At 46.5% G+C, this 142,359-nt stretch overlaps 4 protein-coding genes, 4 long non-coding RNA genes and 1 other non-coding gene across 14 annotated transcripts; 5 read left to right on the forward strand and 4 right to left on the reverse strand.

Annotated features, from left to right (window-relative positions):
* Window positions 1-205: 205 nt before the first annotated feature.
* Window positions 206-30,202, forward strand: CD84 (CD84 molecule). Of its 3 annotated transcripts, none has more exons than XM_047704982.1 (8): window positions 206-374; window positions 13,958-14,308; window positions 18,286-18,537; window positions 18,883-19,002; window positions 19,656-19,688; window positions 21,712-21,809; window positions 22,847-22,906; window positions 29,758-30,202. In XM_047704982.1, the coding sequence occupies exons 1-8, from the start codon at window positions 329-331 to the stop codon at window positions 29,806-29,808; spliced, it is 1,011 nt and encodes a 336-aa protein (XP_047560938.1). In that variant the 5' UTR covers window positions 206-328; the 3' UTR covers window positions 29,809-30,202. The 3 variants fall into 3 exon arrangements, with proteins under 3 accessions (XP_047560938.1, XP_047560937.1, XP_047560939.1); XM_047704981.1 differs by lacking the exon at window positions 29,758-30,202 and adding an exon at window positions 24,480-27,180; XM_047704983.1 differs by lacking the exons at window positions 19,656-19,688; window positions 29,758-30,202 and adding an exon at window positions 24,480-27,180.
* LOC125085987 (uncharacterized) lies at window positions 4,775-7,288 on the reverse strand. Its single transcript, XR_007123068.1, has 2 exons — window positions 7,183-7,288; window positions 4,775-6,004 (listed from the first exon to the last, which is right to left on the reverse strand). It is a non-coding gene; the product is annotated as an uncharacterized LOC125085987 (long non-coding RNA).
* LOC125085986 (uncharacterized) lies at window positions 8,049-11,558 on the reverse strand. Its single transcript, XR_007123067.1, has 3 exons — window positions 11,426-11,558; window positions 9,048-9,141; window positions 8,049-8,426 (listed from the first exon to the last, which is right to left on the reverse strand). It is a non-coding gene; the product is annotated as an uncharacterized LOC125085986 (long non-coding RNA).
* Window positions 30,203-31,612: 1,410 nt separating the features above from the next.
* On the forward strand, window positions 31,613-33,903 carry LOC125085984 (histone-binding protein RBBP4-like). The gene has a single exon (XM_047704980.1). It carries the CDS (start codon window positions 31,701-31,703, stop codon window positions 32,976-32,978), a length of 1,278 nt encoding a protein of 425 aa, XP_047560936.1. The 5' UTR covers window positions 31,613-31,700; the 3' UTR covers window positions 32,979-33,903.
* Window positions 33,904-42,016: 8,113 nt separating this feature from the next.
* SLAMF6 (SLAM family member 6) lies at window positions 42,017-73,160 on the forward strand. 4 transcript variants are annotated; one of them, XM_047704838.1, is made up of 8 exons: window positions 42,017-42,154; window positions 63,295-63,627; window positions 67,537-67,797; window positions 68,232-68,360; window positions 68,602-68,640; window positions 69,712-69,791; window positions 71,399-71,473; window positions 71,847-73,160. In XM_047704838.1, the coding sequence occupies exons 1-8, from the start codon at window positions 42,109-42,111 to the stop codon at window positions 71,892-71,894; spliced, it is 1,011 nt and encodes a 336-aa protein (XP_047560794.1). In that variant the 5' UTR covers window positions 42,017-42,108; the 3' UTR covers window positions 71,895-73,160. The 4 variants fall into 4 exon arrangements, with proteins under 4 accessions (XP_047560794.1, XP_047560795.1, XP_047560796.1 ...); XM_047704839.1 differs by lacking the exon at window positions 68,602-68,640; XM_047704840.1 differs by lacking the exon at window positions 68,232-68,360.
* Window positions 47,707-47,812, forward strand: LOC125086513 (U6 spliceosomal RNA). Its single transcript, XR_007123237.1, has one exon. It is a non-coding gene; the product is annotated as a U6 spliceosomal RNA (small nuclear RNA).
* A 514-nt stretch (window positions 73,161-73,674) lies between the features above and the next one.
* On the reverse strand, window positions 73,675-91,125 carry LOC125085913 (uncharacterized). Its single transcript, XR_007123038.1, has 2 exons — window positions 90,890-91,125; window positions 73,675-74,805 (listed from the first exon to the last, which is right to left on the reverse strand). It is a non-coding gene; the product is annotated as an uncharacterized LOC125085913 (long non-coding RNA).
* Window positions 91,126-91,307: 182 nt separating this feature from the next.
* Window positions 91,308-92,065, forward strand: LOC125086326 (uncharacterized). Its single transcript, XR_007123157.1, has 2 exons — window positions 91,308-91,555; window positions 91,648-92,065. It is a non-coding gene; the product is annotated as an uncharacterized LOC125086326 (long non-coding RNA).
* Window positions 92,066-120,188: 28,123 nt separating this feature from the next.
* Window positions 120,189-131,054, reverse strand: VANGL2 (VANGL planar cell polarity protein 2). The gene is made up of 7 exons (XM_047704853.1): window positions 130,848-131,054; window positions 130,586-130,707; window positions 127,736-128,350; window positions 126,902-127,039; window positions 126,306-126,508; window positions 124,225-124,456; window positions 120,189-123,536 (listed from the first exon to the last, which is right to left on the reverse strand). The coding sequence occupies exons 3-7, from the start codon at window positions 128,258-128,260 to the stop codon at window positions 123,276-123,278; spliced, it is 1,359 nt and encodes a 452-aa protein (XP_047560809.1). The 5' UTR covers window positions 128,261-128,350; window positions 130,586-130,707; window positions 130,848-131,054; the 3' UTR covers window positions 120,189-123,275.
* Between the last annotated feature and the right edge of the window lie 11,305 nt (window positions 131,055-142,359).

The following is a 142,359-nucleotide window of genomic DNA, read 5'->3' on the forward strand; positions in this document are numbered from 1 at the left end:
ATTAAAAGCAAGAACATGAGCTCCATGAAAGGAGAGGGATGAGTTGTCCTGTTGCTCTGTCTATTGTCCATTTGCAGACGAGTGCTTGGTGTGCAGGATGCATTCAACAAATAGTTCCCGAATAAATAATTAATTAATGCTGACCATTTTGTATTATATAATAGGAAAAAATTATCATCGTAATACATAGACCAATGTTTCTCCAATCGGCTCGCTCACACTTCCTTTCTTAGTGGTTGCTATAAACTGAGCAGGGAAGCTTACTTGCAACGGGCTTTTTGTTGGAGGAACGTCTTCTTGTTCACCCAGGATTACAGTCTAGAAGGACATGGCTCAGCGCTACCTGTGGATCTTGCTCCTTTGCCTGCAAACCTGTGAGTTCTGACCCTTGTCGATGCTCTCCTAGTTTCCTGTTAAGATTTAGAAATTGCCCATAAGGAAGACATTGAAGTGCCCTCTTCATGTACTTTAACCAGTACACCCTAGGTCTCAAAAAGTGTTCAACGGTCTGGGGAGAGACAGGATCCAAACCTAACTGTTTTTCAGCTTTTGAGTTTGTTTCTGAATTTTGTCTGTGCCCAGTCTGCAAACCCTGTCCAGGATAGTCCGCACTTGGGAGGCCCACCCAGAAAGCCCAGCAAAAGAACATATCATCTAAAACTATGAATAACTTAAAATCATTTCTTTTTGGCTTTAGATTTGGGCATATAGTTTTTGACAGGGATACGCCCTTCCAAATTATATTTCATTACTCTATCAGGTTAGAGTAATGCTTACCTATAATTATCATTGTAAGATCTTCATCTCTCTAAGCCCCCTTTATTTTCAAAGCACATTCAGAGTTATTACTCTGCTTCTATTCTTCAGAAACTCTCCAAAGTAAATGAGGAAGAGACTGTTATCTCCATTTTATAAGTAAGTTAGCTCTCAAAAAAGAAATGAACTTGAAATTTTGTTTTTCTTAGAGTTGAACAGTAAACTATAAGGACACATGGATATTGGTTGTTGTTAGTACAAAGAAAACTGTATAACATCAACACAGATCTAGGAGGGGTTTGTCTTTGCAGTTTCTCATTAAATCCAAACAATTATATTCTCTATATAAAAATTGACTATGCTTGACATTTCCTTTTTTTAAAGATTTTATTTATTTATTTATACTTGGGTTTTTTTAAGGTTTTATTTATTCACTTGACAGACACAGAGAGCGCACAAGCAGGGGGAGTAGCAGGCAGAGGGGAAGGGAGAAGCAGTCTCCCCACTGAGCACGGAGCCTGATGTGGGGCTCGATCCCAGAGCCCCAAGATCATGACCAGAGTCAAAAGCAGACACTTAACTGATTGAGCCACCCAGGCACTGCTATGCTTGGCATTTCTAAATCTACTTATAGTCTCTCCTACCCATTCTGAAAAACTCACCAGCAAATTCCCGGAATGTGTTAGAACACAGAGAATCTAGTGGGTTGGGATTTCCTAAAAAGGTAGAATCAATACACCTTTGTCTCTCTGGTTCCCTTGACTATTTAATTAATAGTCACATGTGACTATTTAATTAATTAAATCTCATTAATTCATTAATTGGACTATTTAATTTGACTAATTAATAGTTACTATTTGACTTGACTATTTAATTAATAATCACATGTGACTAATTAAGTCACATGACTGTGACTAATTAAGTCACATGACTGTGACTCCTTTAATTTGAGGTTCATGGAGATTGCACCAACTAGGCATGACAACTTTTTGGATCTTGTGCTAACCACCCTGACATGACAGACGAAAATGCAAATAGACGGGGAAGAGAGTTGGACAGAAGCTAAGTGAAAATCTAAGGCTGTCCTGAGTCGTCCAGAGAAGGGCTGGAGGGTGACACTTGATACCACTTAATTTGCAAAGCGTTCTGCCATTTTTGTGCCTATATTCTCATGTGAGCCACACTAAGGCCACTGAAGTAAGCAAAAATAGATAATATTAATCCTATTATACCCAGAAAAAGTATAAACTAAGACTCAAGTTAAACAATTCACCTGAAGTTTCACAACCTGATATTTGTATGGCTGGAAAGGCATGTGGGTTCCTCTGATCCCAAGGGTAGAGCTCTTTCTGCTCCACCCTTCCTGCCCTCCTCTCATTAGGTTTTCAGTTTCTTGATGCTCTGCAGAGTGCTAGCACATGCAGATCTAACGCGATTCCTATTAAAATACCAACAGCATTTTTTCCACCAAACTAGAACAAATGATCCTAAAATCTGTATGGAACCACAAAAGACCCCAAATAAACAAAGCAGTCTTGAAAAAGAAAAAGAAAACTGGAGACATCCCAATCCCAGACTTCAAGTTATACTACAAAGCTATAGTGATCAAAACAGTATGGCACTGGCACAAAAATAGACACATAGATCAGTGGAACATAATAGAGCACCCAGAAATAAACCCAGGGTTATATGGCCAATTAATCTTCAACAAAAGAGGCAAGAATATGCAATGGGAAAAAGACTGTTTCTTCAACAAATGGTGTTGGGGAAACTGGACAGCTTTGTGCAAAACAATGAAACTGGACCATTTTCTTACACCATACACAAAAATAAACTCAAAATGGGTCAAAGACCTAAAAGCGAGACATGAAACCATAGAAACCCTAGAAGAGAGCAGAGGCAATAATTTGTCTATAACATTGGCCCTACCAACATTTTTTTAGATGTGTCTCCTGAGACATAGGCAACAAAAAACAAAATAAACTATTGGGACTACATCAGAATAAAAGGCTTCTGCACAGTGAAGGAAAGAGTCCATAAAACTAAATGACAACCAACTGAATGCGAGAAGATATTTGCAAGTGACATATCCAATAGAATTCCTCTGAAATCACTGAGATAAGAGAAGTCTGGGTACTCAAACTCATGACTCTTCCACATTGGAAAAGTTTTCTCAAAGAACCAAGACTCACAGTCATACACTCCAAATTCTGCTTTCTTATCCTGACTTGTGATTATGATTCTGACTGCCTCTGCAAGGGCCTAGCCACCCACCCTCTAGGGTGGAAGACGGAAGAATCCACCACTTTTGTTCCATGCCCATTCTATATGTTCTTTATCACACTCTTTTAATTCTTCCTTTTCTCTATGCTTTTCTTGCTTCGGTTTCTTCAACCCTTCACCTGGTTCCTGTTTCCTCTCCCCCAGCAATAATGGTAATAACTAACCATTTATGAAGTGATGATGACATGTTTGGCATTACTCTAAGTAGTCATATTTATTATTTACCTTACTCCTCACAATATCGTATGAGATACTATCAAGACCCCAGTTTAACAGATGAAACACAGAAAACTAGAGGTCGATTAGCCAAAAAGTGGAGGAAATAAGATTTGAATGCCAATGCCTTTAGACTTAACCACTGAACAAAGCTGCCTTTGCCTTTGCTGTCTTTGATGCTGAAATGGAATAAAAATACTGCCCCTGCTATCAATCGTGATCATATTTTGAGATTTGTCACTGGATTTATTATTTATTTATTTATTTATTCCCATAAAGACAGGATTATTCAGATAGAGAATGGGACTCGTGGGCAGGTCTTTGCCAATAATAGAAGTTTAAGTGGCCCCCAAAGCAGAATATCCAAGAAAAGGAGCATATCCAGATATAGTTCAAGTACCCCATCATATCGATATGATGTGGGTTGACTTGAATTAGCTTCTTCAAAATAAGCAAAGGTCCAATATCAACAAGGTCTTGGTGTCCTGTTGAATGTGTAGCGCAGTAGAAGCATTCCGGAAGTTGATAATCAGAAGTCCAAGAGGTGAGTAGGCCCACGTGGATATCTGTCCATGGATAGGTAAGTCCTGACCATCCTCCTGGGCATTAGACACAGGATTTCATGGCTGGAAGGGTCCTGGTGAGATCCAATTTGCCACTAGTCCAAAGTCTTTGTAAAGAGGAGCCTTTGAGATAAAGATAAAGCCTTTGTTCTAGAAAGAGGTTTGAGAAGACTATTACCACAGATATTCAGAAAGATCTCAAAAGCAGAAGCCCAGTTATAGAAATGGAAAAATATATTATGTATGGGGGAAACTGGATATCAAGACATTAGCTCAAAAATCCAGTTTCCAAATAGAGGGTAGGAAGGAGCATCAGTGTGCTAACACAAGACTTGTAGGAGGCAGGAGAGACACACCTTGTCAGCTTGGTGCACTGAAGCTTCTCTGGAGGTCAGCAAGGTGACTGACCAAGTGGACAGCATGCCTTCAAAGGGGCTTCAAGTTTCAGTGGTGAACATAGGCTGTTCAAGTGTTTCCTGTATCAAATCTTTCTTGTCTTGAAACTTGGAGAGGAATGAACCTGCAAGTTTGGGGTTACTAAGCTCACCTGTGTGGAAGCTGGAAAAGAAATAGGTATGAGCAATCGGTTGGGAGACTGATGTTGGTGGTGCTATGTACCCATATTTTCTTTGTTATACTCAATTCTTGATTATACAACAATAAAAGGAAATAGTGATAGAACAGTGGATGGCCAGGATTCCATCTTGGTTTTGAGAAATTGTGTGTTTCTTTTTGTTTTGAAGAAACCAGATTCAAGTCAACTCAGATCTCAAAAACCATGATAAAAGTTGGGGCGCCTTGGTGGCTGAGTCGGTTAAATAGCCAACTGTTGATTTCGGCTCAGGGTCCTGGGATGGAGCCCCACACTGTGCTCTGCACTCAGTGGGGAATCTGCTTCAGGATTGTCTCTCTATCTCTGCCCCTCTCCTCCAAATAAATAAATAAATCTTTAGGGGAAAAAAAAAAGAAGGCAGAAAAATCTAGTAGATAATAGTGTACTGTTGTGTGGGGTGGTAGGTTCCTTTTCTTAAAAACTCATGACAAAGGACTTTCCACCCTCATGGAGAACGACACAAAACTGGCTGCTCAAGTCTTTGCTTCCTCTTTGCTCTTAACTCCCTTTCACTCAGTATAACGTGCCATAACCCATTCTACCCCAAGGAGTGCAGGATGCAATCATCTCCATCCACCCTTCCGTGCCTGCCGTATTTGGGGAGGTTCTCCCCCAACTTACTGATCTAGGAAGCAGTGGGTGGAAGGAGAGGAGGAATGGTTAGCTAGTACAAGCACAAGAAACGCTTACTTGAAGGATCCTAAGGAAGCTGGGGGAGGGGAGTGGTCAGGTGGCTGTAATTAGCAACACATTCTTCCTCATCTCTGCTCTGTTCCAGCTCCCTGCTCTGGACTCCAGTGCTCTGACTCTCCTTTTTTCCCAGAGCTGACTGGGGTATTATTTTCAACTCTCTAACCATGGGTCTTGTTTTATATAGCACACACGTACAAGTGCCTAGTATACGCCAGGCATCGTTCTAAGAAATTTATAAATATTAACGCCTTTAACTCTCATAATACGTCTATGAGGTAAGTGCCACTATTAACTTCATTTTAAAACTGATAAAACTGAGCACAGAGAGGTTGCTAACTTTCCTAAGGTCTCAAGCTCATGCAGTCAGGTTCTTCTTCACTAAGTGAACCCAAACCCACACCCTGGGGTTCCAGCTCTTTCTTGCCTTTACTTCTCCTCTAGTGTTGTCTTTATCACCCCTCCCTTCTCTGGTCCGGTATATGTAGTCGGGAAATCACAGTCACTGGGAGATGTGGTAAAAGTGGGTCACGTCTTCCTCAACCTCTTCTTCCCCTTAGTCAATATCTTGTTGACTCCCTAGGATGTTCCTTACAGTAGCATTTCCTCAAAATTTTTACATGCATCAAAATAATAACAAGGACTACCATGTATATGTGCCAGGTGTTGTGTTAACTACACAGCCTCATAATTAAATTTTAATTATTATCTGCATTTGAGAGGTGAGGAACCTGAGAATCAGAGAATTTCAATAATTTTCTCAAAATAGCACAACTAGATTCAAATATACCTGGGTTCAACACATGTGCTCCTCAACCTTCCGCTTCCTACCTCGTCCCACACTCATCCCTTCACTCTTAGCAGAGCTTCACCTTCTGCATTACTGAGGAGATACAGGTCATCAAGCACGACTGTTTTCTATTTCATCCCCTCTACTCCAAGATGTCCGTTGTGTATTAAGCCCCTTGAGATGCCCTCAAACATTCCTGTGGGGTGGGTATTATTACATCCCATCTTGTAGTAAAGTAAGACAAGGACCTCAGTAAATGTCAGGGGTTGAACTTGAGCCCACCTGGCTCAAACCTGTGTTGCCTCACCTCAGCAAGCAGCCTTTCTTCTATCCCCAGCCCCAACAACACCTAAAAATACTCTGTCCTTTTGCTCATCATCTCATTTTCCCCTTCCACCTCAGACAAGGCATGAACATCTTCTGATTGAAAACCTATGCCTTCCACTGCCTGCCTCCATCTTTTGTTGCATGACAAGCATTAGTGGTCTGTGTTCCTGCACTGTTCTGGGTCTGGGGATTGAAAGGTATAGTCCCTGGACTCAAGTCACTCACAGTGTCTGGAAACAGACACATGGGTTCATGACCACCACATAATTGCAAGTACCATGAAGGAAAAACAGAGTTCCAGAGATCTCATGAGTAAGAGCAACTAACCTAGAGTAGGGCTGATCAGGGAAATTTCTACATGGTCTTCTTCCCTACCACCTACCCCAACTAACCTCTTTCCTCTCTCTCTCAGGTAAAACTGGTATATAACAGTATTTAAGTTGCAGGTGTACAACACTATTATTTGACATCTGTATACCCTACAAAGTGATTGCCAACAAAAGTCTAGTTACTGTATATCACCATATGGTTGACCTTCACCTATTTTGCCCACCCACCCTCTAACCCCTTCTGGTAACCATCAATCTGTTCTCTGTATTTATGAGTTTGTTTTTGTAGTGTTTGTTTGTCTGTTTGTATTCCAGATATGAGTGAAATCATACAGTATTTGTCTTTCTCTGATGTATTTCACTCAGCATAATACCCTCAAGGCCCATCTGCTGCAAATGACAAGATTTCATTCTTCTTTATGGCTGAATAGTATTCCATTATATATACTATATTATAAATACTCCATTATATATATATTCCAGTGTGTGTGTGTGTGTGTGTGTGTGTGTGTGTACAATGTCCACTTATCCATTCATCTATTGATGAACAATTAGATTATTTCCCTATCTTGGCTATTGTAAATAATGTTGCAATGAACATAGGGATATATATACCTTTTTGAACTAGTGTTTTCATATTCTTCAGTTAATTACTCACAATAGCTGGAGCATATGGTAGTTCTAATCTTAATTTTTTGAGGATTCTCCATACTGTTTTCAATAGTGACTGCACCAATTTACATTCCCACCAGCGGTTTAAGAGGGTTCCCTTTTCTTCACTTCTTCTTCAACACTTATGATTGCCTTTTTGATAATAGCTGTTCTAACAGGTATAAAATGATATCTTTTTTTTAAAAGATTTTTATTTATTTATTTGACAGAGAGAAATCACAAGTAGGCAGAGAGGCAGGCAGAGAGAGAGGAGGAAGCAGGCTCCCTGCTGAGCAGAAAGCCCAACGCGGGGCTCGAACCCAAGACCTGGGATCATGACCTGAGCCGAAGGCAGCGGCCTAACCCACTGGGCCACCCAGGTGCCCCAAATGATATCTTTTTTTAAAAAAGATTTTATTTATTTATTTGAGAGAGAGACAGTGAGAGAGAGCATGAGCAAGGAGAAGGTCAGAGGGAGAAGCAGACTCCCAATGGAGCTGGGACCCCAATGCGGGACTCGATCCCGGGACTCTGGGATCATGACCTGAGCCAAAGGCAGTCGTCCAACCAACTGAGCCACCCAGGCATCCATAAAATGATATCTTATTGTGCTTTTGTTTTACTTTTTCCTGCTGATTAGTGATATTGAACATCTTTTCATGTGTTTATGGCCATTTATATGTCTTCTTTGGAAAATAAGATCTTCTGACCATTTTTAGTCAGGTCATCTGTTTTTTCATTGTTGAGTTGTATGAGTTCTTTTGTATATACCAGATACCAACTCCTTATCAGATATATGATTTGTAAATTCTTCTCCCATTCAGTGTGTTCCCTTTTTGTTTTGTGATGGTTTCTTTCACTGTGCAGAAGCTTTTTAATTTGATGTTGTCCCACTTGTTTATTTTTCCTTTTGTTTCCTTTCTCTTTAGTGTTGATCTACAAATACATCACTCAGATTAATGTCATGGAACTTGCCACCTATGTTTTCTTCCATGAGTTTTATGGTTTCAGGTCTTACATTCAAGTCGTCAATCCATTTTGAGTTCATCTTTGTTTACAGTATGAAATAACAGCCTAGTTTCACTCTTTGGCATGTGGCTATCCAGTTTTTCTAGAACTATTTTTTGAAGAGACTGTCCTTTCCCCATTAGATGTCCTTGGTTTCTCTGTCATAAATTAATTGTCCATAGATATGCAGGCAATCTCTTCTGTTTTAAGGCAAAAATCAAATAAATTAGTTTTATCTGCTTCTCTAGCTACCATTCTATTTCATCCCCTTTCTTTCACTGTCAGGAGTTTCCACTTACTTAGCACTTATTCTATTCTCAATCCTCTAGACTCTGGCCTCCACTGAAATCATCTCAATTGCACCATATTCTCATGGGCCATCAATAACCGCCTAATGGACAAACCTAGGGTCCATTTTCAGTCTTTATTCCACTTGAACACTGGGAATCACTAAACATCTTTGACAACCTCCTTCCCGAGACTCTTTCTCATCTTGGGTCCCATGATACTGTCCACGACTGGCGCCTCTCTTGCCACTTGTTCTATTTCGTTTCTTTTAATAACGCCTCCCTGTGACTGTTCACAAAGAAGCCTTGGACTTTAGCCTTAAGCTTCCTGAATAACTCCCCTCTCCCTCCATCACCTCCTCTCTGCTGAGGGAGGATTCATAATCTACTTGGATTTCAGTTCAAAGGCAAGTGACAGTTCTCAAAAATGAGAATAGCCTAAAGAAGAAAAAGAAGAACTCGTCCCGTGTGAAGAAGTCTGGAGTCGGCAGTTCCATTGATTGGATAGTTAACAAGGCAGTGAGGGATACATACTTTTTTCTGTCTTTCGGTTCCACCATTTCAGTATTGGCTTCCTCTTCTTGATCCAAAATGTGTGTCTGAGATCCAGCTGTCGTAGCATTTCAGCCTTCAAGAAGCAAGAAAGAAACGAAGAAAGCAAAGTACCCTCTTCTTAAAGACACAGTAGTCATATGCAACACTTTTGCTTTCATCCCCTTGACCTGAATCTAGTCACATAACCAAAGTTAGCTAGCAAAGAGCTGGACAATGTAGTCTTTATCCTGGGTGACCATATGCCTTGCTAAAAATTAGGCATTCTCTTACCAAGAATAAAGGAGAGAACAAACATTGGAAAATAACCGACAGATTTTGCTGCAACGCCCAAGCAATATTTTCAGACCATTCTCTTTCCTTATCTTCCATCATTCCAACTACTTATCAGGATGGTCCAACATAATCTTAAATTCAGTATTTCTTTTTTTACATTGGAGAGGGAGAGGAGAAAGGAAATCTTAAGCAGGCTCTGTGCCCAGCACAAATCCTGATGTGGGGCTCAATCTTACAACCCTGAAATCACGACCTGAGCCCCAAATCACAAGTTGGACCCCTAACCAGCTGAGCCACCTAGGCACCCCTCAAATTCAATATTTCTAACACTAAACCTATTTTCTCCTTTGGACTTTTTTTTTTCAGCATAATCTTAGCCAGTTTTCCAGTATCTATCAGTTTTCACTGACACAAAGTAGATGCTCAAAATATATTGTTGAACAACTGAATTCTATCAGGTTCCTCCTTACTCCCTCTCTTTCTTTACACTGTGTCTCAAATTCAGCACTTCCATTCCATTCATCTTATCATCCTCTGGTTCATGCCCAGATGCCTACAGAAGCTTCCAAAATGGTCTCTCAAGCCCAGTTTCTTTTTTTATTCTTCCTACACAACATTACTATATTACTATGACTCTAAAATATCATTTTAATCTTCATCCTCAAGAACTTCAATAGCTCCCCTCTGCCTGTAATGTAGATCTAAAACTCAAGGCTGTCTCAGACCTAAACCAGATTTGTATCTCCTCATCTTTTTCTACTCCATTATGCAAATCTATATTTATTCAACCCACATCGCATGTTCTCCTGCTTCTAAATTTTTACTCAGGACCTGAGGACCTGAGACACTCATCCTTTCCATTTCTCTTCAGTAAAATCCTATTCACTTTTTCAAAGTCCTCCTCAAATTCTACTTTCTTTAAGAAGTTTCCCTTAACAACTATAGTTCAAAGTGATCTCTCCTTTCTTCGTATTTGTACTGTAACTACTGTCTCTACCATTACATGAATTTACCATTTACTACCTCATTTTTCAAAGAAGAGTTATGTGTATGTGTGTGTATCTTATTTCCTAAGCAATTATGAAATTCCTAAAAAATGGCAGAGAACTGGTTTGGTCATAGACTTGCCTAGTACATTATGTGTTAAGTCCTTAAGACATTTTTGTGCTACAAGTTCTCTCTGAAGATGGGTTTTCCTTAGGTCTCTTCCAATGTTAATATAATGTTGACATTTATATTATATTACTGGATTTTATGGATTATATTACTCTTGTATTATATGTTATTATATATAATTAACATAATACACAAATATAAAACATATAAACTAATATATAATATATATTATGTCATTAGTATATTATATATACCCTGCACCTACATTTTAATACAGCACTTACATTATATTACAGCACCTAGAAAAATAAATATTGAGGTAGTTTAATATGGAGATTCTCTTTTAAAACCTAAAGTCTTAAGCTTAAAGTCCATAAGTGGAGTGGTACCTAAAACTATCTCTCTGGGCTTTACTTGAATTAGCCCTTAATAATGGCCCTTTATACATTCTTCAGTATGGTCCTGCTACCCCCCACCCCCACCCCGGGCCATCATGGGGGTGGCCTAGGAAGCCTTCAAAGGCATGTACCAGTTATGAGGATGATGATGAAGCAAATGATGAAGATGAGAGTCATTGTCATCATCAACTCCAGAAACAACTGACATGCATGGTGCCTTAATGGCTACAAGACATTCCACTTCTATTGTATGATTTGCTGGTCACTACTTAGGTAGAACAAACTTTATGGTTATTATTTCCATTCTATGGATGGAGCCACTGAGACTCAGAAAGGTTTTGTAGCTTTATGAAGGTAGTCCAGCTTCTAATCAGAAGTGCTATCACCCACACCTCCAGGCTCCTTGTCTTCCCAGCCACCTGCCTCAGACCACAGTCAGAGGGTCTGGAGGTAACCAAAGCTGCATCTCATGCATGGGTGAGCCCTAGGCCTTTCCTCAGCAAGCCCAAGATTCTCACCAACAATGCAAGCAGCAAGAGGGGCAGCAGGACTTTCCCCAGTCCGACCTACCTGCCAGTGCTCCTGTCTCCTCGCCCTTTGATGCACCACATCACTCCCTGAAAGACTTGCTATGGGGGATAAGTCAAAACAACATGACATACACTCTGCCTTGTGGCCACCCAACTGCCATGAACCCTAAGAAGTTCTGTTTTCACAACTCGCCTACACACTTCCTGGGGCTTGAGGAGAGAACCCACATCCTCTTCACACATTTAACTTTTATCTACAGAACAGAATGGCAGTTAGGTGCCAGGGTCTGATTTTAAAAAGTTCCGCAAGACATGGGCTACCGGGCACCAGGATCAGCTGTGTAATTTGCAGAAGCCATTGCAACATGAAAATGGGGGGAGCTGGTCCTTGTCCAAACAATAGTAAGTCTTTCAAGGTGGCACAGCAGCCTTAAAGCAACCTCAGAGTTCTTCTGAGCTCAAGGCTCTGTGCACCTGCCCAGGTGGCATGCCCATGTCTGAGAAGGACTCAGGCTGGCACACACCAAGGACCCCTCTACCACACCCCATAGCCCAATGGAACAGTTTATCTGGAGAGAATTAATGTTCAAGAAGCTGGATTTTTGTAAACTATGACTCTTGCCCTGAAGGCAGCCTTAGTCTCTCCTTTGGTTCCCCAGTGGTTTGTTTCTTTTGCTTTTACCATTTAGCACTCATCAGATTGTGTTATTCTTTACTTGCATACACATTTGTCTTATTCTCCAGGGTGTGATCTCCTCAGCACCGCAGCCACATCCTATTCTTCCCTGAGTCTCTAGCATAGCATATGGCACATAGTTAGCACCTAATAAATGTTTGTAGACACAGGTCCTTAGTCTCTCCCTCCCCCAGGAACCCTGTTACATCTTCTTCTGTACTTAACCCACCCCAACTAAGTCATCATGCATGACCTGGGATGGTCCTCCTAAGGCAAAATCTTGGTTGGTCTGAAAGGAAAGAGATTTTTATTAGCAATCTCTAGTCTCATTCAGGAGCTACTGGGCTGGAGGGCAAGGGCGGCCATTTTATAATTATATTGCCTTTCATTTTACAAACTAGGTATCAAGTCAGTTTATCTTTATAAGGTGAAAGAGGAGAAGAGAGAAAAATAAACTTCTCATTCCCCCCACATTGGATTTTAAAAGCATTCATCCTTCAGCTTTTACTAGAAAGTAACAGGTCAAGTCTCCTTGCTATTGTCTCTCAAAACACCATAATACTTACACATTTGACCTTGAACGATGCAGGGGTTGAGGATACTGACCCCTCATGCACTTGAAAATCTATGTATAACTTCAGGCTCCCCTAAAACTTCACTTACAGCCTACTCTGGACCAGAAGCCTTACTGATAATAGTCAGTTAACACATATTTTGTATGCTTTATTGTGTTACAGATCTTATTCTTACAATAAAGTAAACTAGAGAAAAGAAAATGTTATTAAGAAAATCATAAAGAAGAGAAAACACATTGACAGTATTGCATTGTATTTACAGGAAAATTTCATATATAAGTGGACCCACACAGTTCAAGTCTGTGTTGTTCAAGAGTCAACTATATATATCGTATCTGTACATCTGTGATGATCTGATCACTATTGATTTCTTCCTTTAATTGTGAAGTTCCAAAGAGCAGGAAAGTTGTATCAATTTTCACTCACCTCTGTATCCCACAGCTCCTTGCGTTGCACTTAAAAGAGTAGATGTTCAGTAAACATTTGTATTAGAAATTTGATTAATAATTACCTGCTGTAGTATCTGGGGACAAAGCTGACCTTGAAAAAAATTCATGCATTCATTCATAAATGTACGAATGAATAAATGAATTTTGCTTACATCAGAAGCTGTTCCAAGAGATTCTAGGCAACACGTAAGTGAATTCCATTTATTAATTCATTCCACAAATATTTATTAAACCATCACTACATGTCATGGACTAGTCTAGAGGCTGGAGATAGAGTAGGGAACAAAAAAGACCTCTCCAAATCACCAACTTGGGAAATACTTACTCGAGAACCTCCAAAGCACTATAGGCCTGTATCTTCCGGAAATAAAGGTATAAATGTAGCTTTCTTTTTGCAAAGACCACAGCAGCCAGGCTCTTGTCCCAGCTCTTCCGTCACTTGGCAATATGATCTTGGGAAAGAAAGACACTTAATTCTCAAACCTTCTGGAGGTGTATGGTCTTTGTCCCTCCAATCTCGTAGACCCTTCAGTCTATAAGTCCAGATAAATATTTTTAATGAAATAGACCCCTTGAAATTCACTGGAAATTTCGTGTTTTTTTAATGAGAATCCCTTAGAAAATTTAGCCATCATAACATATTATATGTAGAGTAGAATACCAAAAACAAAAAACGAAACGAAACGAAACAAAACCTAAAAAACAAACAAACAGAAAAACCCCACAAAAATACAAAAGAAAAACAAAAAACCCCTCCAGAGGTTGGATGAGCTGCATCTGGGCAGGTCTTCAGGGAGACTCAAGCCTGGGAGACAGGAGACTCTAAAAAGTGCAACAGGGAAATGGCATTGGTTTTCTATTTATGTCTCCAGGTCTGGAAGCAGACGGAAGTGACACAGATGTCATCACGTTGATTGGGATACTGGGGGAGTTGGTCACTTTCCCCTTAAATATCAAAAAATCACAGCAAGTTGTCAACATCGTTTGGAACTCTGAGACATCTGTTGCTTTCATAACGCCAGGAGATGCAGGAGCAGCACCCAAAGTTACTGTGACCCACCAAAATTATAATGACCGAATAAATGTCTCCTGTCAGAACTACAACCTGGAGATCAGTAATCTGAGGATGGAAGATTCTGGCATCTACAAAGCCGACATAAATACAAAGACCGTTGAAGGGGTGGTCGCCACCACCACCAGGCGCTTCAACCTTCAGGTCTTCCGTAAGTAGCGTGAGGATAAAGGGCTTGCTTTGTTTTGCAACTTCGCTATCTACAGAATGCCTTTATTTCTTTGTTGACGTCCCTAATTCTTTCTGTACCTGTAAATCCATACGTAAACACATCAATACTAACGAAGAGCTTGTGATTTTGCTTGCTTTTAGCCATGTAATCTTCAAGCAGCAGGTTGTTCCATGCGTCTGGTTTTTCTTTTCTATAAAATGTGAATAATCAATCACTTCCCTTGGTCACTGAGAGGATCAAGTAAGATAGTGTATGGAAAGCACTTCTTTAAAAAAAAAACAAAAACTTTTTATTTTAAAATAAGTGTAGATGCATAGAGAGGTGTAAAGAGTCAGGCAGGGAGGGGCGTCTGGGTGGCTCAGTCAGTTAAACGTCTGCCTTGGGCTCAGGTCAGGATCCTGGAGTCCTGGGATAGACCCCCATGTCGAGCTCCTTGCTTAGTGGGGAATCTGCTTCTCCCTCTCTCTCCCCCTCACCCTGCTCATGCTCTCTCTCTGTCTCTCTCTCTCATACATAAATAAGATCTTTAAAAAAAAAAAAAAAGAAGAAAAGGTTCTGTGTGCACATTCTCCAGTCCCCCCAGTGGTGGCATCTCATGTAACTATAGGACAGTATCAACTCCAGGAAGCCGGCACAGGCATCCCTAGGAAGCTGATTCAGACATCAGCAGTTATACGGGCTCTCCTCTATGTGTCAGTGTACGTGTAGCTTGCAGAGTTTACTCACCTGTGGGCCCTCGTGTGTCATGACCACAATCAAGGTCCTGAACCACAACACCACTGCAGCAAGAGTCCCTCAGCCATTCAGAGCCACTTGCTCCCTCCCCAGCTCCTGGAAGACCTTACTCCATTCTTCACACCCATCATTACGTTATTTCACACATGTCACATACATGGACTCATGCAGTACGCATATGCTTTTGAGACTGGCTCTTCTCATGCAGCATAATTTCAGAGTCTTCCTAATCATTGCAAGTATCAGTAGTTTTTATCTTTTTATGTCTGGATAGTATTCCATGGTGTAGACGGACCAGTCTGTTTAACCATTCACCGATGAGGGGATATTTTAGTTAGTTCCAGCTTGGGGGGTATTACAAATAAAGCTGCTGTGCACATTCATGTACAAGTTTCTGCATGAAATGACTTTTTGCTTCTCCAAGATAAATGCCCAAGAAGGAAAACACGTGGCAAATTCATTTTTTCTTTTATTTGTTTAAAAATTTTTATTGTGATAAAAATATATGTAACACAACATTAAACACTTTAACCATTTTTTAAAAGATTTATTTATTTATTTTAGAGAGAGTGCATGTGAGCGGGGGAAGGGGCAGAAAGAGAGGAAGAGAGAGAGAGAGAGAAGCAGACTTCCTGCTGACTTCCTGCTGAGCACAGAGCTCCAACATGGGGCTCAATCCTAGGACTCCAACATCATGACCCAAGCCGGAATCAAGAGTGGGATGCTTCGCCAACCGAGCCACACAGGCGCCCCTGCTTTCATCTCTTGTATGTTCAGATTTACCCACTCAGTCTCTGGGAGGTGTTATACTATTTGCAGGTAGAGCAGACCACCAGAAAGTCTCAGAGAAAGCCAGATTGCCCACCTAACACAATCTGTACCTTTGGGGGAGTTAGTGGAGAAGATAATGAGACAGGAACTGACACTTATTGAACTCTGTGTGTCTGCCATTTTACCACCTAATTTTAAAAAATATGTAGAGATCACATACATTTAGGCAACACATGCACAGAGTCAAAGACAATACACAGTGCATTGCAACTCTCCCTTCTCAGAGGCAGTCCCTATTGCTGGCTTGTTTTGTCTTTCCCATAGATAATTAATATGTCTAGACAGATGATAGGCAGATGGACAGAGACGGGTATTAGGTGCTCTTTAAACACAATAGCTCATTTAGTCCTCACAACAAACAACCCTAGCAGGAGAAAATTCTATCAGTGTTTAAGGGATGGAGCTGAGGCTGCGTGCATCCCCTTTCTGGAGAGCAGCAGAGCCTGGTCGGACCCAGGTCTCCAGTGGCTTCCCCACTCTCAGCCACAGCCCTGACCTTCTCTGTCCAGCAGCCTGATGCAGGTAACATCTCTGTTCCTGCTGAGAAGAATGAGATGGGATCTTATCTTTACCACTATCCCCCACCTCGACACTCAGCAAAAGAGTTTCTCTAAAACTAAGTAAATATCAAGCAGACACTTGAATATTCCTGTAAGTCCAGTTTCTAAAGAAAAGCACGCTGCATGCGCGCACGCACACACACACACTTTGGCTGATTTTTTGCTATAGATGTCTGTATTGATCACCGTCGTAGCACATCAAGGTCACTCCAAACTTCTTTGAGAGTTTTTTCGCAAGTCACCACTAATTCTGGTCTGGAGTAGATCCCTCTAAGAGACTCACAGGACCAGGGTTTCTGGTGCAGTTGGAATGAAAAACATTTATAGATTCTTCCTTACCATATTCTACTTCCTTGCAGGCACAGACAACTTTAAAAATACTACATGAACCAGAAAGCCACATGCCCCCTCCTTCTGAACCCTCCCCACGTGGCTAGGATAGAGGGAACAAAGCCCAGCACAGCAGTCTGGCCAAGAATTATCTAAATTTACCAACTCGGAACGTGGGCACTTTCTTATCTGCCAGTAAAGGGAAGAACTTCCCTTTCCTTCTGCCAGCCCCAGATAGCTCTTACTTCAACCTAAATATAATTGCTCTTCCGTAACCCCTTACCAGCCTACCACTTGGACAGTTAACCTTTTGATTGCTTTTGTAAAAACATCTTTTGAAATGAACTTTTGAAGGGATTTTAACTTTTTACTGTGGCGCTTTAGAACAACACAGAACAACTCCATGAAAACACATCAGAAAACACAGCCAAAACATTTTTTGTAGAGACTTTCATGCAGTGGTACACTGGTTCTTGATGACCTGGGTGACCCAAAGGGCGTGCGGCACATGATTTCATAAATGGTAGTAAATATACACCGGTCTTTATTGTGTATCCCATAGAGCTAGCCATATGCACAGAACGTTTTCATTGAATTTTGCTGAACGTTTATCCTTCTCAGCCTTCAGGTGTCGAAGAAGAAGCCAACGGAGATACTGGCTGATAGTTTTGTGAACTGGGCTAATAAGGAAAAAGTAACCCAACAAACACATACTTCAGACCTGACCTTGCACATCAGTGCAAGAGACTGCTTTGCTGAATCGGATAATGGTTTTCAAACACTGGAAGAATATTTCCTAGATTCTTTGGTGCTGTTCCCAATGTAATGGCTGCAGACAGGAGGCAGACTGAAGTTTAATTGACTTTAACCATCTTTAAGTTCTTAATGTTTCTTCATCTTTAATGTTTCTTCTTGTTTTCTTCAGTCTAGAGTGACAATCTGTAGACCAGTCAACCCAGCCCAAGTCTGAGCATTTGCCAATTTCTTTTATTTGAGGGGAGGGTAAAGGGGGACAGAGGGAGAAGGAGGGAATCCCAAGCGGGCTCCATGCCCAGTGCGGAGCCCCGTGTGAGGCTCAATCTCATGACCCTGAGATCAGGAACTGAGCTGAAATCAAGAGTCGGACGCTTAACTGACAGGACCGCCCAAGCACCCCCTGATTTGTCCATTTCTGTGGTGTAAAGACTCCCAATGTGTTTTAAAGCTTGCAGAACTGGGAAGACTTTGTATATCATTACACAAGACAGATCTGAGAGATGTAAATAACTTTTAGAGCGTAGGTAACAGCAAATCGGCCAAAAAAATAGAAAGCGGTGAATTTTGAGTACATATTAGCTTTTCAAAATGTGATTTATTTTATTGTAAGTTGTTATCATTTCATTTTTCATGATGGTTGCACTTAACAACCCTCTTGAAAGAGTTTCTGAGAACCCAACAGCTGGCTCTCCTGAGAGAGGTTAGCTCCCGCTCAGCCCGGACACCTGTGCCTCTCTGTCCTAGGTCGGCTTGGGAAGCCACAAATCACACAGAGTTTAATGACGTCTATGAACAGCACCTGCTATGTCACCTTGACGTGCTCCGTGGAGAAAGAAGAAGAGAACGTCACATACAGTTGGAGTCCTCTGGGGGAGAAGGGGAATGTAATTCGGATCTCCCGGACCCCCGACAGCCAGGAGCTGACTTACACGTGCACAGCCCAGAACCCCATCAGCAACAGCTCGGACTCCATCTCTGCCCAGCAGCTCTGTGCAGGTGACCGGCGCCGTCCGGCTCCCCTGTAGTCTCCAAGACCCACTCGGAAGAGCGGCCTAAACTGGGCCTTGTTTCCCCGGGGGGTGTCCTTCCCTTAGGCCAGGCTGGTCCCCAGGGGCATCTCCTCCCAGAAGGGCCTGGAAAAGAGGCCAGAGCTGTCTGAGATGGGCCGGGTGTTTGCGGTGTTCTGAAGCAGCCCCTGCTTGGCCCTCTGACTGTTTCTAATGCTGACTTTGAATACCAGAAAGTCCATTTTCCCTTGGAGCTGTGGCACTCCCCCAGCGGGCACCCCTTTTGACAGTGTCCCTGAGTGTGGCCAAGTCTCACTGTCTCTTCTGTTTCCAGACACTGCAACAGGCCTCCGTTCTCGCCACACCAGGCTGCTGAGCGGGCTGGCCGGGCTCTTTCTGTCTATACTCATCGTGACTTTGGTGCTTTTGTTCCTTTTGCGCAAACGAGGAGAAGGTAGGATTTCTCCAGAAGGTAAAATGTGGAAATACACCTTCCTTTTCCCAGGACAGGAGTCATCTATCCAAGGTGGGGTAGAGAGGTGCCTTGTTCCGGGGAATCTGCCTTCCTCCAATCCACACTCCCTCACCCTCTCCGGAGTGCTGACCCCTGGATGCCAGTGCTCTGAGTGGGCTCTGGAATCCGCTCCTGCTGTCATCAGTATCTGGTGGGCCCAGAATCTGGGTGTGAGTTCACTACTGCCACGGAGGAGCTGGGCTTCACTGGACTGTATCTTTCCTTCTCTGGCTCAGTGCTCTCACATGTAGAATGAGATTCGAACTATAGGGTATCCTGAGTCACTTCCAATTCTACCATATTTTGACTTTGGAGAGTCCCTGACAGACATGTACTAACTTTTCATTCCATGAACGTCACTAGATCCCTCTGGATCCCTCTGGATCCTTCTGTAATTGTGCTATTTGCAATGCAGAAAACCTAATCTTGGGCCCTCCCCACCGAGGATCATTATGCCCTTCTATTCCTCCTACCCCCATCATCTCCCCAAATCTTCCCCAAATCCTCCCCCCAATCACAGTAACAAACCTGGGTGTAGAGAGCTCCACCTCTCTTTCCATGTTCCTGACTCTCCTTTGGGTCTGATTCCTCAGGTTCCTTCTTGAAGCCCTTCAGTAAGAACTCTGGTAAGTTCTCAACCATGAGTTTCCACGGATGACAACTGAGAGCGATGAGCTCAGAGCAGATGGGTTAAGACTCAGCTTCTGTTTCGTAGGCGGTCTGGGCCGAAGGTCCCAGCTTGACTGTTTATCAGCTATTAGTGATCTGTCAGCATAAGCCTCAGTTTTCTCGGTGGTAAAACAGACATACATACTTATTAACGGGATTAAATGGAATTACCCACATTACGTACTTGGCCTGGAGCCCGGTGCATAGTAAGAACTCAGTAAATATCGAGCACGATGCGTACAACTGACCATCCAGCCTTGGCACGGAAGGAGGCTTTCCGGGGCAGAGAATTTAACTCAAATGGGAGTGATGGAGAGAAGTCCCGTAACCTGACTCAGGCCATAGGTATCTTCAGGGTTCCTCCAAGAGACATCTGTCTCCAATCCCTCACGGTCTCTTGGTAAGGAAGAAGGGCTACTTTTTTCATCTACCAATGAGATGACAGAGAGTGCCCGGGCTGACTCTCTTGGCGAGTCGGAGGGAGGGTCTGGGACAGGACTTACCTCTGTGTGCCACTCAGCTCGCTGCTATTTGTGGATGTGTTGGTGCCCTGAAACAGCTCTTTTTGACTTTGCCCTAAAATGTTGCATGTTGGGAGCAGAAAGAGGGGCACACTGGGACGGATGCCTTTACCAGCCCAGGAATTCTTTTTTTTTTTTTAAGATTTTATCTATTTATTTGACACACAGAGAGAGATAACAGGGAGGGAATACAAGCAGGGGGAGTGGGAGAGGGAGAAGCAGACTTCCTGCTGAGCAGGGAGCCCGATGCAGGACTTGATCCCGGGACACCTGGGATCATGACCTGAGTCGAAGACAGATGCTTAACCGACTGAGCCACCCAGCTGCCTCAGCCCAGGAATTATTATTTTTTTAACATATAATGTAGTATTTGCCCCAGGGGTACAGGTCTGTGAATCATCAGGCTTACACATTTCACAGCACTCACCATAGCACATACCCTCCCCAATGTCCATCACCCAGCCACCCTATCCCTGCTCCCCCACCCCCAGTGAGCCTCAGTTTGTTTCCTGAGATTAAGAGTCTCTTATGGTTTGTCTCCCTCCCTGGTCCCTTCTTGTTTCATTTTTTCCTTCCCTACCCCCCAAGACCCCCTGCTCTGCTCTCAAATTCCTCATATCAGAGAGATCATATGATAATTGTCTTTCTCTGATTGACTTATTTTGCTTAGCCTAATACCCTCTAGTTCCTTCCACGTTGTTGCAAATGGCAAGATTTCAGGTTTTTTAATGGCTGCATAATATTCCACTGTGTGTGTGTGTGTGTGTGTGTGTGTGTGTGTACCACATCTTCTTTACCATTCATCTGTTGATGGACATCTAGGTTCTTTCCATAGTTTGGCTATTGTCAGCCCAGAAATTCCTAAGAGTAGGGACTTGTCTCTGTGGTCTTTGCCTCCCGTGGAGCCTGGTGCACAGAGGAAGCCTCTCATCAGTGTTTTACCATGTGGCTCAATCGAGCAGACAACGAATGTCTGTAGAGTATCTGCTCTGTTCTTCTCCCTGGAGATAGTCACAGGAAGGTACGGGGCAAAGGAGTCCGACACAATGTGTAACTAGAGTGAATCAACCTCACGGAAAAACCAAGACCCTCACATAAGAAGACAATGAGCCCAGGGGAGGCAGTCAGCACCATGTGCCAGAGATGCCATGCGAGACCCTGCGGGGAGGGGCTGCCTCTGACTGCCCGCCCGGGCTTGGGGAACCTCATCAGCCTCCTGTGGATTCTGGAGTAGAGCCCTGGGTGAGCCAGGCCTGAGCCGGTGCCTCCCACACCTTGCGAAGTCCCGACAAGAGGGAGAGGCCGTCCCAGGACCCGAGCATCCATCTCAAGGCGATGTTAGCCCTCTGACCTTTTAGGGCTTCGTTTCTTTACCTTAAAAAAAGAACCTCAGAAGAAGTCATCTCTAAAACCCATCCGCCTCTCACACGCTGTGTTTCTATGTTTCTTTGGGATGCAGATGCCACCTCGAAGAAAACAATATACACCTACGTCATGGTGACCAGAGCTGCCCCCCCAGCAGAGGGCAGAATCTATGATGAAATCCCCCTGTCTAAGGTGAGCTAATGCCACTCACGGGTCCTCACACCACCCCCAGGGGAAGGGAGTCGGGGGCAGCAGGCCAGGGATCTAGAGGGTCCAACCAAGCATCGTCATGTCAAGGAAATGATGCCGTGAGTCCCCCCGTGGGGACAGGAACATGGCCAGTCGTCACTGCACAGCAACCTTCAGGGGTGGAGGCCGTCAGCTTCCACACGGGGGTCTGGTTCTGGGTGACGTGAGAGGCCTGACTAGGTAGGAGTGGGGTGCCCTCCACAAGGGACAAACAGCAAGGGGGCTGTTTAGGTGTGAGGTGAGGGCTGCTAGGTGGCCACCAACATGGGAATAGGAGGCTAAGGGGCCTTTAAGAGCACAGAACTGAGAGAGATTCCCCTCCTTTTTTAAGATTTAGTTTATTTGAGAGAGAGCACCAACAGAGTGGAGAGGCAGAGGGAGAAGCTCCCCACTGAGGAGGGAGCCCGATGTGGGGCTTGATCCCAGGACCCTGAGATCATAGCCTGAGCCGAAGGTGGACGCTTAATGACTGAGCCACCCAGGAGCCCCAAGAGAGGTTCCCTTGAACTTCCTGGTCTGGCGGCGACACCCCCCTCCTCCCACCTGCCCTTCACCTGCCTGTCCTGCCCTCATCTCCACCCTGAACCACTTTCCTCTGTGCTCCCAGGCCCTGGCCTGCTCCCCCGAAGTCGACAGGAGTGGAAGGGCAACGGACGTCCGCCTGGTCCAGCCAGCACTGAGCTTGTGCTGATGGGCGACTAGGTGTCCAGAGCCAAAATCTTCAGTGGGCAAGACCCAGTGTGAACCACGCAAACCCCTCCTCTTGGCTCCTGAGGGTTTTACCCAACTGCTACCCACTCCTCCCGCCCCACACCCTGCCCTGGCCTTCTTGAGGCTGGATGGAACCAGAGCGGAGGCGGGGAGAGGGGGTGACCTGGTGGGAGTGGGATCAGGGAGCAGCAGGCCAGGCGGAGGCGGGAAGGGGGCCTCACGAGGTTTTGCCTGGGCCCCTCACTGAGGGGAAGATGGGTGTTTTACAGGAGCTCCCTGACAAGGAGGACCCAGCGAACAGGGTTTACGCCACATTGCAGATGGATAAGGTAAATCCTTGTGATTTTTTATCCCAGCCTGTCTGTTCCAGCCATTCTGCTGTGCCCTGTCCGTCCGAGCAGGGGCCAGCTGGTTCGCTTGGTGCTTCCCTCTGTCCCTCTCAGGACTAACTGCTGGGGCCTTGGCCCACAGTGTCCCACCCCGCACAGAACCCAGCTCCAGGTCTGTGGCCATCCAAAAGCTGGCTCACTTGGGGTGTTGAGTCTGCCTCTAAATGCAGGAGCCCCCGGACCTCTGAGCTGCGGGGTTCCAACTCTAGCCTCTCAAGCAGCTGGGGCCATGCGGGCTCACAGAATAAAATTAGACAACCAGGTGCCCCCCTCTGGACAGACACAGGCCCACACCAGGTGCCCAGCCCGGGGAAGTAGAACACAGCTGAATTTCAGTTCCCACTTCCTCCGCCAGCTGACTTGCACAGTGTGCAACCTGCACCACAATTTGAAATGGAGCAGCGACATGCACAGTGCCCTGTGCCTCAATGTCCTGCTCTGGGCTATGCATAGAGGGCAGGTGAGACTTTCCATTTGGGGCATCGCTCACTGTCTGTGAGGATCCTCATTTCTGCTGCAGTCGAAAGGACAGCTTTGGGGTGTCTTGGGGAATCGAATGTTTTGTCAGTGTTCCTGGGTAATAGCTGAGCAAAATCATCATGAAAGATAAACAGGAACCTGGGGGTCGGGGGAAGGGAAAGTCGAGAGAACAGAGGAAGAGTGGGAGGGGACATTAGGAAATGGGCCGCGGATGGGTGGGGAATGAGAATTAAGAGCTGGTTGGGTATAGAGGGCATCTGTGAGCTGCAGAAGCAGGAGGCTTGCAAGAGAACTTGTGCTCGGGTGGTTGGGGTGTGGGGCTAAGCCAATGTCCTGGAGCACAAGACAGAAGGGCCTTCGCTCCCTCAGTGCTCAGGAGAGGGAAGGAGGGAGAAGGAGACAGAGGGACAACGGAGGGACAAAGGACAGGGGAAGGGGAAGGAAGAAGGGAGGGGCAGGGCTGCATGTGTGAGCCGGGATCTGCAGGTCGGGGAAGGACACAGGAGGAGACATTGGCAAGGACTCTACTGGAGGGATTCACCAGGGCGGCTCAGGTTGTGGCATCTCAAAGCACATCCTCTAGACAAGGTGGATAGCAATTATTGATTGCTCATTAGGTGATTTGAGAAGAATTTTTTCCCTGTCCTGTCGGGTCCACTTTACTTGGGAGTGGGGTGTGGGGAGGGCTCTAGGTCTGTCCGCATAACTAGAGCACAGGACACGGGTGGAGGCAGCTCCCTAGTATGTGGGGAGCACTTGTGGGGGTTCAGAAGGAGCTGAGGCTCAGCCAGGAGCAAGGAAGGCGGGTAGATTGAGCCTGGTGTTGCCCAAGCCTGTCATCAAATCAATGCAAATACCCCCATTCCCTCCTGCTGCTTTTCTCCTGGGCTCCACTGCTGATTACCCAAGCGCTTGCAAGTGGGCGACCGGAGCATCTCCCCGGGCCGTCTCTCTGTCCTGGTACCGCCCGGACCGGGCTTCCCATGCAGCGTCTCTCAATTAACCTGCCGCCCCAACTGCCTCTTGTGCACAGATGGGGAAAACCAGCACTCAGGACGGCAAACCTCCTGGGATTTCAGCCTATGACAATGTGGTCTAGGCTCCTGGGCAGCCTTCTCCCTGTGGACAGAGCTTCAGCCACCATTGATAGCCCAGCAGATGCCCCGGACCCAGACTTTTCTCTGCGCATGTCTTACATGGAGACTGAAGCCATCACACCCGATAGGTGACTTTTTGTGATTGGAGGTGATGACCCTTCCCAGCAACCCCCTATGTAAGAAGGATTAATACTTTGCACACCTGTGCTCCATGGTGGCACACCACCTGAGATGCTCTTATCACACTCGGTGTCTGCAAGGAGCCCTGATGCAGACCCTCCAAATTCTACACAGCCCCAGCGACAAATGAGACAAAAGCACCTTTCCCTGAGGCAGAAGCAGCCCCTCCCAAGCACATGGCTCGACAAATAGAGTGTGGGCTGCATTTCAGCCTCTCTGTGCCCCTTTGCCCAGGAACTTTTGTGCAGGGGACAGCTGGCTGGACCGGCCCACCCGTGCATGATAGGGTCACATGGGAAGCCATTGGTGGTGTGGCTCTCAGCTGTGCAGACACACTCTCCAAATGGAGCGTTGGAAAATGCTCTTTCCGTAGGGACTAGACAGCTGGGGCATTTTTCTTCAGGCTCTACTTCAGAGGCCTCATAAGATTCTCATAGAGAATCATGGACTTCACGCTCTGGTTAGATGTCTGTGCCCCTCCTACCAGCGCTGAGGAGGAATCGCCCGCGGCTGAGCAGAACTTTCAAGTGATCATATGAAGAACATTTCCCGTACATGTGAGCACCCACGGCCAGCTAAATCCCAAATCCCCATCAACGATCCCAGGCTGGGCAGCAGAAATGAGCTGCATGTAGGCAGAAGGGAGGTGTTAGTCCCAGTGAATGGGTCCATAGCACCGTCTAGCCCTGAACACCATTAGCCCTATGTTGGGGGCTGCAAGACCCCCCAAAGTATCAGATGAGCAAAATGTCCGCTCTGGTCTAGCTGCTCTGTGCAAGGCAAGCATGGGCACTCGTGTTAAATGCTGAATTACACGTTTCAGGGAGTGGCGGGAGCTAGCAAAATCAGGGAAGGCTTCCCGAAGGAGGTGGGTCTCGGAGGGTTGGAGGCGGGTTGAAACTGGCCTCTGGAGGAAGAGTAGGATTTGGCCAAGAATGAAATCCAGGTGGCATCCCACTGAGGAAAGCCCAAGAAAGAAGCGGAGGCTGGATCTGTGTGATGTGCTCTGGGCACTGCCCAGATGCACGGACCACGCTCACCGTCCCTTGTCTATGACGGCAGAGCGCCTCTGTTTCGGTGTGTGCCCCCAGCCCCAGCCCTTTGCACACACATCAATGCTCAGCTCAAATGTCACCTCCTCTGTGAAGCATCACGGGTCTCATGGGTCAAATTAATTATGGCTTTTTTTGCCCTCCTTTCCCCCCCTTTGTCCTTATATCACTGCAACTCATTTCCCTCTGCCTCACAGTATAGACGCTATTTGCATCCCTCCACACTGTGCATACTGAAGGGCAAGGTCCATGACTTCAAACCCATCGAGACTGACCCTGAATGATGAGAATTTTGTTCCCCTGTGCACCCACCACCAGCCAACGTTGTGCCCTGCACCAGGCTTGTGAGCAATAAATTCTTTGAATAGAATTGAAAATGACCAGCCAGCTCAAACAGAAGGTCTATGTTTCAAGCGCTGATAGACAGAAGCATAGCGGAATCCCGTTACGGCAAGCCTTCAATGTCAGACATCAGCGTAAGGACACTTTGGAGGGAAAAGACTTTCAGAGTTAGACCAGTGGAGACATCGCCGGAAGCAATGAACCAGCTGTGAGTGAAAGGCAGTCACCCAGGAAGGAACATGAGGGAGGAAACAAAGAGACACATCATAAGGATGGAAAAGCTCCAAAGGGACACTGAACAGGCTGGGTTTCCCCTTAAAGGCATGGCTCCTCACCTTTGTGTGAGCTGAGGGACCACTCCTGAACATGGTCCTTCTCTAGCCTGCCACTCCTTCCTGGTGCGCTTACCCAGTCAGATTGCTAGTTCCCTACAGCCCCGATGGCAAATGGGGGAGAAGGAATAGAATCAGAAGCAAGTGTTCCTTGGGTCTTGCAGGAGAACAAACCTGGAAGGGAACCAGTGCCCAGGAATTCTTCATGTGGCCTTTGGGACTTGGGACTACCGAGCTCCCATCTCTCACTTTCTTTCTTCCCTAGTCTTCTGATTTATGAAGATATAAGCTACTCACCCCATCCCCTAAGGGCTTGGTTCTCAGATTCTCCTTCTGCAAAATGGGTGTGATCTTATGGACCACACCAAGATGGGCCAGTTTTTCCGAAGGTTCATTAAAATTGCAATCTCAGGGGCAGGGCCCTCTAGTGGCAAGCGCCGGTAAGGCAGCACAAGCCCGGCACCTGCGGGTGCACATGAGCTTTCCGCAGAGAACAGGGAACAGAGAACGGGAGGATCCGTGCAGCAAATGCCTCTCAGAAAAAGAAAGTGAAGCTGATTTCAAATGTGATGCTTTTTAAAAAGCTATGGAACGCTCTAAACTGCACAGCCCACAAGAGAGGAGCTTGTCTGGGCCACTCTGGAAACCGGGCAAAGGAAGGAAGGAGCCTGATTGTTCTGGTGATTTTTTTCTTTTTTTTAAGATCTTATTATTTGAGAATGAGTGAGAGAAAGAGAGAGAGAGCGCGCAAGGAGGGGGCTGGGGTGGGGGTGTGTGGGAGAAACGGACTCTCCGCTGAGCAGGAAGCCCTACATGGGGCTCCATCCCAGGACCCTTAGATTATGACCTGAGCTGAAGGCAGGCACTTAACCCACTGAGCCACCCAGGCGCCCCTAAGGCATTTCTTAGGTTCCACCTGGAGAAAAGAAATGGCTAGGTCATATTGCCTTCCAGATACATTACTTTTCTTCCACTTGACTTTTCCCTGAATTTTCTGGATTTGAGTAATTTTCTCAAGAACCATTAGCGAGGGGCGCCTGGGTGGTTCAGTGGGTTAAGCCGCTGCCTTCGGCTCAGGTCATGATCTCAGGGTCCTGAGATCGAGTCCCGCATCGGGCTCTCTGCTCAGCAGGGAGCCTGCTTCCCTCTCTCTCTCTCTCTCTCTCTCTCTCTCTCTGCCTGCCTCTCTGTCTACTTGTGATCTCTCTCTGTCAAATAAATAAATTAAAAAAAAATCTTAAAAAAAAAAAAAGAACCATTAGCGATAGTCTCTATTGGCTATAAAATGAAGTCTGGAGGAGGAGACAGAAGGCAGAAGGGTACTGAGTGATCCCAAAGGTAGGCTCTGATGCTGGAGTGCCTGGGTCTGAATCCTGGTTTCTTAGTTCTGTGACCTCGGGCAAGTTAGGCTCTCCTCCTCTGCCTCAGTGTTCCCACCTGTAAAATGGGGACCATAATAGCTCCTACTGTGTGGGGTTGATGTAGGATTAAGTGAGGCAGCGCTATAAGAGTATGCCTGCAAGTTGCTCTTACAGGCTTGACACCTTCATCTAATGCTAAACCTGTACCAGGTTCATGCAGCACAAAGATATCAGATATTGTGCTCAATTAGTGTTGTGTGCCGAACTTTTAACTCTCAGTCCTCCCACGCCAATGCTTGTTCCTCCTGTCATTTCCCTTACCTTCCCACCCTCCCCTGAACCGGCTCCCCAGCCAGACAGAGAGAGGAGGGGCTGGTCTGAATAATAATAATAATGCAAATGGAGAGCTCCAGAGGGCGGTGAGACTGGAAGAGTTAATTAAGGGCTTCCTTTGTGTACCAACTGCTATATTGGAAGCTTTTTACAACTCACAACAACCCTCTCTACTGTAAAGTAGAAATTAATTCTTCCAGCTTATGTTAAGACTGAGGGTAAATACCTTAGCAAACTCAGACAGCTGGGGAAGACAGGACTTGAACTCCAGACCTCTTGTCACCGAGAGCCACACACTTGCACCTGACCATGCACTTGAGCCTTCCTGTATCTGGCTCTGGCCTCCCAACACCTGGCACTTTGCTTGACACTTCACAGGTGGACCACAAGCATTTGCTGAATGACTCTGTACACGTAATAATGCTTTAAAGACACCAAGGGCAGCTCCAAGCAGATGTATTCATATATTAATTCCGTTGTTGTCTGGATAACGACTCGACTCTTCTACTGGAAACACCCATGAAAGAATCTTGAGTAGAGCTCACTGTCTGCATTTTGGGCAGAGCTGGTTTCACAGCAAACAAGGGAGCCAGGTCATCAGTGCTGCTGGTGAATTGTTATAAGATGAGAGAAAAACAGTGCAAATTTCCACTATTAATATCGGAAGAATAACAGAAACAAAAGAAGAGGTAAGAATTTATGAGTTGTGCGACAATATTTAAAAGTTTAGAAACTACTGTGTACCTTTACGTTCTGATGACCCACCACACTCACAATCGCTAACATTAATTAGTGCTTATTATGTGCCATTTCCTACCCAAAGGTTTTATATGTTCTAATTCATTTAAATCCTGCGAGAAACATTAAAATTCACCCACTCCCAAAGTAGATGCAATCCTCCTCCACTTTACAAATGAAGAAACTGAGCCACAGAAAGGCTCAGCAACTAGTCCAAGTTAACATGGAAGCCAGGATTCCACTGCTGGCCCCCCAAGTCGGGGGGCGGGGAGCAGAACCACTGTTTGCACTGCTTCCCCAGCCCACAGCTTCCCAAGGCAGAAAATTTACTCTTGACTCCAGACCCCCCACATCTAAGCAGTCATTGTGTCTTGTCAAGTCCAACTCAACCATGTCCCCTCAATCTTCCCACCCTCCCTTCTGGTGCCCACTCTCCCAGGTCATTTATTTTTCACACGTGACCCAGGCTGTTCTCACATAAAGAGCAATCTTTCCAAAATGTTGACCATATCACTTTATTTTTCTACTGAAAATTTTTTCCGTGGGACCAGGCTCTGAGCCATTTGACCCATCAGACTGTCCAGGCCTTTCTCCTGCTTCCCCCCTCAGCTCCAGTCACACAGAAGTACATGGGATCGAGAACCCACCAAATCCTTTCCCGCTCCATGCCTTTGCCATGCTGTGTTTGCTGCCTGGAAAGCCTTCTCTCCTCTCCATCCCTCGGTATTACACTCATCTGAGCATAAGAATTGAATGCACAAAGTGATGGAAGGGTTTGAGGAGTGAAGCAGGGAGGATGAGTGACTCACCAAGTCTAGGAAGGTGTTAGCACTCTTAGGGGAATTTGCCTTTGGAAACTAGTGCTGCCCCTTGCAGGATGCCGGGAGTCCATATTCCAACCAAAGCCACAAGAATGTGAGAGCCTAAGGTGCCTCACCACTGTGGCTGCCACCATTGGAGCCAGAGCCCACAAATACCACACCGCCAAGACTTCTGGAATGACTGCTGGAACTGCATTGCTAGACCAAGAACCCCGGAGTTACTTTCATTTCTCACCATTGTTGCTACCGCTGGGGACATTAACAGAAGCCAAGATGAAAAGAACATTTCTCCCTTCTTCCCACTTTCCAGTGTTTCACCAGTACCACTCATTGATAAAACTACAGAGTAATATCCCTCATGAATGCTAATGCAAAAATCCTCAACAAAATACCAGCAAACCAAATTCAGCAGTGCATTAAAATGACTATATATCATGACCAGTTTGGATTTACTCCTGGGAGGCAAAGATGGTTCAACATTTAAAAACAAAACAAAACAATGAATGCAATAGAACAGATTAGTAGAATGAAGAGTGAAAAAAAACCATATGATCATCTCAACTGATGCAAAAAAATTTTTTTTTACCAAATTCAGCACCTTTGTCATGATTAAAAACAGTGAACAGAATAGGAATACAAGGAAATTTCTTTCACATAATAAAAGCCATGTATTAGTTTGCCAAAGGCTTCCATAACAATGTACAACAGGCTGGGTGGTTTAAACAAGAAAAATATATTTTCTCACAATCCTGGAGGCTACAAGTCTGCAGTTAAGATGTCAGCAAGGTCAGTTTATTGTGAGGCCTCGCTCTCTGGCTTGTAGGTTGCTTTCTTCTCACTGTGTCGTCACACTGTCTCTCTGGGCATGTCTGTGTTCTAATCTCTTCTTCTTATAAAGACATCAAGCTTATTGAATTAGGGCCAACCCATATGACCTTATTTTAACTTAGTTACCTCTTTAAATACCTTATCTCCAAATATAGTCACATCCTGCTATACTGGGGGTTAGGACTTCAACATATGGATTTTGGAAAGACACATTTCAACCTATAACATTCTGCCTTCTGCATCCCCCAAATCCATGTCCTTTTAACAAGTAAAATGTGTTTACTCTATCCCAATAGCCTCAAAGTCTTAACCCATTCCGATATCAATTCTCAATCCAAAATCTCATTTAAATATCATCTAAATCAGGTATTTGGGAATCTGAAGATATGATTTATCCTGAGGGAAAATTTAACTCCAGCCGTGAATCTGTAAAACTGGACAAGCTATATGCTTCCCCAATATAATGGTGAGACAAGTAAAGGATAGACATGCCCACTCCAAAGGGAGAAAGAGAAAAAAGGAGTCACATTTTTTTGTTTTGTTTTTTTAGGTTCCATACATAAGCGAAATCACATGGAATTTGTCTTTCTCTGTCTAACTTATTTCATTTAGCATAATGCCCTCAAGGACCAACCATGTTGCTATGATTTCCCTTATATGTGGAATCTAAAACACAACAAACAATCAAATTATGACGATAACAAACATTTAAATTATGACAATAACAACCAAAAAACCCCCAAGCTCAAGGATATAGATAACAAATTAGTGGTTGTTGGGGATGGGGTGGGGGCATGAGGAGAGCATGAAGTAGGAGAAGCTCAAAAGATAAAAACTTCCAGTTATAAAATAAAGAAGTCATGGGGATGTACTTATGGAAACTGTAGTTAATAATACTGTATTGCATATTTGAAACTTGCTAAGAATAAATCGTAAAAGTTCTCAACACAAGAAAAAAATTGTAGCTGTGTATGATGACCAATGATAACTAGACTTGTTGTAGCAATTATTTCCCATTATATACAAATACAGAGTCATTATGTTGTATAACTGAAGCTAATATAATTATATGTCAATTACACCTCAATAAAAAAAAGAAAAGGGGCCCGTAGCCTCCCCGCCCCTCCCGCAACGCTCGACCCCGGGATCCCCCCGGCTTGCCTGCCCGCCATGGCCGACAAGGAAGCAGCCTTTGATGACGCAGTAGAAGAACGTGTGATCAACGAAGAGTACAAAATATGGAAGAAGAACACCCCTTTTCTTTATGATTTGGTGATGACCCATGCCCTGGAGTGGCCTAGCCTAACTGCGCAGTGGCTTCCAGATGTAACCAGACCAGAAGGGAAAGACTTCAGCATTCATCGACTTGTTCTGGGAACACACATGTCCGATGAACAGAACCATCTTGTGATAGCCAGTGTGCAGCTCCCTAACGATGATGCTCAGTTTGATGCTTCACACTACGACAGTGAGAAAGGAGAATTTGGAGGTTTTGGCTCAGTTAGTGGAAAAATTGAAATAGAAATCAAGATCAACCATGAAGGAGAAGTAAACCGGGCATGTTATATGCCCCAGAACCCTTGTATCATTGCAACAAAGACTCCATCCAGTGATGTTCTTGTTTTTGACTATACAAAACATCCTTCCAAACCAGACCCTTCTGGAGAGTGCAACCCAGACTTGCGTCTCCGTGGACATCAGAAGGAAGGCTATGGACTTTCTTGGAACCCAAATCTCAGTGGGCACTTACTTAGTGCTTCAGACGACCACACCATCTGCCTCTGGGACATCAGTGCTGTTCCAAAGGAAGGAAAAGTTGGGGATGCGAAGACCATCTTTACAGGGCATACAGCAGTAGTAGAAGATGTTTCCTGGCATCTGCTCCATGAGTCTCTGTTTGGGTCAGTTGCTGATGATCAAAAACTTATGATCTGGGATACTCGTTCAAACAATACTTCCAAACCAAGCCACTCAGTTGATGCTCACACTGCTGAAGTGAACTGCCTATCTTTCAATCCTTACAGTGAGTTCATTCTGGCCACAGGATCAGCCGACAAGACTGTTGCCTTGTGGGATCTGAGAAATCTGAAACTTAAGTTGCATTCCTTTGAATCACACAAGGATGAAATATTCCAGGTTCAGTGGTCGCCTCACAATGAGACCATTTTGGCTTCCAGTGGTACTGATCGCAGACTGAATGTTTGGGATTTAAGTAAAATTGGAGAGGAACAATCCCCGGAAGATGCAGAAGATGGGCCACCAGAATTGTTGTTTATTCATGGTGGTCACACTGCCAAGATATCTGATTTCTCCTGGAATCCCAATGAACCTTGGGTGATTTGTTCTGTATCAGAAGACAATATCATGCAAGTGTGGCAAATGGCAGAGAACATTTACAATGATGAAGATCCTGAAGGAAGCGTGGATCCAGAAGGACAAGGGTCCTAGATATGTCTGCACTTCTTGTGATTTTAGACTCCCCTTTTTTTCCCTCTCAACCCTGAGATTGATTTAACACTGGTTTTGAGACACAGACTTTGTTTGGCTATCCCTCTATGATAGGTACCATCAACGATGTTACTAGCCCAAACAGAGGGTGTTTTCTAAATATTAACTGGGGGACTTGATTCAGTAAAGCCACAGACTTATATTTAAATTTTCTTTAGGAATTTTCTAGTAACAAAGGTCTAAAGTAGCCACAGAAAGGGGAATATTGGGTGTGGTTATTTTTCTTCTTAGGCTATATCCCCAAGTTTTACAGACTCCTTTTAAGTAAAAGCTAAAGTGAGGAAGGATAGAGCCAAGTGAGGTAGGTGTCTGAGCCATGAAGTATAAATACCACAAGATGTCGTTTTTATTCAGGAAATGGGGGAGATTCAAGTCATATAAATTCCTATTCTAAAGTTTTCACACCTGACTTTCCAGGATGCACATTTCCCTATGTAGACCAGTCTCCTCTCAGTTTCTTCAGTTAAGTCAAAACTATGTGTTCCTCTTTCCCCATATATTTTTGCTTGTTAGTGTATTTCTTGAGCTGTTTTCATATTTCTTTCCTTTCTGTGAAATGGTTTTTTTAAAAAACTTGGGACCACCAAGTTGTAAAGATGTATGTTTTTACCTGACAGTCATACCACAGGTAGACTGTCCAGTTGAGTTGAGAAGAGTGCATTGATAGCTTGCATTTGTTTTTAAAATTAAATTAATCCTGGATAAGAGTTGCTTTTTTTTTTTTTTTTTTTTTTTAGGAGTTAGTCCTTGACCACTAGTTTGGTACCATCTCTATTTTGGGTGACCTGTTTCACCAGCAGGCCTGTTACTCTCCATGACTAACTGTGTAAGTGCTTATAATGGAATAAATTGCTTTTCTACGTAACCCCCCCCCCAAAAAAAAAGAAAAAGAAAAGGGGTCACGGGTCCCAAGCAAGTCTAAAACCTAGCAGGGTGGATTTTATTAGATTTTAAGACATGGGAGTAATCTTCTTTGGCTCTATGCTCTGTTCTTTGGTCCCCCTGGGTGGCCCTGCCTTCTGGGACAACCAGGTTCATCCTCTCCCCCTTCACCAACGGTCCCACCACTCTTTAACTGAAAGCAGTCCTGACCCCTGAGCTGTGCCCTAGGTCCCATAGTGGTAGTATCAGCCCTGCCTTTTTTCTCTTTTCTGGAAGGATAACACATGTTTGTCGCTGGGTAACTTCATTGGTCTGTCCTGTAGAATTCCAGAAATCCTGTAGCCATCCTTCATCTAGTCCTGTCTCTGTCTCCTTCATTCTAAGCTGACAGCATTTCTGCTAGTATAAAATCCCCCAAAGCCTTGCCAGTCTCCCATGCAATTCACAGAGGTCTATGCCATTCAGAGAAGAGAGTCCTCCCCAGGTCATTCCTGGATAACTCCATGTCAATTCTTGGCTTCCACTGAAATGACTAATTGTATCCATAAATCACACACCGGTAATTCAGCCCCATAATAGGCCATATATGAAAAAATCACAGCTAATATTATACTCAGAGGTAAAAGACTAAAAGCTTTCCCCCTAAGATAAGGAAGAAGTCAAGGATGTTGGTTTTTACCATTTCTATTCAACATAGTATTTGAAGTTCTAGCCAGAGCAATTAGGCAAGAAAAAGAAATAAAAGGCATCCAAATTGGAAAAGAAGAAGTGAAATGATCTCTGTTAATAGATGACATGATCTTATATATAGAAAATCCTAAAGATCACACACACACACACAACACAGTGTAGCGTGCCTGGGTGGCTCAGTGGGTTAAAGCCTCTGCCTTCAACTCAGGTCATGATCCCAGGGTCCTGGGATCAAGCCCTGCTGAGCAGAAAGCCTTCTTCCTCCCTCCCTGTCTGCCTCTCTGCCTACTTGTGATCTCTGTCTGTCAAATAAATAAATAAAATCTTAATAAAAAACTATTAGGGGTGCCTGGGTGGCTCAGTGGGTTAAGCCTCTGCCTTCAGCTCAGGTCATGGTCTCAGGATCCTGGGATCGAGCCCCGCATCAGGCTCTCTGCTCAGAGGGAGCCTGTTTCCTCCTCTCTCTCTGCCTGCCTCTCTGCCTACTTATGATCTCTCTCTCTGTCAAATAAAAAAATCAAAATCTTTTTTTAAAAAAACTATTAGAGCTAATAAATGAGTTAAGCAAAATAACCATATACAAAATGAACACACAAAACACAGTTGTTTTCATACACTAACAATGAACCATACAAACAGATTTGTGAAAACAATTCCATTTACAATAACATTAAAAAGAATTAAATACTTAGGAATAAAATTAACCAGGAGGCAAAAAACCTTAAACACAGAAAATTATAAAACATTACTGAATGAAATTATAGAGAACTCCTACAACTCAATAACAACCACAATAAAACCCAAACAAATTTTAGAAAGGGCAAAGGACTTGAATAGGTATTTCTCCAAAGAAGAAAATCAAATGACCCATAAGCACATGAAAAGATGCTCAACATCACTAATCATTAAAGAAATGCAAATCAAAACCACCAATGAGATGCTACTTAACATCGATGAGGATGACTATTATCAAAAAAACAAAACGACAAATGTTGTTATCAAATTTTTGTTATCCAAAAAAACCCCCCAAAAATGACAGATGTACAGAAACTGGAATGTTCATGCATTGCTGGTGCAAATGTAAAATGGTGCAGCCACAATGGAGAATGGTTTAGTGGATCCTCCAAAAGCTAACCACAGAATTTCATATGACCCAGCAATTCCAATCCTAGGTATCTATCCAAAGGAATCAAAAGCAGGGCCTCAAACAGATACATGTGCTCCAATGTTCGTTGTAAAATTATTCACAATATGCAAAAGGTGGAAACACTCCAGGGTCCACATATAGATGAATGAATAAAGAAAACGTGTTATATAAAAACAATGGAATATTATTTAGCCATAAAAAACAGAGTGAAATTCTGATACTTCCTATAATACGGATATACCTTGAAAACATTATGCTATTAAAATAAGACAGAAACTAAAGGGCAAATATGGTATAATTCCACTTATATGAGGTATCTAGAATTAGCAAAGTCAGAGAAAGAGAAAGTAGATTAGGTTACTAGGAGCTGAAGGAAAGGAGAAATAGGGATACATTGGTTAACGATTATAGAGAGTCTTTTTGGGATAATAAAAGGTTCTCCACCCAATCCCATTGTGTGCTTTGGTAGGGGGTGGGTGTCCAAACAAAAAAGGAATTTTCCAACGCCAGTTGGGTGTCCTATAATTCAACTCAATTCTGAAACCATCTACCTGGAGATGACATCAAGTTCTACAAGTTAAGTGTTTAGTCCCACAAGTCTGCCCTCCGCCCCCATTCCAGATGCCAGTCACAAATGCAGGTTACCGTCAGGGCTTCTGGCCCATGGGCTATAGACTGAAAGTTCCTACAACACCTCTTTAGGTTCAATTACTTTGCTAGAGCAACCTTCAGAATTCAAGGAAACTCTTCATTTACTAGGTTACCAGTTTATTATTTATTATTATAAAAGGGTGTAACTCAGGAACAGCCAAATGGAAGCGATGCACGGGTCAAGGTATGGGAAAGGGCAAGGAGCTTCCATGTCTTCTCTGAGGTTACCATTCCCCCAAATCTCCACACGGTCACCAACCCAGAAGCTCTCTGAACCCTCTTTTGTGTTTTCATGGAGATTTTGTGATGTAGGCATGACTGAAAAATTCACTGACCATTGCCAACTGATTCAACCTCCAGCCCCCTCCCCTCCCAGAAGGTCAGGAAGTTGGAAAATTTCCAACCCTCTAATCACATGGTTGGTTCCCCTGGCAACCAGCCTTCATCTTTTTCTTTTTTTAAAGATTTTATTTATTTATTTGACAGACAGAGATCACAAGTAGGCAGAGAGGCAGGCAGAGAGAGAAAGGAGGAAATAGGCTCCCTGCTGAGCAGAGAGCCTGATATGGGGCTTGATCCCAGGACCCTGGGACCATGGCCTGAGCCAAAGGCAGAGGCTTTAACCCACTGAGCCACACAGGCGCCCCACCAGCCTTCATCTTAAGGTGAAGTCCAAAAGCCACTCGTTAACATAAATCCAGTTGTGATTGAAAAGGTTTGTTATGAACAAGATACCCATTTCTCTTTTAAGCCTCTGAAGAGATTTTTAGGAACTGAGGACAAGAGACCAAATATTATAACAAAATATATTCCCATGAATATCAAAGCACTGAGGAAATTCCAAGGGTCAGGGAAGCTGTGAGACAGAAACCCTGGACAAAGACCAAATATATATAAGAAATGAGTGACCAAATATATATTTCTCATGAATCACAGTATCACAGGTAATGAAATCATTTTGGAAATAGATACGGGCATATCTCAGAGACATTGTAAATGTACCTCCAGAGCACTGCAATAAAGTAAATATCGCAATAAAGCAGGTCAAGTGAATTTTTTGGTTTCCGAGTGCATATAAACGTTATTTTTATAGTGGGGCACCTAGGTCAGTTAAGCGTCTGACTCTTGATTTCAGCTCAGGTCATGATCTCAGGGTCATGGGATTGAGCCCTGAGTTGGGCTCCCTGTTCAGCGGGGAGCCTGCTGAAGATTCTCTTTGTCCCACTCCCTCAGCCCCTCCCCCCATTTGCACACATGCACCCCCTCTTTCTCTCAAATAAATAAATATATCTTTTTTTGTAAGTTATGTTTATACCAAATTGTAATCTACTAAGTGTGCAGTGGCAATATGTCTCAAAAACATATACCTTCATTTAAAAATACTTTATAACAAAATAAAGAGCTTATACAACTCTATGCCAAAAAAAAAAAAATCAAGTCAATTTAAAAATGAGACGAGAGGGGCACCTGGGTGGCTCAGTGGTTAAAGCCTCTGCCTTTGGCTCAGGTCATGATCCCAGGGTCCTGGGATCGAGCCTCACATCGGGCTCTCTGCTCAGCAGGGAGCCTGCCTCCTCCTCCTCTCTCTCTCTCCCTGCCTCTGTGCCTACTTGTGATCTGTCAAATAAATAAAAATCTTTAAAAAAAAAAATGAGACGAGAACCTGCCTAGGCATTTTTCTGAAGAAGACATACAGATAGCCATTGGACACATGAAGAGATGTTCAACATCACTAATTAGCAGGGAAAAGCAAATCAAAACCACAATAGATGTCGCCTCACACCAGTCAGACTGGCTAGTATCAAAACGACAAGAAATAGCAGGTATTGGTGAGGATGTGGAGAAAAGGGAATCCTCATGACTTGGTGGGAGTGTGGACTGGTACAGCCACCGTGGAAAACAGTATGGAGTTCCTCAAAGAATTGAGAAGAGAACTACTATATGATCTGGATTTTTCACTTCTGGACATTGATCCAAAGGAAATGAAAACACGAATTTAACAAGATATATGCATTTCTACACTTATGGCAGAATTACTTACAATATCCAGGATACAGAAGTGAACATCCACTGAGATGAAAGGATAAAACATATGAGAGATATAACGGACTATGACTCCACCATAAAGACGAAGGAAATCTTGCCATTTGCGAGAACATGGATGACCAAGAGGGTATTAGGCTCAGTGAAATAAGTCAGGCAGGAAGGGATAAATACTGTATGATTTCACTTACACACGGACTCTAAAAAACAAACAAACAAACAGAAACAGGCTGATAAATACAGAGAACAAACTGGTGATTGCCAGAAGGAAGGGGGTAGACGCATGAGTGAAATAGGTGAAGGGACCAAGACATACAAACTTCCAGTTACAAAACAAGTCATGGGGGTGAAAAGTACAGCACAAGAAACATAATCAGTGGGACGTCCGTGTGTGGCTCAACCAGAGGAGCGTCCAACTCTCAATTTTGGCTCAGGTTATGGTCTCAACGTCGTGGGATCAAGCCCTGCCTCCGGCTCTGCACTCAGTGGGAAGTTCGCCTCTCTCCTTCCCTCTCCCTCTGCTCCTTCCCCACCTGTGCTCCCTCTCTCTCTCTCAAATACACTTTAAAAAGAAGAAATATCGTCGATAAGTTGTGGTAACCTTGTACAATGACAGGCAGTAACTATACTTATAGCGGTGAGCATTTCAAAATGCCTATAAATGTTGAATCATTATGTTTTACACGTGAAACTAATAATACTAGTTTTATTTTTTTTAAGATTATTTATTTATTTGAGAGAGACAGAGCGCTCACGGGGAGGGGCAGAGGGCAAGAATGTCAAGCAGGCTCCATGCCAAGCCTGGAGTCAGATGCGGCGTTGATCCTCGCAACCTGAGGTCATGACCTGAGCTGAAATCAAGAGTTGAGTGCTTAACGGACTGAGCCACCCAGGCTCCCCTAATAATCCTAGTTTTATAGTCGACTATAGTCAATATAGTCAACAAAGCTTCCATTTAAGAAAGAAAGAAAAAAGTAGTCCTTGTAGTCCTTACATAGGAATGAATACATTGCATTGCGTTTACTCATTAACTTAATTGCTATTTACTGAGTGTCTGTTATGTTCCTAGGTACTGTGTTAGGCTGTGGGTAAGAATGATAATCATCAACACATTTCATGTCCTCAGTTAAATTAAAAAGAAATAAAGAAGAGAGGCCAAGGAAAAATTCTGAGCCATGTGAGAAATGCTATGGTTTGAATAACAAGAAGAGCAAATCACTTCCCCTGGTTTTCAAGAGGTTCGGGTAAGTTTTGCAAGAAGATGATACCCTGTACTTGAAATTGTGCTATGTACTATGACACACTTGCTGATACAACCAAACAATCCCTAGTTTCAAGGTGAGCATGGTTTTGAACAGAAGATAAAAGGCAGGTAAATAAGATATTGGATATAAAATAGAAATATCAACTGGTATTCAAAGGACAAGGGGAAATATTTCAGAGAGAAGAGATTTTTTTCATTTAAAAATTCCAGGAGCACCTGGGTGGCTCAGTGGGTTAAGGCCTCTGCCTTCGGCTCAGGTCATGATCCCAGGGTCCTGGGATCGAGCTCCGTATCGGGCCCTCTGCTCGGCAGGGAGTCTGCTTCCTCCTCGCTCTGCCTGCCTCTACCTGCTTGTGATCTCTGTCTGTCAAATAAATAAATAAAATCTTTAAAAATTCCAGAGCTGGGGAGTGGCCAACAATGTCACTTACCAAATTCTAGGTAAGTGGGGAACAGGACTGCCATGGCTTACATCTGTAGGGGGTTCATGAGTGTGCCTTTCAAGCAGGGGGACATTTATACCCAGAGACAAATGACATCATTCCAGGTGCTCTCTCTCTCTCTCTCTACTCCTTGACTCTCATTATCTCTGCTCCTCTGTGAGTGGAGACCTAATTCTTTTCTCCTGCAAACACCCTTACGCCAGCATCTTTAAATCTTAGCAATGGAAATACGAAATCATATCTCTTTATCTCTTAACACTCATATATCAGATACAATAAGACTCTTAAGATGTTCTACTGCTGGGGGCACCTGGGTGGCTCAGTGGGTTAGGCCGCTGCCTTCGGCTCAGGTCATGATCTCAGGGTCCTGGGATCGAGTCCCGCGTCGGGCTCTCTGCTCAGCAGGGAGCCTGCTTCCTCCTCTCTCTCTGCCTGCCTCTCTGCCTACTAGTGATCTCTCTCTGTCAAATAAATAAATAAAATCTTAAAAAAAAAGATGTTCTACTGCTACAAAAGGCTGAGTTCTCAGCAAGTAGTAATCTTTTTTGCTGGTGGAGGATCTGGCCTCGATGTTGGGGACTGCTGACTGATCAGGGCAGTGGTGACTGAAGCTTGGGTGTGGTTGTGGGAATTTCTCAAAAGAAGACCATAATAAAGTTTGCCACAGGAATGGTTTCTCTGTATTAGGTGATGCCCTTTGATAACATTTTACCCAACTATGTCTACATCATATTCTAAACCCTTTGTTGCCATTTTGACAATCTTCACAGCACCCTCACCAGGCATAGAATCCATCTCAAAAAAAAAAAAAGGTTTTTTCCTCTACTCATCTGTAAGAAGCAACCCCTCATTCGTTAAAAAGTTTTGCCAAGAGATTACAACCATTCAGTCCCATATTCAGGTCCCACTTCTGATTCTGATCCTTTTAACTGTTTCTACCAAATCTGAAGTTCAAGAAGTAACCTGAACATCCATGAGGGCTCAGTTGGTTGAAGCGTCTGCCTTCAGCTCAGGTCATGATCCCGGGGTCCTGGGATCGAGCCCCCGGGTAGGGGTCCCTGCTCAGCGGGGAGCCTGCTTCTCCCTCTGCCTCTCCCCCCTTTCATGCTCTCTGTCTTTCAAATAAATAAATAAAAATCTTTAAAAAAATAGTAACATCAAAGATCAGTAATCACAGATCTGCATAAAAATATAATAATAAAAAAATTCGAAATATTGCGAGAAGTGCCAAAACGTGGCACAAAGCAAGTAAGTGTTGGGAAAATGGTGCCAGGAGACTTGCTCGACCCATGGTTCCTAAAAACTTCACCTTGTAAAAAGCACCATGTCTGCAGCACTCCGTAAAGTGGAGTGCAATGAAACAAGGTATGATTGTGATGTTGGTGGTTACACAACACTGTGAGTGTAATTAACACCCCTGAATTGAACGGTTAAAACAGTAACTTTTTTTTTTGAGATTTTATTTATTCATTTGAGAGAGAGAGAGAGAGAATGAGCATGGCAGAGGTGGGGGGACTGGCAGACTCCCGATGTGGGGCTCGACCCCAGGACCCGGAGATCGTGACCTGAAAGCCAAAGACAGACACTCAACCACCTGAGCCACCCAGGTGTCCCTCTACAACAGTAACTTTCAGCTTACAACATCACCGCATGTCATTTAGGCCATTTCACCACAATTTAAAAAAAATACCGAAAAACGAAAAAAGGACCTAGATGAAAAATGAAAATGCCAATTTACATTTCATTCTTCAGATCTTTGCCCTTTGCTCAGAAGAAAAAGTGAGTAGAATAGCAATAAAATCGGGAATGCGGTATGCAGGAAGAGGGCTTACCACACCTCTCAGAGGAAGGGGAAGTCTTCGTGAGAACCAATTTCAATCTGTGACAGAGCACTGAAGGGCAGATGCCAGGCATCGGAGGCCACCGGCACCAGCCTCTGCCGCCGACAGCATGTTCTGGCTGCTCCTGCCCCTCGCGCTTGTCTTCTCCAGCCCAGGTAAATGCCGTAGCAGACTGGCGTAGCCACGGACGGACTCCTGGTTTCTGTGCTGCTTGCTCAATCTGAATCACTTGTGCATATTGTGTGTCTGTCTGTCTGTCTGCTGTGGACCGGGGTCGGGGGGGGGTTCTTGCTGGTGCCCAAGAAAGTGCCACGTCCTCTCAACTTGGCACACTAAGTGCCCTATTTCCTTCAGAGTTCACGGCTTCACCTGCATGGGGCTGGGAGGGAGGTCTCTGCGGACCATGGGAGGTGAGCTTCTTCTAAGACCAGACGATGTGGCGTTTACAACCATCATGCTCTGATAGAAAGAGTACTGAGATGAGGATGGTGAGTTCTCCTCCCAAATTAGCTGCTGTCTTGCTCTGGAACCTTAGGTAGGTTACTGAGTGTGCCTGAACTTCACTGTCCTCATCAAAAAGACTGAAAACCTATGGCTCTGTGTAGCCAGAATTTCTGGGCATAATGAAGACACTAGAAATAGCCCTATTCGTTTCTGCTCACTGTAAAAAAAGATATCTCCCTTCCTCTGATGCAAATCAGGGTCTAGGCAGCCCAGCAGGACTGTACGTGCCACAGAGAAAGGAACGGGAGCTGGTCCTGCCTCCTGGTTCCCTACTGTCCGCTACTTGGAAAACATGAAGGGATTCTGTTCCGGGCCCTGGGCTAAGTGCTGCGCACACAATATATGCATAAGCCCCAGGACAGGCCTGTGAGTTTGAACTGTATTAACCCACTTTGAGGAGCCAAGATGATTTAAATAACTTGTCCAAATTTCATTAGCCAGCAGGTGGCAAACTCTTGAAACAGTTGGAAGAGTTCTGAGAAACAGTGACAAACACAATGAAAAGACAGAAGTGAGAGCGTTACCACAGATGTAGAGTGAACTAGAGTGACTGGCAGCAGGAGTGAGGGGAACGCGCTGGTTTTCTACTTTCTGGGACGTATCATGATCAAAGCAGGCAAAACCTCCCCTCCTTGTGGAGTTCACATTTGAGCAGGGGAAACAAATGAATGAGTGAAATGGCATATGGCACAGAGATAAATGACAACTAAGTCGAGCAGAGAAAGAGGGTATGAAGTATCGTGGAAGGGGCAGGGAAATTTCAGACAGAATAACCAACGGTGGCGAAGGTGGGTGACAAAGAGGAGGGGAGGAGGGAGCTGCCATGGAGAAGGGGAGCCTAGTTCACGACCTACTGATTTTAAGACATCAGTGTGATATCCATGAGAAGATTTCCGAAGAGCAGCTGGAAATTGAGGACTAGGGGCTGGAGGCTTGGAAGTCATGGCACAGAACTGATAAACAAAGCTAAGGAGAAAGTACAAGGAGGACAGAACCCTAGGCAGTATGTGTAAGACGAAGAAAGAGGGAGAATTTGTTTTTATAGTCGAGAGCCGCTCCCTGGCCTGAGAGCAAAGCCCCGCATCTTTGCTGCACTTTTCCCTCCTTGCAAAATTGAACCCACCCTAAAATGCAATATGCTGAGTGTCCTCAGGTTAAAATTCCTCTGCTCCTCCCCATTTCCATCAATACCTCTTGTAAAAACCCTGTGAAATAGACTGTCCTTGTTCTCATTCCAGGGAAGAGGAAAGAAAGCACAGGACCCTTCAGTAGCTTACTCTGTGTCACACAGTTATGGGCTGGGGTGGCACCGTGGGCCCTGTAGAAAAAGAAACACCTGGGAATGCACTTGCTGGTGTTCTGGAGCCCAGGAGAGGAGCGAAGGTTGCCAAGGTTGGACATCAGGGAGCCTGGCTCCAGAGTCCGTGCTCAGAATCACCTGGCTGTGCTACTCAGTTTATGCGTAGCTCCACATTCACATCAATGTATATAAAACGTGACACTAGGAAGAAAATCAGCAGGGTACCATGAAACAGAAAAACAGAGGTATCTGCTTTGCGTGGGGCCAGAAGTGTGCAAAAGCCCGCTGCTGGGAAGAGTTTGAGGAAAGGAAAGAAATCTGCTGTGGCAAAGATCTGGCACAAATCAAGTCAATTTTGAAAAGAAGCGTGAAGGAAGATGACTCATGCCATCAACCTACTTTCCAGTTGGTCAGACACTGTGACTTGCTACTTTTTTTTTTAAAGTTCACTGAAAAGAGAAACCATGTTGAGAAATAATCCCAGAAATAAGGCCGATAACTAAAATCGGGCATTTTCATGCCCTCGAGAAAGTGAATTTCACTTGTTTCTCCATTTTGTTCTTTCCAGATGGAACTTATCAAACATCGATAGGCATACAGATTACTAGGGAATCGTATAATACTGATTCTGAATGCAGACAAACACTCTGCGTTTATATGAGGCTCTCTGGTAACCCCGATGTGGCTCCGTGGGCCACACCATGAGTAGCAAGGCTCTAGATTTCATGGGACTTTAGTCATGTTGCGGCTGAAGTGAGGGAGAAATAGGGACTGAGTCTTTGCTTATGTTTGCCAGAAGCAGATACAGGTATGTGGATGTTCAGGAGAGAAGTGGTTGCTAGCGTAGGCAGAGCCAGTACATGGGAGCTGGCCCTGTGATTCTGAGGTCCTGAGTCCAAAACTTGAAGACTTTTCTGCTCAGAGATTACATCCAATGGCTCCCAGCCCTTGAGCAGGACTCGCTCCTTCTCTTACCAACCATGCACAGCTGCTAGGAATTATTATTGCTCGTTGTCATTGCTCACCACGGGCAAGGAGTTGTTTTGCATTTTGACATTATCCTCAAGAACAACTGTGCCTTTCCACCTCTCAGAGTCTGCCACCTGTCCCCATGTGACCTCCAGCCTCCCGTGCCTCTCAGCTTCCAGCCTCCCAGGCTCCATCTAGCCTCAGCGGGGTCTCCATCGGCAGGCAGCTTTTCTTTCTTTCTTCCATGAAGGTAAAATTCACAAAACATAAAATAATTGTAAAGTGTATAATTCAGTAGCATTTGGTACATTCACGGTGGTGTGCAACCTCCTTTATCATCCCCAAACATTGTAACACCTCGAAAGAAGACTGTATGTCCATTAAGCAGTGATTTCCCATTTGCCCCTCCCCCTAAGCCCCATGCCCCCCTGGCAAATACCAACTAGCTTTTTGTCTCTATGGGTTTACCTATACTGGACATTTCATATCAATGAAATAGTAAGATATGTGATCTTTCTGTCTGACTTCTTCCACGTAGTATAATGTTTATAAGGGTCATTCATATTGTACCATGTATCAGCCCTTCATTTCTTACTGTTCAGTAACATTCCATCGTATACATGTAGCACATTTTATTGATCCACGCATCTATATAGATGAGCACTTGGGTGTTTCCACTTTTGGCCCTTGTAAATGAGGATTTTCATGCAGGTATTTGCCTGAGCACCTGTTTTCAATTGTGATCCGATTCTGGATCATACGATAATTCTAGGATTAATCTGAGGAATCACTAAATAATTTTCTACAGTGGCTGGTCCGGTTTGCATCCCGACTAGCAATATATGAGGTTCTTTCTCCAGCCCTTATTTTATTAATAATTATTTATCTTACTAATTCTTTTTTAAAAGATTTTATTTATATATTTGAGAGAGGGAGAGAATGAGAGTGAGAGAGCAAGAGAGGGGGAAGGTCAGAAGGAGAAGCAGACTCCCAGCAGAGCAGGGAGTCCAATGCAGGACTCAATCCCAGACTCCAGGATCATGACCTGAGCTGAAGGCAGTCGCTCAACCAACTGAGCCACCCAGGCACCCTATCTTATGAATTCTTAAGAGCACTTACTTTCTGATGATGATGATGGCGATGGTCACTGTCCTGGAGTTGGTACTCAAAAGGTTTCTTTTCCTGTTCCAGCAACTAATTAATTAGTTTCTAAAAGATAAAATTCACAGTTGGGCAGGAGCTTCTAGAAGTTTCCTGAGTCTAGGAGGTCTCACTGGTGACAAAATCCCTCCTCCAGTTTTATTCTGCTTCTCATTCTTGAGGTGGATGAGACAAGGGATCGTCTTTTGTAGCTACTTCCTGCTGGATGTGAGCATCCTCTGGGGGCTCAGTGGAGGGGCAGAACCTCTTTCCAGCTAGTGTGAGATATGTGGGTCACTGTGCTCAGCTCTGAGCTCTTCATACCCTTGTGTTACCACCATCTGCAACTGTATGGCTTCCACATGCTTGGTCACAAACTGTACCAAACTGGTGGGTATGCAGGTCCAAGAAGTAATGAGTGGCAGGATTATTAGTGGCTGCAGGAAAGAGAGGAAATCTGTGATACTGGGTCATGCCATTTGATAGTTGGTTGGTCTTAACTGGGAGATCTTTCTCTGGTTGAAGGTATGCAGTCAAGACTCCTGATCAGAGTTTTTAAATATTCACTTCTACTTCACCTGTGGCATTATTAATCCAGGTACAACGTGACGGATTAGTTTCTACACAGATGCCCCCTCCTTCTGCTAACAAATAGTCCAGAGAGGGTCTATTATCACACACTACATTAGCTAAGGAGTCAAGGACAATTTTTAAATTCTTGAGGGCACTGCCTGTATTTCTAGCCAATGTTTCTGTTGTGCCAATTCTTTAGGGTGGCTTCATGATATAAAACCTCCCAAGGGGCGGTTAATCTGACGGTCAGTCCAATGCTGCCCAGAATCAGTCCCAGGGCTCTCTTTTCCCAATGAAGGTTGAGTAGGATTATGGAAGGTCATTCACACGGGACTCACGAAGCCTACAGTACATTGCCCAGTGAGCTGGACATCGTCAACAGACATGTGAGCAACAGCAAGAAGTGGGGAGATAAGAATCCCAGCTGGAGATGAGTCCTTGGGAGCCTGTGGTGAGGTGGCCCACAAATAAAAGCAGATCCTGGGTGCGCAGGCTCAGGGAGCTGCACTGATTTAAACCAGTGAAGCAGTTCGGGGCCCCAGCTGGGGAACGCCATTGCGTGCAGGAGACAAGGTCCGCTCCACGAGACTGTAATGGATTGGACCTGAGGCTGCCTTTCCAGGGGCCTGATTACATAAATAGGTACATCTCCAGCACCCCTAGGCTTAGCCAGTCTTGTCCTTGCCTTACATGGACTTTCCCATGTCCTTGTAGTGTTGTCGCATCCCTTCGATGGACACCAATGAGCTTCACTTGGAAAGCAATCCTCAGTGACCTTGACAGTAAGAGGGGCTGTGGCTGTTTCAGGGGTATACCCACAGCAGGGCTCTGGTGCTGAGGTGCGATTTAGGTATCACACCTCTCTCCTCCCAGTATCATTAACAATGAGGGTAAGATTTACACAGAGAATTTCTCTATGGGAATGACTCAGCCGTACAACTAGGGAAGGAAAATTTTTATTTTCCTTTATTTTTTTAAAATGTATGTATTTATTTGAAAGAGTGCAGCCATGAATGGGAGGGGCAGAGGGAGAGGAAGAGAAAATCTCAAGCAGTCTCCCTATTGAGCACAGAGCCTGACTCTGGGCTCAATCCCACAGTCCTGAGATCATAACCTGAGCTGAAACCAAGAGTCAGATGCTTAGCCCACTGAGTCATCCAGGTACCCCTGGAAGGAGAATTTTTAAAGGAATTCAGGAAGCCCATAAAAAAACGTACATTAGTGCTCTCTTCGACAGCACATATACTAAAATTGGAAAGATACAGGGAAGATGAGCATGTCCCTGCTCAAAGATGATGTGCAAATTCCTGAAGCATTCCATATTTTAATGTGTTAATCGAAATCAAATTTTGCCTTGTAATTATGTGTTATTTCCTAAGCCCAAAATGTATGTATTAAGCATAAAACCTGTTATAACTTTTAAAAAAATTTCCCATGGCAGCATTAGGATAGAGTGGACTTTACATCCTTTTTTAAAATTTTAAAATTTTTATTAAAAGATTTTATTTATTTATTTGACACAGAGAGTCACAGTGAGAGAGGGAACACAGCAGGGAGAGTGGGAGAGGGAGAAGCAAGCTTCTCCCTGAGCAGGGAGCCCAATTTGGGGCTCAATCCCAGGACCCTGGGATCATGACCTGAGCTGAAGGCAGATGCTTAATGACTGAGCCACCCAGGCTCACCCACTATATCCTTTTTTTTAGAGTAGATTTTTTTTTTCCTGATTTTTACCCTTCAGAACATACTACTAGCAACAGGACATTTTTTTAAAAATTTTTTATTAATTTTTAAATTTTTTAATAAACATATAATGTATTTTTATCCCCAGGGGTACAGGTCTGTGAATCGCCAGGTTTACACATTTCACAGCACTTACCATAGCACATACCCTCCCCAATGTCCATAACCCAACCACCATCTCCCGACCCCCCTCCCCTCAACAACCCTCAGCCTGTTTTGTGAGATTGAGTCTTTTATGGTTTGTCTCCCTCCCAATCCCATCTTGTTTCATTTATTCTTTTCCGACCCCCCAAGCTCCCACGTTGCATCTCCACTTCCTCATATCAGGGAGATCATATGATAGTTGTCTTTCTCTGATTGACTTATTTAGCTAAGCATGATACCCTCTAGTTCCATCCATGTCATCGCAAATGGCAAGATTTCATTTCTTTTGATGGCTGCGTAGTATTCCAGTGTGTGTGTGTGTGTGTGTGTGTGTGTGTGTGTGTGTATATACCTCATCTTCTTTATCCATTCATCTGTTGATGGACATCTAGGTTCTTTCCATAGTTTGGCTATTGTAGACATTGCTGCTATAAACATTCGGGTGCACGTGCCCCTTTGGAGCACCACGTTTGTATCTTTAGGGTATATACCCAGTAGTGCAATCCCTGGGTCATAAGGTAGCTTTATTTTCAGCTTTTTGAGGAACCTCCATGCTGTTTTCCAGAGTGGTTGCACCAGCTTGCATTCCCACCAACAGTGTAGGAGGGTTCCCCTTTCTCCGCATCCTCGCCAGCATCTGTCATTTCCTGATTTGTTAATTTTAGCCATTCTGACTGGTGTGAGGTGGTATCTCATTGTGGTTTTGATTTGTATTTCCCTGATGCTGAGTGATGTGGAGCATTTTTTCATGTGTCTGCTGGCCATCTGGATGTTTTTCTTTGCAGAAATGCCTGTTCATGTCATTGCCCATTTCTTTTCTTTTTTTTTTTTTAAGATTTTATTTATTTATTTGTCAGAAAGAGAGGAGCGAGAGCAAGCACAGGCAGACAGAGTGGCAAGCAGAGGCAGAGGGAGAAGCAGGCTCCCCGCCAAGCAAGGAGCCCCATGTGGGACTCGATCCCAGGACGCTGGGATCATGACCTGAGCTGAAGGCAGCTGCTTAACCAACTGAGCCACCCAGGCATCCCCACTGCCCATTTCTTGATTGGATTATTTGTTCTTTGGGTTTTGTTGTTGAGTTTACTAAGCTCTTTATAGATTTTGGATACTAGCCCTTTATCTGATATGTCATTTGCAAATAGCTTCTCCCATTCTGTCAGTTGTCTTTTGGTTTTGTTAACTGTTTCCTTTGCTGTACAAAAGCTTTTGATCTTAATGAAATCCCAATAGATCATTTTTGCCCTTGCTTCCCTTGCCTTTGGCAATGTTCCTAGGAAGAAGTTGCTGTGGCTGAGGTCAAAGAGGTTGCTGCCCAAACAGGACATTTTCGGAATAGATTCAGTAACATTTTATTAAAGGACTTGTGTGCTAAGTACTGTGTATATTCCTATGTTAGGTGGTCACCTCTAACAATTTATTTTTTTTAAGATTTTATTTATTTATTTGACAGAGATCACAAATAGGCAGAGAGGCAGGCAGAGAGAGAGAGGAGGAGGCAGGCTCCCCGCCGAGCAGAAAGCCTGATGTGGGGCTCGATCCCAGGACACTGAGATCATGACCTGAGCTGAAGGCAGAGGCATTAACCCACTGAGCTACCCAGGCGCCCCCTGCAACAATTTAATGTTAAAAATTTTGGTCTCGGATGTCCTGATTTCCACTCTCTTTGTGTGTTTGGAAAAAGCATATATATATATATATATATATATATATATATATATATATATACACACACACACACACACACACACATACATACACACACATGTATGCTAATATATATGTATACATATATGTATATATGTATATATGTATATATATATATACATATATATATATGGTTTTTCAGGACTTTTTTTTTTTAAAACATATTGAAGCCTTTAAAAAAAAAAGATATTCACACATTCTCAATGTATGGTAAAACAGACAGAAGTAACTTCTCGAGGTCCAGAGTGGAGCCGTACTCCCCAGGCGCCCACCTCACTCTCAGCCAGCTCCTGACGCCACCCAGGTCCTCTGCACAGGGCACTTGGAAAACACTGGTCAGGAACATTTCCTTGTTCTCCTTAGCCAGATAGCAGTACCGCTGTCCCCAGTGTCAAACTGATCTGGTCTTCATCATTTTGTATTCTGGTTTCAACCAGAATCATCCCAAATTGCATCTTATTTTTCATTCCAATTTTCCAATTAATTCTTTTTACTCATTCTTAATCAGGTTCATCAGTATACGCTATTATTTGTAAGAATGGTGATTCCAGCAAGTGAGGAGAACTGAATCCCTTTTTGCAGTTCTGAATAAAAGCATTTACAATTTCTAAATTATTGTTTTATAAAATTCTTACAGCCTTACCATTTCACCTCATCACAGGTGGATTTAATATTGTTTTGTGTAAAAACAGTCCTTTCCCCCATTGTGTCATTGTTTCTTAAAATGCATTACAAAAAAATAACCAAGTTGACTTTCACACCTTATATAATCACCGGTGTTACAAACACAAACTGGGGTGACAGCGTCCTAGAAAGACATACTATTTCTCACATATGCCCTTACTGAGAAAATAATATACCAATGAGCATGACCATGTCAACTTGTGCTTCAAACTGAAATTTTTAAGATCATAAAATTACTAAGTCAGATCAGGGATTTACAGCCGTGGTTTTGGTAATGCCTTAGGCAGCCTTTCCAGAGTAAATTCTGGGCCCTATTGGTGTTTATGCTCCATTTGACATATATTGCCTTTTCATTTTATCCATTTCCTGGTAAACCATCTTCAGCAAATTTTTCCTAGTCTCTTTAGGCATGCGGCTGGTAGTCATGGGAACGAGACATAATGGAGGCCAGAAGTTGGGTTGAGATCGAAAGAGACTACTTTGTGCTTTAATGAAGTCATACTTGATAATAAGTGTATAAGTTACTAATATATGAATTGGTGTTAAATGTATCTTCCATTTGAATTCCCATTGGGTAAAGCTATTTCTTGAAGTGACGACAATTACATTAGGGTCCCTCTGGACTGGATGGTACAGAAGCCGTCCAGTCTGTCTGCAGGCGCTGGTGACAAATCCAACAGCTTTTGGTTTATCTCCTTCTGCTGTGAGTTTACTTAGTTTCCCTTGGGAGTTCCGTTCCCAAGGTGCCCTGGTGTGTCTGTAGCCTGAGATGTTCCTAGAACCGCTATGACAATAAACAGTATCAGGAAAGTGTTCACACTAAGATCTTAAGGGCTAAAACAGATCTTAAGGGCTAAAACATGGTACCTGGCCTCTGGAGCCTGGTGAGCAGGGCCAAGAGGACTTGAAAACTATCCGTTTTCACCATGTATTAGCAATGAGCGGCGGTATGTCTTACTGAGCAGTCACAGGGGAAATGGGTTAAGCTCTCAAAGGCAGCGAAGCTGCACAGCGGTTAGCCCTGTATGGACTGAAATCACTGCAGTTCACATCTGAGCGTCCTGCCCACTGGGGTTTTACTTTCCTGCATGTCCCTGGAACAGAAGTCTCAGGCCAGAGAGTGGCTCACAGTTGTGCTTGTTGTCATCTGTTGCTTGGAGCACCTCGTCTCCTGAGTGCCGGTGACCTTTCCACTCCAGAGTCGGGGATCCAAGGCACCACTCCTTTTCGCTTTACAGGGGAATGCATGGCCAACAGTACTAGGTGGGACCCTGTGCTTATTGGGTGTGGTTAATCCTGGAGTGACGACTTTTCCAAGTTTGGAGGTATACCCAGTGCCAGGTTGGTCAGGTGAAGCCTGATTTCAGTAGGTAGGCGAAGGGGAAAGTCCCAAGGATCGTGTTGGAGATTAATTGGATGCTTAATTATTAATTATTATTATAAATTATAATAAATTATTAATGCTATTAATTATATGTTTAATGGCCAGAGAAACCTCTGGGTCTGGTGGTGAGGAGGAGTGAGAGACTTTAGGAAAAAGTTTCCCATATGTTGTTTTGAATGGGCCTGATTTTGGTTTACCCTTTGGAGCAGCTCTTACCTTGGTGGGAGCTATCAGTAATAATTTTAAACAGTTTTGCTGTGTTTCTGGACACAACTTCACCGGATCTTTTCCAAGGGGTTCTTTTAGTTTCCCCTGACTTTCTAGAGGACTGAGGTCTCTAGGCACAGAGTACAGCCTCCATTTGATGTCCAAAGCTCTGGCTACCCCAGAAATAACCTTTGAGATGAAAGCCGACCCATTGTCGCTTATTTGTCTGACAGTAGACACACCGGTTTGCTATTCTTTTAATAACCTTTCTCATCCCCGGAATGTCTGTAATCTTTGCTAACCATAGGCATAAAGCTTCTTGGCCATCACGAGTTGGATCACGTGCACTCTTAGGAACCCCATACAGTTTGCTGGGTGCCCGGACGTTCCCACTGCTCTTTTGTAATCCAGTCTCTGACTATCAGGGACTACAGGAAGCCCATTTTTGCTGCCTCCTTTGTTTCATCACAGGAGTAGGTTGGGATGGACTGATAAAGTGGCAAGGAAGGGATTAATGGCCTCAGCAAACTCTCCCCTGATCTAGGCCTTTCCATGCCTGTGTCAGCCAAACAACCTCCCTGTATCACTTCTGAATTTCCTTCCTGGTGGCCCTTACAGTGAATGACCCACTGCCACCTTTGGTGGCTTGTGCCCTGCTTCTAACAGCCTGTGGATTTCTTTGCTGTATCTGATTTCTTTATTTCCAGCATTTAAGAACCCTCTTTCTTTCCATATGGCTTCATGAGCGTGGGTTACAGAGAAGGTGTATTTAGAATCAGTGTGAATAGGTGGCACTCGATCTTGACCCAATTCTAAAGCTCTGCTTAGCACAATCATGTCTGCCCGGGGCCAGCCTCTGAGCCTCCACGAGAGTGTTGAGGGACACAACCACAGAACCTGCCTGTCCCGCCCATTCTCTATGAAACCACCACCATCTACAAACCAGCCTTCCTCTGCACTGGACGGTGCTCCACTTTGGAGATCTCTGGGACTAGGGCAGACTTGATCCTTTACTTCTGGGCGACTGTGGGGCGTGCATGGATGCAGATCAGGAAGTAGGGTGGCTGGGTTGGAAGTGTGACATGGTTTCAGCTGTCACCGAGGGGGGCTTCTAGCAGCACGCCCTGACATCGCAGTAATCTCTGTTAGGACAGCCCCAGAGGCCTCTCGGTTTCCAAGAGACCAGAGGCCGGGTGTGGGGTCCAGACTAATAGGTTGACTTGTAGTTTTTCTCTGCCTCTTTGATCAAAAGGCATGTAGCCGCCACAGCCCTCAGGCAGGAAGTCTGACCACTGGCCACCATGTCCAACTGTTTAGAGAAATAAACTACTGTTCTCTCCAAGAGCCCCAGCATTTGGGTTAACACCCCCATGGCCACTTCTTGTTACCACTTCTTCTTACTACCCTTCTGAAAGAGGGGCGTTCAGTCTATTGAAATCTTGATCACATGCTTTATTCCGCTCAGACAGGTTGGCCTCATGTCCCTGAAGCTGATCATAAAGGCGTTTCACGGTTAGCCCAAAGTTAGGAACACAGATGTGCAAAACCCAGCCATCCCCCAAATCCCACAAAATTGCTTGCGGGTTCTTGGTGGAGCTGGCGGACATACTGCTTTTTCTCTCTTGAGGAAAACCTTGTTGCCTCCCCACCTCCCACCTTAGAAATAATGAGCCCCAAGCATTTTACAGTTTCTTTAGAAATTTGAGCTTTTTCTTTTGATACCTTATACCCCTTGCTGACTAGGACATTTAACATGAATATAGTATTTTTGTCAGAATATCTTGAGTGAGGCTGGCTATTGGAATACCATCCATGCATGGCCTGAGAGTTCTCTTCTAGAGTTAACTCGTTTAAAGCTTGTTCTAGGATTTTTCCAGAGATAGTGGGGGAATTATTTTTAAATCCCTGAGGTAAGCCAGGCAGCAGTACTGTTTTCTTGGGTGGCCGAGGGCTTCACACTCAAAGGCAAATAATTCTTGGGATTCAGAATCTAGTGGGAAGTAGAAAAAGGCCTTCTTTAAATCTAACACAGTGTAATATTTACTATCACTTGGCAAATTGGCCAATAGGGTATATGGATTGGGTATTACGGGATATAAGTCTCGAATAGACTCATCAACAGCTTGGAGACCTTGAACAAATCTGTTCCTTGGTCCCTGGCTTTTTAACAGGTAAACTGCGGTATTGCGTGGGGATCTACATGGCCTGACCAACGTTTGCTCTGAGAATCTATTTATTACCCAGAAGATCCCTTTTATAGCTTCTGGTTTTAATGGGTGTTGCCTTGCCCCTGGCCAATGATTGATCTGTTTTCTTTTATTTTTCAAGATTTTATTTATTTATATAAAAGAAAGAGAGAGAAAGAGAGAGCACAAGCAGAGGAAAAGGCAGAGGGAGAAGCAAGCTCCCAGCGGAGCAGGGAGTCTGATGTGGGAGTTGATCCCAGGACTTTGGGATCATGACCTGAGCTGAAGGCAGACGCTCAACTGACTGAACCACCCAGGTGCCCAATCAATCTGTTTCAATTCCATCATCAAGAGTGTGGCACTGTGGGCACATCTCACTCATCCTTGTGCCCCGACCTCTGGGTTAACCTGGCTTAAAATAGTTTGAGCAATCTTCTCTCCTGCAGACACTAACAGACCATGTAGTAGAGCTGTGGCTTTAGCTCCCCCGGACCCGGACACTTGGATCTCTCTCCCGTCCTGCTTCTAACTGAGTAAGGCTCTCAATTAGGATAAAATGTCTCCTCCTAAAAGAGGAACAGGATGTTCTGGTGCATAAAGAAAAGAGTGTTTTAGTCATCTTGACCGTATGCTGCAGGTCAGAGTCTCCAGAAATCTTTCAGTTTCTCCTCCTCCCGAGACTCCTTTTATACTACATTTTGTGTTAGAAAGGCTACTCTTTTGGGTGCTCGACACAGAGAAAGTGGCTCCAGTATTGGGCAAAAATTCAACCCACTCTCCTCCCCACTGAGAGGGTCACTCAGGGCTCCTCATGGGAAGTGAGGATCTGGTTATTTGAAGCTGGCCAGGGAGCCCCATGGCCCCGGCACATCCCATCTTCACTGAGGGGCAGCTGGGATGATTCCGTTTTGCCCATCCTCCTTTTGGGGGTGGTGTGAGCACTTCTGTTTCCATTGCCCTTCCTGTTTACAGGAGGCACCCTGACTGTAACCCAACTCTGTTAGCCACCTCTTGATCCCATGGGTGGGGTGCAGGTTGACACAGGGGCCGGGGACAGTCACCCACAACGTCTTCCTTCCTGACCCTGGGTTACCTCAAGTGGCCTGGAGCACCACCATCAGAAGGCAGCTCAGTTTTCAGCTTTCTGGACCCCTCTCCCGCCAACTCCCCCCACCCCACCCCCATCCTCATTGAACACCCCAAATGCTGCTTCTGCTAGCTGAGCGGAGTCAGTTTTGGGACCTATGGTCAGTTTTTGACGTTTTCCACAGATTTCTGGAGTGCTTTTGAGATATGAAATAGGTATTAAGGACCACTTGGATTACCTTATGCCTTGAGGTCCCAATTTCTAGGCTATCTCAGACTATTCTGGAGCCTGAGAAGGCTGGTGGGTTTGCATTTTTTCCCTGGTGAATCTCCCTCAATTTGGATGAATTATAGGAGGTCTACTCACTTCTTGCATGTATTTCAAAAGCAACCTCCAGAAAAGCCATATAAATCCTCTCTCCCATCTAAGGAGTCAGGATCCCACTGAGGGACAACTCCTGGCACTCCCTCTTCACTATCTCTGGGAACACGACCCAGGCTGATAGTCCGTTTTAGCCCCTTCTCTGGCTTTTGTCACTCCAACAGACTGTTCTTCTGGCTTTAGGAGGATGGTTAGTAAAGCTTGGATGCCCGCCCCGACTGGGCTGTGCATAGAAAATATGCAGTCAATTTATGAATTCAACTAGCTAAGACCCTGGTGTGTCTTCCAGTCACACAGGTGTGATGTTGAAAAGAGGACATTAATGAGACGCCTGTGACCATTAGGAACCTCTCTAAATGGGAATATTCTGGAAGTGGGTCCTTAATCTAGTAGTCCTATCTAGTAAGGGAGGAGACATTGGGACCTGCTTGGGGGGGTGTTAATGGGAAACCAGGGGTTGGCACTAGCGGGGTTGGCAGAACTGGGGTCTCGGTGTCACTAAGGATCTGGGTACCAGGGAAATAAGGCAAAGGTTTATAACGACTTCATGGCTGACTTGGAAATGTAGAAGGGATTTTTTTTTTTAAAGATTTTATTTATTTATTTGTTAGAGAGAGAGAGAGCGTGGGAGCACAGGCAGACAGAGTGGCAGGCAGAGGCAGAGGGAGAAGCAGGTTCCCCGCGAGCAAGGAGCCTGATGTGGAACTCGATCCCAGGACCCTGGGATCATGACCTGAGCCGAAGGCAGCTGCTTAGCCAACTGAGCCACCCAGGCGTCCCTGTAGAAGGGATTTGAGGCTAACGGTTTCTAGCTTTTATCTCCTCTGACTTAAAGGACTAGTTCTTCATCAGATTTAATATGGGAAGTATTTTTGCGGTTTTAGGTTCCACCTTAATCTTACAAATTTTACATTTCCTCTGTAAACCTTCATTTCGATATAGTGGCATAAAGCATTGAACATATAGGATCCCTTCCCATTTTCTTACCTTTCTACAAAATACTTTTAAATGCAATGTGTTATTGAAATTTAAAGTTTCATTTCCTGGTCATTTTTCTCAATCCTCTATAGTATGTTGTGGTCAGGCTATGTTGCAAAAGGAGATCACTTGCTTTTAAGTCCAGGGGAAGTATCCAAACGCCTTCCAGTTCTGGAGGCTACAGTCCACAGTCTTTCCCTCAGAATGGAACTTGTCCCACGTTCTGGGAATCTTCCTTCGAGTCTCCTTCTAACCTACAAAGGTAACTTACAGTGAGTAGTGGTGACGCGAATGCCACACCCTCTTGCTCACAGAATATTTAAGACTCCCGTGGCTTGCCCTTAAGGGAAAAGCTAGAGAAAGAAAGGTGCCCCAGTGGCTTTTTAAAAGATGTTGGGAGACTGCCAAGGAGTCTGAGATTTCTATCTTATCAGTTAGTAAAAGGGGAAGTAAACCAGAGAACAGGGGACCTCTACTTAGAGATTGCCAGTAAAGAAAGAGAAAGGAAGGACAAGGTACACAAAGGCCAAGCCCCAGGGGAGTGAGCCAAATATTGACTAAATATGACACAGGTATTAGGTCAGCCAGGGCAGAGGTGTCTGGAAGTCTCCCAGACCCTAAGCACCCGACATCAGAACTAGCATCCAGAGCCCTTGACAAAGGGACCAACCAAATTTACCCTGTGGACTGGTCCTTAAAGAAAAGCTCTGGTTTCACCAGGCTGGAGCATCCAAGCCTCTTGAAGATCCAGGTTATACCAGCTTCCTGTTTTTCCCGATTTACCCAGACTTTGTGAGGTAATTCTAATTTACCCCTAAAAGTTGTGCTGTCGACCCAGCTTATGCCAGCAGAGATCATTTTGAATAAACATTCTCAGTGTGGCCCCTGGATTTCAGGGGCGGTCCCAACACTGGTGGCGGTTATAGGCACCAAGGAGGGAAAGCCCCTCGAGGAATCCAAGCCCGGCCCGTCCCCAGGAGCTTGAATGGGTTAGCCCAGGACGGGCTGTCACTGTCCTCTGCTCCGCTCATCAGAAACCAGGGAACTAGAGGGCAGAACCACAGAAGGACAAGAATCCATCTGGGTCATCAGACTTTGTTACTGGGCCCATGTGGGTCAGTCCCATGGTGAGTTATAGAGAGAGACTACACTAGCTGGAGATGCCTTATGAAATCTTCTTTATTTGCAGCAAATAAAGAGAACGTGGAGAATTTCCAAAGCCGTGACTCCCCAAACAGGAGTAAGCAGCCTCCTTCTTTCCTTTCTTTTAACGCAATCTTTTAAAGAATAAGCACAATCCCTATTCTCAAGATTCTGGAAAAGAGAGGAAAACCATTTCATAATAACAACAAGAAGAAAGAAGGATTTGGTACTGAGTGTACCTGGTACAAGGCAGTGCAGAAGTCAGCCCCATCCTAGCTCAGGGGCTACCTTACTGCACCAAAACTACTCCCTTACCTACCGGGCTCCTCTTCCACATAGTAAGCCCAGAAGACCAACATTTTCTATTCACATTCCTGATCTTTAGCCCCAAAATTGGTCCATAAAAGGAATCTAATACATATCGTCTGAATGCCATGATTTCTAAGGCTTCATTCACTGAGTTACCATAGAACTAAGCAAATAGTAGAAGAATGTCTTGTTAAATGCATAATTGCGATCAATTTTTTAAAAAGGACATTTCAAGGAATATGCTAGGAAGAGAGGCAACAGTTCCTGGGGAGTCCTCGGGCCCCAGGGTACTCCCAAACTCCTTACAAATACTCATTGAATGAGTCATCTGTACCCACAACATGCCAAACATTGTTCCAGAGTGATCACAATGAAAACACACAAAAATCTTTTCTCTCATGAGTTTACATTCTAGTGGAAGGGAGAGAGAATTTTTTAAAAAATGAAAATTATAAAGTATGCTAAATGGTAAGCGTTATGGAGAAAATAAATTCAAGGGCAGCTGAATGTATAAGGGTGGGAACGCAAGCTGGTACAGCTGCTCTGGAAAAACAGCATGGAGGTTCCTCGAAAACGTTAAAAATAGAGCTACCCTACAAACCAGCAATTCCACTACTGGGCATTTACCCCAAAGAATATAAACATAGTGATTCGAAAGGACACAGAACCCCAATGTTTATAGCAGCAATGTCCACAATAGCCGAAGTATAGAAAAAGCCCAGATGTCCTTTGACAGATGAGTAGATAAAGAAGATGTGATATATATACAGTGGAATATTACTCAGCCATCAGAACAATGACATTTTGCCATTTGCAGTGATATGGATAGAACTAGAAGGTATTATTCTAAGGGAAATAAGTCAGTTAGAGAAAGACAAATACCACATGATTTCACTCATATGTGGAATTTAAGAAACAAAGCAAATGAATATAGCAGGAAGAAAGGAGAAATAAAATCAGATGAAGACAGAGCAGGTGGCAAACCATTAGAGACTTAACTCTAAGAAACAAACTGAGGGTCACTGGAGGGGAGGTGGGTGGGGGGAATAGACGTTAAGAAGGGGGCACTTGATGTTATGAGCATTGGGTGTTATATGCAACCTATGAATCATAAATTCTACCCCTGAAACCAATGATACAGTGTATGGTAATGAAACTGAATTTAAATTTCAAGAAAGGGCAGCTGAATGCATAAGGGTGAAGGTTGGTGACGAGGGAAGGGAATGTGTGCATTAAATACCTTTTTGAGGTGAAAATGTGAACCCTGTGCACCCTTGGGGGAGCGCTTCCAGACAGGGGGAACTGCACATGTATGAGCCCTAGTCTATTCAAGGATAGCCAGGCCTGTAAAGTTGGAGCAAAGTAAACCAGTCTGGGGAGAGTGATAGGAAGTTAGTTTGGAGAGATAAAATGAGCAAATCATTTTGGTCCTTGTAGGCCATTGTAACTCTTTTGGTTTGATTTTGTTTTTGTTGTTGTTCTAACATTTTTAACTGAAATATAACACACAGTGACTCCTTCCATAGTTTGGCTATTGTGGACATTGCTGCTATAAACATTGGGGTGCAGCTGCCCCTTCTGATCACTATGTTTGTATCCTTTGGGTAAATATCTAGTGGTGTAATTGCTGGGTCGTAGGGTAGCTCTATTTTCAACTTTCTGAGGACCCTCCATACTGTTTTCCAGAGTGGCTGCACCAGCTTGTGTTCCCACCAACAATGTAGGAGGGTTCTCCTTTCTCCACATCCTTGCCAACTCCTGTCATTTCCTGACTGGTTAATTTTAGCCTTTTAGACTGGTGTGAGGTGGTATCTCACTGTAGTTTTGATTTGCATTTCCCTGATGGCAAGTCACGTTGAGTATTTTTTCATGTGTCTGTTGGCCATTTGGATGTCTTCTTTGGAGAAATGTCTATTCACATCTTATGCCCATTTCTTGACTGGATTATTTGGTTTTTTTGGGTGTTGAGTTTGCTAAGTTCTTTATAGATCTTGGATACTAGCCCTTTATCTGATAAGACACTTGCAAGTATCTTTTCTCATTCTGTGGGTTGCCTTTTAGTTTTATCAACTGTTTCCTTTGCTGTGCAACTATCTTGATGAACCCCCAGTAGTTCATTTTTGCTTTCATTTCCCTTGCCTTTGGAGACGTATCTAGTAAGAAGTTGCTGCAGCTGAGGTCAAAGAGGTTGCTGCCTATGTTCTCCTCTACGATGTTGATGGATTCTTGTCTCACATTTAGGTCTTTTGTTCATTTCGAGTTTATTTTTGTGTGTGGTGTGAGAAAATGGTCCAATTTCATTCTCTTACAAGATACCCATCAACAGATGAGTGGATAAATATGTGAGATATAGATATATATGTATATCTCACAATGGAATATTACTCAGCCTTCAAAAACAATGAATTCTTGCCATTTGCAATGACGTGGATAGAACTAGAGGATATTATGTTAAGGGAAATAAGTCAATCAGAGAAAAACAATTATATGATTTCACGCATATGTGGAATTTAAGAAAGCAGAGAGACATAGGGGAAGGGAACGAAAAATAAAATAAGACAAAATCAGAGAGGGAGACAAACCATAAGAAACTCTTAACTCTAGGAAACAAACTGAGGGTTGCTGAGGGGAGGTGGGGGGGTTGGGCTAACTGGGTGATGGGCATTAAGGAGGCCACTTGATGTAATGAGCATTGAGTGTTAAATGCAGCTGGTGAATCACTATACCTCTGAAACGAAGAAGACATTATATGTTAATTAATTGAATTTAGATTTTAAAAAATAAAAGAAACATAACACACTGTGAGAAAACTATACAAATCCTAAGTGTGAACTCAATTAATTGTCATAAAATGAATAAATCTGTGTATCAAGGCACAGATCAAGAAATAGAACATTAGCAGCAGCCCAGAATTCCCTGTTTATGCTCCCTCCTACCTGCTCTCTCCTTCCTCCTCAAAGGGGACCACTGTCCTGACTTCTAGCAGCAGATTTGTTTTGCCCATTTTTAAACTTTCAATAAATGGAATCGATAATAAAAATAAAAGCAAAATAAATCTTTGCTCGAGATTTTGCTTGTGATACTCACCCGTGTGGTTACTAGAGGGGAGAAGGGCTAAGACGACTGATACCAGCACATTGAGCTCCTGGCGGGAAAGGTGTGGTGAAGAGGGGGCCGTGTGTCTGCGCCCAGCTTCCACAGGACCATCCGGGAGGGAGAGAGGAAGCGAGAGCTCACCCAGAGGCTGAGTATCAGGATCGCAAGAGCTATCTCCTCCTTGCTCAGATCCTCTCCTGAGAAGGAAGAGATCTAGAGAGGGTCGGGTCATGGTTGCAGTTAATTCTTCACTGATTCACTCAAACATTTCCAGATCCTACTTCATGCCGGGCACCGTGCTGAGATACAAGGATAATTTAGGCACAGTCAGTTAGACAAATGAGTCAATTGGACTACAAAATGGTGTGGGGAGTAGTATTCACAAATCGTGCTAAGGAAGCATCTTTAAGAATCATTGTGACTGGGCGCCTGGGTGGCTCAGTGGGTTAAGCCGCTGCCTTCGGCTCAGGTCATGATCTCAGGGTCCTGGGATCGAGGCCCGCATTGGGCTCTCTGCTCAGCAGGGAGCCTGCTTCCCAATCTCTCTCTCTCTCTCTCTCTCTCTCTCTCTGCCTGCCTCTCTGCCTACTTGTGATCTCTGTCTGTCAAATAAATAAATAAATAAATAAATCTTTAAAAAAAAAAAAGAATCATTGTGACTATTTCACCTTTTTTGCTCAAACATTAATGGCTCTGAGATAAGCACATGAGAATATGGCCTTTATCTCTTCCTTTGAAATTTATTACTTTTTTTAGAAAATGGTTTATTTATTTATTTTAGCTATAGAGTGTGTGTGTGTGTGTGTGTGTGTGTGTGTGTGTGTATGAATGTGTGTGAGCAGTGGGAGATCCAGAAGCAGAGGGAGAGAATCTTCAAGCAGACTGCCCCGAGAGCACAGAGCCCGATGTGGGGTTCGATTCCCCCCACCCTAAGATCATGACCTGAGCCAAAATCAACAGTCAGATGCTTAACCAATTGAACCACCCAGGAGCTCCTTATATATATTACTTTGATCTTTATCAGTTTTATCTCCTCAATTACACTATAATCTTTTTGAGAATACAAAAGGTATCTTCTGGTATCATAAAAAGAGCACAAAGTCGGGCATCAGAATAGTTAGGTTTGAATCCTGACTCATATTCTTTATCTGGACAACTCACTGGGGAAATGAGTTAAAGTCTTCATGCCTCGGTTCCTTTATCTATAAATGGAGATAGTAATAGTTATCCTACCTGCCTCCCAGAATTGTAACAGCATCAAAGGAAATAATGAATAAGAAGAGCTGTAAATTCTCATGATCAGTCCTCTAAGCCCCACAAACACACTACGTTGAGCAGAGCAGGTAATCAGTAAGGGTTGAGCTTTCGTTAAACTTCATCAACAAAGACTGGTGGTTTCTAGAGCCCATGCCAGGGCATAGATGAAGTTCCGCGTCCCCATTCGCCTCATGCCCAGAGAACTGAGAAGCTGGAGTCAGATATCGTGGTCATGACCCAGGCGTGACCGGCTCGTGTGGGAGGGTGGACTGAGCCAGAACCATCTGGACCAACTGTCCATGATCCAGGAATGCCACACATTTTGTTGGGGGTGGAACCTCTGTTATTGTCCGTTTCAGCACTTCTCCTAACTCCTGTCTGTCTCCCTCCCATCTCTGGGCTTGGGTATCAGAAGGCTCTCACAGATGGGTAGAGTTAGGGGAAAGGGTGTGGGGAGCAGGGGTAGGCAGAGGGGGATGGTCATAGCCGTTTCCCTTCTTTGCTTACAGGGAACACAGCTTCGCAAGACAGCTCAAAGCCACTGACAGTGAATGGGGTCTTGGGGGAGGCGGTAACTCTTTCCCTGAAGCCTCCTGTGCCGACGGGTATTCAGTCCACCACCTGGCTTCACGATGGAAACTCCATCGCCTTCATATTGCCGAAAGCTGCCCCAGATTCGCACTTCTTCGTGACTGACCCAGAACGGAAAGATCGGCTGCAAGTGGCGGAGAACTACTCCCTACGACTCAGCAACCTGACCGCGGCAGATGCAGGACACTACTGCGCCCAGATGACCATTCAGACCTCTAGAGAGTTCTCCTGTTACACTCTGCAGGTCTTCAGTGAGTCAAAGCGTGGGGTTTAATTGTGTATGGACTGAAAGATACTACGGAGGTCAGATCCTATGTGACCGCAAGCGCGCACTGTAGCCTAGTGGTAAAGGGCATGGCTTTGTGGTCAGACTGAGGTCTGTCAGAAAAGCAAGTCCACCAGTTCGTGGCAGAGTGGAGAAAAGAACGTAAGTCTTGTAACTACTGGCTTCAAATGCCATCAGTCTCGCTCACACCCTAAAATAGTTCCTCTTGACCAACAAAGTCTCTGGAAGTAGCAGAAGTGAAGTCGCTATGACTCTCTTACTTTGTGCATTACCTGTATCTCTAGTATATTCTTCACAACAGCTCCATGAGGCAGGTGCCACCCTTACACCTGAGGCCTCGAGTCAGTGCCAGCAACCTGCCTGCAGTCATGGAGACAGTAAGTAGGAGAGTACCTGACATGATCCCTCCTTTTACACGAAGGCTGGTCTGACCCCGCGGAGTGATCAGTGTAGAGAATAGTGCCCTATAAAGATGAGTGGATAATAAGAAAGATATTTTCTATCAAGGTTATTGAACTTCTTTTTTTAAAGATTTTTATTTATTTATTTATTTGTCAGAGAGAGAAAGAGCACAAGTGGTGGGAGCAGCAGGCAGAGGGAGAAGCAGACTCTCCACTTAGCAAGGACCCCCATGTGGGACTTGATCCCAGGATGCTTTGATCATGATCTGAGCTGAAGGGAGATGCTTAACCAACTGAGCCACTCAGGCATCTCAAGGTTATTTAATTTCTAACCATATTTCCCCCAGATGGCTCATGTCCTCAACATAAAGTTATAAAAACTATGAGACAGCTTATGAATCAGATTGGGGTGGGGGAAAACCTCCTTTTGGCAATCAATGCTGTTCAGAGATGTCATGAATGGCTTTAAGATAGTAACTTGGTGGGGATGTTGTACAGGAGGTCCAAGCATTAAGTTGGCAACTTTAAAGGCCACCAAGATTCTATAATTCTTATCTCCTCCAGAATCCATGCTATCTAAAATTCACCCAGAGTCCTTTGTGTTAAGACATGGAATCCAAAAAAAGCACTTTAGTTAAAATAAAATGTCACCAAAAATAGGTTACAGGTGAGCCTTTAGAATTCCCCACATGGATTTACCATTTTAGATTGGTCAAAGTCGTGTCCCTAAAAGAATAGGACGCAGAACATGTAAATATGATGGGAAAGAGATTGTCTAGAAAGGTCTGCAACAGGAATTCCAACCAAAGGGGCAAAATCAGCCTGGGACAGTGTACTAGTTTTTTGAGGCTGCCAAAACAAAACACCACAAATATGGCGGCTTAAAACAATAGAAATTTTATTCTCTCACAATTCCAGAGGCCTTATGTGCAAAATCAAGGTGTGGGCAGGGCCACATTCCCTCTGGAGGCCCTAGAGGGCAATCCCTTCTTTGCTTCTTCCAGCTTCTGGGTGCTGTTGGTGTTCCTTGGTGTTTGTTGGTCTGTGACAGCATCACGTCAGTCTCTGCATCCTCCTTTCCCTGTGTGATCTCCTCTTCTGTCTCAAATATCTCTGTTTTCCACTTACAAGGACCCTTGCCATTGGATTTAGGGCCCATCCAGATAATCCAGAATCATCTCCTCATCTGCAAAGACCCTTTTCCAAATAAGATTTTGGGAATTAGGACAGGGGGATATCTTTGACCGAGGGATGGGGAAGGGAGGGTGTCATCATTCAACCCACTACAAGCAGAATCACTCAGGGTGACCAGGACCATCAAGGCAGAGCTAGGACCCTGGAGAGAAGAGAGACATCCAGTTAAAAATCTGAGAATAGACCCCATATTGGGCTCCATCATACTTGTTGAGACAATGTTCTTCTGCCATTCTTCAGAAGACCAAGCATGACTTCCTCTGCAATAACCATACTCCCCATGCTCAATGCCAATCCTTTCTCAGGGCCTCTTGGCATCAGGAGTGCCAGAGAACAAGGGTGATTTCTAAATGGGTGATCATAACAGGCCTCACTGAGTAAATAGCATTTGAGCCAAGACCTGTTGGAGGTGAAAAAGTGAGCCATGTAGATGTTTGAATGAAGAGCCATCTAGCATAGGCATTCCCTGTGCCCAGCATGCTCAAAGAACACTAAGGAGGTCCAACACCAAGGAGCAGAGCGAGGGGAGAGTAACAGGAAACAAGATCACTAAAGAAATAGGGGCCACGTCTGGGAAGGCTCTGAGAACCATCACGGGGACTTTGGCTTCTACTCTGTGAGGCTGAAGACCATCAGAGCATTTTGAAGAGCAGTAATGTGATTTGTCTTACTTGCTTAATGTATCCCTTTGACTGCTCCCTTAAGAATAGGCTCCAGTGGCCAATTACCAATTAGGCCACTGTGACAGCCAAGAAAGAGTTGCCAGTGCTTTGTGCCAGGGTGGTAGCAGTGGAGGTAAGGAGAAGGGGCTGGACTCTGGATATATTTAGCAGGTAAAGCCACGAGGATGTCCTGATATGGTATCAGAGGAAGGGGTGAATCAGCTCCGGGGCTTTTGGCAACTGGAAAGGCGATTACCAACAAGGGTGCTGAAGGCTACGGACTGAGCAGGCTTGGGAGAGAAAAACAGGATTGCTTTTGAACATGCTGGGTTTGAGACACACATTATATCCAAGTGGAAATGTCACATAGGCAATTTTACATTCATTAAGTGGAAAAAGGTAGCAAGATAGATTGAGGTCAGCCGCGGACACAAGTTGAGGGAAATGTGGCATTCATGCCAAGTATTTGCCATTGCTGTGCTAGGCACGGTCTCAATTAATCCTCATAATTCCCTAAGGAGTTGGTATTATTGCCCAGTTTTACAGATAAGGAAACTGAGGTTCGGAGAGATTAAAAATGTATCCGTGGTCATGTAACCAGTAAGCGACAAAGCCATGAGTCTAACCTAGGTCTTCCTAACTCCAAATCTGACACTTGCCATTACACAAAATCTCCTTCCTCTCGAAATATGTCCCACCTCCTTCTCCATTAACGAAGCTTGGAGCATCCTTCAATCTCTTCCTACCAGACCTGGTGGGGGCGGGGGGTCATTAAGTTCTCCTCTGGGTCACCATTACCCTCCGGCCAAGTCCATGTCAGTGGCCTTTTCTGTACGTTCCCATTTCCCCATTGATTCACAGCTGCTGACATCTTAATAGCCAATATTTTCTGGCCTCTGCTCTCAGAAATTTCCACAGCAGATGTTCTCTCACGTGTCTGAATGTACTTCTTGCTCCCTAGAGTTGCTCGCTCATTCAGTTTCACTCCTTTCCCTGGTTTCTCAATTCTCAACATTTCCCTTTGTGACTTGCTGGCGTTCCACACCAGAGCCTCTTTGCCATCGTGGGAGCCAGCACCCGATACAATGAGGTCCGGGATTCCTGCAGATTTGTGAGAAATACCGTTCCTCAAGGACGTTAAGCTTTTATTTCCCATCCCAACTAGGGAACGGAATTGTGATGGTTGAGGAAACAGGGTTCTTGAGTCTGGTCTCCTGGCTCCTGCCCTGGCTAAAGTAGAGTCGACCCTCAGGAGAATTCCCAAATGTCTTTACACGAGGCTAGTGCAAGGCTAGAAAGGACACCAGGAATAAACCGGGCCCAGAAAGTAAATCAAGCAGCCCAAATCATCTAACTAGTTGGTGGCTGCCCTGGTGTGTCTCTATCCACTTCTCCCTCTGGCTGCTCTGTCTCGTGCAGAAGCCCTTCATCATTTGGTCACCCCAGAGCTTGGTGTCATCAATTAAGCAATAGAAGCCGACTTACTTACAGAGTACACAGACCATAACATGGAGTGTCGGGTGGAATGCAGAATCATTCTGTGGTGGGAAGGATATTTTTCACAGAGGGCTGAACCAAGCCATTTGTTCTTAGTTCGGGTCTTCTCTCTCCCCGCAGGACGGCTGAGGAACGTACAAACTGCCAGTCACACTTGGCTGTCTGAGACTGGGACCTGTGAGATCCACCTGACCTGCTTTGTGGAGAACTCAAAGGACACCTTTGTAAGGTGGCAGGTTGTAGGAAACACATCTGTAAATGAAGCAAACCTCACTATCTCCTGGGACTCCAGGAATTCAGGTGAACAGGAGTTCACCTGCATAGCTGAGAATCCTGTCAGCAACATATCCCTCTCTGTCTCCACTCAGAGACTCTGCGAAGGTAACAGTCTGTCTCAGGTGCCTCTGGGAGCTTTGAGCAGCTGTGGGGTGTGGTGTGTCCCTCCTGCCCAAGGTGATTCCCCAAAACAGTGGCCCAGTGGGAGGCAGCCAAACACTGCTGGGAGAGGACAGACACTCCTGCCACTCTGTGCCTCTCACTACCTCCAGAGGCCTCTCCTTCCTCCCTCCCTCCCCCAACCCCACCTCCAGCTCACTCAGAGCCCAGGAGCAAAGTCCCTGGGGAGTCAGAATTGGTCTCCACTCTGGCTCTACCAGGCTCCTGTCCTGTCTGCCACAAGGACTCCCACTCTCAGAAAATCTACCCAGAGCCAGAGCCTAGCCAGCACCCAAAAGGGGGCCTAAAAGAGGCTCAGCAGAGGCTCTGAGGAAAACACTCCCTGTGTCTCAAATGCAACTTCCTTTTTCCTTTTTCAGCTGTTTTGAGTACCAAAAATCAGCCCGATATCAAGTGGATTATAACTGTGGTTGTGGTTATTTTGATGTGCACAGTCATCACTGTGGGGTTATTTGTTTGGAGGAAAAAAGATTGTTTGTGGAGGACAGGTAAAAGGAGGGAGGCTGGTCCACTGGGACACCCCTGGGATGTGACCAAACACCTGCTAAGTTCCCAAGGGGGGTGGGTCCTACCAGAAAATGCCCAACCAAGCTTCAAGGTCTAGCTGCACTTTCCCTGCAGCCCACCTCCCCCATATCCTCTAGAGAGACACCTGTGGGCATGGGGTAGGGTGTGGGAGCCTCTCTCACTACACTCACAAATTTCAATTTACCTGATTTTATTTTTCAGGCATCTTTCATTTCTCTACTCCACAAACCCAGAGTCCTGGTGAGCTTGCAGAATCTTAGCTCCCAATCATAGAACAGATGGGGAGAGCCTAATGGAGGAGGGAAAGGGCTAGTCAGAGGCCTGGATAATGAGAGAGGAGGGAGTTGGAATGTCATTATTGAGACGGACCAGATGGTGCAAAAGGATATGACCTGTAACTATGCGTGTCTCTCCCCTCTGGGACCTAAAGGACCCCTTACAAGCATGCAAACCAGTCACTCACTCAGTTTCTTGGAGTGGGATTAGGGTCATTCCCTGCCCTGCTGATGAAAAACCAGGTGCCAGTGAAATGTTCATGGCCTGTCCATTATCAACCAACAAGTCCAGAGCAGGGACAAGGTTAAAGCATCAAAGGTCCAAAGACTAACTGCTTGATCCATCACTCTTTCAACCAAGGTTTGAACACTGAGTAGATGCAGTCCGAAAAGAAAGTATGATATACAGGTTCTGGCTTCAGATTGGCTGTGAGTCTCATTTCCTGGCTGAGAGATATATGACACTGTGTGTAGAGGACAAACATGAGGTTCACAGTCAGAAGGCAGGCAGCACTTTCTGTTCCATCACTTCCTGTTTGACTTTGTACCAAGTTAATTGAACTTTCTGAGCCTCCAGTTTCTATAATATAATATAATATAAATAATATAATAAATACAGTCCTCTAGAGTATAATCCTCTAGAGTATAATCACTTACAATATAATCTGAGAAGTTTAACAATATTATATATGTGACCTAATCTGGCTCCATTGAAGGAGCCAAGGCGGTTCTCTAGCCCTTGTATAGGCAGTGCTATTTGGTCTAGGAGCTCCCTAGCCCAGTGCAAACCCAGAGGTAGACTCTGAAGCTTTAGGGTACCTCTAGAGCACATTCCTCTAAGAGATAAGGTCAGAAATAGAACACATGGCTTAGAAGGTTCTGGTTCAACCCAGAACTTCAAAGACTGTCAAAAATGAATGAACCCTAGGGAAGGGCATTGCCTTGAACAACTGCCTCTTTAGAGCCAAAAAGTGCCCTGGTGTAGGCAAAGGTCCCAGGAGAGTAGGACACTGACTGCACCTTCCTATGTTAACAGCAGAGACCATAAGGAACACAGATTATGTCTCCATCTCTCCAGGGAATACCGTGTACGCTCATGTCACACATCCAAACTGGGTGAGTCTTTTCAGCTTTATACTCCATCATTGCCATGATTTTTATAGCCTTTATTCACAAACTTGTCACCACAATCATCTGACTAATCCAATGACACACACCATGGAGGAGAGGATGTGGCAGGAGCACACCGTGGAGGAGAGGAGTGGCAGGAGCTATGGCATTGTATGTGGGACCTAGCTAGCCCCCAGGGCTCAAGCCCCATGGTGTGTTTGCTCATACCCTGCTTTACATGGTCCTCTAACTGCTGATGCATCAGTAAGTCTTGTCCCTTTTCAGCTTAATTACAAGCTACCTGAAGTGAAAATTACGTCTTCCTCTCTCTTCCCTGAGAACAATGCACAGTAAATACTTGCTGAATAGATCAGAGTTCACTTAAGTCTGAGAGTTTCCAGAGCAGACAATTCAGTCGCAGGGGATTTCTCACCCTGGATGCAGTGGAAATAGGGGAACTCAGAAGCAGTCTCTCAAGAGGGGAAGTGGGGCAAGGATTTGCAACAGTAGAAGACGGTAAAGTCATGAGCAGCCTTCAACCCTCTCCCCCCGCTGTAACATAACAGATGGCCTTGGTCAGCCACCAGGAACTCTGCTGCCACACATCAGCAATTTCCCACCGCCCCCCCACCCAAATGAAGCACCTGCAGGTGAACATTTTTGAATAATACCATACGTCTTCCGGAAAGTAAGCCAAGATACCTCAGCATTTGCCAACTCATGGGAGCAATGGTCCAGCTAGAAATCTTAGATTCCCCAAGTGAGTGTCAAATGTCACACAGCCCCTCACGGTTACTTGCAAGTTAGGCCCCCTGAAGACAGGTAACAAGAAGGGGTACTCTCGCTTATTCGAACGTTCCTTTCAAGGTCATCCTGAAGACAAGATGAATGGCCCTCAACAAACCAATATGTGAATCTCCAGGAAATTTTCTAACTTCTTCTTTAGCAATAATTATACTTTGAAGTGTCCCAGAGGTTTTAATAAATACTCTAAATATTCCTTAATTAGTTTCAAATGTTGAAACGTGTGAGCACAGACACTTCTGCTGTTACGGCTGTATTCGTATTCCAAGCAGAACCATTCTTCAGACTGGGGGTTCCTCCTACTTTTCCATTCCCCGGGCTTGAGGAGAGCCCAACGGCATGAGGACAAGGCAATTCGAGTCAAGGGACAGACTAGAGCAGGCAATACCTCCAGTTGTAACAAGCAAAGATCTAAGACAAAAGACCCAATACTTTTGTACCCTTCAGCTATAGAATCAGTTCTTAAAATGGAGGAAGGAGAACAGAGTCAAAGCCAGGAAAGAATCCTTCCTTTTCTTCACACCTCCTGCCAACAATGTCGCCCTTCTGTGCCTTTCTGGCTCTTGAGCCACTGGTTTGCTGGGCTGTTGTGCTTCTGTGTTGGCCTCAGGAAGTGTTAGTAAACTTCTCAGGTTGGAGAGCTCGTGGTGTTTGGTCTCCAGCTCCTCTGGCCACACAGTCTCTAGCCTTTTCCTCCTGAAGAACTTCGACATCATGGCTCTATATCACATTGTCTTCCTCCGGAATGTGTCTGTGCATGAATATCTCTTCATCCGTGTGAGACAAATGTGTGTGGTTATTTTTTGCAGCAAACAAATAGCCCAACACTTGTGAAAAGCAGTGATTTCTCCACCATTTACTCCACAGTTCATCAGTCCAAAGAGGTAAGCCCATGATTGCCCCCTGTTCTCACATCTTACCTCTCTCCCAGACTTGTAAGTTTACAGACAAAGTACAAGTAAAGGGGTCATTCTATAAATGCAAGAATACCAGCAGGGTATAGAAAGCCTCAGGACATCACCAAAACATATCCAAGACGTTATCTTGTATTTCAGGATCTCCACCCATAAGTAGGTTTTCAACGTACCTGAATTTAATGAGATTTTTTTTTAATTCAAATTTTAATTTAACTTTGCCTTATCTATCAATATCCTTATCCGCCAGTTAGTGTTCTCCAGACCTTCTCTACAGCCATGAGAGGTAGCCTGGGAGGCTCTGGTCTCTACTAACCTACTTCATTTTCCTTTTTTCCATTAGAGTAAACCTATTTCTTCCAGGACAACCGCCCTCAACAATGTCATTTAAGTTGCTGAGAGGTCTCAAAAGGAACTTAGCTTCTTCTCAAACTCAGAGTGACACAGCTTCTCCTGATCCCATCGGGGAGAACACAGCTTGGTTTCTGCCTGGCAACAGAATTCGAATATTTAGGATTATCCCTTCCAGTTCCTCGGACTAGAACCTGCTCAAGTACGTCAAACGTCTTAGGAATAACGTCATTTCCAGCGTATGATCCAAATAGCATGTTCTAATCTGCTCCAGGCCAAAACATGCTTCCGTGAACAAGCCTGGACGTTGACTTTCTCTTTGGCAGCGGACAGAGCTGTGTCTGACAGAGAGTTATAATTCAGAGGACAACCCCTCCTCCCCTTTTAGAAAGCTGGATTGTGATTCACTGGGAGGGAGTACAGTGGATTTGTTATGTATGTTGTCTCTGGAACTGGCTGGGCCTATTTCCAAATCCTCACATGTAATTTATAGACATACCTCCTGGGACATGTTCTGCAACTTCTTGAGCTCTGGTCTCCTAGACTGAAAAATGGGGATCAGCCTGTTACTCAAACCAGGAACCAGAGTTAGCCTTGACTTCAGCTGTTCCATCACCAGGCCCAAATATGTACTGTAGACTGACCCAGTTCTCTCCAAACCTTATCCACCACCCTGTATTAACCCATGATCATCTCCAACATGGAATGTGACAGCAAGCTCTGAACAAATTTCCCCAATTTTTGCTCTTATCTCCCTCTGATCCATTCTCTACAAGACAGCTGGAGAAATATTTTTAATATAAACCAGATCCTTCACTTGTCTGCTTAAAATTGGCCTTGCAAGGCTTCCCAGGTACTCAGAAAGAAACTGAGTCTCTGTAGCTCTGGATGGCTTGGCCCACCTGCAGCCTCAGCCATCACGCCTCCCTCCCTGCCCCTCTCTGATTTGGCTTCTCTGATTCTCTTTCAGCCCCTCCATCAGAGGAGAGAGTTTCCTCACATCTGCCTCAAGACCCTTTCTGCCTGCCTCCTTACTCTCCAGGTCTCAATGTATATACATGTTACCCTCCAAGAAAGACCTTCAGGCCACTGGACCTAACCCTAAACCCTGTTATGCTGCCACACCTTATGTGTCATTTATCATATGCCATTAAATATTTATTTTTATTTAATGACTATTTCTCCTACTCTACTGTACCCTCTCCAGGAAAGGGACCATGACGATTTTATCTCTGTATCCAGAGCCTCTGGCACATAGAAAATGTTCAACAGATGCTTTTTAATAAATAAATGAATGTGTGGTGGAGTTTTGTGAGAATTAAAGACGAGCTACCTGCAGCCCCTGTGTTGGGGCTTAGCACACGAAAGAGCTCGGTGAGTGCGAGCATCTCTTCTGCTGTTGTTGTTTCTGTTATGAAACTGCATCCCTCCTGAACTGACAGAATCTTCTCGCAAACCCCCAGCACAAGAGAGGAGGAAGAATACATCCTCCGTGTCCTGGTTCCACATCATTTCCTACCTTTTCCCTCTGATCAGATTTTTAAATTTCATTCTTTCATCTCTAGGGAAGAATTTTCTAATTTTTTGTGTGAGTTTGAAATTTTTTTTTTTAGATTTTATTTATTTATTTGACACAGAGAGACAGAGCGAGAGAGGGAGCATAAGCAGGGGCAGTGGGAGAGGGAGAAGCAGGTTCCCTGCTGAGCGGGGAGCTTGATGGGGAGCTGGATCCCAGGACCCTGGGATCATGAACCGAGCCAAAGGCAGATGCCCGACAACTAAGACACCCAGGCACCCCAAGTTTGAGATCTTTAAACAAATTATTTTTCAACACTTTATTGAGGTAGGATCGACACACAAAAAGCTGTCCATACTTAATGCACACAACCTGATGAGTTTGGAGATAAGAATACATTCGTGAAAGCATGACCACAACTGGTACAATAAACATATCTGGCACCACAAGAAGTTTCCTCCAATCTCTTTAATTTTTAATTTTTTTTATGTGATAAGAACACTTAACATAAGACCTATCCTATTAGCAAATTTTTAGGTATACAGTACGATATTGTTAATTATAGGCTCAGCGAGGCACAGTGCCTCTCTGGGACTTATTCTCATGCAGGACTGAAATTGTACACCCTTTCTCCCTACTCTGCAGAACCAGGCTAAGGGCTGAGTCACCGGTCCATCTTCCGCGGAGTAGTACTCAGCATCCCAGGATAATGGGTACAAGCTCCATTACTCTCCTTCCCTGCTGAAGGAGCAGTCGGGGGGGTTGTGCGCTTTCTCCCAATCCTGCAGAGCCAACAAGCTACTGGCATCCATGCTGGCCGCTGCAAGCTGGGTGCTGTTTGTAGAGCCACGCATGGTAGGGTGGGGCGTGCCCAATGGGGTGACATCTGTAAGGGCTGCCACAGGCCAGCTGCTGGGCTCCACCAGTGGGCCAGCTGATGGGCAGGGCCCATGGGCTGGTTTTGGAGATTCACATGTCAGTCGCCATGAGCCCCAACCCTTCTCTTTGTTCTTAACCGCCCCTCCATGAGGCAGAAATGCAAATTCCCTAAGCATTCTGGGGAACAGAAGCAAACCTCTCAGACCCGTTTGGAAAGGCTGGGGAAACCGGCACACTCGCTTCACTTTCTGTGTCTCCTGCGGGAGGAACCGCAGACTGAGGGAGTCTCTCCAAGCACTGGGCTATGCCAGCCTGGGGACTGGCGGATGTCCGTAAAGTGAGACTGTTCTCACACTTTGCAATGCGGCTGTTCTCCGATTTTGGGTTCCACTGGCTCCTAGGACCTCTCAACGAGACCCTGGAACTCTAGTAAAAGTCTATTTGTCCATGAATGGCTGTTCCATCGGTATTCCTGTGGGAGGGCAAGGCTGGGGCCCTCTTATCCCACCATCTGGCTGACGTGACTCTGATACATCTTTCCTTGGTGTGTCTTTTTCTAATCACAAAAATAAATACATCCTCATCGTAAATAATTCAAACATTCCACAAGCAAAAATCCCCTACAATCCCCAAGATAACTACCACAAATGGTTTCCTATTAAAGAACAACTTTTTTTTTTTTTACCAGAAGGAAATTTTTTTTTTTTTTTTTTTTTTTTTTTTTTTTTTTTTTGCTTATGACTATCTCTCAAGGGACCTGCGGCTGGCTCAGTAGGTGGAGCCTGCGACTCCTAATCTCAGGGTTATGGCTTCAAGCCCCGTGTTGGGTGTGGAGATTACTTAAAATTTTTCTTAAATCTTTTTTTTTTTTAATAGAATTTTTATTTATTTACTTTAGAGAGATTGTGTGTGAGCCGGGGAGGAGCCGAGGGAGGGGGAGACAATTTCCAGCAGACTACTTGCTGAGCACAGAGCCCAGGCAAGGCTCAATTCCCAGAATCCAAGAGATCATGACTTGAGACAAAACCAAGAATCAGTCATTTAACTGACTGAGCCATGCAGGTCCCCCAATATTTTAAAAACTCTTAAAAAAAAAAAGAATATCTCTTAAACAACATTCCAATGTTAGAACCTGTCATTGTCCTACATTTGTTTTTGCTTTTGATTAATTTTTATCAGTTTTATCCACAAATTGTTTAAAGTCAAATAGTGCTTTAAAATGCATATAACAAGGGGGCTTCTTGGTGGCTCAGTTGGTTAAGTGTCTGCCTTCAGCTTGGGTCATGATTCCAGAGTCCTGGGATCGAGCTCCTCATGGGGGTCCCTGATCAGTAAGGAGTCTGCTTGCCCCCTCCCCTTGCCCCCCTTGTGCACGCTCTCTCTCAAATAAGTAATATCTTTAAAAAAATAAAATGTATATAACAACTAACTACAGTGTCTTGTTTCATACTCGCCTCTCACATGCGCACACCACCTGTTGTCTATCGACTTCTTACCTGTTTACATTCATTCTAAACTCCATCCTCCTAATATGAAGACGTCTCAGTTTTGGCCAAATACATATTCAAATGCTTTCATCATTACGACCATGTAAAATATTGTTGGTTACTGAGCCAAGAAGTGACTATGATTATATTTCTCCTCTTGCACAGTTTTTAGTTTTTCTTAGAGTTAATTGTCTCATTTTCCTCTTTGCTCTGTTTTCATGAAACATCTATATTCCCATGCCCTCCGTTAGCTCTGTAAAAGCGATTCTCAATATAATTCTCCACCTAGTTAAATCTGTTAAATAATTTATTAGCTTTATGTTCTTCTGAGGCATCCCTACTGGAGCATCTGACCTCCTACTCCAGCCTGAGCTGGTTATTTTCTATGCCTGATGCACAGCCATTGTCTTGGGAACCCCCTTTGCTATCACCTTTATCAAAACTTTTATCTATCTCTTCTGTGAGATATTCTAACTATTGTATCTATGATTTCCTTAATATATTTCTGAATCATTTAAATAGCTACAGTAATAGTGTATTGTTTTGTGATTTTAAATGAATAAAATTCTTCTTAAAATTTAAATCCATTTTTAAAGTTAAATGAAAAATTTTAAACAGGTCAGGACTGTTGGGGAGAGCCCATGTGATGGAAACTATGTGATGGAGACCAGCGTTGAAGATTCAGTGGGAAAGGGTGAGCAAGCTTAAACAGGGAATGGCCAAAATAGTGGCTGCAAACAATAGATGAGCCAAACAAAATTCATCAAAGTTAAATTAATCTCACATACTGGCCATCAACTATATGATCAGTCAGTGGAATAGGAGAGGACTGAGAAAATTTGATCAGGAAGAAGGAAGAACTTCTAGGAACAGAGTCGTGGAGGCATCAAGGAAAGAGAAGTTTACTGCCATGCCCTGCAAGATGGCGTCAAGCTCAGAGGAAATCTCTTTGGGTAAAATTGTGCCTTCTACACCAAGGGGATCACTCAACAAAAAGGAAGACTTCTGAAGGCAGAGGGGAAGAAGGAATAATCTGTGAAATCAGGCCAGGCAGAGAAATGTTTTCAACATCTAGGATGCCAGAGAATTGGAGATCAAGTCCTGGAAGGGATGCTAATCTATCTAGAGCAGGAAATCTACAAGAACCCACCCCGAGCCTGGACAGCCCTGGACAGGATCACTACTAAAATGGGAACTAGAAATGTGTCCATGAATATCTAAGAAGTGAGTGAGAAAAAAGTTTTAAGAAAAACTAAGCTAACATTTCACCATAGACCAGGTAATAAAATATAGACTTCTTAATTTTTACATTTCCTTAAACCTTTAAACATCTTCTATATTTATTATCAGTGTCACACTCTCTTCTGTAGGCTTCTGTGAAACCACATTGTCCCGCGTTTTCCTCCTTCTTTACCAGCTGCTTCTCAGTTTCCTTCTGAACTTCTTTCTCCTCTGCAGGACCAGTAAAGACTGGACTTAAGCTTCAAACCTGGGCCCCTTTCACTTCTCCATCTCCATGTTCTTATATGATATCAACCATTTCCATCGCCTTAATATGATTTATATGCTAATGGTTCCCAAATTTAAATCTTTAGCCTGTCCTGCTGGCTTACATCACTAACTAACTTCTTGGCATCTCCACTTAGATGTCTAACACATATATCAAATTTAGGATGCCAAAAAAGAAAAGAAAACCCTTTGGATTTCCCTCTCCAACGATCTTCTTCTACTACTCTTTCCCATATCAACAAATGGACCCATTGTTAATGAGAAACCTCCTTTACAGGCCTAAAGACCACCCAATGCTCACCATACAATTAATCATTTTTTTCCCTTTCTTGTGGGAAACAAAAGGAGTTAGTCAACTGTAAGTAATCTATTGTTAGGAAGGTAAACACATTAAGACCTGGATGCCCTATTCCCAAGACATAGAAAATGCATTTTGCAGCCAGGGAAGAAAACATTCAATGCCTACAAAATTCCTATAAAGCAAAAACAAAAACCTTGCCTTGCCAGAAAATAAGCTTGTTCTTCAATGTTTTCCTTGCAGAATGGAGGAAACTGCACCACCATTAAACTGCTTTGATTAAGGGAAGGACACTGTGGTTGGCTGTTCTGGGAGAATCATGAAAGAGAAGTCCTGTCCCCTTTTAAGCAGCCCAGTCCAACCACTGGCAGTCCCAAACCTTTGGCATGACCTGCAAGACCCCTACTTACATCTCCACTCCTTCCACAGCACCCCAGCCACGTTTTCATTTCACTCCTGGAAGAGTGCAAACTCTGCTTCTGTGCCTTCGTATATTCAGTTCCCTCTGTGATAGGTTCTACACACACGCACGCGCACACACGCACGCGCACACACACACACACACACACACACACACACCCATACAGGCCAGCCAGCTCCTGGTCGTCCTTCAGGACTCAGCTTCTATATCATTTCTCCAGAGAAGCCTTCTCTGACAAATTGACCCTCACTATTCCTGAACTGTGGTTTCATAGCTCCCTCTGTTACTCCAAACACTTACATAATTGTAATTTAATAAGCATTTATGTAATTTTATGTCTGATATATCTAACATATTGCATTCTGAGTTTCAAGAGAATAGTGACTGTGTCCCCAGAACCTCACATGGTACCTAGTCTATCAAAGTAGACATTCAATGCCTACGGGTTGAATAAAGGAGCAAACAATAGATCGGAAGTAATTTGGTAGATGGGGAATTTAAAGACTAGAGGAAGGACCAGGGTACAGAATGAGTGACATTAAGATTGTTAGAATACAACCAGTGTATGTGAATGCTGGGAACACAAGAGGGGATTCCTTGTATAAGGAGAGACAGCTCTTCAGTGGAATCACACCAGGATGGCAAACCCCAATCTGTCTCATCACAATGGCCTTTAGAATCTGAAATATGAAATTACCCCTCTTCTTTACATTCCCCCTATACTCCCTGGTGTTTCCTCCCTCCTTCACTCATTTGAAGTCATCCAGACCCTTAGTCCCTATCTGAATAGCTTTCACTGCCTGTCCACACATCAATAAAGTCATTATTAACACTCTGTGCTCTCTTCCTTTGCTTTCCATTTTGCTAAGCCAGCATCCAATCCAAAGGATTGCCCCTGCCCCATCCTGAGTTCCCAGTGCAACTTACGACATCCATAGGAGAAAGCCAAGGACCAATGGACACACCACAAGTCCACGCAATTTCTCTTTGGACCTTTGCTAATCCAAACCCCTTCACCCTTTCTATATTTTCAGTAATCGCCTATACAATGGTTCTCAGCCCTTGACTGCTCATCCAAACCACAAGAGGAGCTTGTAAACCCACCAATGTAGGATCTGACATCCAAAGTTATTGATCTAATTATTCTAGGCTGGGACTCAGGTGCAGCCTTTCTGAACTCCCTCGGTGATTCCAGTCTTTTGCACGCGTAGACTACACAGTGTGGTGTTTGAGAGGAGACTGATCTTCCTGGTGAGGTAATGTGTTGATCTTCAGGTACTTTAATAGAACATCGATGGCATGCTTGTAGACTCGAGAGACCAAGCTGGAGGTGAAGCTTCCCCAGCTCTTCCCCATTCCTATCCACAGGCTGCTGCCCACCTGCTGCCTCCCTCAGAGTCAGCACATAAGGGTGGAGGAGAAAACAATCAGAGTCAGTGAATGGCTGAGAAAAGGGGTTTGGGATCAATGATGGAGGTGTTGTGGGGGTGGGGAGTCAGTAATGAAGTGAGGAATGAGGAAAGTATTCTGTTGGCATACTTTCTTAAGTCCTAAACCAGAAATCACAAACTGGCAGCTGAAGATGAAGATCCTATCTACAGATATTTGGCCCCACAGTGCTTTAATTTTGTTGTTGTTATTACCCTGTGCTCACTACAAGTGTAGCTGCCATCTGTCACAGACAACGCTATTACAACACCATTGACTATCTTCCTATGCTGTGCCTTTCATTCCCATGACTTATTCATTCCATAACTGGAGGCCTATATCTCCCAGTCATCTTCACCTTAGTTTTTTATAGAGTAACATGAAAAATTGAGACAATTTACCTCGAGATACTCACTTCTCACTCTTCTTTAAAAATGGTTTCCAGGGCGCCTGGGTGGCTCAGTGGGTTAAACTCTCTGCCTTCGGCTCAGGTCATGATCTCGGGGTCCTGGGATCGAGCCCCGCATCAGGCTCTCTGCTCAGCGGGGAGCCTGCTTCCCCCCCTCTCTCTCTGCCTGCCTCTCTGTCTACCTGTGATCTCTGTCAAATAAATAAATAAAATCTTTAAAAAAAAATGGTTTCCAGATCCCTGACCATACTGGGAGCACATTTCTACAGGGCAGCAATATCTGGTACTAAGGGACATTTGTCTTATACTAAATGGGGCTCATACTCTACACTTCATCCCTGGCCTGGCCCACCCACCTCACTGATTTATTTGATATGCCTGATATCTATAAAGATTTAAGCTTCCAACCTCTAGATTAAGCCATGAAGCTTTGCACCACTCCATACTGGTCCAAGAAGCAGATTAGTAAGTCAGGCAAAAGGCTTGAACTCCCTTCCTCACTCTCATCTGCCCCCAAACCAATAGTTGGATCCTGTGCAGCTTTAGAACATTTCTCCAAAGCTTTTAGTCAAGAACCACTGAGCCCCCATCTGGGTCCAATGTATATGTTTCTAGGAGGGAGATTGCCACTGATGGAGGCAGAGCAGAGAGAAGGCAACCCTGCTCCAGAGTCTCAGGGCAGACCTTTCATGCTGAATTTCACTGTGATGACAATGAGCTGAGAAATGACTTCTCAACCTGAGACAGGGGAAGTCTGAACTCCTGATTCTCCTCTTCCCAGATGTTGCCTGAAGACACTTTCTGTGGGAAAGAAGGAAGAGGCCATTGTCATTGACCTCTGCCAGACCACTAAAAGGAATAACTTATGTCCCCAGTTTTCACTTCTTCATACCTAGTCGTACCACTCTTCTGAAGCTTCCTTCTTAAAAGCATCAATATGCTGGTGCCTTCTAGGGCATTTGACATTACAGAGTCCTCTCCACTCCAAAAGTTTCCCACTTTTTAGTTCTCAGTACATTGTGCCAGCCTAGCCCTCTCCCCTCTCTTTCTGGTCCTTCTTCCCTTTCCTTGGCTTGGCTTCTCTTATGATTCTTTTCTCATAAATAGATTTGTTTTGTGTGATTCTGCTGACTGGACACTTCCTGGATGTCCCATAATCACCTTAAACTCTGCTTTTCTCTCTCCTTTTACTCATTTCCATGGACTATATATCATTAATACTTCTAGTGACTCAAAGGAGAAACTCCCTACAAAAGCCCCTCTTGGGATCTGATAACAATCCAAGTCATAGGGTGAGTTCACAGCAATTTAAGACAAAGGGGAAGGTAACTTAAGTTTTTAACTTCTTACAATAGAGATTTTCAAGAAAGGAAGGGACAGGAGCCTGCTTATGACAGAGGGCAGAACGTGCAGTTTGAAGAGACATAGTCAGTGTTACAGGCTTATATTTAGAAAACAAAATGCACCCCTTCAACAGTTAATACTATCAATAATTGCATTTATTAAGCAGTTGTCATTTAGCTATTCATTAATTTGGTAAACATTTAACTGCTCCCTGAGTGCTAGGTACTAGGTATTAACATTTAAAAGGATAGACAGGGCCACAGTCTTCAGGAATCATGGGGATAACGGACACTATACAAATATGCAACAGATCTGGGTGGGTAAACACAAATAAATACAAAATGACTCTGTGGTAAGTGCTATATGAGTCCTTCAGAGGTACAGGCAACGTTGAACCTGCGGGGCTTTACGACCTCAGGGCTTTATACTTGCCATTCTCAGTGCACGTCTCTCTCCCCAGATCCTTGTGTGGCCAGCTTCTTCTCACCAATCTTATCAAAGAGGATTTCTCTGATTTTCCTACCTAAAATTTCTCCCAGCCTCCCCACCCACATTCATTCTGTCCTGTACCCTTTGTTTTCTCATAGCACAGATCACTATTGGAAAATACATTATTTATTTCTATACAGGTTTCTTGCCTAGCTCCCCAACTAGAGTCTAAGTTCAGTAATGGTATGGATTTTGTCCTTTTTCTTCACTGTATTCTTAGCACTCAAAATAGTGTGTGAGACGAGGGGTGCCTGAGTGGCTCAGTCATTAAGCATCTGCCCTCAGATCAGGTCAAGATCCTAGGGCCCTGGGATTGAGCCCCACATCATGGGCTCCCTACTCAGTGGGAAGACTGTTTCTTCCTCTCCCACTCTCCCTGCCTGTGTTCCCTCTCTCACTGTGGCTCTCTCTGTCAAATAAATAAATAAAATCTTTTTAAAAAATCGTGTGTGAGAAGAAATAGATACTCTAAACTTTTGGTAAACTGATGAAGGAACAATTATAGAAAACGAGGAGAAGCCTACCCAGACAAAGGGATCAAGGAAGGCTTCTCTGAGTTAGTGACTTTTTTTTTTTTTAAAGATTTTATTTATTTATTTGACAGAGAGATCACAAGCAGGCAGAGAGGCAGGCAGAGAGAGAGGAGGAAGCAGGCTGCCTGCTGAGCAGAGAGCCTGATGCGAGGCTCGATCCCAGGACTCTGAGATCATGACCTGAGCCGAAGGCAGCGGCTTAACCCACTGAGCCACCCAGGCGCCCCGAGTTAGTGACTTTTTAAAAAAATTTACAAATAATAATCTGCGACCAAAACTTCTTATCTAGTGTGGATACACATGCACACACACACACATACACACACATACACACACATACCAGTTCTCAACCTAGATTATTTCCTGTCCTGAATCTCAGGATGACTTGTCAAGGCAGTGGGTTGGCATTCAATACCCATCCCATCTTCCTTCTTTGGGTCTTCCTGTGCTATAGAAAGAGAACATCTAATAAACTACATATCCTAGACCTCTATGAAGTTGGGCAGCACCTTTCTGTTTTTCTTCACCAACTTTTTGCCGCACAGATATAGGTTTGAAGGAAGCAAAGTGTCAGACTTAATCAGTGTTGACATTTAGATATAAGACTCAGAGCTTGGAAATGGAATTCACAGAAATCAGTGACTTGACTACATATGGGAAATGAGGAAGAGACATATGACTATGACGAGTCAAATATATCAATGATTGGCTGAAATTCAAAATGAGGAGGAGGAAGTTGGGAGAAGATAAGTAACATGGTCTTGAATGAATTTAAGCCACCTGAAGGACATCTAAATTCTCTTCACTGAACGTCAGAAATAGAAGACTAGAGGGACGCCTGGGTGGCTCAGTTGGTTAAGCAGCTGCCTTTGGCTCAGGTCATGATCCCAGCATCCTGGGATCGAGTCCCACATCAGGCTCCTTGCTCAGCAGGGAGCCTGCTTCTCCCTCTGCCTGCCTGTGCTCGCTCTCTCACTCTCCCTCTCTCTGACAAATAAATAAATAAAATCTTAAAAAAAAAAAAAAAGAAATAGAAGACTAGAGCAGGAGAGCCCATTTGGGGCTGGAGCTACAGATCTGGAAACCACATGCATTTGGGTGGCAGCTGAAGCCATGAGATTGGTGAGATCACCCAGGGAGTACATGCACAGTTAGAAGAGAAAAAAACATGTAGGGAGCCCTGGGTAACTGAGAAGTTACCCATGAGAAGGAAAATCCAAGAGAAAACAACAAAGGGAGTTGACAGAGAGGTAAGAGAACCAGCAGATCTAGAATCACAACAGTTCAAGATAAAAGAGGTTCAAGGAAGTGGAAATGATGACAAATTCTGCAGAAAACTTAAGTAAAAAGTTTGCTAAGCAGGAGATCATGCATGACCATACAATGAACAATTTTAGTTTTGAATCTCATGTTACAAGACTGTAACACCACCAGTCTCCCTTTTAGAGTCACATGCATTCCTCAGGTCACTGTCCTCCAACTCCTTGAGTTTAACTCCCAGCTGTCTACCTTGTACACTCTTCAACACTACTCCTTTTGAACTTCTATCCATGCACACGGTCCTTCCATTAACCTTGTTTATCAGATCCCTGACCTCCTGTCCTCCAATGACCTTGTCTTCCACTCCTTTTACTTGATTAGCCTTTCAGTTGTTCCATCCTGGTCTTCTCCTCTGTCTTTCTGGCTCTTTCTTACTGCTCCTTGGTTTGCCTCCTCTTGTGATTCCTGTCCCATAACCTGATTTGTTTCTCTAGATTCTGCTGATTAGCCATCTTCTGTAGTCAGACCTAGTACCAAAAGCTACAATCTTTCTGTAATCTTAGTTTCAAGCATCCTACTCTTTCTAATCTCACCTTCTATCTTTCTATTTCACTCCTTCTTTTCCCCAGCTCCAATAATCCCTTCACTGTCATGCCCCAGCCAATAGTCCATTGATCCAACTACCTTTCACTGTCCCTCCTGCCCCTCATGACATCACTTTCCTCCTTACCCAGTTTAATAACCACAGTAAGTCATTGTCATCACTCCCTCTCACACACCCTCAAGTCCCTTGTTCCATTTTGAATCATATCACCTGGCAAATAAATAAATAAATAAATAAATAAATAAATAAATAAAAATTCAATACTGCTTAATTCCAACTTGGGCTTGTTCATGCCTGAATTTGTACAACTATCTGGAGAAAGAGTATACAACCATGCTATGATTAGTCTCACTTAAATTTATGATTCCTAACTTCAATGCTACCAAGCAATTATACTTTATTTCTGTCATTCATTCTCTCACTCTCTTAAACAACTACGAGGTGAGGGCAGAGAAGTCATAGGGGTACCACCTTTCAATAATTAACTGTCTTCATTCTCAGCTTCCTTACTGATAAAACAGAAGGTATCTGAAGAGTATTTCCACATGCTTCCGTTATAACAACCAGCCACCCACCTTCATTTGTATCCTACTCTGTCTTCTCTTCCTTTCTGTATCTTTCTTCATCTTCCTGTTACTAGATGAATTTAATTAACTGTGTCAAGTGAGGGACAGTTCCTCTACTTATGCACTAGAACCAACTCTTTTTGCCTGCTCAAGGACATTGTTCTAGCAGTTCTCCCCCTTTAAATCTCCCCTTTTAAATCCCCTTTTAAATTTTAACAAATTCCCTCTCCACTAGATCTTTCCCATCAGATGACAGTCAGATTCCAGACATATTATTTCTCCCATCTAATAAACAAAACAAGATTCTCTTGATCCTACTTCTCTCCCTAGCTACTGCTCTATTGCTCCTTCCATTCACAGAAAAATTCCTACTTTTCTTCTCCCACCCTCTTGACCCATTGAAATACTCAGTCCTCCAATTACATGAGCTATCAGTATTATTTGATTTGGTCAATTCCTTCCTCCTTCTTGAAACATTTCTTCAGTCATTTTCCAGGCCACCGCACTCTTCTGATTTTCTTCCCATCTCCTGCCACTCCTCTGTCTCTCTCACTGTTCATGCTCACCTTCTCTGCCTGTTAACATTAGATTATGCCAAGGTTCAGTTCTTAGAACACTAATATTTTCTATTTATTCTCATTCTGTTGATGATCTCATCTATCCTCATAAGTTTAACATCTACCCACAGGATAATGACTGACAGATGCACATCTCCAGTCCCTTTGACAACTAAACTCCATCCTTTATCCAGCTGTCTCAAGACTTCTACACTTGAATGTCTTCTAACATGAGATCTCCTAATCTTTCCTCCAACCAGCTTTTCCCACAGTACTCCCCAGCTCAGTAAACTGCAACTCCATTCTTCTAGTTTCTAAGGACAAAAATCTGTGAGTCCTCATTTCTCAAACCCCCATCCCATTTGTCATCATATGCTATTGGTTCTCTCTTTTAAATAGATCCATAACAGCTCCTTCACTGTGACTTCCCCAATCCAGATCACCATCATCTCTCAGTTAAATTACTGCAATAGCCTCCCAACCAGGTAGGCCTTCTTCCTATCTTGCTCTTTTCAATCTACTGTCAACAGAGTGATCCTTCTAAAACTTCAGTCAGAATGTATCTCTCCTCAGCTCAAACCTCTCCAATAGCTTTTTAGTTTACTCACAGTAGACGTTAGGGTCATTAAAATGGCCCAACAGGCCTCATGTGGCTTGATTCTCCTATCTTCCACTATGTCTCTGACCTCAATTCCTACTAAATTTTCCCCTCACTCTCAGCTGCAGCCACACTGGCTTTCTGGCCATTCTTGAAACATGCCAAACCTTCCTACCTCAGGCCTTGACCCTTGGCTATTTCCACTCTTTGGAATGATATTCTTCCAGATATTTACATGGCTTACTTTCTCACCTCTTTCTGGTTTTGCTCAAATATCATTTTCTGGAGAGAAAGATTTGGGAACCATTTGCATTTGGGCGACAGCTGAAGCCACGGTATTGATACGGTCACATAAAAAGTGTGTCTATAGTGGGAAGAGAAGATGGTCACCTACAGAGCCCTGAGTAATACCATGGTGGGAGAGAATACCAACAGAAGAACAAAAAAGGAATTAACAGAGAGCTAGAAAAACAAAACAAAACAAAGGGAGAGACACAGGAAATAAGAGGCATGTAAATGAATTCTGCAGAAAACTTAAGTAAGTGTGGCAGTTAGGAAGTCATCAGGCACCTCAGCAAGGCCAGTTTCCTTGACATGGTGGGTCGAAGCTACTGAGCAAGGGGTTGAGAAATATCTGAAAAATATGGAAGTAGAGACTGAAATTGGAGATATTACTATTTTGAGAATCTTGGTTCAGTAGAGAAAGAAATTAGATGGTAGCTAAGGGGTAAATGCCGGTACATGAGAAGGAAAGTCTTATTCCTTTGGAAGAAAAAAGCTCGAGTTTATTTATAGACTAAAAGAAGCTAAGAAAAGGAGAAGTGAAAGATCCAGTAGAGGGTAATTGACACATCAAAGTCCTGCAAAGAGGATTCAATACCATCCAACAAATATTTATGGTGGGCCCACTACCAAATAATATCGAGAGTTGAGAATCAAGAATAAAAGAAATATACTGTAGCATAATGGATGTGGGCAAGGTTAAAATCACAACCACAGATTCTGGTTTTAAAGCCAAAAGGAATAAAGGAAGGAGGAAAGGATTGGTTACAGAAAATTGAGGGACTTCATATTTTTATGGCCTCTATTTTCTCAGCAAGCAAGAGACTGCAATCTGTTGATGGTGAAGGGAATATGAGAATGGGACATAAGGAAGATATTTCAGTTAAAGATTTATAATAATAATTAAAGGGAATAGAAAGGAAATCTAATAAAACCAAAATGAAAAAGAACCATCAAACAGCTCTGGGACACCTCGGTGGCTCAGTCAGTTGGGAGTCTGCCTTCAGCTCAGGTCATGATCCCAGGTTGAAGTCCCACATCAGGCTCTCTGCTCAGTGGGGATTCTACTTCTTCCTCTGCCTCTGCCTCTCCCCCTGCTTGTGCATGCACGATCTCTCTCTCTCAAAATAAATAAATAAAATCTTTTTTTTAAAAAAGCTGTGAATACTTACATGATTTTAAATGCTGTTAATTTGTAGAGGTTTTATTCTCTGCAATTATGTGATTTTTATTCACTAAACTTCAGCACTCAGATACAGAATGACTTGCAGAACTCACAGATGGCTGGTGGCTTACAGGGCAAGGAAAGAGGTCACGTGTAGTGGTACGATCCTGAAAACAATCAGCTTGGGTTTGTCTATTTCCAACTCGTCTTTCCTTTGCCTGCCTCTAATAGTGAGATGGTAAAAGGTAAACACTTACTTCCCCAGCAACCCTGCAGCTAGGGGAAGCCATGCACCGATGAGACATAAGCCTAAGTCTACAAAAAAATGCCCTTCTCTTTCTCTTTTCTAGTGTTTACAGCACAGTCATGATGCTTGGAGAAGCAGCAGCCACTTGGTGACCTTGAGGCTGCAAGTAGGTGGATAAAGTCACACAGTAAGGACGTCAGAGCAGAAAGGGAGAAAGAACATGCGTTTCTGACTGTGTTCAGTGCTGTTGTTACCAGCTCTGAACTGACTTGCTTCAGGTTTCTTGTTCTTGTGTTTTCTGGTGGTTTGCAACCAAATGTGTTCATACCTGAAACAGAGCTCCGGGCTATGTAAATATGTTAGTCACGATGCTTTGGGGTGTACAAAACAAAAATGTCAGGTAAATGTAGAAGCTTCTTTTGTATCCCATGTGTGGCATACAAAATAGACCCAGCTACAATGCAGTTTTTGACTTGACAGACCCTCTACCTCAATGATGTCTGTCTCAAAATGTCTCCAGATCATCTCTGTACTGCCAAATAAAGCCGAACTTGGGGGTGGGGGGTAATTATAAAGTAATTTAAGGGAAAATAAGTGGGAGAGGATTTACTGACTCATATGGGTGGAAACATCGAAGAGATAAAATTGGCTTCAGGTCCAGCAGGATCCATAGTTCAAATAATATCACTAGAAAAATTATCTCTCTTTACCTCTCAGCTCTGCTTGCCTCTACTTGGCTTTATTCATTCCCAAGTCTCTCCAAGTTTCCAGCAGCTCTGTTTTTACATATTCTTTAGAGCTCATGACCCCATAGGCTGACCCTGACCCTTTCTCTTACAGTGTACATATCAACCCCCAACAAGGATTGCTTGGATGGCCTGGGTCAGGGGCCCACACCTATGATGGAGGGTTAAGCCACAAGACCCAATAGCCCTACCACTTCCACATGAAACGCAGGAAGAGTTCCCGGGTGGTACCAACGTTCAGCATACAGAGAAACAATAGGCCAATGCTGCTGGGAAAACAAATTGAGGCTAGGAAGGAGACAAATAAACTGGGAGAAATGAGTGGGCTATTGAACTGGAAATTTTTTTTTAAGATTTTATTTATTTATTTGACAGGCAGATCACAAGTAGGCAGAGAGGCAGGCAGAGAGAGGAAGGGAAACAGTCTCATTGCCAAGCAGAGAGCCCGACTCGGGGCCCGATCCCAGGACCCTGGGATCATGACCTGAGCCAAAGGCAGAGGCTTCAACCCACTGAGCCACCCAGGAGCTCCTGAACTGGAAATATTGACGAGGTTTATAATTTCTATTGAGAAATGATGCAAGACATGGAAGGATAAAAATTTGTGGTCAAGCAGTAGGATACAATAATTCAGTATTTCAGACAGGCGGGACATTCTAGATAATTGGCAAGGTCTAGTTTGTGCATGTAGATGAAGGTGGTAAAAATAAAGATCTGAGTCGAGAAGATTAAGGTACTAGGTCAAGATTATCGAGGATAGATTTATATCTTCAAGGCCTTAAACTAGTAAGATATTTATGATACCTGTGTTAATTACCTATGGTTATGTAACAAGTTACCCTTGGAAACCACCATTCTACTTTCTGTTTCCTTGATTTCAATGATCTCAGATACTTCTTGTAAGTGGAATCATACAATATTTATTCTCTTGTGACTGGTTTACTTTACTCAGCAAAATATCCTCAAAGCTCCTCCATGTGGTAGCATGTGACAGAATTTCCTTCCTTTCTGAGGCTGAATATCTACTGAGTTTTTAATTACAGCAATTATATGCCTTATTTCTGGAAACTAAATTTTGTAAAATCTTGTTTTTTGTTTTTATGTTTTTAATAATTTTAAGCATAAATATTTTACTTTCTAGAATATGAGCCAACCTATTATTTTAAGTGCTTGAGGGCTCAATTTTCCTTTTTTAAATATGCTGCCTTTTTAAACACTCTTGTGTGCTTTGAATTCCCCATCAAGAGAAAAACGGGAAGTTGTTCGATAGGTATATTTTCAATTTTGCAAGATGAAAAAGTTCTGGAGATCTGTTACACAACAATATGGGTATAGTTAACACTACTGAATTGTATACTTAAAAGTGGTGAAAAGGGTACATTTCATATTGTGTCTTTACCACATTTAAAAATTTTTAAATTAAAAAAAACTCAATAAACACACCCACCAAGATAAAGTTGATATGGTTTTCTATTCTTCTCACTGAGAGCAATGTAAAACCCTAGACATTATATATAAAACGAACATAAGAAGATGCTGAAGGTGGAGAGAAGAAGACAAACAGGCCAGGGAACTCAGGACCCAAGGAAAGGCTCAGTGCTGAGTTTTCTAGGTTCTGTTTTTGCTTCATATATCCTAAACTTGGAGCTGAAGAAGTCAGCAGTCTAAAAATGCCAGTGGGTGTAGACAACTTATACCTGGAAACCACTAACACGTGGGTAATTTTTAAAGGCATGAGACCAAATGTGGTCCCATGAAGAGTTAATACAGAGTGAACAGAGGAAATGTAAAGCAGACGGTTGCCTCTGGAAGAGGAAGACATAATAAAGGAATCTGACGAGGAGTGGTCAGAGGAGGAGGGATGGAAACCGCTTATGTGCCAGGCATCAGGCTCATATTGTATACAAATTATCTCATTTAATACTCACAACTGCTCTATGGTTTAGACACTATTGTTATTTCCACTTTACAGATGAAGAAATTGAGGCTTCAGGCTACTTTGTCACCAGTGTGACCCCTGACCCTCAAAGTACCACCAAACACAAGTCTGTGTGTCTATCACTCCTTCACTTGTTGAAATTACTTTCTAGGCCCAAGGTGGGCCACCCTGCCTACAGTGCCATGGCAGCAAGCTGAAACAGACAATGTTCACACCCCGTAAATGCTCTGCTTGACCAGAAACACGGTATGTCCAGTCAGCCAAGCCCCATCCCCCAGGCCACCCATGGGCTCTGTGTCTGCTTTCTTTTCTTCATTCTTTGTCCTAGAAAACTGTCCTGTCTCCTGCCCCATTTTGCAGTGCTCTGAATGGAAACGGTCTGCCTCATGAAGTATTAGATAAAGTTCATGTCACCTACATGGTCTTCTTTAATCCTTTTTAAAAACACTTAAAGATTTGAGGGAGGGGCACCTGGGTGGCTCAGTCGGTTAAGCGTCTGGCTTCCCCTAAATTCATGATCTCATAATCCCAGGGTTCTGGGACTGAGCCTGCTGAGCAGGGAGCCTGCTTCTTCCTCTGTCTCTCCACCCCACCTCCCAGTTTGTGCAGTTGTGCACTGTCTGTCTGTCTCTCTCTCTCTCTCTGTCAAATAAATAAATAAATAAAATCTTAAAAAAAAAAAAAAACTTGAAGGGAAGGGCCAGAGTGCATGACACAGAATAAAAAACAAATTAAAATGGAATCCTTCAAATCACTACCTTTGAAGTCCCTGGGCCAGTCATATAGAGAGACATTCCCACTGGTGACGTCCTCCATCGGTTCCATCATGTGCCCTTCCTGCAGTCTCGCTCATCCTCTCTCCTCTCCTCTCAGAGTCCCAGGGCCCACAAGCCACAAGCTGCTCATACAGGTTCACACAAGTCAACTGTTAACATTTGAGGAATTTTGCTAACCTGTTGTTAAATGCAGCCATTATAAAAAACTGAATTGTATAAGCTTACATGTAAATATGCTAATTTTTAAAAAGGTAATAAGTACTCAAAATACATCACTTCCTAATTATTTGACTACACGTGACATTCTATGCCCCTGAGATGATTTACATCTATTGCTCTCATAAGGTGGAAATATTTAATAATAGTGCCGATCTCTATGCAAATGCCGCCACAGACTCAGGCAAGTGCTGCAAGTTAGGGTGTTGTGGGGTGGGGGGGAGGTTGTTTGTTGTTCTTATTGGAGAGGAGGTTGTTAAACCTACCAGTGCTCCCCTCCCCTCTCCCACGGGAAAACTGAAACACACCTGTTATTCTACCTGAAGACCAATTTCAACCCCATGTTCCCGAAGTTCCCTTTTTTGAGCAGGCTCTGGAGCCAAGAGCTGAACAAGAAAGACCTCCTGAGGAGCTCTTTGAAGACTTCCTAAGGTGAGTTTTGCCATCCATAAAATTTGCATCTGCTGCTGTGGGTTTTCTAAATAGTGCACTCACAAATCTGACTAACCCTGTTTCTTCAATAGCAGATCCAGAGCACAAGTGTTCAGTATCACAATGGCTTACGAGAAATCAGTGAGAAGAGATGGCAGAGAAGTGACTGGAAAAACTGAATCTCCCTCCCAGGAAGGAGTCAGTAGAGACTGTGTTGTTGTTGAGGGAAAAAATCCTAAAAACAAAGCGAATGGAAACACGTTTTTCTGTGAGGGGGATAAGAAAAGGGAGGGGAGCACCCCCTTGTATGGTTTATGAGTCATTTCCTGGTTTAATTCTTCCTGTTTGTCCTTGGTTTTTCCACAAGTACCCAGTGAGGCCCGACCTTCCACCCTTACCACCCCTCCAGCGTCAAGATTACTGCAGTCCTGGTGTTTGGGTGAATGGCAGGGACTCTGGGGCACTTTGATGTTCAAAGCCGTTAAAATGACATCTAAATTTGCAAACTTTCCGGTGGCTGTGAGCCTCTCTGATTGAATATGTAGATATGAGCTCTGAGGGAGCCTCTGCCTGAATGCCTTCTGTTTCTTTTTGTCTCCATCTCTTCTTTCTTTTTCTTCCATTTTCTCTTTCTTTCTTTCTCCCTTTCATTCTTTCATCCTGCCTTCTCTCTGTCTTCCTCTTTCCTTCCTTCTCTCTCCCTCTCTCTTTCTGACCTGTTCCCCCGACAACCTCTTGTCACCCCGCCCCCCACCCCTTCTCCCCCTCCTCCTTTCTTTCTTCTTCAGTGTTACTCTCAGTACTTCAAATGCATCTTGATTAGGGGGTACTATCACGAGGAGAGGAAAAAGGAGTCTGAGCATATGATTTTGAGGCTCATAACTGAACTACTTTTGGTCCACAGGAGGCATGAGAAAGAGACAGACAGATAAGACAAAGGAGCAAAACAGTGTTCATTTGAAAGAGGAACCGTAAAAATGAAACTTATGGGCCTTGTTTACCTTTTTCTAAATAACATCAGAGTACTTACATCTGAGAATAATAATAGTTCTACTGTGTGGCGACTTTCTTCTGAAGTATTCGCTGTAGTAGCTGGAAAGAGCATGGACTTTGTCGTGGGGTCGCTCGGGGGGCAGGCCGGGCCCCCTCGCTGGCTGTGTGACCTGTGTGGGCTGCGAAGCCTGAGTCCCCAAGGCCCACACTTGGGCTGACCTCATGGGCACAGCCTACTGACTGTTAACCGCCAGCGTCCTGGTTGGTGGCTGACTCGGCTTACCCATTGCTGAATGTTTTTAGTCAATCCTGACTGAACAGTGTACATGAGGAACTGATCAAAGAGTGACTGGCACGTAGTAAAGGATGTTCAATCAATTTTAGTTCTGTCAATTCTTTCCCTGCCCGCCCACCCCCAAATATTGTCACCGACACAGTTCTATAAGGAAACAGTAAAAATATATCTATATATTACTATTATGTTCCACAGCTTATGTAACAGAAAGCATAGACACAGAGGCGAGTGGGTTAAGAGCACAACGATCAGTCAGAGCCACCGACACCTGATCAAAGCTCCTCATGCCCACTTCAGAGTGTTAATAGCAAGAATCAAGGTCAGTCTGGTCATCAGTTAACAGTTTTAAAGTGGAAAGAGTGTGAAGTTTGGAGTCAGAAAAATCTGGGTTCAGACTCTATCTTTGTCACTTACTGTCTGTAGGACCTTGAAGAAGTCATATAACCTCACTAAACCTGTCTCCTCATCTGTAAAATGGAACTAACATATCTAAAGGTTTCAGTGGGATAGTGTATGTGTAAAAGGAACTTAAAATGAGATTCTCTCTTTTTAAATTTGGGCTAAGCCTCCAAAAACCATAAATAAGTCAATAGATGCTAAGTTCTTCCCACATTGCAGGGCTGGCTCACTTTTTCAGGAACCTACAAAGATGATGAGAAAAAGCTGGTTTTGTGGCCCTTAAGACTTCACTTCTAGCAGAAGTTGAGGCTGAAGAGAAAAGGACAGACTTTCTCTGCAAAAAGTTGTGGGAATGTTGCATTCTACACAGCATGGGGCAGGGGATGTCCCCTCCCCTCAAGCCGGTTGGATAGACTCCGATAGAATCATAAGTGGCAGGTCATTCAGAGCGACATGTGTCCTCGGGAGTAAGGGCTGTGAAGAGAGGCTGTGTGTGGACAGACGGGCCTAAGGCCACAGAGCAGAGGACGGGTGACCAACTGCAGATGGTGGGACAGATCCAGGAGTGTTTCGCCAGAACAACCATAGGCTTTCAGAGGTGGAGCTGACCTGGAGCCAATCTGAAAGCTCATTGCTCCACCGAAGTCCCCCAAGACCAACTTTGGGAAGCTCAGTCCTGAGAGTTGTAGTTAAAACCAGCCAATCTAATAAGAAGCATCACCCACATCTCAGGAATTACAGTTAAATATTCTCAGTAGGGGAATCTTTGAAGAACTTACAAAACGGCCAATCTGCCCAATCCAGATCACAGAGATCTAAAAATGGGCTCAAACCTCCATCCTGCATCCTTTGTCAAGGCAATGCCCTCTTTCACTGCATTGTTCTCAAAGTCACTTTTGGCTCCAAATTCTTGTTTCCGCCAAATTCAGTTTATGGATCATTTGACCACCCATGTGTATTTCCCTATTCTTTGCTACCTTAAATCCAGGGAGGATTCAGATCACTCCCGAAATTTCTGCCATAAGGTCTCATTTACACAAAGCTGTCGCATGGATACAACATTCCAATTGTAAGAAAGGATTTTGGGGGTACCTGGCTGGCTCAGCCATCAAGCATGTGGCTCCTGATCTTGGAGTTGTGAGTTTGAGCCCCAAGTTGGGTATAGAGATTCCTTTAAAAAACGAAATCTTTTTAAAAAAGAAAGGTTCTTGGAAGAAAGGTTGGTTTACACCAGAACAACACAGAATCAGCTATTATTTTTATCTTTCCAGGAAGTATTTCTATCCTCATTCTTCTGGTACTAGACCCTTCCCTCACCCTAGGCAAAAATATCACACGACCTGTGTTAGTTGACCATAGGGCCCTATTTCACTGGCAGTGATGACAAGCGCAAGGGATGTACACAGAATCCAACCAAGCCTAGTTAGAACATGTCCCTGGAAATGTTACACCAGAACACCTTTCCCTCCTCCCTCAACAAGCTCTCTCTTTAAGGTTACTGAGCTAGGTCTGACAGCAGCCATGTTTCCTGCCACATGGCCAACTCCTGTCTGCTGCAGGAAAAAATGAAGTCAAAGAACAGCAGAGCCAAACAGAGATGAGCAAGGCCAGACCAAAAAGAAAGTAGGGAAGAAGGGAAAGAGAAAGAGAGATCTAGCACTGCTAACCCAAGTTGCTACTTTTGGTGCCTGCAGCATTGGTGTCTGCAATTCTTCCTTAGTTGCTTAGTTCCCAGTATCTTACCAAACTTTGTGACCCACAAGATCCTTTTCTTTCTTTCTTTTTTTTTTTTTTTTTAGATTCTTTGCATTGGATTTGTGTCACTTTCAAACATAACAAGCCTGATTAATAGAGCAGAAAACTTCCAATTAAATGATGGGTATCTCTGGCTTTAAATGCCCTTTCCCTACTCTGCCTCTAGAAATGTTCACCCATGCCCGTCTCTAGTTTTCTACTCTTACGGTGGTTCCACTCTCTTTCCTTTCTCTTTCTCTTGCTCTTCCCCTTCTGTCTTCTCTTTTCTGTTGTCTCCTAGAATGAAAGGTAAATTCCTTCCCTTCTATATGTCAAACAGTTCAGCCACTTTTTTTCACTATATTGGTCCTGAAATCCATATCCTCAGATCACATCCTTTACCGTAAATGGCTTATCAAGGTATTTTCCTAAATACAGGTCAGTACGCACACACACAAAGTTTTGGGCCATTTATTGTCTATTTGGGGAAAAAATCCAATCTAGATATTCCCTAACAACTTTTTGGATAATTGGTGAGGTAAATTATTTCAATTTTCTCATCTGTAAAGTTACATTTTAGAATTAGGGAGGCTATATAGATGAACTACCGTAACCCCTTTAATAAGCTTAGAGAAGTCAAGTAGTTTGTCCAAGGCAAAAAGGAGTTAGTAGTATTATTGGGGCTCCTGATTTTTTGTTCAGAGCAAAAGGACAAGCCTTTATGACCTTGATTAATGTCATAATATAGGTAGGTTTAAGTTCTCAAACTCAATGTTCAGAAGAACCTCTGAGCTTCAGTCCCTCAATCATAAATGACATTAAAAAAACCTATAGTTCTCACTTTTCAATCTTGAACCTTTTATTAAAATGAAATTCTATACTGACTGCAAATAAGAACCAAATATATATCGATAATAATAAATATATTAATTCGGATAGTTCAAGAAACAAGATGCCAAAGGTTTACTGGAGGAAATGCCTACAAAAGAAAAAAGGGAATAAACTGGAGAGGTAGACTCTTCAGACCATGATGTGGATCTGACCCTTGGGAAAAAGAAAGGAAAAGAAGGACTGGAAGAGTAGAGTCTCAGACGGCTGTGCAGTTCTAAGAAAGTTTCATCTGGGTTGATGTGTCCTCAACCAGAGTCACCCATCAGAGGAATCTGTACCTTGCAGGAAAAGACCTACATTAGTATTCGTACCAATTCAATCAATGACCTACAAGCAGCCCATGAAAAGGGAGGCTTTCGTGCGGATACAATGGTGGATTCAGAGCGTGCTGCCAGAGTCATCAATCAATTAGGTTTCCTGCAACAAAAGACATGAGTGGTGTACTTTCATGGCAACCTCAAAAAAAATAAAATTAAACAGAAGATGCAAACTGGGTTCTTTTCTGTATCTTCCACTTCTCTCTTTATTGTGTTTATGTGGAAATAAATGGAAGATACAGAAAAAAACCAGATAGAAGCTATAGAGTTGAAAAATACAATACCTGATATGACAGTTCACTAGCTGAGCTAAACAGATGCAAAAGAAATGTTAAACAAACTTGATGACATAGTAATAGAAACCATCCTAACAGAAGTAGAAGGAGGAAAAAACTCTTAAAAAAAAAAAAAAGAAAAAGAGAGAAAAGGAAGTACATCAGTAAAGGGTGGCACTGTTAAATAGTATAATGCAAATGTTGTCAGGTACCAGAGAAGGGGACAGCGGAGAAATATTTCAAGGAAAATGACCAGAAGTATTCTAAATTTGATACAACTATTAGCTTACAGACCCAGGAAGTTCAACAAACCACAGGCAAGATAAACATAAAAACTACTCAAGTAATATCATAACCAAATTGTTGGAAACCAGTGATAAAAAGAAATACTAAAGTAGGCAGAGGAAAAGGAACATTATATACATGAAAAGAAAGATAAGATTTACGGCAATCTTCTAGTAAAAACAAAAAAAAAAAAATGCAAGCCAGCAGACAAACAACATCTTTAAAGTGTTAAAAGAAAGAAAGGAAAAAAAAACCCACAAAATCTAGAATTCTATCCAGGGAAAATATCTTTCAGAAAGGAAGCAAAATAAAAACATTTAAAGAAGAACAAAGGATTCAAAGAACTCGTGACCAGAACTAAATATTAAAAGACGTTCTTAAGGTCAAAATACCAAGATTCCAGATGGAAGCCTTGATACGTACAAAGGAATAAAGAGGAATGGCTCTAATCTCATTTAACAAAACTTGAAAATATGCCTCAAATATCAAGCAGTTCCCTAGTAAATTAACTGCACAGACAACTCAAAATTATTTAAAAGAATTCAAAGAATCTCAATAACCTAAAATTCATAATATCTGGAATCCAGTGAAAAATTACTAGGCAGGGTGCCTGGATGGCTCAATGGGTTAAAGCCTCTGCCTTCGGCTCAGGTCATGGTCCCAGGGTCCTGGGATCGAGCCCCACATTGGGCTCTCTGCTCAGCAGAGAGCCTGCTTCCCCCTCTCTCTCTGCCTGCCTCTCTGCCTACTTGTGATCTCTGTCTGTCAAATAAATAAATAAAATCTTTTAAAAACATTACCAGGCAATGTAAAGAAGCAGGAAAATATGACCCATAATGAGGACAAAAGGAAATTAAATATAAACAGAAGCCAAAAATGATACAGATGACAGAAGTCATAGAAAGAGACATTTAAACCATGACTATAGACACATTCTATATGTCCAAGAAGCTAGAAGGAAATAAGAGCATATTAAGGAGAAGCTTGGAAGATATAAAACAGCCCAAACTGAACTTCTGGAGAATAAAAAAATTCAATGTCTCTCATCAAAATATATACTAGGTAGAATTAAGAACTGATTAAACACTGCATTTAAAAAAAAGACATGAACTGGAAGACACAGTGATAGAAACTATACAAAATAACACATAAAGAAAAACTGAAAACAAGATAACTTGGAAGCACTGATTTCTGGGGGCACTTCACGTGGACCAATGTACATTTCACGGGAGTCCAAGAAAAGGGACAGGAAAGTGAAAGGTTTGAAAAAATAAGGGTCAAATTTCCCAAGGTTGATGAAATTATCAAATTAGATCCAAGAATAAGATCCAAGAATAAGATCCAAGCTCAATAAATCCCAGCCTCAAGAAACTTCAGAAAACTATGCTAAGATCCATCATAATCAAGTTATTTAAAACTGGTGATAAAGAGGAGAGCTTAAAAACAGCCAGAGATAAAAGACACATTAAGTACAGAGGAACAGGGCATCTGGGTGGTTCAGTCAGTGGGGCCGTCTGCCTTCGGCTCATGTCATGATCTCAGGGTCCTGGAATCGAGTCCTGCCTTGGGCTCCTTGTTCATCAGGGAGTCAGCTTCTCCCTCTCCCTCTGCCTCTCACCCATGCTTATGCTTTCTCTTTCCCTCTCAAATAAATAAATAAAATCTTTACAAAAAAAAAAAAAGTACAGAGGAATAAAGATAAAATGACAGCAGGCTTCTTGGGGAAAACAGTGACAGCCAGAATGCGGTACAGCAACATCTTGAGAGTGAGGGACAAAAACGGTTAACCTAGAATTCTATACCCAGTGAAAATAGTCTTCAAAAACAAAGATGAAATGAGGACTTTTTCAGACATAAAAAAGCTGAAAGAAATCATTACCAGCAGATCAGCGCCATAAGAAATGTTTTAAAAAGCCCTTCGAGAAGAATAATAGTTTAATCAGAGGAGGTAGCCCAGTTACCGCTGAGCCCCTCCCCGCCCCTCCACTGAGACGCTCCCTGTGGGAACTCTGGAAATGCCTAAGGACATCTCAGAACCACCTCAAATGATTTCTGAAGACCCTTCCGGTTCTTGCCTTTTAAAAAGACTTGATTTTGATTCCAGATGATGTGTTCTCTTGGGCATTTTGCCTAATAACAGAATGAACAGCCATCAAATTAATACTAGTGAGTGTGTGACAGTTCCATGTTGCAGCGTCAGAAATTAACTTCATGAGACAGTTCTCAGAACCAGCCTTTCTTCTGCTGCTAATGACGGATACCAGTATTACTTGGGTTGTCGGCAGTCAGGGATGGGTCAGAGAGGCAGGATTTGTGCTGGAACTGACAGACAAAGCCACAGTCCCAAGCATGGTGTGTAGCGGTGGGAAGTGTAGTGAAGCGGACTCCTAACACGCTGAGCACTGGGCCCAGGGTGCAAGGAGGGACCCAAGCTTGAGACTCAGTTTCTCTGTATTTATAAGTAAGATTTTGGTTAAATGACCCTGAAGTTCCTTCTGGTCCCGGCTGCCTGTGAGCCTGTGAGTGTGACTAAATTCAGATCAGTCTCATCCTGTCACTGTCTTGCCATTCTCGATCTGACTAATTATGAGCAGGGAAATTCCTGCCACCCCAAAATAACCATTACTTTTATCATTCAAAAGTTCGAATCCCACGGTATAAATGGACCTTGAGCTTATTATGCCAAGTAAAATAAGTCAGCCGGAGAGAGACAGATACCACCGGATTTCACTCATATATGAAAGCTGAACAACTCCTTCTAAAAAAACCAAACCAAAACAAACAAGCAGGTGGCTGCGGAGGATGGAGTGGTGGCCACCAGAGACAAGGGTGGGCAAAATGGGTGGGGGCGATCCAAAGGCACAAACTCTGTTATAAAATAAGGAAGTCACTGAGATGTAATGTACAGCATCAATGTCTTTAATTTATATTTAATGCATATTTGACAGTTGTTAAGAGAATAGATCTTAAAAGTTCTCATCACAAGGAAAAGTTGCATAACTGTGTGTGGTGATGGATGCTAACTAGATTTTTTGTGGTGATCATTTCACAGTATATACAAATATTAAATCACTATGGTGCACACCTGAAATGAACATAATGTTGTCTGTAAATTACATCTCAATTTTAAAAAGTAAAATGGAGGGACGCACGGGTGGCTCAGTGGGTTAAGCCTCTGCCTTCAGCTCAGGTCATGATCTCAGGGTCCTGGGATCGAGCCCCGCATCGGGCTCTCTGCTCAGCGGGGAGTCTGCTTCCTCCTCTCTCTCTTCCTGCTGCTCTGCCTACTTGTGATCTCTTTCTGTGCGTCAAATAAATAAATAAGATCTTTAAAAAAAAAGGATAATTGTAGGTTTAAAAATCTTCTCAAAATTTACACATCATATAATGTCCTTGCAGAGACACCTCCAGACAGAGAGCAAGTGAGTGATCACCAGGGTTTGTGGGTGGGGAGAGGGGTTCACTATAATTGGGTGGCACAGGGGAAATTTGGGAGGGACAGGACTGTTTCATATCTGGATTATGGTGGTGCTTATATGACGGTGTATTCATTTGTGAAAACCCATGGAATGGTACACCCCAAAATGAACTTTACTCTTTGTAAATTTAAAACTAAATAGTTTCTAAAAGAATAAGCTAATAGCTTCAGAGTTGATTCATGTTGTTTAAAGTTTACATCATTTTAATATAGCCTAGATAATTTTCCGGGCATTGATTTAACTTCTTATTTGATTCCTAAAATCTCTTAAATCTCTTAAAAATATCCCAATTCTTAGCATATACTTTAAACCATTTAATGTACAATGTCAAATAATTGTTTTATTTTAATTTTTAAAATTTAAATTCAATTAACATATAATGTATTATTAGTTTCAGAGGTAGAGGCCAGTGATTCATCACCACCCTGTGCTCATTCCATCTGGTGTCCTCCTTAATGCCCATCCCCCAGTTACCCCACCCCTCCACCCCTACTCCTCCAGCAACCCTCAGTTTGTTTCCCATGACTAAGTCTCTCATGGTTTGTCTCCCTCTCTGATTTCATCTTGTTTCATTTTATCTTCTCTTCCCCTATATAAATACATCGTTTTTAAAAATATGATAGTGTATGGTCTTAAGAGACTTTTAAGAAACAGATTTTTCTAGGTGTAATACTCATACCATAAATTCATCCATTTTAAGTGTACAGTTCAATGATTTTTAGTAAATTTACAGAATTGTGGGGGCGCCTGGGTGGCTCAGTTGGTTAAGCAACAGACTCTTGATTTCAGCTCAAGTCATGATCTCAGAGTCATGAGCTCAAGCTCTGTGCTCATCACAGAGTCTGCTGGAGATGCCCTCTCCCTCTCCCTCTGCTCCTCCCACTCGTGCTTATCCTCCCACTCTCTCACTCTTTCCCTCTCTAAAATAAACAAATAAAATTGTTAAAAATACTTTATTATTTATTAAAAAAATACTTTATCATTTGTATCTATGTTATTTCATTTGTCTTCCTGACACGTGTATAGAGTAAATGAGGTTGGTAGTGAAGGAAACCATTTCGAAGGGGGACAGGTATCATTACAGGGTTTACAGGAAGACTGGATGGACCTCCAGCCTTCATCACCAACTTCTCACCAAGTCTCCCCACACGGGACACCTTCTTTCTGATTCCTCCTCAAGAGTAAGGACTCAGTTATCCATGAAGCACGACATCCATCCAAATGGGCACTGTAAGAGACACTGGAGGCAGAGGAGAAACTGGAGTGCATAGATGTGTGATACACATGGTCACGGAGAAAGATGGCGATGGAGTCCCTTGCATCCCAGCAGAGAAAGAGTCACTGGATTCACATAGTTCAACGACTCAGAAAGCAAGTCAGGCTGAAAGCAGAGACTAGCACCCTAAGGACTCAGGTAATCTGCCTCCTGCCCAGTATCCAACTTGTGCAGGGGCATCTCCTCCTGTTCACTTGCCCAGTTCTTCCCCTGCTGACTCAAATGATCCCTTTGTTCTCCCAAAGCATCAAAACCTTGAGAATTGGCAGTCAACAGCAGCAGCCACCCCGGGGCCCTTAGCAAGGCAGCACTGGGGCCATGAGGTCCTGGGGAATTTAGAGGTCGTGAATGTGCCAGTCTGCCTAGAATCCACCCAAGCCATACTTGATACGGGTGATACTGCAGTGTTTCCACGATTCCACATCCGTAAAACCGCCACGTGCAAACAATCAGTGGGAAGAGGGAAGAACAGGTATACAAAGTGGTTCATTCCATTGCTCTCAAATTTGTACGGGGAGCAAATTTTTTACCCGTAGGAGAAAAAAACAACGGAAAACGGATATATAAAAGAAGTGATGGTGTGTATCAGTGGGGAAAGGAAGGGTTTTTTAAAGGAATCACACTGGGGCAAAACATGCTGCCACCTGACACCAGACACAAAATTCACTTCCAGGATTATTAAAGGCTTGGACATAAGACACAAAAATATAAGATCTTAAAGGACAATATAGTAGAGTAGCTTCATGATCTCGATGCAGGAAAGGATTTGTTAAACAAGACACAAAAAGTATTAATCATACTCCCCTCTTGAAATTTTTTTTTTAAATTTGTTCACCTAAAGACATTATAAAGAAAGTGAAAAGCCAAGACACAACCTGGGGACAAATATTTTTAACATATGTAACTGAAAAAAGACTGACATCTGGAAACATTTAATGAATTCCTGTGAACACAGATGTACATAAGGAGAGAGAAAATAAATTAAATTAAATTAAGTTAAATAATAGTGGCAAAGACATGAACAGGCATTTCCCAAAGGGCAAAGGGGAAATCCAAATGGTTGATAAAGACATGAGATATTGCTCAGCCTCTTTAATAACTAGAGAAATGCAAAGTAAAACCGCAAGAAAGTGTCATTACACACCCTCAGATAACAAAAATGAAATATTAAAGTCTGACCATACTGCATGGAAGAGAGAACGCAGAGCAGTGGAAACACAGAGCAGTTATACTTGCTGAGTGCAGAATAATTCTGTATAAATCGTTTAGTCTTTTCTCGCACTTGGTAATTCCACCCATAAGTGTACACTTGAATGGATTCCTGCCAAGTGCACCGGGAGCCAGATGCAGGAATGTACACAGAAACTCTACGCTTATTAGCTCCAACCCAGGAACAGCCCAAATGCTTTTCAACAGCCAACTGGATAAATAGTCATTTAGTCATATAATGTAATATTACACAACAACCCAAAAAAACTATAATTGCGCGAGCAATCTAGCTCATTTGCACCAACATAGTAATGAATGAGAAAAGCAAGTCTCAAAAGAACACGTGTGGTGTGATCCAGTTATATAAAGACGTAGCAAGCACAAACAAGCTACGTTCCTTAAGGTTGCCTTCACGAGGAAAAGAAATGCTTACCACAAAACTCACGTAGTTGTTACCCAGACGGACAGGAGGGACGTGTCCCAGGGAGGGGCTATGTGGAGGTAATGCTCTCTTCTTTGAACTGGACAGTGTTTATACTCCTGTTTGCTTTAACTTTTTCCAGCAGAGAAAGGGTCACTGGAGTCATTAAATAGCGTACAGCATATCAAATCATGAAATTGCCATTTTTATGTGTCAAATCTAAGCAAATATTGACAATTTCAAATGCGTCAAGATAAAATTATATGTGTTTATACAGTATGATCTGTGTACGATATATTTCATAATAAAAAAATGAAAAGAAGGGGGGACGCCCGGGTGGCTCAGCTGGTTGAGCCTCGGGCTCTTGATTTTGACTCAGGGGGTGATCCCAGGGGCGTGAGATGGAGCCCCATATGGGGCTCTGTGCTCAGCGGGGAGTCTGCTGGGGATTCTCTCCCCCTCCCTTTGCCCCTGCCCACCCCTGCGTGCGCACGCGCTCTCTCTCTCTATTCCTCTAAAATAAATAAATAAATTTTTTTAAAAATGAAAAGAAGAAAGAAAGAAGTTATTGACTAGGAGTCAGGAAACCTAGATTCTAAGACAACTCATCGGGTTCCAAACTGTGTTCTAAGACCACACAGAGCTCTTTACCCCTGTCTCTATAGAGACCCAGTGTCGACTGGTTGTTCCGTGTCAGGGCCCCAAAGATAGGTGGGCTCTGGGTTTGAATCCCAGCCTTGCCACTTAGGAGCAGCGCCTCCATGACCTGATTAAATAATTTATTGACCCATTGATCTCCTCATCTGTAAAGCAGCCAGGGTAGTGGTTCCTACTTTGCAGAGTTGTCGTAAAGAGCGTCTGTGAATTTAAATGAAGCCGCCGTAACTACAGAAATAGCTTAGAACCATGCCTGGCCCTTCGTAAATAACTGGTCTGCGCTAGTCATGTGATTTGGTCTCATCCTCTTCCTCCACATTTCTTCACAGAGTTCCAGAAAGGGGCAAAAGGAAAATTATCTGAGCATGTTCTGAAAATGCACATGATTCTATGCAAAGCCCTATGGCTATTTTATCTTCTTCTGTGTCTACGTCTGTCTGTCCTCATTGAGCACAGAGGCCACACTGTCACCAGGACAGCCTGGGAGGCCAAGCAGCCACCAGGAATTGGGACAGAATCAGCACCGCCTTTCACACACGTCAGCTGCGAACACAGCGCCGCAGCTTCTCAACAAGGAATTAAACCACCGTCTTCCTAGGTCCAGCCTCCTAGCGCGACCCTGAGACTCTTGAACTCAAGGTTACAATTTAGGACATTGGGGCGCCTGGGGGGCTCAGTCAGGTAACCAACTGCCTTCAGCTCAGACATGATCCAAGGGTCATGGGATCGAGTCCCGCATTGGGCTCCCTGCCCAGCAGGTGGTCTCCTCCCTCTGCCTGCAGCTCCCCCTGCTTGTGCTCTCTCTCTCTCTCTCTGATGAATAAATAAATAAAATCTTTAAAAAAAAATTTTAGGGACACAAAAATGAAGTCAGAAACAAGACTTTCTTTTAAGCAAATGGGCAGGGGAGTGCTATCCTGCTGCGGATTTCTTACTGCAGCTGTTGTAGGATGGTACTTACTTGGAACAAGACTGGAAAGTGTTTGGATTTTATTGGTAGGATTAGAGGAGGTCTCCCAGCTGTCCTTGGGTCTCAGGACACTCTTCCAGATTCCTCTAAGTTCCCCACAGGTCTGAACCTCAGGGAAAATGTGGATGGGTTGTTAATCTCAGCATTGAAGGAAAAACGGAAATGAGTAAAAGGAGTTGCTTAGATGGCTAGGGACGCTATTGCCTCAGGACAACAGGCATGGATTAAAACAGACGTCGTGTTAAAGCTTGACTTGATTAGACCCCCTCCCTCCCTCCCTGCAGAACCTGAGCAATATTTTCTGGGAATGCAAATGGATTTGAACGCACCAAATCAGGGCTTCCTGACCCTGTGCATGAATTGCCCTGAACGGCTGATAATAATTGACCCCCATATTATCCATCCCCTGGACGTTTCACAGTGTCTGGCCTTTACTGACCACACTGGTCATGGGCCTACCCATTCATACTTGGTGCGGAAAGAGGCCGAGCCTTCTATGCGTTCTAACACTCATGCTACTTAAGATGACGGGCAGAACAACATCCGGCTCTATCGTTTGGATAAGGAAACTGGCACAACCCTTGGCCAGCTCATTTTTTCAAATTCTGTGTCTATGATTTGCTGCCTTCCTTTGAGAAATGGGCAGGGAGGGAAGCCTGGGGGGCTCAGTCAGTGAAGCCTCTGCCTTCAGCTCAGGTCATGATCCTGGCATCCTGGAATCGAGCCCCGCATAGGGCTCCCGCTTAGCAGGAGGCCTTCTTCTCCCTCTCCCACTCCCCCTGCTTGTGCTCTCTTTCTCTCAAATAAATGAATAAAGTCTCTAAAAAATAAAATAAATGAAACCAAACACCATGTTAATCTCCAGGAATTCTGAATACGGCATCTGGCTTTGGAGGAGAGCAGTATCTGACAGCATGGTGACGGGAACCGAGCGAGCGGTCACACTAAGTGGGAGGGTAACTGTGAAGAGAAATGGCCACAGCCCCAGAGGTGTCCTTAACCAAACTAACTGCTTCATAACAACCTAAACAGAAAGTCCAAAAGGAGCCTGAGCAACATTCGTTCATCCAGAAATGAGAAATGCCCGTTTTTCACAATTCACGAGGTGCCCCGACCCGTAGCCAGAGTCTGTCTCAAAAGCACCGGGCCGGTAAGGCCACGTTTTGCCCCCCAGGGAAGAATCCAGAGGCACAAACAATCACAAAGACTCTTCTGAACCACCTCCCACAAGCACAGACCACACACCACAGGGGAATTTTCTTCAGCGGCTAGTCCTAATTTTACACATTAAAAAAATTAAATTAAAGAAAATTTTGTTTTAAAAAAACATTTAATTTTATGCATTAAAAAAAATTCAGTGAACTTTGTAAAGGAAAAAACCCCACTCCTTCCGTTTATCTGTCACTCCCAAAACCACCACATTCACAGTCCTTCACTTCTGACACCAGGCATGTGGGGTTCCCCACCGTGGGGCAGTCCTCCCTGACAGCAGCTGAGCGAAGAAGCTACCAGATAGAGCCCAGGTCTGGCTCTATCTACCCGAGGGCATCACTGGATGCCACACGTTAGGGGCTGAGGCCACAAGACAGCCCGCCAAGTCCTGGGATTTCAGCCGTTTCTGACCCATCTACTATAAGTCAGGGTTCTCGTGACTCCTTCTCAGGGTTCAAGAATTTGCTAGAATGACACACAGGACTCAGGAAACGCTTGCTTACATTTACCACTTTATTAGGGAATACAGATGATCCTAAAAGATACAGATGGAAACAGCCCAATGAAGATCTATGGGACCGAGGTATGGGAGGGTTTCTGTGTATGTGGAGTTTGAGAGAACCACCCTCCCGATGCATGAATGTGTTCACCGACCCAGAAGCTCTGGGAACCCCGTATCTTTGGGATTTTTACAGAAGCTTCATCACATAGGCATCATGGGCCATTAACTCCATAACCAGCTTCTCTCCCTGCTCCAGAGAATGGGAGTGGGGCTGAAAAAGGGCTCTGTCTTCCTGGTGACAGGCCCCCATCCTGGAGCACACCCCCCCAGAGGCACCTCATTAGAACAAAGACACTCCTGTCACCCAGGAAATTCCAAGGGATTTAGGAGCTCTGGGTCAGGAACCAGGGGCAAGACCTGTGTAAATATACACAATTTTCTCTATTATTTCACAACCTTTGTACGACTGTCACATTATCTGGTAGTCCAAACAATATATTTTTTAAAGTTTTTATTTATTTATTTGAGAGTGAGAGACAGAGCCTGAGTTGTGGCAGGGAGACAGAGGGAAAAGCAGACACCCCGCTGAGCAGGGAGCCCAGACAGGACAGACATGGGGTTCAATCCCAGGACCCCAGGATCATGACCTGAGCTGAAGGCAGCCACTTAACCGACCGAGCTACCCAGGTGCCCCCAAAGCAATATTTTTAATGACTATTTTTTTAAACCTTTCAAATTCTCACTTACAAAATATAATCTTATCAAGTATTTTAGAAGAAAATACAGTGACTGATACTATTATCTTAATGTGAATGTTTTGCAGAAGAAAGTGCTTCTAGTAGATAAGAATGTAGAGGTTAAAAACACACACAAGCACTGGATGCTGGCTAGGCACTATTTTCTTTTTAATCTCTCTCAATTTTAATTTCTTTAAAAGTTGCTAAAGGGGTGCCTGGGTGGCTCAGTGGGTTAAAGCCTCTGCCTTCGGCTCAGGTCATGATCCCAGGGTCCTGGGATCAAGTCCTGCATCGAGCTCTCTGCTCACCAGGGAGCCTGCTTCCCCCTCTCTCTCTGCCTGCTGCTCTGCCTACTTGTGTTCTCTCTCTCTGTCAAATAAATAAATAAATAATCTTTTTTTAAAAATAAATAAAAATAAAAAATTTAAAAAAAAAAGAGTTGCCAAAGATTGTGCGCCTGGATGGCTCAGTCATTAGGCATCTGCCTTCGGCTCACACCATGATCTCAGGGTCCTGGGATCAAACCCTGCATGGGGCTCCCTGCTGGGTGGGAAGGCTGCTTCTCCCTCTCCCACTCTCTGCTTATGTTCCCTCTCTTGCTGTGTCTCTCTCTGTCAAATAAATAAATAAAATCGTTTAAAAAAAGTTGCCAAAAATTTATTAACTATAAACACAATATGATAGTACAAAGTCAACTAAGAAGCGTAGAAAATATAACTAATTAATAATTCAGGTGCAATGCACTAACTTTTACTATTAAGAAATTACCAGAGGGCGCCTGGGTGGCTCAGTGGTTAAAGACTCTGCCTTCGGCTCGGGTCATGATCCCAGGGTCCTGGGATCAAGCCTCACATTGGGCTCTCTGCTCGGCAGGGAGCCTGCCTCCTCCTCCTCTCTCTCTCTGCCTGCCTCTCTGCCTACTTGTGATCTGTCTGTCAAATAAAAAAAATCTTAAAAAAAAAAAAAAAGAAATTACCAGAAATACAACATCTTCTTAAACTTTACACAGAATCATGAAATGGGGTTAACTCTAGGTCCACATAATATACAATGTTGTCTAAGGTTTATATAAAGAACCAATATATATGGATACCACTTATTTAGGAGGTCCTGGGGGGCAGAGTCGCTTGAGCACCTGACTCTTGGTTTCACCTTGGGTGGTGGCCTCAGCGTCCTGGGATCAAGTCCCACACCAGGCTCCACACTCAGCATGGAATCTGCTTGGGATTCTCTCTCCCTCTCTCTCTGCCCCTCCCACTCATGCTCTCTCTCTCTATCTCAAATAAATGAATAAAACTTTTAAAAAGAGATATCACTTATTTAAATTGTAATCCAATGTAGTCGCTTATAACTATGTTTATATTTACATACTTTTAAATAATAGGTACTTGACCTAGAGGACAAGTGTAAGAAATTTAGATCGTTCCATACAATCTAGTTTTTTGTTAAAATAAAAACACAAAGTTTTGAATTAATTAACATGCTGTGTGCTTTTGTTTCATGCTGTGGTAAACACAAGAAAAAGAAGGAGTCATAATATAACCCCAAATTCACAAAATAATTATATTTGTTGTAAAGTCCATTTTAATTAGAAGTATAAGTGAAATTGAATTTAAATTTGGCTCTCTTGTTTTTATTTTACCGAGTAATATTAAAACTTTGTGGGGTTTCAAGGCTCCTGGGTGGCTCAGTTGGTTAAGCATCTGCCTTTGACTCAGGTAGTGATCCCAGGGTCCTGGGATGGAACCCCACGTCCATCGTCCATCGTCCACCATCGTCCACCAGGCAGCCTGCTAGCCTGCTTCTCCTTCCCCCTCTGTTCTTCCTTCTTCCTTGCGCTCTCTCGCTCTTTCTCTCAAAATAAATAAAAAATCTTTAAAAAAAAAAAACTTTGTGGAGAATACAAAATAATTTCTTCCAACTTTTTAAATGATAAATAAAACTTTTTGTCATTGTTGCCTTTTTTACAAAATAAAAAGTTGGGCCTGAAGTCTCTCAATTAATTTGTAATCCAATTTAGATTGATTCCGCCCCCCCCCCCCCTTAGAAGTCTTAATTCCCTAGAGGTTTGCTGTGAACTGCTGGCCCCTCGTGCTGACATCCCTTCTCCGTTTGAAAAGCCGTGGCAGGCTTGCTTCTGGGAGCTGGTGGACACTGGGTATCTGCCCTGGGACAGATATATGGCTTCCTGGAGGAGGAAGTCCAAGGGCCCATTGCGGGCTGTGTCACATGACACAAACTGCCCCTCACGAACGTTACCCACTGAGGATCCACATGAATGTGACTCACATCTATTATAAACCAGAAGTGGAAGGTGCCAGACGGGGCGTGAACAGGTGCGGAGGGCCGGGCGAGCCGCATCAGCAGGCTGCTTAGTGAGGGTCCCGTATGCTTGTCCGTCTCTGCCCTTCGCTGCACACCGACAGGCTCCTGGTGCGTTTCTGCTAATGGAGGAAGCAAATGCACGGGGTTGATCTGAACTCCATGCCGGCTCCCGAGGGGAGAGAACGGCCTCTCCACCCAGCCCACTCGGCGACAGCTTCGAGGTCAGGCATGAGAGAAAACCTCTCCTCTGGGAAGCACCCCAACTAGCACACCGGATAGTCGCCTGTGTTTGGAAGGAGACCGCCTGAGGTCCTTATCTGCACGAGTCATGAGTAACATCTAACAGGTGGGCCGTCTGGTTGGAGACGTCAAAGAAAAACCTTGAAGATTGGTAGAAAGAAAGTCTAGGAAACTATGTGAAACGGTCAGAGTATGGAGACACGCTCATATACATGTCGTTGACAACACTGGGATTCCTCAGCTGTCACCTGTGACTAGGACAAGCGGAGTACTTGCGGGACATCTCAGCATCAGCCCGTGGGCCCCAGAGGCAAGGGGAGCCGATGCAAACGTGAACTCTTGCCTCCAGCTGGGCCATGAGTGATCAAGTCCTTTGTCTCTGACTCAGGACACTTGTATCTTCTGTCAGCGTCTGTGAAACAGTGGCAGGCAAACTCGTTAGCTTGTGAGCGGAAAAAAGTCTCAGATCCTGACAGTTGTTAACAGTTTTTGCAAAGAGGACAAGACGCTGACAGAAATATGGCTTCCTGGAGGAGGAAGTCCGAGGGCCCATTGTGGGCTGGGTCAGGAGATAAGAGAGGCTCCCTGGGATCTGGAAGCAAACGCTCTCACCCCAGTGATGGGCAAGAGGTGGGGAGCATGGGTCCCCACTCTTCTGTCAGTGGGGCTGAGGGTCGAGAGTTAAGATTGAAGCAAGCTGCCCATGGCATTTGGCTGCTGTTCATCTTCCTCTGAGTGGGAGGAAGAAGGGTGTGGTGGTGGCAGTGCCCCAGCAGCCCCCCAGCAGTAGCCACTTAGCCGACATACCCCCAGAGCTCAAAGTCATGGTATCAAGAGCAGAGAAATCAAGCTTTGGGTAGACAAAACCGGAAGTCTGGCTCCTTGAGCCTGGGCCACCAGCAGTCACTTAAAACTAAAATAAGTGCAAAACCTTGCTTCCTGGCACAGAACCATCCTCAAGAGTCTGGTTGAGTCATTGCAGTCTGCCCCAGAGAGAAACACTATCTTTATCTTTCACAGTTCTGACAGTTGTTTAAAGGAAGCTTCTCTATGAGGTGACATTAAGCTGACAGATGAATGACAAGAGCCTTGTAAGTAAAGATCAAGTGGTAAGCATTCCAGACAGAGAATGCCTAATGGGAAGGCCCTTCACTGAAAATGAGTGTGGCGTGTTCCAGGGACATGAATGTGGGGAAAGAAGACAGGACAGGAGTCAAGGATCATTCCTCTGTTTTTAGTTGGAGTGAGGAGGTGGACAGAGGTGTGTTTAATGAAACAGGATCACCAGGGAAGAAGCAGATGTAAGCAAGGAACCAGTCTGTTCGGCCATATTGAGTTTGAAATGACTCTTTGATGTCTTTGTGAAGAAATCAAACAGGCATTGAGATTTATGGATCCAGGTTCTGGGGAGAAATCAGGACAAGAAATAGAGATTTGGGAGGACTTGGCATACAATGAACATCTATCGGGTGTTTATAAGGTGCTGGACACTCTCTAAGCAATTTATGAATGTTTCCTTAGTTATACTCTCAAAATCCCTATGCGGTTGGCACTGCACTGTTGTCTTCATTTTAATGATGAGGAAACAGAAAATTTCCCCATGTTTGTTCAACCAGTAGTGGTAAAACCAGAAGAAAACCCCAGGCAGGTTGACCCCAGAGCCCAAGCTCTTTATCACCTGGCTGGGCTACCTGATGTAGGATGGCATTTAAAGCTAAAGGACCAGATGAGGTTCCCCAGGGACAGTATGTAGATAAGGGGAAAAGGACAACATCTGGTTATTTTTCTTCAGAACTCCCAGTTTCCTCAATCTACTTTTGTACTTAACAGACAGGGTGCTAATTTATTCGTTTGACCTGTCTCAACAAGAATGTACCTGTCAACAAAACTAAAAGGCAACTGACAGAATGGGAGAAGTTATTTGCAAATGTCTGATCAGATAAAGGACTAGTATCCAAAATCTGTGAAGAACTTATCAAACTCAACACCCAAAGAACAAATAATCCAATCATGGGCAGAGGACATGAACAGACATTTCTCCAAAGAAGACATCCAAATGGCCGATAGACACATGAAAAAGTGCTCAACATCACTCGGCATCAGGGAAATACAAATCAAAACCACAATGAGATACCACCTCACACCAGTCAGAATGGCTAAAATTAACAAGTTGGGAAATGACAGATGTTGGCAAGAATGTGGAGAAAGGGGAACCCTCCTACACTGTTGGTGGGAATGCAAGCTGGTGCAGCCACTCTGGAAAACAGTATGGAGGCTCCTCAAAAAGTTGAAAATAGAGCTAACCTATGACCCAGCCTATGTACTCCTAGGTATTTATCCAAATGATACAAATACGAACATAGTGATTCAAAGGGGCATCTGCACCCCAATGTTTATAGCAACAATGCGCACAATAGCCGAACTATGGAAAGAGCCCAGATGTCCATTGGCAGATGAATGGATAAAGAAGATGGGGTACACACACACACACACCGGAATATTACTCAGCCATCAAAAGAATGAAACCTTGGGGCAGCTGGTTGGCTCAGTTGTTAAGTGACCAACTCTTGATTTCAGCCCAGGCCATGATCTCGGAGTTGTGAGATTAAGGCCCACATTGGGCTCTGCATTGAGTGTGGAGTCTGCTTGGGATTCTCTCTCTCTCCCTCTGCCCTTCCCGCTGCTTGCTCTTTCTCTCTCTCTCTCTCTCTCTCAGTAAATAAATAAAATATTTTAGAAAATGAAATCTTGCCATTTGCAATGATGTGGATAGAACTAGAGGGTATCATGCTAAAGGAAATAAGTCAGGGAAAGACAAATACCATATGATTTTACTCATGTAGAATTTAAGAAGCAAAACAGATGAACATAGGGGAAGGGAAGGAAAAATGAAATAAGATAAAAACAGAGAGGGAGACAAACCATAAGAGACTCTTTACTTGAGGAAACAAACTGAGGGTTGCTGGAGGGGAGGGAGGTGGGGGATGGAGTAATTGGGGGATGGGCATTGAGGAGGGTATTATATACAACTGATGAATGACAGAACTCTACCCTTAATAATAACTAATAATACAGTATATGTTAGCTAAACTGAATTAAAATAAAGTATTTTTAAAAAGGAATATTTCCATACAGATGACCACTGTCAGTCCCCAAACCAGATCTACTGGGTGCTAGAAATGAATAGAATCCCATTCTTATCTGTAACTGCTCTTCTGTGGCTGGCTTGATTCTATCCCCCAAACCTTGTCTCCCTTTGATTCACTGATAGAAGTAGAATATCTGGACAAACAATGACCTTCTAGGCTGCTAACTCTGTGGGGGTCCTACCAGCAGCACCCAGCAGGCTTTCCTGGGCATCTCCTTAGCCACCATACGCGCCATGCCAGGAATTCTGGGAAGTAGGGTTTCCATGTGGCTTGCTGAAAAATTCAAGGGGGAAAAAATTCTGAACTGCAAATGGGTAACTCGGAATTTTCCTCAAATGGTACATACTGTGTTTCAGCTACGCACAAGCTTTGGCAAGGTGGAGACCATGCCCTCAGGAAGAACCATGGCCACTGAGCAGGAGCCAAGACAGGGTGGACTCCATGGTCTAACCATGGGACATTGCCACAAAGTTCCTCCTTTCCCTAGTATTGACTAATTGGTGTGTATATCAGCAAGACACATTTGATGCTCCAACTCCTCCTCTCTCTCTCTTTCTCTCTTTGTTTTTTTATTCTGAGAACAAAAGATTCACTTATAACTTTTATTTCAGGTACCATGTTTGTGAACGAAGACCACATCTGTACTTTTCATTGCCCTATCACTAACACCTAGCGTAGCTCTGAGCACATAAAGCACTCAACAAGTCTTCATTGATCGCTCAGTGAGTGGAAAACACTGGACACAGATGAGGCAGCAGCATCAACTGTGATCGATGATCTTGAAGTTTGTGTCGCAATCACAACGACTTTGACAAAGAAACTCGAGAAGGTATTTATTGATATAGGATGACAGTTTACTTTCATCCTATAGCCTTTGCAATTAATATAAATACTGTAGCACATTAAGGCATCTTATCTGAAGCTCTCCATATTTGGTAAAGCCGAATTTCCTCTGTTCTGTTGATCATGTTGGCAAGATATCTGAGGTCAAAGATAATTGATATTGGAAGCTGCTCCCTTCATTTCTGTGGGCTTTACTGTTAAAATCTCACCAGATTGGCCCTTATGTCATTATGATCATCTCATTGAATCAGTAAGAGATCCATGGGACCACTTGTGTGTAAACTCTACACAGAAGGCCATCTCACAACATCTGAGAATCTCACAAATGACAACTTGAGACACGGAGTGCCATCTTACAATAGGCACAACAACGACTTTACCAAACTATTTACTACATCCATGAAATTTAGGTCACTTAACAATTTCGAGCTCTTGAATCAAGTACCTAAGTGTTAAGTAAGGCAAGTTTGGGCCCCTCAAAATGTCACAGGAATACGGTGTCTCTGAGGGCCTTATGGGTCAGAGAAGTTCTGCAGAACATCATCGGGCAACATCTGGTGTTGGGACTGAATCCTGTCCTCGCCCAAACTCCTATGTTGAAGCATCTGTGATGGTTTTGAATTGGAACGTCCAGGGGACCATCAGGTTTAGCTGAGGTCATGAGGCTAGAGCCCACATGAGATTAGTGTCCTCCTAAGAAGCAGAAGAGACCAGAGCTTCCTGTCGCTGCCAAGTGAGAAGAGAGAGGGTGGCCGTCTGCAAGCCAGAAAGACAGTCCTCACCAGCACCCTCCTCTCATCTTCAGAACTCTGAGAAAATAGGTTTCTGTTGTTTTAGCCACCAGTCTATTTTATTTATTTATTATTTTATTTTATTTTTTTCTCGTAACCTGAGTGTCTAAGACACCAAGGAGCTTGTTAGAAGTGCTGAATCTCACACCTGATCCCAAACCTGTTGAATCAGAATCGGCATCAGAACCTACTTCAAGACAGAATAAAAATCACTGGGACATTTCCAGCCCAGCCAACTGGTTCACTGGTGTCAAACTCTTCAAGATGCTCCCAACCAGAAGGGCCCAACTGCTGACCAGTCCTTGGAAAGGACATCTTCAGGGAACACTTCCTTTTTCACTGGGTCTCATTTTGAGGTCTCAGGTTCCATATTAGAATGTAAACCAACAGTCATTTGATCTTAACTCTAGGAAGCAAACCAAGGGTGCTGGAGGGGAGGTGGGTGGGGGGATGGGGGACTGGGGGGGATGGGTGTCAAGGAGGGCTCGTGATGTAATGGGCACTGGGTATTATATGCAACTGACGAATCCCTGAAATTTCCCTCTGAAACTAATAATACACTCTATGTTACTTAAATTGATTTTAAATTTCAAAAATAATTTTTAAAAAGATTCTAAAAAAAATAGTCCTTTGACGGCAAGGTTGTTTTGTGTTTCATCTCACAGTTATCATTGCAAACAAAATTCTTTGTATTGTAGTGTACAGCAGGTTTTGACACATGTATACTTTGTGAAACGATGACGGCAATCAGATTAACACATCGGTCACCACACTGTTACCTCGTGTGTGTGTGTGTGTGTGTGTGTGTGTGTGTGCGCACAAGTGTGGTGAGAACACGGAAGGTCTACTCTCTTAGTAAATTTCAGGTACACAACACAGTGTTGTTAACTGTAGTCACCACGCAGAGCAGCAGACCCCCAGGCTTACTCATCTGATAACAGAAGCTTATCCCTGCAGCAGCACCTCCTTAATGCAATAACCTCACCCTAAAATCACATATTCTGTGTCAAACAGAACAAACACTAACAGGAACTTGGAAGGAGCAAAAACTGCCCTTAAGAGAAACCACCTGTTTCTTGACACATTCAAGCCCATTCATGCAAATTTCCAGCTGTCAATGCGTGGAAGGACCACCAGACCCTCCTTTTCCGGAGGTTTTATCAGAGTTCCAAGCTCCACGCACGGCACACCTCCAGGGATCCCGCAGAAAAAGCAGACACTTTCACGTTTTTTTCCCTGAATTGCAAGAGCCCATACTATTATTTTTATTACTAGATCTATATCTGAAACTAAATTAGGGTAGGCTTGCTTTGGGTCTGTTGTTTTTTTTTTTTTTTTTTTAAAGATTTTATTTATTTATTTGACAAGCAGAGATCACAAGTAGGCAGAGAGGCAGGCAGAGAGAGAGAGAAGGATGCAGGCTCCCCGCAGAGCAGTGAGCCCGATGCGGGGCTCGATTCCAGGACCCTGGGATCATGACCTGAGCTGAAGGCAGAGGCTTTAACCCACTGAGCCACCCAGGCACCCCTGAGTCTGTTTTATTAATAGATCTTATTTCTTCTCCTTTCCATTTTGCTGAGATATAGTTGACCTGTGGTCCTATGTGAGTTTAATGTGCACGGCATAACTGCTTGACCTACAATGTATTGTGAAATGATGATTGCAGTGAGTATAGTCAACACCCATCATCATCTCACACAGATACAAGAATAAAGAAAAGAGGGAAAAAAAGAAAAATGACTTTTTCTTTGGGATGGAAACTTTTAGGATCTACTTCCTTAGCAGTTTTCAAATACATCATACAGCAGTGTTGTCCGTAGTCATCACGCTGGGATTAGATCCCCCATACTTATCTTACAACTGGACATTTTACCTTTTGGCCAGACTTTATTGTCCAGAGCAGTCTAAGGTTCACAGTGTGAAAATTAATAAAGAGATACCTCACTGAAGTGGACTCTGGGGGCTAGAAGGAGGGTGTGATGGGAGGGAGCCCTACCACTCAATGTCAATTATGGGAAAAATTGTCACTCACAGACCCTAACAGAAGAATCTCACTGGAGGGGCTCCTGGGTGGCTCCATTAGTTAAGCGTCTCAGGTCATGATCTCAGGGTTCTGGGATCAAACCCCACAGTGGGCTCTCTGCTCAGCAGGGAGCGGCTTCTCCCTCTCCCTCTCCCTCTGCCCCTGCTCGTGCTCCCTCTCTGTCTCTCTAATAAATAAAACCTTTAAAAAAAATCTCATTGGAAAGAATTATCAATGACAGGCGTCAATGGGAAAAATGACTTGCATCTCCTAAAAGAAATCGACCACCCCTGCAACTCAGTCAATGAGAAGCCATCATTATCCTAAACTCTTGTTTCTCTCCAATGGACTTTTGTCCAAAACAATTCCTCCCAACTCCTCCTTCTTCTTCATAAAAATAATGCTTTTCCCCTAGGTTTGTTGGACTCGCCTGTGGTTTTCGCCACAGCTTGCTAGTCCTGGATTGCAATTCTCTGCTCTTCTCAGATTTTTTGCCAGTAACATAAATGGTAAGGTACAGAGAGTTCCCAAAGGCATCCTGTCCCCCACACAGGTAGAGGCGCCCCTCCCATATCCACACACCCCACCAGAGCAGCACATTTGTAACAACTGCTTAACTTATAGTGACACATTATTACCCAAAGTCCCCCAGCTTCCATTAGATCTTACTCCTGGTGTTGGGATTTTCTGTGGATCTGGACACATTTATACTGCCACATAGCCATGACTAGAGTCTCATACAGAGTAATTTCACTTAAAAATTCCTAAAAATCCACTTTCACTTGCAACCAGTGTCCTGGGTGAGGGAGCAGAATGGACTGTGCCCATAAAGCAAGCAGGAAAGACAGGACCCAACTGAAGATCTCCTAGTCCTCTAATCCTGTTCAGCCAAAGCGGTCCCCATTATGGGACACCGGAGGGTACAGATGGTTCTTTTTCAGTGATGACATCCAGCGGCTTACCCACCAGGCTCAACACTCTCCCCAAATCTTGGCTTCAGTGTGTCCCACCCGCAGGTAAAGTTGACTTCCTTGGGTTGCTGAAAACAGGTGACAAAATAATAAAATTTCTGTGGTTTTACTAGGCAAAGTCCCGTGAACTAGAGGAGGGGCGAGGCTTTATTTATCTTTGTATGTCATTGCCTAGCATACAGTATGTCCCCCAAACTTGCTCAGACGGGAATGAGAGAAGCCAGTGCCTTCCCGGGTTTTCCAACATGGCCAGTACCTTCTCTTCCTTTTCCACACATAATTCAGTTCCGCAATTCTTGTTATGGGTTCTTAGGATATCACGTCTGCGCTGAGCTGTGTAATGAGGGAAACAGACCCTATTATCCGTCTACAGAGAAAATGGAGAGCTAGTACAGGGATAACTGGTCTCCAAGTTCTTTCTACAACGCGGGTGGTCCTCTACTCTCTCTCTAGCATCTTCCATGACTGCTTGCGCACTAAGCTGTGATAGTTTTCCAAAGGCTGACTTCCTCCCACCCAGCCTTCCCAGCAATTGTAAGAGTATTTCCATCCATGCTTAAAGTAACATATAAAAAGTCAGGGGCTCTGTGAGGCTGCTGTTTTTTAGTTCTTTAGAAGACATTTAAATGAACCCAAACAAAAAATGTATATAAGGTTTTGCAGACAGCTGTATCTAAAGATTCTCATGTCTTCCCCCACCCAGAGCCCCAGCCCTGGGTTTTCCCTTTGGCCTCATTTCAGGGGCAAAGGCTGGAAAACCACTTCTGGCCAGAAATGTCCAGAAGTCCGGCATTATCCTGACAGCGCCCGAGTGGACTTGGGCTTGAGTGATTTGGAAAGTAATTCCATGGAAAAAGTGTGTCCTCTCAGCAGTCACAAAAGCCCTTTGCGCCCTGACAATGGTCAGGGCTATCACTTCCTCATTCAGCAAACCCCAAGAGAAGATAGGATCCCGCAGATCAAGTGCTGAGACCTGGCCTTAAATCTCTTCATTCCTGGGGCCCGTTTTAGTGGAGGAGGAGGTCTGGGAGGTTAAAGACACGGCTGGGGGCATCACGGGCGCTGAATAAAGCCTCACTAGACCAAGGTGTTGCTTGCTGTGCTTCGCCTCGAAGAGCGAGAATAATTTCAGAAGCGGGCAAGGGCAGAAATTTGGTCACAGTAAGTCAAAAGTTGGCTCCGAGGTGAACTGGAACAGTAAGTGAAACTACAAGTCTAATTCCCAGAAGGACAGTCACGAGGCTGGGGGATGACAGCTCAAGGCAAGTGTTTTTATTCATTTTCCCATGAGAAAGATGGGAGCACAACTTTAAAGGGAGAAGAAAAACACGACCCCTGTCCTGTGCCCCCACCATTTGGTTAGCTTTTTGAATTCATTACTCATTCAATAATTTTCTTTTTATTGAGCGCGAACCGTACGTGAGGAACGCTGTAGATCCCAGGAGTACTTTGGTGAACGAAACAGAGAAAGCCCCTTCGCTCAAGGAGACCATGTCACCCAAACTTATTCTTCAGCAAACTCTGGAAATTTCTTGGAGGAAGGGTCCCTGAGCTGCTCGGAGTCTGGCCTGTGCCTGTGTGTGCTCTGCCCGTGAACGAGGCACACAGCACTTGGACCGGTGCTTTGAGCGATCTAGCCTGGGGCCGCGTGTGCACTTGGCTCTTCCTGCAGGATAAGGCCCAGTCTTCTGTCTTTGCATCCTCAGCCTGGCAAAGTGTGCACAGGGGAGAGGAAGACAGAATCCAGGAAACGGGCCAATTTCCAAGAGAGCTTACAGCTGCTTGTTTGTCGTTAACCCCGGAAGGCTGCTCGTGGGCGAAGCCTGGTGCTCAAAGTCCCAGAGAAGCGGGGACCTGGGCAGAGCTGAGAGAAGGACCCTGATCTCCTAATAGCGACTCTGGTGCTTGGCTACAGGCGTCCTGCCAACTGAATGCTTCCATCTGAAATAAATGACTATTGCTATAAGATTCCTTTTGTGCCAGGCCTGAAAGATGAGAGAATGGCAAGAACAAGAAGATGCTTAGAAGAGGGGCACCTAGGGGGCTCAGTGGGCTAAGCGTCTGCCTTTGGCTCAGGTCATGATCCCAGGATCCTGGGATCGAGACCCCATCGGGCTTCCTACTCAGTGGGGAGTGCTTCTGACCCTCCTCCCTCTTGTGCTCTCTCTCTCAAATTAAAAAAAAAAAAAAATCATTAAAGAAAAAAGAGAGAGAGAGAAGATATTTAGAAGAGAGATACTTCAGGAATTTTCCCAGTGAGATTTGACGAGATATCACTGTTGACTGAAATCACCAACTTCCTGAAAATACTCCGGGTCAACCCAGAAGGTAATCTTTCCTTCCTCCCGTTCCTGATTACCCACGCAGGGAGCAGTGAAATCTTCACTTCTTGGAATCTGGGTTTGGAGCGGGTAGTTTCCAGTCTCAAGAGCCTGGGGGGGTGGGGGAGGGCGGGCAGGCAGCAGAGCAATGGTGAGTTCACACTGCCCCCTGCTGGCCGCTCTCCCCCTACGCGGAGCACATACTTGCCCAACAACTTCTGCTCCAGTAGAAAAAGAAAAACAGCAGAATGCCCCCACAAAAGTCAATTGTCTTTATTTTATATAAAAAAAAATTTGTACAGTTTTAGTTCCTATGTTAAGAAAAAAAACCCTAAATTGCCATTATGTTTCAATCCACTGCAAACTGTAAAACAAGCTTTTTATATATTAAAAAAATTTACATTTTACAATTTTCTACATGCATGCACAAGGTCGCTGTACCCAAAAAAAGAAAAACGAAAAAGAAGAAGAAAGAAGAAGAAGAAGAAAGAAAGAAACAAACAAATGAAAAAAAAAAAAAAAACCTAGATTCAACAGTGGCCAATTCTACATTTACAATCTCACTTGGAAGGGACCCAACAACAAGCCCCCTTCCTTTCGCGCACAGAACAACAGATCACAACAGTCACACACCAGGACCGAATCCGTCAGCAGATGCTGCCCTGGGGGAAGGGCAGGGGAAAGAGAAGACAAGACAGACAGAAGGACGGACGGACGTACAGCGCAGAGGGGTGAGGGAGCTCCTCGGGCCCCACAGAGAAGCGCAGACTCTGGGAAGGGGTATTTCAGATGAGAAGGTTCTGAGGGGTCCCACTGCCTCTTCACAGGTACCGTGGCAGGGTTGGGATGTGGAGCGCGAGATAAAAGGCTCAGATGGGACAGAGATGGGCGGAAACAAGGAAGGATCAAAAAGAAAAAAACGAGTCAACGGAGCGCGAAGGGTCGTGTAAGAGAAATGGGACCCATGAGGACAGGCGGCGTGGCAAGGTAGGTGAAGGCCTGACATGCAGCGTCCCCGGGGCGCTGGTGGCGGGGAGCTGGAGAATGCTGGAGACCCGGCCACACGCCCGCCCAGGGTCCTGGGGGAGCGGTGAGGGGCCACAGGTAGGTGTGGCCCCCACAGGAGAAGAGGAAGAAACCCCAGCGTGGCAGGAGCGGAGGAGCAGGGGGACAGTGCCCAGAGGGCCTGGGCCCACGGCAGTTCACAGCATGAAGACAGCTCCCCGTGCGGAGAAGCAAAGGACACACACAGCCGAACACTTGACAACTCATCCTGACATTTTAAAAAAAAATAATTATTATTATAATAATCATCAAAGAAGACAAAGATACCACAGTTCCAACGCAAAGGACCAAAACACTACCGTTCTCAGTCACAGCCCTTAGTGCTTAGAGAGTTGGGGGAAAGTTTGCTTTTGTTTTCGGAAAAAGGAATGAAAAAATCACAGTGATTAAAAACATGGCAGGTTCTGAAAAGAAACACTCCCCCACCCCTAACGTAGGGCCACAATGAGGATCCCAGATACCTTCTGTCTGCCCGCCCCAGCCGGGTCCGTCCGTCACACCACACCCCGCTCCTGCCCACCATCCAGGTCCCATTTTCCAGGATAGTGAGGTATTTCGAAATGTGACCCAGGAGGGACTCCTCGAAACCGGTCCTTGAAGAGAACAAAAGATACCTTCCCGCAACCCCCAGGACAGGACGTCTTCCCTCAGGCGCTGCCTAAGTCAGGCCCCAACCCACTGCCGGGCGGACGGCGGTCAGCATGAGCCGAAGAGCCCTTGTCTGGGAGGTGGTGGGTGGACAGATGTGCTTTCTCAGAGAGGATGGGGGAAAGGCCAACAGGAGGGCTGCCCTTCCACAGGCAGGAAGCTTCCCCGGCCAGAGACCAGTGGGGATCTGAGCCCAGGGGGCGCTCCACGTGCCCAGAACCAGTGAGTCTGCCGGAAGATGGGACCGGGAAGGGGCCCGGCGAGTTACTCAGAGGCCTGGCCCAGGGGGGCACCCTCCAGCCCTGCCGCCAATGGTCTGCCACGGGGATCCCGGCTGGAGGTTCCAGTTCCCTTGGCTAAAACTACACGTCTGAGTGAAAGGCTCAGATTTACATTGAAAATATGTCTTAGAAGACCGGTGAATTTTGCTCAAAAAGAGACCTAAACTCTAGAGAATTCAGATCGGGTGTAGAGACTACAGAAGCTCAACGGGGCAAGGGACGGATACCCACGAAGGCAGCGATCCTGGCCCCTCCCCCAGCACTGAGGGAGACAAGCGCCCAGAGAACCAGGCAGGGAGACAGGAGGGGACCCTGGCCAGCCAAGGAAAAGAGAACCCCTGAGGCAAAGAAGTGGGCTTAAGGCAGGGGATGAGGAGGAACTACCGGCTCCCCCCCCAAACGAGATGAGGCAACAGGTCCCTGGCGCGGGAGAGAAGACACATGGGGGTGTGGGGGGGTCAGGGAGGAAAGAAAAGCATTGGTCTAAGACCGCAGGGGTCATCGGGTCATGGGCGGCAAGCCACTAAATCAGGGCTGGCGTCTACTCGCCATCCTGCCCCAGGAAGGGGAAACCTGGCCCAACGAGGCAGGAACGAGGGTACAGGCAGGTTCAGGGTGGGGATCCGCGATGTTCCCCAGGGTCTCTCCCATCCTTCCCTCAGTGGCTGCCCAGCACGAACCCAGTGAGGGAAGGCACCATCCCCCATGGCCCAGGAAAGGTGGTCACAGAGGGTTTCTGCCTAGTCTGGCTATGGTCCCAGGAGACCATATGACTCAGAGACAGAAGGCAGAGACTTTAGGGGTGAAGGGCAGAATCTCCCCTTGCTCTGAATGTGTGTGGCTGTGCAGGGGAGGCTCCGACAGACAAAGCCAATGACCACGGCAGGGAGACCCCCGACCCAGGCCGAGTCAGAGGGACGCATGGATACCCTGCCCCGAGGACTCAGCGATGGTACCGGGCCAGCTGAGTGGGCAGGAGGATGGACGACCCCCCATCTGGAGGAGTTTGGCACTGTGGCTCTCTGGAGTCATGTCTGGGCCCCGGGACATCTCATCGGGGCACAGGCGGAAACTGCTACCAGAACCTGGTTTGGGGGGTGCTGGGGGCTCAGGAGGGCCCTGTCCCCTCTCAGGAGAGACCACCATCCGGGAGGGAGAGAGGGAGAGGCACGGATTCCTGCATGATGACACCAAGTGAGGGCTGGGGACTGAGAGCGAGCTTCCCAGGCTCTGCTGACAACAAAGGGGCCTCTTGAGGCTCCCGTGGGGCAACCAAGAAGGAAGGGGGCAGATGGGTAGGGAGTCAATTCAAGTAAAAGGAAACGGGGGCAGGGGCCGAAAGGCGGCAGGAGACGGGGGCCGAGCCCACCCCCCGCCCGCAGGGGCCCGCGCCCCCGGCCCTGCGGCTCAGTCACACCGAGGTCTCAGACTGCAGCCTCATGACAAACTTGTGCGACTTGGGATCCACAAACTCCTCGGAGAGTTTGAAGAAGGGGACCTTCTTGGTGCTCACCACCAGGCTAAAGTCCTGGCGTTTCAAGAGGAAAACGATGCCGTCCTTGAGCCCATTGGTCACCGGCTCCTCGCTCACCAGCGTCCACTGTTTGGCCAGCCAGCGCTCCTTGTGGTACTGGATGGTGGGTCCGGCCGCCAGGTACCGCTCCAGGAAGGCCTGCGGGGGGCCATGGGCTACATGGGCGTCTCTCCCACCCACCCATCACCTCATGCCCCCAGCCCGGGGGCACAGCTTCCAGAGACAACCACGAAGTCCCCCAGCTCACGCTCTGCTTCCACACCGTCTACAACAGAGCAGAAAGGGGCAGAGCTCCTCTGCTTCAGACCCTCGTATGAAACACGGGGAAGCGGAGCCCACAGAAGAGGGGGGTGCCCCCAGGGTCAGGACCTGCGCCCTGCCACTTGCCTGCACCAGGGTAGGCCACAAGCCCCCCCGGTTCTTCCTTCCCCTGCCATCAGCTCTCACGGAGGCTGTCACCCTGCTCACCGAGGGTGGTTCAGGACGCAATTCTAGGGGGCTGACAATACAGCGGAGGGGAGGGTAATGGCTCAAAAAAAGCACAAAGAGGGTGGTGAAGGGGCAGGGGGGACTCGGTACGGCAACCGCACAGAACCTGGAGAGATGGGAGTCAGGTCTCAGCGGCCCCGGAAGAGTCCAGAAGCTGTCCCTGCTCCTCAGCACCTGCGAACTTGACTCAGAGCTGAGATGGGGGGGCAGGGATGACAGATGAGACCACGGGGGGGGGCGAGTGGAAGGCAGGGCCGTGAGGCGGGTGCGGTGAGAGCACCGTGGGAAGGTGGGGGGAGCAGGGAGCAGCAGGATGCTGGCGGCAGGGTGGGCCTACCTTGGGCGTCATGTCGTGGGTGATGCAGAACTCCAGGTGCTGGAGGATGCTCTCCATGGTGTGGTAGGGCTGTTGCTTGGTGGTGCGAAGGTACTTCTGCATGGCCCGGGCCATGGAAGCAAAGATGGCCTGCGCTGCCTCCCGGGGGTCCATCACCTCCCTGGGGTTCTTCTGCTCCTCCTCCTGCAGCCGCTTAATGTGAGTGAAGGCCTCCTCCACCGCCACCACGAGCCTGGGGGACAGGAGGGGCCTGGACCACACGCCCACCTCCCATCTTTCCCTCGGCTCCAGCCCTCCAGCAGCCTGAGCGAGGTCAGGGCTCGGGGTGGGGAGACCCGGAAGCACACAAACCCACCTGAGCCAAGGGCTGGGCTATGGGGGCGTGCACACACTCGGTGCAGTGGCAGGTGGGAGGCAAGGCAGGAAAGAGCTATAGAGCTCTGGGAGCGGAGCGCAGGGACTCCAGTGTCAAAGCCGGAGACTGCTAGGGCCTGGGCTCAGGGGGAGCAGCAAGCCTCGCGTGCAGCGGCCGTGCTGCCCGAGACCCCCCGTCACGCTTCGCTGGGCAACAAACGAACAGGCACAGAGCAGGGGCAACACTGACATCCATCTGGGGGGTGGGTTTGCAAGGAACTGACTACAAACCAGGAAGAGAAAGGCAAGAACATGAGGGCCGGATGGCAGAGGTGAGCCCACCATTCACAAGAGACCTGGAAGGCTACAGACACGCGAAGCCCTCCCCGGCTGGCCACCAGACAGAGAATGAAAACGTCCGTGTCCATCGAGACAGGCAAAGAGGGAAGAGGACTGTAATCCAAATATGGCTGAGGAGGCAGGAGTCACCCGTCACCCCGGCGTGCGCAGCGACGAGATGCTACACGCCGGACCTGCCACAGCAGGGGTGCATCTCAAGAACCGTGTTAAGGGGAAGCAGGAGAAAGAAGTCAATCTGCGTTACAAGCATAAAGGGGTGCCCTGTGGCTCAGTCGGTGAAGCATATCTGCCTTTGGCTCAGGTCATGAGCTCAGGGTCCAGGGATCGAGCCAGCATTGGGCTCCCTGCTCAGCGGGGAGGCAGCTTCTCCCTCCGCCTCCACCCCTCCACTCATCCGCACTCCCTCTCTCTCAAATAATTAAATAAAATCTTAAAAAAAGAAATGGCACTGCTGGTCTTTGACCTATGGCAGGGGACACCAGCCTCATGTCAGGACAGAAGGGATAACTTCCTCCCTTACAGCCTGGAAACCATTGGAGGAGGGGCAGAGGGCACAGTGGGTGGTCAGATCAAGGCCCCATGGAAATCCCAACAAGCCGAGGTGGGACACGGCAGCAGCAGGTACCAAGAAAGACTCTTCAGGCCTGACTTAATTGTACGTAATAATGCGGACGGGACAGAGGGAGGAGTGAGGACAGTACCGCAGAATGTACCAAGATCTGAGTGCCAGAACCTCATTTTTTGCAGATAAAAGGAACCATCAGCTGAGCAGGCCTCCAAGAGCTACTGCTCGGAGGCCCAGTCCAGCCTCAGGCCCACTGCTGTGGGCAAGGCTCCCACGGTTTGCCAGGTCCCTGCCTGCACGGTGGGGGGCAGTACTTCTGAGATGCCCCATTCCTTCGCCTCCAGCAGATTCCCTGCTCCTGGGTATTCCACTCGCTCAGGACATTTTGCAAATATAATTGCAGCGCAGAGTCAGTGGACGCGGACATCATAAAACAAGGAGATGACCCTGGCCAGCCTGATCTTATCCAATAAGCTCTTTAAAAGAGTTTTCTCCAGGAGATAGAGACGATGCTGTAAATATCAAACTGCCCGATCCCGACTGCCCGTGAGGCCAGGGTGACAAGGAACTGATTCCAGGGGCCAGGGGAGCTTGGAAGAGGACCCAGGCTCAAGTGGGAGTGGTCCTGGCCTGACACAGACCGAGGACCTGACCTGTGGGACTGTGAGCCGAGAAGCGTGCGCGGGTTTACGGCGCACAGCACGGGGGTCTGTCCCGGCAGCCGCAGGACACAGACGCTCAGCCCGCAGCCCTCATGCCGGGCACAGATGCCCGCCCGCACCCAGCCGGCGCCCGGACCCACCTGGCCCGCCGCTTGCGCACCCTCCGCTCGTGCTCTGCCTCCTCGTAGTAGTACTCGTTGTGGCTGTTGTCCCGCCTCCGAGCAGCTGCCGCGATCACGGCCCGGGACTGGCCCGTGGAGTTGTTGGTGCTGTTTTCTGCGCAGGAGCAGGACAGGTGGGCACGGTCACCTCTCAGAGCGCTGGCTCCCCATCCCGGGGAAGTCTGGAGATGGCAACCTCACACGTCGTACGAGGCTGTGCCCACCCCCGCGATACTGCTGGCACCCCCAACCTTCCTGGCCACGGCGGGAGGAGGCCCACAGCACGGCCACCAGGAGGGCCCTGGAGGGCAGGAGTCCTGATGTGCTCCCCCGGTGCAGGAGGACCTGGAGCTCAGAAAGCCGAGGGCTCAGAACCAGGGCTGGTGAGCAGAGAAGTCAGAATGGGGGGACAGGGGGTAACACGCCACAACACGGGGGACAGCAAGCCTCCGCCTGGAGTCCCGGGAAATGACAGAAGGGACTGGGGAAAGCAAGGAAGAGGCTGAGAGGAACGGGGAGCAGGTACCGCGCCCTGCCTAGGGTGCACAGGAGGGGGTAGGAGCAGGGCCACTCACCCTCCTCCGAGGGAGTACACCTTGAAGCCGGACACTTCTTGGCCAGGACGGACTTGGGCAGGTTGAGGAGGGCGGGGTTGTAGGACAGGGAAGTCGTGGTAATACTTCTCCAGGATCCACACAGCCACTCGCTGGATGCTGTGGGGAGATGGCAGGAGGGGGACAGAGAAGGGACCGACAGGGGTGCCGGAGAGAGTGACAATCATGGGCAGGTCAGCAGGGCAGGAAAGGACAAGCACAGGGACAAGCTGCTTCCAAGAAGCCTGGCTCAGGGCCCAAGGTGGACTTACCAGGCTCGCAAGCCTTCCCCGGGGGCCAGGACCTGCTAGTCCTTTCCCTGCTTCACTGAAGCCCAGGGAAGAAAGGGCACGGGGCCTGGATCCCCACAAAGGACTACCCAAGAGTCCCCCAAGATTCCCTCCGGGTCCAGGAGGTGCTCCAGATAACAACGCATGGCCCAGGGGGAGGGGCAGAGGAACTCTCCCGTTATCTCTCCCTCTAGGGATCCGTCCTCCGGTCAGTTCATCCAGCCACTGCACACTTGAGGGCTCACCAAGGCTGTGCCTCCAAGAAGGCCAGGGAAGTGATTCCCAAAATCCCCTGGTCTCGCCCCACACCCTTCTCCTCTTTGGTCCAGCCCTCTCTGAGGTCCCCAGTGGCTCACTGCTTGTTCTCTCCTCATTCCCAACTCCCAGCCCCACCTGCCCCAGGACCCTGCGCTGCTGAAAACCTACTGCGGCCTGCGGCCCCCCAGCTCCTCACCACCGCCCCCACGCCCGGCTCTCTCCCATGCGCCCTGCAGACCCCAGCCTCCCCTCAGGCCCGCGCCCACACCTGAGGTGGCCCACGTTTTGTAGAAGCGGCTGGCACCGTCGGTGGAGCGCACGACCTTGAGCGTGAACTGGGGCTGCAGCTGGCGCAGCTCCAGCAGGACCACGGCCAGGTAGTGCACGAAGAGGCAGGGCGTCCACAAAGCGAACGGCAAAACTGGACGACGCCCTGGTAGCTGCGCTCGCGGGCGTCCAGGATGCGCACACCGTAGAAGAGCCAGTATGACACCACGAGCAGGAAGACCAGCACCATGAGCAGTGCGCGCAGCACGAAGACGCGCGGCAGCGAGGCCTTGGGCCGCCGGAAGAACAGGGCCCAGCTGCCCAGCAGCAGGATGAGCAGCTTGAAGGCCACGGAGATGAAGAGGCCCTCGCAGGCCGTCCCGCAGGGCTCCAGCTCCTCCCGCCACAGCAGCGGGGGGGGCAGCAGCAGGAAAGCCAGCGGCGTGAGGAAGGACAGCAGCGCCAGCGTGGCCCCTGCCGCCACACCTAGGTGACGGGAGCAGTCCAGCGGGACACTGTCCTCCATGTCCTTGGCGATGCGCGTGAGGTCATCGTGGGAGATGCTATGCTCTGAGGTGCCCGTTACTACAGTGGTCGTCTCCCCCCAGTTGTCATCCTACAGCAGGAGGGGCAGAGGCATCGAAGGGGGGTTGGGGAGGAGGAGCGGGAGGGAGAAGAGGAGGAGGAAGAGAATGGAGCGGGAGGAGGAGGAGGGGAGAAGAAGAAGGGAGAGGAGGAGGGGGGTAATGAGGGGGAAGAGGAGGTGGAGGAAAGGAAGAGGAGAGGTGAGGTGGGGGAGGAGGGAGGGGAGGAAGGTGGAGGAGACAGGGGAGATAGGGGAAAGGGAGGGGAAAGGAAGGGGAGGAGTGGGGAGGAGAAGGGAGGGCGGACAGACAGCAAAGCACAAGAGAGAAGAGACGGCCATCAGCCCATGTGCAACCACCCTCCCCACGGTGGAGAGTCGGCTTCTCCCTTTCCCTCTGCCAATCCCCAGCTCATGCTCGCTCACACTCTCTCTCAAATAAACAGAATCTTAAAAAATAATAAAAAAACAAAAACCCGATGATTTTCATGTTCATCCAAAACTGAGAATCACTGGAATTCACTCAACAATCCCTAAGTCCTATTTACCCATAACAGGGTCTGTGGACACAGCAGCGCGGAAACCTCCTGGGAGCTGCTGGAAATGCGTCTCAGGCCCCAAGCCCATGCCGACTGCGCGGGAACCTGCATTTTAACAAGGCCCCCATGAATCATTCAAACGTTTGGTGGCTGGCAGGGGGAGCTGAGGCGCCCCAAGGACATGCAGGGTGCACGTGCCAGGAGGAGAGTCAGGCACGGCCAGCTGGGCGGAGGGCAGGCCACGTGCAAACTGGCTAAGCCAGAAGCACTACTCCCCAGACCTCGAGAGCCACTTTAGGGTTTCTGACTAAGGGGGTGACCTGAAACAAAGCAGTATGGCAAAGGCCAGAGGGACCCTGGGGGGCAAGGAGGAGAAAGGCAAGTGATCAGTGTAGGGCATGAAGACGGACACACTTAGGGCCACCCCGGGTCTCTGGTCGGCCCGCAGCACAGCAGCTGCCTGTTGCTAGAGGCATGGGGGGTAGACGGGCTGAGGTCCCCACGTGTCCTTCAGAGTGGGGTTCACTCAAGCAATCTGCTGCGGCCAGACACCATCCCACAGAGGAGCCCCCAGGGCCCAGGGGCCATCAGTGCCCACACCCTTCACTCCTGGACAGCATGGGGACAGCGTCTCAGGACTAGGACACCGATGGGGGGGTGTAGGAATGCCTGGCAGGGTCAGTGACTGGGCCTTCCGAAGGATGGGAGGAGAGTCCTGATCTGATGAAAGGAAGTGTGTGCACTGGCCACGTTCAGCTCGAGGAACTGGGTCTAGTCCTCACTCTAGGCTGACCCGCAGACACGCTGGCCTACCCTCTCCAAGCATCAGGGGTTTATGGCCTCCTCCCCCACAGCAGGTGAGCTGACCATGTCTCGGGGTCCCTTCAAGAACTTGGGAGGCCAGGTCTCAGGGAGAGGACAGGACTGGGAAAGAGGGAGAAAGAATACTTCCCTTAGGTATTCATCTGCTCCCAAGACCCAGGAAATCCCCAAGTCAGACACAAATTTCTTGTGAGGGGAAGGGAGCTGGGAGTCTCCAGCCCCAGAAGGAAGCGCGGGAGGCACGTGAGACACAGGCAACCCCAGAGTCACCTCAAATCCTACCTCTGCCCTAATCTAGCACTGGCCTCCCTGCTGGCGAGCACAGTGGGCCACAGAGGTTAGAGCAGGAGCAACCTGCTCACGGGCCCTCTGGGAATGACAGTGTCCTTCCCGGCGCCCCCTTCTCCCCCTTCTCCCCTCCTTTCTCCGGCTGACTCCGCCCACACCTGCTTCCCTCCAGACCCAGGCGATGCGATTCTGCAGGTGAACAACAGAGGGCGAGGGTAGTGCCCACGCCTCCCCGCTCAAAGGAAACTCCGCCCACACTCCCAGACCCCCTGCCACGCAGGGCCCTCCTGCTCGCTGTTCCCAGCCCACCCGCCTGGCTGGCCTCAGCCCAGAGAGCCAGCGATTCCCAGGACACAGCCCAGGTCACCTTACCTCTCTGACACCGGGAGGCAGAGGCTGCTGCTCCAAAGGGATCTCTACAGAACTCCCTGAATTCTACTGAAGGCAGGGTCCTACCTTGGGACACCAGCAGAACAAAGGTCTGACACAGATGCCCTCCCTGATAGGACCTCTGTCCAAAGAGCCCCAGGTTTCCAGGCCCTGCCCCATCGGTGGACCTCCAGCTTCAGGGAGCAGCCTGAAGTCCCCTGGCCCAGACCCCAGGCCCACGGAGGCTTACCCGCTCATTCCCCTCGCGTGGACTCGTTGTCCAGCAGGGGCTCCCCTGGAGCCTGGAATCGTCACGGACTTGTCGCCGCGGCTCCCCTCGCGGCTCTTGAGCGGTGCCGGTCCCGGCGGTTCTCTGCAGCAGGAGCCCAGGGGAGCGGGCACAGAAGATCAGAGGGGGGACCTGGGTCTTCTCAGCAGCCCCCGTGCACACCCACCTCTCACGCACCCCCAACACACCCTCCACCACGCACATCACCCCCACGCGGGCCCACCTGTGCTTGCGGGAGCTGCGGGAGTGGCCCGACTTGTAGGAATAGCCTGAGTACTGGGACTCGGTGTCCATGGCGTCCGAACGCCGTGCCTGTAGCGCTCCAGGGCCACAGGCTGGGGCCTTCTGGGGGGCCCCACAGCCGCCTCCTTCAGCACCCGGCTCTTCTTCAGGCCAAGGGGCACCTTCAGGAAATCAACCGTCACCCTGAGGGACTTCTATCTTGCTGGACGGGTGGGCTTGTCTCAGAGAAAATCAAGCGGCGTTCCTGAGAAAAGGAAGCAGCTGGTTAGCAGCTGGAGCTCCTTGGGAAGTCAGGGCCGAGAAGAGGACCATCCCCAAAGGGCTTCTGCAGATGGCCTCGCCGCTACCTCAGAATAGTCCCTCCAGGTTCCCGCTCTGTCCAGCACGCCCAGTTCCTCTGACCTTGCCTCCTACAAAGAGCACTCCTTGGCTGTGCCAGTGGGCGCAGGAAAGACGGCCGGCAAAGGCCACTAGGAACGACCCGACCCTGCACGCCCCGGGGCCAAGAGCCAGGGCAACGCTTTCCTTATTCTCAGCCAGGAAACCCAAGGCTCAGAGAGAGCAGGTTCTGGCCAGCCAACAGGCTGGAGCAACAGAGACCTCACAGAACAGAAAGCAGCTGGCTGCTGTCCAGGCCTCTCCTTCCCCCTCAACTCCTGTCCCCTGACTCACGGCTTCCAAGGATGCCCCACAGAAGGAAGGCTCCTGTCACCATCTTGCCAGCATCTACATCAAACAGCCGGGTCAAGCTGGTGGCTCCTCCTGAGGCTCAGAGATGGGTGTGTGTGTGTGTGTGTGTGTGTGTAGGCGCGCGTGCGCGCGCGCTGCGCGCGTGTGTGTAGACGCGCGTGCGCACGTGCACGCACACAGACTAGGGGACAAGATCAGGAATGGAAACTGTGGATAACGTTGGAGGCAAGTGGGGAGTAGAAGGCAGCAGGAACTTTCTCTAAAAGCCTCACGTCTGTAAACGGCAAGGTCGAGGCAAGGTCCTGGCTGTGTGCGCTCCGGGTGGCATTCCAGGTGGCATGCTCATTCTGCGCGCTCACCTCCGCGCTCCGCAGAGCAGAGCAGAGCGAGCGTTTCCTTCTCCTGCTTCCCCACCCTCCACCCACATCCTGCCGGGGCCCTCAGGCCCAGCCCTCCACGACCAACAGTCACGTGGTGCCATCTCCCCTCTGTCCCTCCTCTGTCCCTCCTCTGTCACACACACGACTCCGCCATGCACACACGCATTTCCCAGCCTCACTCCGCCAGCCCGTGGTCTCACTCTCAGGGACCGCCGTGCACTGTGCTCCCCGCGAGGGCCCCGGGGGTACGGCGGGGACCTGACACCGCATTCCCGGGCTGAGTGGGGCAGGTGCACACTGACCGAGGAAACCAGAACTAACCACTGCAGTGATGACAGGAAAAGAGCGAAAAACCAGGAGGGACGGCTCTGGGGCCCACGACCAGAAACTGAGTGCTTCTGCAAAGTTTCTCGGAGAACATGACACCTGAGCCTAAAGGGAGAGCAGGAGCGAACCAGGCAGAGCGGAGGAGAACGGCAGGGAGGCGCGCTCGGGAAGACCAAGGGCGGCAGAGCTCGGTGAATATCACGGACTAGCAACAGCCAGTGGGACTGGAGCTGAGGAAGAGGGTGGTGACAGGTAGCCAGGGGCCAAGCCTATCCGAGATCCTGGGCCAGGCGAGGAGCTCACGTTTTATTCCAAGCGCAAGGGGAAGCCTGTGAAGGATGTTAGCTGTGCGGGCAGGGACGGGGGAGAGGAGAGCAGACGTAGGAACACGGGGACGGAGGCGTGCAGGCCTGGAGGTGACAACAGCCATGTGTGAGACATGCTGGCAGGATCATCAGGGCCACTGGGGTCTGGCTGAGGGCAGGGAGTGCCCGCCCAAGAGAGTAGATGGCGGTGCTGTCACGTGGGGGAAGGGGGGGGCCGACCCGGGGAGGAAGGCCGTGAGCTCCGTTTCCAACGGGCTGAGTTCAAGGCCACGAGACAGGCGGTCAGGAAGGCAGTGGGGTTCCTGAGGAGCCAGACCCAGGAGAGACTGAGCTGGAGGTGCTGACGGGGTACGAGGTGGGAATGGGTGGGACCCCTGGGAAGAGGAATGCGTAGGGGGAATCTGGGAATCCCAGGATGTAAGAACAGGCAAAGGGGCCGACAAGGCCGGAGGAGGAGGGCCAGAAGGGCTGCCGTGGCGCTGAGAACAGGAGGGCGTTTCAAGGTCACATGCTGTCATAAAGTCAACGATGTTCAGAACCGAAACGGGCTTGCCTTCGTGTCGCTGTTAACTTTCCTCCAACTAAGCCAGGTCTTCGGCAACCGGAGAATGAAAAGCACGACCGAGACCCGGCTGTGTCCACCCCCCTCCCAGGGGCACACGGCAAGAAACCGGCACTGACCTTGGGAATGCACCCGCTGCTCTGACTCCCAGGGAGCCCGCCACGACTGTGGGAGATGAAGTCCATCCCCCATTCCTTGGCCCCCTACCAGCTACCTAGAGGCAGCCCCGTGGCCTCGCCATGCCTGTCAATAGCCCCACGTCAAGGCAAGCAAGTGACCGACACACGTTTAGGGGACAGAGATGCAGAGCCTCAACCCAAGCCGAACCCTTTCTCGATACCGTGGCCGTGAACAGGCACCCCGTCCACAAACGACACGTGGGGCTCCTGCAGCCCGGCGCCCGAGAACCCTTCCTCCGGGCTCACGTCTCCATAGGTGCCCGCCCTCCGTCTGCAGCCTATTCTCGTCCCCAAACTGAACTCCACCGGGAGGTTCAAGAGAACAGGTGGGCTCCAGACAGGGGGTGGAGAAGTGAAGGGGAACAGATCTGCCCTCGCCTGGGTCTGGACTCCGCACCCTCTCAGTCTTGCCCCTTAATGCTCACGTTCCCGGAGCCAGTGGCGCAAAGAGCCAGGGCGCGCTGTCCGAGGCTCCGCATTCAAACCCCGACTCTCCCGGCCACCCGCTCCGTGACCACAGGCAAGTTACCTAACTTCTCTGTGCTCTGCAGCCTGGTAGGCTCATCAGTACAACAGGAAAACAATGATGCGTGTTTGATGGGGCTGCTGTGAGGACCCTGGGGTGAAATGCTTCTCCGTAAGGCTCAGTTAGAATTAGTTAAGGAATTAATACGCTCTGGCTCCAGGGTCGCCCACGCTCGATCCCCAGACACCTCCTCTGAGACTTGGGAGAGAGATAGTATAAATAAATCCTGCTGTTGGGACTACTAAATAAAGAAGTCTCACACGCGCACACACATGCACACACACACAGCCCTGGCCAGGACCACTTCAAACACACCCAGGAGGGAAGCCGATGCCATTGTGTTTCCCCTACAGATAAATTTCAAACCAGACAAGGGTGCCAGCCCCTCCCAGCCCTTTGTTCCGAGCTGCTCAGCCTCAGCCCCCACCTTCCTCCCAGCCACGTATTAAAGACCCAGCATACGCCCTGCTCCCCTGGCCTGCTCCACCCACCCCTTCCAACCCAACTCGAGATGCCCCAGAAAGCATCCGAACGTGCTCCTCCTTCCCCTACCAGAGTGGCCCGAAGGAGCCCGGTTCCTCAGAACCTTGCCTGCTGTCCCCTCGAGCACCCAGGGAACTAAGTCTGGAGAGGCTGGGGGAGGGATGGGAGGTGAGGGAGGACGAGTGGAGAAGTTGCCCTTGTTTCCTCAGCTCAGAAATCAGGGGTCTGGAGGGTCTCCCGGGTGGGCGGGTTCCCAGGGAAGAGGGTGGGGGAGGGGAGCCCTGGATGAGACCAACAAGTGGAAATGTCAGAGGTGGACCTCGAGGGCAGCAAGACCCGGTGTGGATGGGGGTGGGGGGTGGGGGGGACTGGTTTGCGGTTGGGAGGCTGGGAAAGGGAAACGTGTCCTGTTGTGTTCACCTTGCCCCCACCACCAAGACACACAAATCACACTCACTCGGTTCCCTGCTCAAACCAACCATGGATTATCTGGGGTTAAAAGGAGGCCAGAGAGGAGGGAGGGAAGGAAGGGAGCCTGTCACAAAAACAAGACCCTTCTCCCCCCAAAGGCCTTTCAGAAATAAAATTAATGGAATGTGTCTCAGTACCATCCCAAGGGGATTGGGGGGAGGGGTGGGGGGGAATGTGGGGGCTTTTGTCCCGGCTGCCCAGCTTCTCCCACATTGATCACCATGGCAACCAAAGCCCCCTGTTGCCTAGGTGATGGCAGCCGGGTCCTGGAACCCATACCCAGCATCCAAAGCGAGAGAGGTTGTGAAGGTGGGGGGGGTGGTTAGGGACAGAGGGGGAGAGAATGGGGTTTCTCCTCTGGCAGCCCCAGCTTTTGTCTGAGCCCTGGGATCGGGTTTCTTCAGGAAACAATCAGAGGCCTTTGGAAAAAATATACTCAGAACCTGGCAACAGGCAGAGGGAACAAGGCCTTGGGGGGGGTAGGGGGGTTACAGAGGGGGAGGCTGGTGTTGGCCAAAAGGCAGACTGAGACGGGACCCTTCCCCTTTGCCCCCCTCAGAGGCACAGCTCAGGTGGGCAAGACACTGGACACAGACACGGGCACCCTGTTGTGGGGCAGGTGCTGGGGACCGACGGCCAGCCGCCAGGTGGCTAGGCTCACGACCTCCTCCACCCACCGTCTGGACCAGGGCCACCCCACCACCCAGTCCCAGCTCCTTCAGGCCTGGGGTGGAGAACGGAGGCGGGGCAGCGGTGCGGGGGCGGGGGGGGGGGGGGGGGGGCGTGACTCAGCCCAGAAAGGAAAGGTGCGTGCGGAGGGGACCGGACACAAACGTGTACCTAGAGAGAACACCTGTTATTCCTCATCTCTAGGGAAGACGGGGCTGGGGTAGTAGACCAGCTGCACCGTGGAAGGTGCTTGGGCTGGACCTTCCTGCTGCGGCAGGAAGAAGATGGCAAGAGGACAGATGCCAACAGCTTTCCTGACTCTGATGAGGCAGCGCTCTCGATAGGCCCACTGTTGAGACAGAGGGCCCTCCTCTTCTCCGTCCCAGACCCGGAAGGAAGGGCAGTGATCGCCTCCTTGGACCCCTCCTACAGAGCAATCTGTGGACACTGGCCCTTAAAGGGCTGTGATCCCACACAAGAGCCTGGGTCTGACGGCCTCGGCCTCCCCCTTCCACAGCTAGGTGTGGACGTGTGAGTGCCCTGGTCCCGTGGTCCCTTCAGCTTCACCCCCCACAGCTCCGCTGTCCAAGGACATCAATGTGAGTTCCACGCCAAGTGCCGGCTGGCCACCCTCCTGGGTGGCAGCGGGGTCCTACTTCCCCACCCAGTGTCCAAAGAACTAGAAATCTGTCAAGGAAGACAGAGCACCCTACCCTGTCAGCAGGTTTGTGGGGGCAGGGCAGAGACTCAAAGTCATAACTATCCTTCTTCAGACCGGTGGTGTCCCCTCTCTGCCATGAGACTCATCCGTGTGCTCAATCCAGACTCTGGCAACCACTGGCGGTGGGAGAGGGGTCCGGGTGGCAGTGAATGTGGTGACCTATCCGGCTGCCACACGGGACAGTAAGGTACGAGAAACCCTTAACTGTGCCCATGTAGTCCCCGGCTCCCTTCTCTCCCATCCTCCAGGAGGGAACCGCATGAACCCATCCAGCACTAACTTGGAGGAAGGAGGCCTTCCAGAGGCAACCCTATGTTCCAAGATAAAAACACGCATCCCAGAGAAAGACACCTCGGCCACATCTCGGGCACACCTGTTTGGCCTCCCCCGTCAGACCTCACTAAAGCTCTGGCTTTGCGTGCTCCTCTCAAGAGCGACACCAGGTTCCTCCATGAGACGCCCGGTCCTCGGAGTGGCCAAGACTATAAGGCCGGGATCGGGAGAACTCGCATGGACACCTGCCCCAGCCGCTCTTCTCCCCAGTGACAAGGGACAGACCAGACAGGCCCAAGCCGAGACAGTGCAGACCAGAGCCCTTCCCCTCCAAGGGCTGGTTTCTGCCCCAGCCATCCCCCACCCACTTGAGGCTCCTGACGCTCCCCCAGCCAGTCCCCAGCCAGTCCCCAGTGGTGGACAAGCCCTCCGTCCCAGGAGGCCATGTTGGGTTTCCCCATCACAAGAAGAATCAAGGCAAGAAAGGCCAGGAACAACCCCAGGCCCTAGACCAAAAATGGACTGGAGATGTGCTCCCCCCCCCCTCCCCATTCCTGCACGTGAAAAGGGTCCCAGTGTCCCTGGGTGAGACCAGAGGGAGCAGCTGGATCTCAGAGGGCTGAGGAGGAGGAAAGGGCCGGCCTGGGAAGGCCCCCCCACCCCCACTAACCAGGCACTCTCCCAGGACAGCCCCAGACATGAGCTCACCATCCTCCCAGCCCCAGGGCGGGGGCAGGACCCTTCTCCTCCCTGGGCTGAAAAGCAGGGACGGCTGTGCTTGGGTCCCCGTGGTGACTGTGCTTCCAGCGCAGATGTGCACGGCCGGACCCCGGTGCAAGGAGCCCCGCTGGGGAGAGCCCACACACCGGGCTCCTGGCCAGGACACCTGAGGCTGCATCTCACGGAAGAGGAGCTGGGGGAGCCAGAGCCAAGCGCTCCTCCTCTACTTCCTCAGTTTTCCTCCATCTAAGGTCTGTCCTCCACAGACACACTGACACACAGACACACATACACCCACACTCCTAGCCCCCTTTGAAACCTGGACAGGCTCCTGCCTGCCCCACCCAGCTCCACCCGCCCCGGCCAGGCAGGTTCTGCAGAGACCTGCATGGCTTCCTCTCTGGCTCCCCCACCCCCAACCCTACTCGCAGAACGTCTCTGTCCCCCAACACACCATGCACCCGCACCCCAGCACCCCGTTCCCTAGCCTCAGCCAGCGGAGAAGGGTACACTGGGCCGGGGGAGGGCAGACTGCAGAAAGGGTGAGTAATCATTCTGGCACCTGTCCCAGGTTGGGGGCCAGAGGGGAGACAGGGTGCCAGGCGTGGGGAGAAGGGAGCCAGGGCTTCTAGGTGCCCGGATTCCTGGTTTCATTTCCATCCAACGGGCTGGCCCCACAATTCCCACCCGCCAGGCTCCGAACTTCTTCCTCCCTCCCTCAGCTGGGGTGAAGGACTGGCCCCTACCTGCCCAGCAGGTGAGCTGTGGAAGAGCCAAGAAGGAAAACAGGCACCTCGAGTTGTCCTCAGGGACAGGAGAAGGCGGACCACGGGAGGTGAGCAGGCTGCTCACAGATCAGCTCCTGTGCGCTCCACACCCCCAGCCTTGCGGAACACAAAAACCGCCTCTCTCCATAGCCTACCGTCTCGGGTAGGCCCCCGCGACCCTGACTCCAGGAGGCCCCCAGCCTGCTCGCCCAGCCTCTGCCATGGAGCAGGAGGTGGCAAGCAGCTACTTGGGGAGGGGAATCCAGCGGCCCTCGGGCTGACATGTGGTGGGGGAGCTGGGAGCGAGGGCCACAGACTACGAAAGCTAGTTTGTACGGGAGAAGCAGCAGGGTGGGCCTACGGGTGTGACGCAGCGGGACAGAGGGCGGGACAGAGGGCGCGGGCGGCAGGCCTGGCTCTCCCCACTCTGGAAACCCAGGGGCCGAGATCCGGCAAGTGACCAGCTCCTGTACGGGAAAACCAGGCCAGCTGACAGGCCCGCATACCAACCGACCTCCACCGTCTCGACTAAGTCACCCCCTGAGGTGTCCCTCTCCCGAAGGAGCCGGGGTCAAGAGAACTCACGTGGACCCCAGCCCTTCCATCTGCCACCTCCCGTCCTGGAGCAAAGCACGTGACAAAACAAGAGTCTCTGTTCACACTCAGTCGTTAAAATTCCCACCTCGGGCTCTGCACCTGTTCTCGTCCGACCCCCAGGTACCCTAAAACGCCAGAGGCCCCTCCGCAGACTCACACTATCTTCTGCCCAGGGTTGGGGAGCCAGGAGCCCTCTGGTGAAAGCGGAGGTCTGAGGGATATTTGGGGGGTTGCTGGAAAACACTACAAACAACAAGGGCCAGGCCCCTCTCAATCACAGACAAGACCCCACGGGCTGGAGCGGCTAGCGCCCGCCACGTGTGAGGGGCCCGCAGAGAGGAAGAGTCGGGCCCTGGACAGGTTCTGCCCAGGCTGCAGCCCCGCCCCGGGCTCCTGACCAGGAGGTGCTGCTCTTCCAGGAGACCCCCCCAGGCCCAGCCTCAGATGCAGCCGTCTCTCCTGGAGCTAACATGGAAACTCATGTCCACCTTCCAGGAGACGGGCCAGCTATTCAAGTTCAAGATTAAAGGCAATAATGAGCAAGTCAGATTCCACCGGAAGGAGGCAGGGGCAGGAGGAAGGGGCGCTGTGGGACATGGAAGAGCCAACATGTGGCGGACACAGCGCAGCCTCCAGGGGGCATGCCACTCACCTTCTCTAAACCTCAGTTTTCAGGCCAGTAAAATGGAGGAATAGCACCTACTTCAGAAGGTTAAGAGTTTTCCACAAAATAACATATATAGAACATCATGGAGTCGGGAACGATAAAACGTCGGTTCCCACCTCTTCTTCCTTTACAGGGTGCACCTGCCATCATCCCACTTCCGGTTCCTATGGCCTCCTTGTGAGAAAGACCCCAGCCAGAATAAGACGGAATCACCTCTGGCTAGAGCGCTGGCACCAGCCCCCAGGGACCCCGACCTAATTCCACCACAGCCAAGCACTGACTTTGAGAGCAGCCAGAACCCCTCTTCCCGTTCTCTGTCTCCTTCCTGGGTTGAGGGTGGGGGGCTGGCCCCAGTCCCCCCATCCCCCTCTTCTCCTCCCTCCTTCCACACTTACAGAGACCGGGTTACAGAGACCAGGCCGGGCTCCAGTCACCCCCCCCACTCTCCCATAGGTGCTAAGCCCAGCTGTGTGTGCAGGGGCTGGGGAAGGGGACCCCAAGTCTTCCATCCCACCCCAGCCCCCAGCTTCTCCCTCCTCTCCCCTCACGGCCCACCCTGATTACCAGGAGGTCCTTGGCTCTGCTGATTCCAAGCCTGCTTCTCCCAAACCCGTTCCCGGCTGTCCTGTCTATAATTACCAGCCTCACCAGGGGCACCAGACAGACACAGCAACACCTCATTTCCAAAGGGCTCCACCACACAAGGCCTCTGCCTCCTACTCCAAACCAAGCAGCGTGGAGCAAGGGACAGAAAGATTCTCCTCGACCCACCTCACTTCTCTCTGGATCACAGGAGGGCTGTCTGGGTCAGGTCACCAGGAGGCGGGCTAGAGCAGGGAAGGCTGGGGGGGGGGGGGGCGCTGCAGTGGGGGGGGTGTTTTGAGTAGGATTCACGCCCAGGCTTTTCCCTCACCTCCGCTACTAAAACCTCCCCGTGAACAAGGCTCCCAACCTGGAGATGGTGAGAGAAGAAATGTCAGGTCAATTCAGAGATGGGGAAGTTGACATTCGGTAGAGCCGAAAGACAGGTACCCACAGGAAAGAGGGCAGATGTGAACAGGAGGGAACCACTGGGGAAAGACAAGGAAAGGGCAAGAAAGTCCCATCCTCCACGTAGACCCTGAGAAGTGGCAACAGGATCCCAGACTCTCCCTCCCTATTACCTCCAACGCCACCAACCTCAGGGGACTTCCTTTTACAGGCAGGGAAACTGAGGCCAGATCCCCACCCTAACCTAAGATCCAACAGTAGTATCATGCTGCGTACCACTCACCAACACCCCCGATCCTTCCGGCACGCACAGCCTGGACCTGCAGAGCCCCCCGCGGGCCCCGCCCCGTCTGCCCAGCTCATACTATCCATCCTGCTAAGGTCCATCCACACCATGGAATACGATTCAGCCGTGAAAAGGACTGAGGTTCTAACGCCTATTCTCACAGGGAGGAACCCTGAAGAGCAGATGCCCAGGGAAGGCAGACAGACAGAAGAGGTCACACGTTGTATAATTTCATTTCTATGAAACATCCTGAACAGGTAAATGTTCTGAATGAATGAAGACCGGTGGTTGCCAGGGGCAGGGGTGCAACTGCTTAGTAGGGACAAGTCTTCTTTCGGTGTGGGGGAAAGACTTTCAGACAGAGGCCACACTTGGACAACACTGCCAATGTACTAAATGCCAATGCATACTTTAAAATGATTAATTCCAGGGGTACCTGGGGGGCTCCGTCCGCGAAGCATCCAGGTCACGATCTCAAGGTCCTGGGATCCAGCCCTGCATCGGGCTTCCTGTTCAGCAGGGAGCCTGCGTCTCCCTCTCCCTCTACTGCTTGTACACTCTCGCTCTCGCTATCTCTATCAAATAAAATCTTTTTTTTTAAATGGTTAATTTATGTTATATGAGTTTCACCTGTTTAAAAAAACAGCCAGCGAACGGCACATCTCCTCCCTGGGCCTTCCCGGACACCCACCGCAGGGCCGAGCACTCTGGCTCCAGGCTCCGGTGGCCTCCAGAACACACCTCCACACAGTACTCACGGGGCTGCAGCGACTCAACGTGTTTCCGCACGTCTCCCTGTGAAAGCCCGTTTCATCCGCCCCTCTCTCCCCGGCGCTCCCCACGGCGCCAGGCAGACAGCGGGCAGTGCCCAACGTGGCCTGCCAGGAGAGCCGGGCCAACGCCACGCTCTGCTCCCCAACCCAGCGCTGCCCCCCATCATGATCAGCGAGACCCCGAACCACTCGGCTCACGGGCACGAGCGCTCCCTAGGAGCCAGGCGCCGTGCAGAGGCTCTCCGTGCCTTCACTTAGCCTCATAATCCAAAGGGGTAGGGGGTACTATTAACTCCGTTTCACGGGTGAGGCTTCAAAAAGTTACCTCTGTCTGAGGTCTCAGAACTAGGAAGGGGCAAAACTGAGAAGGCAGAAGCAATCCGAGAGCCAGGCAAGGACGCCACCAGGGGCCTGGGGTTCCTGCAGGAACGCCCCATCTGGGGTTGGAGGACGGTGTCCTAAGATACACAACAGGCTAAAGAATGGGGTTTAAGAACTTGCCCCACATTAGGGCACCATGAAGGACTAATTCCAACCAACGCCGTGTAGGGAGCTGCTGGGGGCAGAAGGCGCAACAGAGCAGAGAGGAGTCCCTCCAACTCAGAGAGGAGGAGGAGAGTCCCTGAGCTCATCCCTCTTCTCCCCCCAAAGCTTCTGGTAGCCAAGTACACACCCCCCTCTCTAGCCAGAAGGGCCTCTGGGACCAGATAAACAGATAAAAGTCTGTCCTGCTCTAGGGCCAGGAAAGGGGGCCCTTCCTCAGACTCTGAAGGAGCAGAGTTTGCTGAGGGCCACACCAGAGAGGCCTGTCTTGGAGGAATCGGTGGAATGACCGGGCAGGAGCAAGACAATGGGGCAGAAGGAGCCAGTGTGGCCACTGGTCCCAGAGAAGGCCCCTGCCAGCCTCTGAGCACAACACCGCCTCCTTGGGAGGACGCCCCACCAGCTTGCAGAGAGCCAGAACCCCCCATCCTAGATGCAAGAGCCTTGCTCACCACAGAGCCCGCCCCATCAGGTGTCCAGCTTGGGGGTGTCACGCATCTGGTCCTTTCTGCTCTGCCCACAGCCCTAGTCCCAACATGTTC

Source organism: Lutra lutra, chromosome 15, assembly GCF_902655055.1.
Source record: "Lutra lutra chromosome 15, mLutLut1.2, whole genome shotgun sequence".
Taxonomy (NCBI): domain Eukaryota; kingdom Metazoa; phylum Chordata; class Mammalia; order Carnivora; family Mustelidae; genus Lutra; species Lutra lutra.

Bases quoted from the DNA above. Each gene is read 5' to 3' on its own strand.
- SLAMF6 (XM_047704838.1), top strand. From the start codon at position 42,109: ATGTTCTGGCTGCTCCTGCCCCTCGCGCTTGTCTTCTCCAGCCCAG. The intron at 63,628-67,536 runs GTGAGTCAAAGC...CTCTCCCCGCAG, and splicing joins TTACACTCTGCAGGTCTTCA to GACGGCTGAGGAACGTACAA. The intron at 68,641-69,711 runs GTGAGCTTGCAG...CTATGTTAACAG, and splicing joins TCCACAAACCCAGAGTCCTG to CAGAGACCATAAGGAACACA.
- LOC125085984 (XM_047704980.1), top strand. From the start codon at position 31,701: ATGGCCGACAAGGAAGCAGCCTTTGATGACGCAGTAGAAGAACGTGTG.
- VANGL2 (XM_047704853.1), bottom strand. From the start codon at position 128,260: ATGGAGGACAGTGTCCCGCTGGACTGCTCCCGTCACCTAGGTGTGGCG. The intron at 126,509-126,901 runs GTGAGTGGCCCT...TGCCATCTCCAG, and splicing joins GTGTACTCCCTCGGAGGAGG to ACTTCCCCGGGATGGGGAGC. The intron at 123,537-124,224 runs GTAGGCCCACCC...GGCCCCCCGCAG, and splicing joins CCCACGACATGACGCCCAAG to GCCTTCCTGGAGCGGTACCT.
- CD84 (XM_047704981.1), top strand. From the start codon at position 329: ATGGCTCAGCGCTACCTGTGGATCTTGCTCCTTTGCCTGCAAACCT. The intron at 375-13,957 runs GTGAGTTCTGAC...TTATGTCTCCAG, and splicing joins GCTCCTTTGCCTGCAAACCT to GTCTGGAAGCAGACGGAAGT. The intron at 22,907-24,479 runs GTAAATCCTTGT...TCTTGTGCACAG, and splicing joins CCACATTGCAGATGGATAAG to ATGGGGAAAACCAGCACTCA.